The sequence below is a fragment of the Poecile atricapillus genome, chromosome 1 (assembly GCF_030490865.1).
Source record: "Poecile atricapillus isolate bPoeAtr1 chromosome 1, bPoeAtr1.hap1, whole genome shotgun sequence".
In the NCBI taxonomy this organism is placed as follows: domain Eukaryota; kingdom Metazoa; phylum Chordata; class Aves; order Passeriformes; family Paridae; genus Poecile; species Poecile atricapillus.
Window position 1 is genome coordinate 177,851,848 of NC_081249.1, and position 109,323 is coordinate 177,961,170.

The 109,323-nt window shown below is 46.5% G+C and overlaps 1 protein-coding gene across 12 annotated transcripts; it reads right to left on the bottom strand.

The window, feature by feature from the left end:
• Positions 1–25,294: 25,294 nt before the first annotated feature.
• Positions 25,295–99,531, bottom strand: KTN1 (kinectin 1). 12 transcript variants are annotated; one of them, XM_058844389.1, is made up of 44 exons: positions 99,384–99,531; positions 76,493–76,944; positions 74,648–74,785; positions 72,084–72,251; positions 69,700–69,830; positions 67,163–67,279; positions 64,630–64,770; positions 62,649–62,755; positions 61,187–61,319; positions 60,140–60,227; positions 59,680–59,846; positions 59,003–59,071; positions 57,414–57,451; positions 56,742–56,832; positions 56,411–56,479; positions 55,657–55,694; positions 55,450–55,540; positions 53,148–53,216; positions 52,052–52,086; positions 51,836–51,926; positions 50,329–50,397; positions 49,444–49,481; positions 48,722–48,812; positions 48,494–48,562; positions 46,945–46,982; positions 46,400–46,490; positions 46,219–46,296; positions 45,311–45,348; positions 44,536–44,626; positions 44,363–44,431; positions 43,961–43,998; positions 42,943–43,033; positions 41,015–41,101; positions 39,128–39,217; positions 38,029–38,109; positions 37,379–37,468; positions 37,203–37,295; positions 35,628–35,699; positions 35,128–35,211; positions 34,843–34,926; positions 32,584–32,667; positions 31,221–31,313; positions 26,682–26,801; positions 25,296–25,768 (listed from the first exon to the last, which is right to left on the bottom strand). In XM_058844389.1, exons 2-43 carry the CDS (start codon positions 76,908–76,910, stop codon positions 26,697–26,699), a joined length of 3,963 nt encoding a protein of 1,320 aa, XP_058700372.1. In that variant the 5' UTR covers positions 76,911–76,944; positions 99,384–99,531; the 3' UTR covers positions 25,296–25,768; positions 26,682–26,696. The 12 variants fall into 12 exon arrangements, with proteins under 12 accessions (XP_058700345.1, XP_058700372.1, XP_058700329.1 ...); XM_058844346.1 differs by having other exon boundaries at positions 72,084–72,185; positions 76,388–76,944; positions 99,384–99,529; XM_058844335.1 differs by having other exon boundaries at positions 76,388–76,944; positions 99,384–99,529.
• Between the last annotated feature and the right edge of the window lie 9,792 nt (positions 99,532–109,323).

A 109,323-nucleotide genomic window follows, 5' to 3' on the forward strand; every position in this document is an offset into this window, starting at 1 on the left:
ATTTTTAGCAGTAACAACCAAAAAAATGAAAAAAAAAAAAAAAAAGCTCTTTTTTCCCTCCTTCTTTCTACTGGTGCAGTTCATCACTCAGAGGGAAAGCTGTTGACACTTTCCACTGGACAAAGTTGCTCCCAAGATCCATCCAACCTGACCTTGGACACTTCCAGGGATCCAGGGGCAGCCACAGCTTCTCTGGGAAACCTGTGCCAGGGCCTCACCACCTTCATAGGGAAGAGCTTCTTCCTAAATACTGACCTAAATTTCTCCTCTTTTAGTTTAAAACATTCCCCCTTGTCCTGTCACTAAGGTGATAGCAGAGCATCCTGAGGGAGACAAATCACTTGTCTGGGGTGGGGGGAAAACAAAGGGACAAAAATTCAGCATCCAGACAAAGGAGGAAAGAGGGATACAACTGATGGAATCACCCACACTGGGATGCAGCAGGGCCACAGAGCCCAGATTTCCTTTACTTCAGCCTGACATTTAGGTTAGACATATATCTATTCCTTGACAGAGGTTTGTGAGCAATTTGACCTGTGCTAATCCTTTACCCCCAGCTGGGAGAGAGAGCCTTGCACCAGAAATCAATCTGCCTTACCTCCATTTCTTGTCTCACTGCACCCAGTTCCTTAGGAAGAGGCAAAAATGTCCCTCTCTGATTTATCATGCAACTTTAATAAGTGCATTTTATAGTTCAGGTCATATCCTTTCATGAGCCTCATTATTTTGGACTGGTTTTATAACAAGGAAAATGTGCCATTAAAGGGTCTTTCCCCAATGGACTCAAGTAGCCTTTCAGTTTAAGACTCCCTCATGGCTTGGAAAGCTGGGATTTTGTTTGTCAGTGCTGAAGAAGACACCAAGATGATGGCATGAGTGTCTAAAAGGTGTGTAAAGCAACTGTGGCTGCAGCTGGAGTCTGCTGAGCGTGGCTGGATCATCATTCACTCCCCCAGGAGGGGTTTGGAAGTGCTGCTTATTCACAGCTTGCCAAATCCTGCCCCTGGGGAAGGCTCTGTGCCCACAGCTCTCCTCTTCCCTTGGCTCAGTTTTGGCTTTGCAGAGGGGTAAAGGAGACAGAACTGAGCTTGGATCTGCTGGAGAATTCTCCATCCACAGGCCAGGCTGGTATTGAATTTAAATCTCCATCAGATTTCAGTGGGCATTGGGTCAGACCTTTGATTTTTATCCAACTAAAACCAACATTAGAACTGGACATAAGCCAAACCTGGAGATATTTGCCCAGATTTTAGAATAAGCTTAGTCTGAGCCCAGTTACTAAAACCTGAAGTTAATTAAAGCAGAGATAGTTCTGAGTATAAACTCTGGATCAAACCCACCTGGGTTTTAGGGACAGCTTGCATAAGCTAAGTCCACCCTTGCTAGATAAAAACAAAAGTCAAACCACCCTTACCTGGCTTTTGCAGAGGGCCAGTGAATTCCATTTCCCTGCACTGCTCCCAGAGCTATCCCTCTCCAAACAGACCAAATACCCCAGACTGAAACCAAAACCAAACTGAAATCCCTTCCTCACAGATCCAGGGGAGAGACTGGCACATCCTCATTGTTTGACAAAGCCCAGATATTCGGGCTCTGCCTTCCACCTTTACTGATTTCTGCTAAAATCTGTCCCCCCAGCTCCCTGCCTGCACACTTTGTGCTCTCCAGGTGAGTTCAGCAGGCTCTGCTCCTCACCTCGGGCTGTCTTTAGATCTGGGCTTGCACATCTGGGGGTTCTCATTAAAGAAGGACTTCGATTTGGGGCAGCAAAGTTGGGGAAGCTTGGGAATGATCAAGGCAAGGGGCCAGCCCTGACCACTGCTCAGCACTGATGGAGGAAAATGTGATATATGGAAAATGTGATATGTGAAAATGTGATATATTTATATATATATATTATATATTTATAATGTCCATTCAATAGACACCCTGCAGTGATACAGTGGAACAAACAGGAGCAATCCCTGGTCCCAGGGAAGGAGAACAGAGCTGGGTCATGGCTGCAGTGACAAACCTGGAGCTGGTTTTGCAGATCTGGGTGAAACATCATCCTTGATCTGACACAGATAAAGCTGTCAGAGACAGCCACTCACCTGTGTTTAAAAGATGCTGCCTGTGACAACTGCTGCTTAACTCCTTGCTCCACAGCAGGATTAAGACAACTTTTCCCAGGCAGTGGGAAATGCCCCACTATTGATTTAGCAGACAGAAGGAGATACTATATTTATATACTAAATGAATATATATAGATACTATCTTTTCTACAGCCACAAACTAGAGAAAACAGCCAAAAAATTTTCCCATATGAACTGAAAGAGTATTGATACACTCGCTCCCAAATCCTCTCTCTTCAGCAAAACCTGAGACATCTGCTGCTGAGCTGCACACTCAGCACCACACAGAAATTATTCCTTCTGAGCCCAAAGAGGAACAGAGTGAGTCACGGCTCCGTGGCCAAGTCTTTTTCTCTCTGTTTTGCTCTGGGGTGATCCTGTGCAGTTTGTGGTGGCTGCAGAGCAGTGTCTGTGTGTGTGCAAGGAGGGGATGTTAAACTGGGGGCACACAAGAGCTCAGTGAGGGACTGCTCAGGTGAAATGGCCCAGGATGTGCTGCTCCAGCTCACAGCTCGGGCACTGAGCCCTGGCACCAACCACAACAGCAAAAGCTCCTGAGCTCTCCACTGGAGACCTCCACTCTCTCCACTCTCCCTCTGGAGACCTTCTGCCTGCTCAGGGTTTAATCAGGGGTTAATCACTGCTGTCTCTCCTGTCACAGATGCCATCAGCTCTGTTCTGGTGGAGAGGAGGAGAGGGTGACTCCACCTGCCTCAGATCCAAATGTGGATTGAGCCCCCAGTATATTCCAGACATGGATCCCAAGATGTTGAGATCCAAGGCCCTGAGAATCCCAAGATTCTCTGCCCAGGTGATCCTTAAGGTCCCTTCCAACCCAAACCATTCTGAGATCCCTTTTCAGACCCTGGTTTAGGCACTGAAGCACTTGGGAAAGCAACTGCTCCGTGAAACCACGAGCTGCCAGCCTGGATGTGCCAGCACTGGGAGCTGCCAGGAGGATGAGCTGAAGCCACAATTCCTGGCTGGATCAGCTCCATGGGAAAGGCTGGATGCTGTGCTTTCATGCCAAGGTGCCACACTCTCCCTTCACAAACAGCCCTACCCCTCCACACCTGAAAAATCAGAGCTCCCCTTTCCTTCCTGGGAATGTTCAGATCTGCAAAGTGCCCTCAATCCAAAATATCAACAACAAGAAGCTGGGAAAAGACCCAGATGGGGTCTGCTGCCATCACAGACCCTCTGGCAGGGTTGGCTCAGGTCCACTGGGCACCAGCACGTCCCCCATCCACAGCAAATTGCTGTAAGGAATAACAAAAATCCCCCAGTTTGTGCAAAGAACAGAGAGAGCCTGTTCCTCAGGCCGCATTAAAATGCTTAGCTTAGTGCTGCAGCAGGTTTTTCAAACATTTCTGGCTCTGGTAAAACATTTTAATAACCCTGATAATGTTTATCATGTGGTTAGGGGTGCTTGGGCTGGAATAAGCCATAACTCCAGCTGGGAGAAATCCCAGGAACCAAATAACTCCTGGCTCTGGGCTTTGAGCTGATGGCAACTCACTCACACCCTTCCCAGGCTGGCCCCAGGGATGGGAAGCAGCAAAAAGGATTTTTAATGGCCTCAGTGACTTAGGCACATAATGCCAAGGGGGCTTAGGGCCAGATGTTTCCCAGCAATTCCAGCACATCTTCCCTGGAGGGTTTAAGCAGAGCCCCAGGGAATTACAAGGCAGAAAAAAAGGTGCAACAGCTCCTGGAGCATCACCTGGAGAAGGGACTGAGGGAGATGGGGAGGAGGTGTTGGGTTCAGAGAAGCCATCACAGCCCTGGATTCCACCACCCCACTCACCAAGCTCCACACCCTGAGGACCTCTTATCCTGCCAGCACCTTGCAAAACAAGCCTAATATTAATAAATTCCTTATGAAGAGGATGATTTCAGTTCCCTAGGGGATGTCACTCCTGTATGGTGCCTGTTGGAGTGCTGGGAAACAGGGCTGTAGGTAAACAGGATATTCCCTGCAGGGAAAACTCACATCCCCCAGCAAGCAGGAAAGAGATGGATTCCTGGAGCAGGGTATTTTCCACTCACTGGTAGAAATAGGTGGACAGAGCCCCAGGCTTTTCCTGTTATGTGAGCAAAGTTTTAGGTGAGTTACTCTTTTATTTTTTTTCCTTTTTCCATTTATCTCGGACATTCCGGATTTATTTTGTTGATTTAGTCGAACACCTGATTGTGCCACACCAACTTATTGGGGTTTTCACCCTGGGGTTGGGATGTGTGATGTTGTTATTTCTGCTTGCACACATGCACCGGCCCAGGGTGGTTTTTACACTGCTTGAAAAGTGTAAAAATGGTTTTTCCCATCAAAAATATCAGACTAGGTCCATGTAGGGGAGGAAATAACAGCGAGGGGCTGCAGAACTTGAGGCACACTGCAGTGCTCAGGGGCTGGAAGCAGTGGAGCAGGAAGGCCATGGGAGAAGGTTCTTCTCAGGAGATGTTGACTCTCCCAGGATTCACTGGTTGGAGCCTGTCCTGGGGGAGCCAGATCCCTCGGGAAGGAGATTCACAGCTGATAAAATATTCCAGCAAAATTTTCACTTTGTAGAATCACAGAATCATAAAAAGATTGGAAGGGACCTTAAAGCCCATCCTGTCCCATTCCTGCCATGGCAGGGACACCTTCCACTATCCCAGGTTGCTCCAAACCCTGTCCAGCCTGGCTGTGGACACTCCCAGGGATCCAGGGGCAGCCCCAGCTTCTCTGGGCACCCTGTGCCAGGGCCTGACCACCCTCAGAGTCAGGAATTCCTTCCCAATATCCCATCCATCCCTGCCCTCTGGCACTGGGAGCCATTCCCTGTGTCCTGTCCCTCCATCCCTTGTCCCAAGCCCTTCTCCAGCTCTCCTGGATCCCCTTCAGGCTCTCAGCTCTCCCTGGAGCCTTCTCCTCTCCAGGCTGAACAGCCCAAGTGGTGCCTGAGCCAGGAGGGGATGCAGGGGGGAATTTCAGGGCTGAGGGCAGATGGATGCAGAATTTGCTGTCCTGTTTAGTCACATGTGTGGTGCACTTGGATCTCACAGCCTTTCCAGGAGCAGCACACACTGAAGCCTGGGCTAAGCCACTGACTCCTTTTCTTCTTTTTTTTCCTCTTTTTTTTTTTTTTCCTGCTATAAAAACAGGAACATTCCATGATGGATTATAGGACTTAGACAAGCACATGGACCCTATGGAGGGAATAAATTCAGTGGGAAGGTTGAGTACCAGGAGTCAGAGCACTGACTGACATGAAATTGGCTTTGGTGGAACTGTGCTGATTTATTGCAGCTGAAAATCTGAGCTGAGGTGGGGAGGAGCAGGCAGCAGAGAGGCATGGACAGACTTCCCAGCTTTGGAGCATGGGCCCAGGGTGGCAGCTCCATCTCCAGGGGTTTCCAGGGCTCATTGAGTCCACAGGAACCAGGAAAATCCCATTTCACGGAGCAGGGGATCACAGATCCCCAGACATATTCCCCTCCAGCACTGCTGTGATTCCTGATCCAGGGTGTGTGGTTTGCTCCTGAAGGACACAAGTGTCCCTTTTTCCCTGTTGGCTTGTCCCCAGCTGTCCCAGGATTGGGGGGGACATGTTGGCACATCCAGAGCAAACCGTGTCAGCTGTCCCCTTGGCAAGGCAGAGACCCCTGTGCTCCTTCAGCCACCCCTGCTGTGACCACTGACCCCTGGCTCTGCTGCCACACCAGTTATTGTCGGTGACAAACCCTGCAAGGAGCTGAGGGGTGCCCAAAAAACACCAAGGGACTTTCACCCCACTTTCAGGGGTGCACGAGTGGGGCTGGGGTCCCATGGGCTGGGCAGTGAAGGCGCTCATCCTCTGCAGCAGCTCCAGGGAAGCTCAGGGCTCCGGCTCTGAAGGATTTTGGGAGGCTCAGCTCCTCAGCCAGTGCCCGAGGCTGCAATAGGGAAAGGAATCTGAAGGAGGATTGAATTTCAGTGGGATCTGAGCCCCGTTCGCCTCAGGGCTCTTCCCAAACACAGCATTTATCGGAGCAACACCTCCCACAGACTGGGGCTGGCACCTCAGACCACTGCTCCCAGGGCAGCCAGCTCCCCAGGACACCTTTCCACAGCACCCACAGACCTGCTGCTGCTAATTACCCTCCATATTAATGCTGCCAGGAGCTCCTGTAATTAGAAGCAGGAGGAGGAGGTGGATAGGTGGCAGGGGAGGACTGGGAAGTACGAGCTGCTCCAGGTCAGCAGGCAGGCTGGAGAGCATGTGCTACAAGAAACCTTCACCAGCATCATTAATCTGGAGCCTCTAATTGGGAGTTTGGAAGGAGCCTTTTCCATCTGTCTTCAAAGAAGGAGGGCCAGAGGTGCCTGGAGGAGGCTGGGGCAGGGTGACCAGCAGCCCCTGTGAGGCTGGCTCGTGGATTGAGTTCCACCTTCCCTCTCTGCCAGCAGCCTCCTGGACCAGGGACACACATCACAACCTTCTCCTGGCCCTCCTGTGCTGGGCCAGCCCTGCAGCCCCGGGGGAGGATGAATTTCCATCACTGCTTTCAAGTCGTGCTGCTGGTTATTGCTTACCACTGTATCAGCCATCAAAGTTCCCATGAAAACACTGAATAGGACACAAATTGCAAATTAGGCTTTAATTAGAAGCTGGCACCTGCTTTCTGACCGAGAAATACAATGAAGATGTCTATATGTTGCTATGGCAGTCCAGAAACATAGATTTCTGTTTCAGGACCCTTTGAAGACAAATTTACTCAGCACTATAAACTTGTATGCCAAAGTGATTAACACTTTAATGCTAATATCAAGCTGGACCAGTTACACACATTTTATTCATTAGAAGGCATCATTTTTCAACTGTGTCTTATCAGTATGTAAATGAGATTTTGACTCAGTCATTGTCTGCTCCCAAAAGCGCAGCCAAAGTGAATTCAATTAATGCGATTTACATCCCAATGTGACACGCGAGGCTGTGCCGGCCGTGATAAGGGAGCCAGATGGGAGCTGGGCTCTGGGCACAGCCCAGCCATCACCCTCCTCCTCCTCTTCCTCCCCCCTCCCGTCTTTGCTGGGCACCCCTGGAGCAAAGACACACAGCCAGCTCCAGCCCAAACCTGATTTTTCCCTGCTGGATGCTGGCAGGGGACACCAGTGGAGCCACTGAAATGTTTAACAACACGGGAATGCCTCCACTGCCAGCCCAGGATCACGTCAGGGTAATTGAGGACAAACTCCAGCCTTTCTTCTTCGCTCAGTCGAGCTTTACAGATGTGCAAAACAGCTGGTTGAGCAGTTTCCTCTGCAAGGGCAGACGCTCATGAGAGCCTGGTTCCCCCTGGACAATCCCTCTGGCTTCTCCCTGACCTGGGCCAGGCTCCTTCCTGATCCTCCTCCTGCCTGGAGGACTCCTGCTTGCAGTGCTGGCCCTACCCCAGCCCCAGATCTCAGTGTGAACACAAAAATTGATGTGCACAGGCTGGGACACTGCTGAGCTGGAGCAGAGGGGAGCAGGACACTCACTGTCCCCTCTTGTCACACTGCACAGCATCTCTGCAGAAACCTGAGCTTCATCTCAGAGCTGGGGATTGTTCCATGGCCCCTCTTGGGCACCTGTTTGGCCAGAGCTGGGGAAGCAAAGGCAGCTCTCCTGGGAATGGGCATTTTGCCAGCACCTGGTCAAAGCCAGAATGTGCTGGGGTCTGGGAGTCATCCCAAAACCCCTAAAATGAGGCTCAGTGCCTGCTCTTAAACACAGGACCTTGCCCCAAACTGCTACTGCTATACATAGTAGGTGTGAGAACACACACCCAAGAGCCTGAGAGTTAAAAAAAGAACCTTTCCTTAAGTGACTGAGCTTCACCTGGGAATCCAGTGGGTGTTTCTGTTCTTGCTCATGCCAGGACAATGCCCAGACGCTGTGTGGACGCTCCTTGGCTGGAGGTTTGGAGGGCTGGGTGCGAGGCTGAAAGCCACCAACACCAGGCCAATTTGTTGACAGGCTAATAAACTTTCTGCTGAAGGGATGAGCCCTTGATAAAATTCCCAAAGCAGGCAGCATTTATTGCTTTATTTACCTGATGCTGTTTGTGTCCAGGTAAACCACTGCAGTCTCTCCCAATCCCAGGTGGATGCCCTGTTGGAGCACAGGGTGGCTCCACAAGGTAAATCCCATGAGAGTTCATTAATCCAGGGAAGGTGCAGCAGGGAGCTGAATTTGTCCCTGGTGTCCCTGAGCTCACCTGCCCTCCATCCCTCGGGGGTCCCCATCCTCCCCTGCCCCTCCTCTTTCACCCCCCAAAATGCCTCTCGGTTTCTGTGGTTGCACAGCTCATTTTCATGGGTGGGGAAAGCATTTCCAGGCATATCCCTGTCCTGCTCGTTCATCCCCTCCTCTCAATATGTAATATTCCAATATCCCTCCTGGTCCATCTCCACCTCCTGCATCCCCAGCCCCACCACCACCCCGATCTGACCATTTTCCCCACAGCAATTTCCCCATCCCAGCTCCATCTGGGTTTCCAGGCGTGGGTTTGGCTGGGCAAATCCAACTTTCCCTTGTGCTGAGAGCCACCACTAAATCATTGTGTGCCTCCTTTCAGCCAGCCAGCACTTTGTTATCCGTGAGCACAGGTAACCTTTCTCCACAAACAAAACATTCCAGGACAATTATTCACCTTGGCAGAGCGATTGTGGAGGAAAGCAAAGAGGAAAAGACATTTCTAGAGAGGCAAATTCTGCCTGGGAGCTGGGAGCCATCCTGTGACCCCAAACACAAAGTCAATTGTTGCTGAAAATCTTCCCTTTTTAGGGTTCAAAGGACAGGCAATAAGCGAGCTCAAATTATCGCTGGCCTTAATGAAGTTTCAGGCCGGGCAGAATTGCCTGTTTATTCATGGAAATTCACTGTAACCAGCTTAGGCCCATTATCCAGCTCCAGGACCTGTGGGAGATCCTGGCAGGGGAGATTAGGAGAGGGAACCTCAGGGCTGGGTATCAGCACAGGCAGTTAAGGTGCTTCCAAATATCCCGATTAATTCCCAGATTGGCCTCGCATTAGGATAATAGAATAGGCCCTTGTTGTCTGAGTGCATATGAGTGTTAATGATGGGCAAAGTCCCCCGGGGCTGGGACAGGCTCCAGCCGGGGAAAACAGCATCCCATTGATCAGCCCCTGATCAATACCTGCTTTGACTACGTGGAAATGCTCATTTATCTGTTACGTGCAGCTAATAATGAGAGCTTGGAGGCTGCTGAAATAAATCCTGGGGGATGTTAACAGCCCCCTCCCGTGCTGGTGTCAGCGGGAACTCTCATTTCTCTCTCCCTGCAGATTTCAGACACAGAACCCTGGTGGCTTGTGCTGCCTGGGCAAGGGCAACCACAAGCCATTGCTTGCCAGAGCACGCAGAGGCAGGAGCAAAGCCACTTCCAGGGTTTGTTTTAAGGGAATTTGGGCACCCAGAGCCAATGACTCTCACCCAAACATCCTCCCAAGCACTGCTGAAGGGAGAGCTCAGAGCATCTCCAGTGCCTGAAGGGGTTCAAGGAGAGATGGAGAGGGGTTGGAGACAAGGGATGGAGGGACAGGACACAGGGAATGGCTCCCAGTGCCAGAGGGCAGGGATGGATGGGAGATTGGGAAGGAATTCTTCCCTCCGAGGGTGAGGATGCCCAGAGAAGCTGTGGCTGCCCCTGGATCCCTGGAAGTGTTCAAGGCCAGGTTGGACAGGGCTTGGAGCAGCCTGGGATAGTGGAAGGTGTCCCTGCCCATGGCAGGGGTGGGACTGGATGAGCTTTAAGGTCCCTTCCAACCCAAACCATTCTGGGATTCTGTGATTTTAAGAGCAAAGGAAGTTTTTTCAGCTGCAGGGACTGGAGTTTAGTGTCGATTTTCAGTCACTGTAGGGTAAATCCAGAGTGACTGAAGCACACACCATCCCTCATGAGCAGCACTCTTGCAGGTGATGACAGAGTTTGATGCAGGAAGGAGGAGCTGGAGGAGCTGCCCAAGGCTTGGGGGATGGAGGGAAGAGCAAACAATGAGCTGGGAACCCCATTAAACTCATTACAGCTTATAGCTGGTACCACAAAAAGCCAACAAAAAAAGAGATTTAAGCACATTTAGCTGAAAACTGGGGTGCTCCCAGAACACATGGTGAGGCTGTTCACCAGGAAAAACCCACATCCCTACAAAGCAGATGGGCAGCACTCGCTCTTGCATGGCAGGAGAGGCAGCCCGAGCTGGTGTTTTGTGGCTTCAGGAAAGTGGGGTTCCATTGGAAACATGTTCTTTTTCCATTTGTTGTTTTCCTATTTAACGAGGCTGTCCCAGGGACACAAACACCAACTTCCTTTTCCTTATCAGCTGCAGAGGGGTTGGAAAATAACAGGCTGCTGACCCCAGTTCACTCCTTCCCACAGCAGGGTGCTCCATGGATGTTACTGCATCCCCTCTAGGTCAGTGGGTTACAGCTCTTCCCAAGGATATCTGTTTCAACCCCCCCTCCAAAAAAATAAATTAAAAAAAAATAAAATCCTGCAGTGCCACAAAACAACTCTGGAGGGGAAAAGGGGGTTTGTTTTCAGTTGAGCCTGTTAAAAATATTGGATGCTGTGAAAGTGAGAGCCTCGTGTTTCCAGGAGCAGCTTTGTGGCCCTAATAACTCAAAATTGTCTCAGGTTGAAGAGGCTGAAGTCTTCCTTCAGGTGGTCTCCCAACTAGCCTGGAGAGCAGGATGGGCAGGAAAAGCCATGTCAGTGCCTTAAGTGAAAATAACAGAAATGTTTTTATCACCCCAAGTCTTCCCACCAGTTTTTTTACTGTTAGGCTGCCACAGCCAACCCAACATCCATTTCCTTCCACCAGACACCTTCCAACCAAGTGCAGGGCTGAGGTTTGCTGTCTAAAGTCATGAAGGACGAAGAGTGAAGGAAATATTTAGTAAAGGCTTGACAGGAGATGGATAGGACAGCCAGGGCTCAATCCAAGCTCTTCCTTTATGCTAGCAACTGGTTCAGGTTGTCCAGAGGCTGGTGGGATCACCATCACTGGTGGTTTGGGGTTTTCAAGTCCCTAAAATACTGCACTTCCATTGCATTCACCTTCTCCCCATGGAATTGCTTCATTCACAGGGTTTGTATCTCCCCAGCCAGCCCAGAACCACCACCAGGTGCTGTGACCCAAACAAGCCCCATGAGGAATTTCTTGCAGCCAGGGCAAAATTCCAGCTCACCCAACAGAAAGGCCTGGCTGCAGAACACCCACATGTGAGTACAGCCCTAGAAATCCAGAGTTAATTAAGCCTCTCACTGGAAAAATCTTTTAATTGCATAGCAGCCTCCTGGCCCGAGGCTGAGCTGCTGGGCTTCCCCTGCTCCTGCTGCCTGGCACTCCGTGCTATCCCTGCTGGGCAGCACAGGGCAGCAGGAGGAGGCAGTTCCCATGTGGGGATAGCACAGAGCCACGGTTCTGACCCCTCTCCCCCAGCCAAAACCATCTCTAGTCCCCCCTACAGGTGAAACCATGGAAGGATTTGTGGGCCTGATATTTCCCAGTGGTTTTAAACAACCTCCTTCCAGTCCCACATGCTGCTCTAGGGAGGGGGAAGAGACTTCCCCTGCCCCTTCTCACCCAAAAATACACACACAGGAAGGAGCTGGCTCATCTGGCTGCACTCCTCCTCATCAGGAGGGCTGGAAGAACATGAGGATGGATGTACCTTCAGGAGCACTGGCAACACCCAGAACCACTCACTGGGTACCAGCAGGGTCATCCCAAGACCAGCTCCTTCCCATGGGCATGGGGACACCAACCTGCTCAGCCAGAAGAAGCCACGGATGTCCCATCCCCAAATCTTTTGCCACGTGGTTCTGAGCCCTTTCCCCAGCTCAGGAAGAAAGTACGGGCAGAAGAAGATTAAAGGTTGCCCAGAGAAGCTGTGGCTGCCCCTGGATCCCTGGAAGTGTTCCAGGCCAGGTTGGACAGGGCTTGGAGCAACCTGGGACAGTGGAAGGTGTCCCTGCCCAGGGCAGGAGGTTGGAACTGGATGATCTTTAAGGTCTTTCCAACACAAACCATTCAATAATTCTACGAAAAGAGCCAAGAACATAAAATATAAAACTTGTGATTACTCCAGACCTGATGGAAGCAAAGAGTCACCCAACCAATGCCCTACAAGCCAGTACACTCAGCTGAGCTGGGGATGGATGGATGGCTGGCTGGATGGATGGATGGATGATGGATGATGGATGATGGATGGATGGATGGATGGATGGATGGATGGATGGATGGATGATGGATGATGGATGGATGGATGGATGGATGGATGGATGGATGGATGGATGGATGATGGATGGATGGATGATGGATGATGGATGGATGGATGGATGGATGGATGGATGGATGGATGGATGGATGGATGGATGATGGATGGATGGATGATGGATGGATGGATGGATGATGGATGGATGATGGATGATGGATGGATGATGGATGGATGGATGATGGATGATGGATGATGGATGATGGATGGATGATGGATGGTTGATGGATGATGGATGGATGGATGATGGATGATGGATGGATGATGGATGATGGATGGATGGATGGATGGATGATGGATGATGGATGATGGATGGATGGATGGATGGATGGACGGACGGACGGATGGATGGATGGATGGATGGATGGATGGATGGATGGATGGATGATGGATGGATGGATGGATGGATGGATGGATGGATGGATGGATGGATGATGGATGGATGGATGGATGATGGATGATGGATGGATGATGGATGGATGGATGGATGATGGATGGATGGATGGATGATGGATGATGGATGGATGATGGATGGATGGATGGATGGATGGATGGATGGATGGATGGATGGATGGATGGATGGATGGATGGATGACATGGACCTGTCAGGGCGTCAGGACCTTTCTGGAAGGGAATTTCTGTAAATTCCTTGATCCTGTCAGGGTGAGTAACCCAGGTGTGTGGGTGAGATATAACCCAGGAGCAGGTTTTCTGGGAACTGAGATCAAAAAACAGAGGAGAGAGGAGGCACCAACATCCTTTTAGCAAGGATAAAAGCTCTCTGAATTAGTAGGGACTAAATTCCCTGCCAACTCCTCTGCTGGACACAGATTTGCTCTAGAGCTGTCATGGGGTTTGGACTTTAATGGTCCCTTCCAACCCAAACCATTCTATGATTCTATGACAACCCAGGGAAATCTCACAGCAGTTGCAGGCAGGGACAGGATGTGGCAGTTTTGGGCAGGATGCTCACCTTGCTGACACACAGCCCAGCTCTCATCCAGCTGAAAAACCATCAGGGTTTCCCTTCTAAAGGCAAAACGAGCCACGAATATTCCTTACTCAAACAATAATATTAAACAGAAATACTGTTAGCATGGGATAATGCTACCCTTGACTCCTGTAAGTGCAGGGAGGGGCAAGGTATTTCCAGAGGCAGAAGAAATGAATCCTCAGATACTTCTATCACTGTGACATAATTTACATTATACCCTGGAACCCGTGGAGATGTAATCGTGTCACTTGATGGATGGCCCCGTACGAGGGTGCAAATTGCTTTATTGACCTGCTGAGTCCCGGCTGCTTCATCCGCGCTGGCCAGGGGAGGGAAAGCAAGGGGATGTTGTATCCACCCAAGCAGATTTTGAAGGTGTAGGAGGCCCTTTCAAGCCTGTTTCTTTTTGTCCTGCCAGCCGGGCCCCGTCTCTTTTCACCTGCTGTTACAACCTGCCGCTGCAGGGACATGTGGCAGGCACAGAAATTGCAAATGAGGCCATTGCCACCTGCTCTTGCACAATGCAAATCCCATTCATTCGGGACAAGGAGCCGCTGCCGGGAGCCCCTCGGCTGAGCCAGCTCCACACCAGTGCTCCCAGTTCCGCACCGGGGCTGGGGGAAGAGCGCTGCACTCAGGGATGCTGTGTCCTGCTGGGAGCATCCTGCAGGTGGGATGCAAAATGAGCCTCGTCCTCACCTGGATAATACAAACTGAGTAGCGAAATAAACCTCAAACAAACCCCAAAGCCACCCCAAAATTAAAACAAAACCTGCAAAAGGACGTATTTATGTTTTAAATATTCAATTTCTATTCCTCTTGCTGATGTTGGAGCAGCCGGGGCTGGCTCCAGGCACTGAGCAGCACAGTCAGTACCCAGCTGTCCTTCAAATCCTACAATCAGGAAAAGCACCAGGATCTGTTTTAAACCCCTCTTTCATGTCTCTGCATGGTCAAGGAAAGGTGGCAGGGGGTTGGATATTTCCAGGGAAGGAAAGCCCCAAACATCCCGTGGTCACTCCACAGACATCACCTTGGAGCAGGGCTCAGCCTCTCCCCATCCAAACCATCCATCCCTGAGCGCTGCGGCCACTGCCCAAACTGCCCAGATTTTACAGTCACCAGCTTTCCTCATCCAACCTCCAAAAATTCCCTCATCCAACCTCCAAAAATTCCTTCATCCAACCTCCAAAAACTCCCTCATCCAACCTCCAAAAATTCCCTCATCCAACCTCCAAAAACTCCCTCATCCAACCTCCAAAAACTCCCTGACCCAACCTCCTCCAGGAGGAGAAGGAGCTCAGGGCGAGCAGTCCCAGGGCTGTGCCGGTCACGTGCGGGGCAGAAAATGCAAAGCAGAGTAATTATCTGTGGCAGATTCCTGTTGATGATTAAGTTTGGGAGACGGTTACAATCAAGCCTATTGAAAAGAACTACAAGGGTTTCAAAGTGTTTCCTCCCAACCGTGTGACGGCAAATTGTTCCGAGTAGACGGCTCTTAATTCAAATGCTCGTTGTCATGGGGACGGGATAACACCCCTCCTATTCAGGGATGCCACACAGGCAGGCTACTCTTTACCACAATAGGCTTTTGAGCTGGAGCCACGATTTATAAATAGCCCGCCAAAAAATTAATCTGGAGATTAATATTGGAGCTCACCTTTCCTAGAACAACACTGCCCTAAAGGCCAGAGGGTACCGGGGCTGTGGAATGAGTGGATGGATGGATGGATGGATGGATGGATGGATGGATGGATGGATGATGGATGGATGGATGGATGACGGATGGATGGATGGATGGATGGATGGATGGATGGATGGATGGATGATGGATGGATGGATGGATGGATGGATGGATGGATGGATGGATGGATGGATGGATGATGGATGATGGATGGATGGATGGATGATGGATGGATGGATGGATGGATGGATGGATGGATGGATGGATGGATGGATGATGGATGGATGATGGATGGATGATGGATGATGGATGGATGGATGATGGATGGATGATGGATGGATGGATGGATGGATGGATGGATGGATGGATGGATGGATGAGGGATGGATGGATGGATGGATGATGGATGGATGGATGGATGGATGGATGGATGGATGGATGGATGGATGAGGGATGGATGGATGGATGATGGATGATGGATGGATGGATGGATGGATGGATGAGGGATGGATGGATGGATGGATGATGGATGGATGGATGGATGATGGATGGATGGATGGAATCCATGGATGGATGGATGGATGAGGGATGGATGTGGGGAGCAGATCACTGTGGCCCATGCTCTCACGGTGCTGATGGACCATGTTCACCAATGGGAGTTTCTCTCTAATCCCAAAATGTCACTGGCAAAGTCCCGGAGCCAAAAAGCTGCCTGGATGCTGCAGCAGACGCTGAGGAGGGCAGGAGCCACCAGTGGCACTGGCTGGGAATTCAGACATGGAGAAACATGGAGAAACAGCTTCTCCCAAGGCCCAGCAGCTCTGGCTCAGCTGTGATCACCCTTCTCATTGCACCTCTCCCCACACCCAGACCTTTGAGGGGCTCTCCCACAGCTTGTGGAAAGCATCCAGGCTTTGCTGCTTCACCCAGCTCCTGTGACCTCTGGGACAGCTGATTGGAGCAGCACACAGGAGCCCTGAGGAGGGGCTGAAGCTGCTGCTGACAACTTGCTTCAAACTCCTGGGACTTGTTTTGGTGTGTGAACCCATGGAAAAATCAAACCCTGCTGCTGGGAGGGATGGAGAAGCTGAAGCCTTTGGGCAGGCTCTGAGCTTAGAGCTGCCAAATTTGGGCTAAAATCAGCTGTGACACCAACAGCTGCTGCACGAGCCGCTCGCTCGCCTTCTGCTCACAGGGGCCAGGGAAACATTTGTACAAAATATGAAATCAGTTCCCAGGAGCTGCTGAAACACGCCAGGAATTTATGGAACAAATCCTGCGGGCTTTAAGAGCTTTGTTCACGTTTGGGGCTGCCAGCACAGGGCCAGCAGGATTTAACAGTGGATCCCTACAGCGTGGGTGTTTAACCAGTGGATCTCCTCACCTCGGGACACCACGGTTAAGAGAGCTCCAGCAGGGACAGGATAAGCTCATGGATGGTTCTTAAACACATGGAAAGCACACATGGCTCGGGATATCCCGTGCTGCAGACCACCAGCAGCTGGAGAGCATCACTACACCCTGCCCAGCCCCTGGGCTGGCAGCAGCTGGAGAGGGCTCAGAGAGCTTTCGTCCTTATCCTGCTCAAACACCCTTTTGTTTTCCCTTGGGTGACGCACAAAACCGCAAATCCCCCGGGGCTGAGAGGTGTGTGAGGCACTGGAGGGCCACGGTGCCACCCCAGCATTCCAACCTGCTGGCCCTGAAGGCATCTCTGAAGGCACCGGGCTGCAGAGGGAACAGCTCCGACAGCTCCATTGTTCCCCTGCCGAGGAAGGAGGAGAAGCATCTCCTTCCCGCGTGGGAGCAGCGCTGAGGAGAAGGGACCCGCTAGACAGATGAGTCATTTCCATCGTCACCTCCTACCCCAGTGCTGAGCATCCTCAGCAAAGAACAGGAGGCAATCCTTCCCCTCCAGGCTCCCTCCCTGCTGCTGAGAGGAAGGAAAAAAATTAAAAACCAACCCGGAGCGCTGCCAAAAGCCCGTCCCTGCAGGATGTGTGTGCCCCCCTGAGCCAGCAGTGGTGGAGAAAATGCTCTCAGAGCACCTCTGGCACCCGACAGCAGCACCCTTGGGTGCAGACAGCAGATACAAACCCTGTTTCCCCACCCAGGGTTTTCCCCTCAACAGCATCCCAAGCCAAGAGGATGATGGGGACAGCCCTGCTCATGAGTGGCAGCCTGTCCCCATCCCCAAAACGAGCTCTGTGGAGGTGGGGATGCTGCAACATCCCCCAAGACAGGCTCCCCATGGGATGCATCCCCAGCTGATGATGAGGAAAACCTCTATCCCCTCACTAAAACAGCTGGGAGAAGGCAAAAGGAAGCATCACACCTCTCCCAGGGGTTCCACTCCTCACTCCTGCCTTGGGAGAGTGGTGAGGGACAGCTCACACCTCCATGAATTCCCTTCCAGGCTGATGCTTGTCCCATCTTGCAACTCCCTGCAGGCAGAAAGCTCCTGCAAAGCCAAGGCTGCCTCCACCACTTGCTCCCATGTCTGGTAGCTGAGGAGTCTAAACCCAAGTAGGAAGAGATGTGAACCATCCAAAGCCTCTTCAAAGTGTCAGGGACACACACCAGCCCTGCCATTGCTCCATGCAATGGGTAAATATTTCAGGAAATTAAATAGGGTGCTCTTCACTAAGTGTCTGCACTCCAGTCTGGGGAGACAGAGGGAAAAAATTGTGCATTTGTGGTGCTGATTTATCAACCTGCACATGGGATCTGTCCAGAGACACCAGGGGAAGGAAAACCACTGTTAGAGAGCCAGGAATGCTTTATCCTGCAAAGTACCAGCCTGATTTAAAAGCCTCTCTACCTCCAGGATGCCTCAATCTCCCCAGTCAGCAGAAGAAAAGACTCGGAGGTTTCACATAAAAGGAGGCTTTTTCATGGGAGAAAAAGGATGAAAGTAGAGAAGACATAAGTGAGTGGAAAACACTGAGTGAAAGCAGGATGCAGCAGTTCAAAGCCTGTGTGGTTGTTGGCCTGTGCAGGCTTAGCTGCTTTAATCTGAGCCCTTTCTCCCTTTCCTGAGATGCCCAGTGTACACAGAGCCACCGTTACGCAGAGCTGAGCAAATTGTAACGGAATATTTTAATCGGATTTTAACAAAATTAAAGCCCCTGCTACCTGAGTGGGAGAGCAAGGTAAACAGCAGAGAGGAAGGCTTAAATGTGCCTTTCCATCCCACTTAAATGTGCCTTTCCATCCCACTAACTCCAGGTTTGCTCCAGTTTAGGCAGCGAAAGGATGTGGTCCCTGCACCCACCAGGCACAGAGCGAAGCCCTCGCTGGGAGGGTTCCTGCCAAGAACAAGCCTTTGCCACCATCCTGACCTTTAATCCCCATTTCCCTCCCTATCATCCCATCCTAACAGAGGCATTTGGTGGTGGTGGACAGGGAGAAGCCTCAGCAGAGCCTCCCATTTCCAGCGGGGCTGATTAATGAAAGGCTTCTCTATTATCGGGTTATCGCTCCCCGTTTTTCTTAATTGAGGCGATGCACCTCCATCCTCTAAACTTCAAGGATGACAATAATTAGCACAGCGAGCCGTTATTACTCTCATCATCTCTCCCCTTCAGGAAGTACAAGATCTGAGGCACCAGCCATGAATAGGAAATCCAGCTTTGCCAGGCACACTCTCACCGACCCCTGAGCCGCCCCGCGATCTTGTAATGAGAGGATTAGCCCAGAATACATATGTGGCCCTTTAAAGGAGAATATTTATTAAAAATACATCAATATATCACTGCTGGGGTGCACATGCAGCTTATTAACAAGAGACCCCCCTCCTGAGCGGGCTTTTGTCAGCAGCAAACAGAGCTGGGGAGATAAACAGCAGCTCCTGTAATTAAGAGTAGCCCTTGTGTTAATGCTGGTTGCTGTTACAGCAGCTTATTGTCAGCTGCAGGGCCTGGGGAACCAGGATGATGGCAAAGGCTAATGCTGAAAGGTGGATTTAGTTAGCAAAAGATGAGCCTGGAACATGGATTTTAAGCAAAAGGTGAGGGGAAAAAATTTATGCTTGGATTTGACCATCCTTAGGCAAGATTTAACTGCAAATTAGGACTTAAAGTCACAGAATGGTTTGGGTTGGTTAAAGATCATCTCATTCCAGACCTGCCATGGGCAGGGGGACCTTCCACTATCCCAGGTTGCTCCAAGCCCTGCCCAAGCTGGCCTGGAACCATAGAACTCCTCCCTTTAGTGGTGAAACACACACACAAAAATAGAAATATAATAGAAATATACATGTAACATATGGACATGATGTTTGCATGGGATCAGAGCCCCATTATTGGCACAAGAGATGCTAAACATGCACTGTTGGGGGATCCTCTCCTGCTCTTAGTCCCCACAGGATTCACCCTTTACCCAGCTTTAGGGGGTGAAATTGCCTCAGCTTCCAGAAGGGCCCTGCAGAGAGAGATTCACCCAGCAAGTACCACGAGATTGGCAATAAACTCACCCTGACCAGCAAGAACAGGAATCCCAGGGCAAAGAAAACTTGGGGAGAGTTTGTGTTTCTGCCTGTACAGCCCCCCAGCCCAGCAGCATCACGTCTATGTGCATTTAAAATAAATACACCCTGTGCTGCAAAGCTCTTCAAAAGATTCCCAAGAGGGCAGAGGGCCAGACCTAGAGCACTCTGCCACATGGGGACACGGCTGCAGAGCCCCAAACAACCCCACATCCCCCCAAAATCAGCACAGAGCCCAGCTGCTCCTCCCCAGCAAGGAGAGGGGAGGTCACATTTACATTCTATTATACAAATAAAAATACATAATATATAAAATACATAGAGATCAGATATTGGGAAGGAATTCTTCCCTGTGAGGGTGCTGAGGCCCTGGCACAGGGTGCCCAGAGAAGCTGTGGCTGCTCCTGGATCCCTGGAAGTGTCCAAGGTCAGGTTGGACAGGGCTTGGAGCAACCTGGGATAGTGGAAGGTGTCCCTGCCATGGCAGGGGGTAGAACTGGACAATTTTTAATGTCCCTTCTAACCCAAACCATGCTGTGATTCCATGATATTTAGAGAAGTTCCTGTTCTCTGAGTGTCCCATTTTCAGGCCTTTTCCCTACAAACACTTATTCTCAGGAGAGCAGCTGTGTTCTCACTCACACCAACAAACAGGTTGCTCTTGCTGGTTTTCCTCATCAGGTTTCAGGAGCCCTTTGAGAGGACAGAGGTATCAGTTTCTCTTTGTTTCAGCTGGGTAACAAAATGCCTCGTTGGGTTGGGAACAGGGGCTGATCCCACTCTGCCAGGGCAGCCATCATCTTGGAATCTCCTTAATCCAAGGTTTTCACTCCACCACAGGGCCCCAAAAGCAGGAGATTTAGGACAGACATCCTAGAAAGCACAACTGATTGTTTGGGAGCCCAAGTCCTGCTGTCACAGCTTCATACACCCAGGGACCAAGGACACAGACTGAGGCACGTGCAAAACAACTGCTTTTTGCTGTATTTAACACCTGGGTGAAGGCTGGGGGCCCCATTCTGAGTCACTGAAGACCCAGCAAATCATCTCAGCCATGTGGGGGCAAGCAGCACTTAAAATTTCAGCCCTTGTGCTTCCTCAGCCAATTTACAACTGCAAGCATTGAATTAATAATGACCAGCCAGGACCAGCATTGATGATCCAGACCAGCTCCCTCTGCTCCTGAAATATTTATTGATTTTAAAGAATCCCGAGCCTGGTGCAGCTCAGGTTGTTTTCAATAAGGTTGGATTAGGATGAGCCCATTTGCTTAAGCAAGAGATCAGGTTCTTCCAGGATGGCCCTGGGCAGCCTTGATGTGCTGCAGGAACACTCTGGCTCTGAAAATGAGCTCTGAAATGGTCTCAGGATCTTTTTTTTCTCTGCTTTGAACCTGGTTGAGGTGGTGAGGGGTGTTTTAAGTCCTGTGAGAACATCACAAAGGCCATGAACCTTCAGAGTCTCCATCCTCTCGTGGCACAGTGACACAAACAGGACCCACAGCCACATTTGACAGTGGTTTTTTTTAATAGAAAGAATTGCTGATGGCCAAGCTCGAGATCACTGGAAGCCCTCAGCACATCTGAGCTGGATATTAACCCCAATCTCCAGAAATGCACAGAAATGTACTGAAGTGTGAAATTTAGAGCTGTTTTCCAAGCCCCCATCCCTTCTCCACTGAGGGGCTGCTCAGGGTGGTCACAGTGGGGCTGAGGCTGATGTTCAGGGTCTGGGGGGGTCACAGCTGCACCAAAAAAAAAGCATTAATGCCCAAACACCCAAGTGCAAACCTGCCCTTCCCACAGAGGAAGGACAAACCTCAGGACCTTTGCCCATGCAGCTCAAGAGGAACACAAATCTCTCCAAAAACCGGGTTAAAAACAAACCCACGACATTTTCAGCAACATGGAATAAGCCCTGCTCGAGGGCCTGTGTTTCCCCCAGTTTAATTAGCTCCTCAGTGATGCAGAGCCAGCTTCCCCAGGAGCCTGAAGATGTATTTTTAGGTGCAACCACTCCAAAAATAGAAGCATCCCCACAGGAAGCTGCAAACAGCCACCAAGGAGCCACGTGCGGGTTGTGCCGTGGATGCACGAGCTGAGAGCAGAACTCGCAGCCATCCCGAGCACAGGGGACATCAGAACAGGGGCACTTCCAGCAGCCACCTCAGCACCCTCCCAGACATGCCCTTGGAAAAACAGAAATATGGAAATTCAAACAGAAATGAAACCTTTGGGAGGTCCCCGTGTCCCGGCGCGAGGAGAGGTGGGGATTGCAAGGGGACACACCACAGGTGACCTCCCACAGTGAGCAGCTGAGCGAGTCCTGGCATTGCCATGGGTTCTCCTGCACTTCTGGGCATTCATACAGACTTGGGAAGCTCCTCAAGACTGTTCCTGATCTGTTTGCTTTGGCAGTCTCACAGAGAAAATATCCAGATGAAGCTCCAGAGGAGCCTCCTCTTGGGCTCTAATCCTGCCCCTCTGACAGGCCGAGCTCCCAGAAAAATCTGTCCCTTTGGGAATTAGTCCTGCCTTATTTTAAGCAAGTCTGGGAGAGAAGACACCCTCTGTGAAGATATTTGGTTAAATTTCCCTCCAGGGAGCACCTCTTGCCCATTGGTGCCCCCACATCCACTGCCCAGCCAGGGCTGACAGGGGATCCACGGGAATTTGTGAGAGCAGAACAGATTTCCAGGCTGTGAGAAAAAGCCTGAATGCTGGAAAAGTAGCAATCATCTCCAATTTTTTTTTAAAGCTTTTGGAGACTTTACATCCCATTGCATCACCAGAGGCTTTCTCCCCAAAGCCTTTCCTCTCCAGCCAGGGCAGAAGCACAGTCTGGGCCCATGGAGGAGAGTTTTTGCTGGAAGATGATGTTTAACCTTGAAGTCTGGCAGAAATATGGTGGTTTTCACCTTCTGGATGCTCCCTTAGGAATTCCCACTCAGGGAGCAGAAGCTCCCCTCACTCAGCTTCCACCAGGAGCCACAGAAGAGCCCCCCAGAACAAAAAGCCCTGCCAAAAGCAGCCTGGCAAGATCCTTGGTGACCACCAAACTTCAAACAGCCCTGAGAGAGCTGCAGGAGAAAGCCAAGGTCACACAGGGAGCAAGGGGGACACCGGGACCCCTGGGGGAACACGGAGCTGTGTCATTGCAGAGGGATTTTATGGCGAAATCAGCTGAATTATTTGGGGTTGAATTAAAGCTGCACGAGCTTTCCTTTTTTAATGGCAGGAATAAATAGCTGAGTGAGTCAGTGCCTGAGAAAACCCAGCAGCAGCTCCCGGGTAAACAACCTGATGCTCCAGTGTTGGATAGAGCCAGGAAAGGGTGGGAGGGCTGTGCTGGGGGACTCAGGAGAGGCAGCACGACTTCAGGGAGACAGCTCAGAGCCTTCCCCTGCACCTGCCATTCCCATTTCCATGGATGATGATGAACTGAAACTGGTACAGGCCGGGCTCCACAGGGAGCAGCTCACGGGGAGCACCCGGCCCAGCATCGCACGGCGCGGGTTCTGCCAGCACAAATCACCTCCGAAAAAACAAATAAATACAAGAAAAAATAAAAAATCATCCGTCTGCCAGCATCCAAACATCCCACTTTGGGCTTTTTTCCAAGAAAAGCATCCCTGTATCCATTAGGTATTGTCTCCCTCTAGCGCAGGCAGACACCATCCTGCCTCTCCTGCCTCCCACAGCTCCTCTGGCCGGGCTGGAGAGATCCAGAGGCTCCCGGTCCTGGGAACACACCGAGAACCAGCTCTGCCTTTGCACTGATCAATCAGCTTCCCACACTTTTCCATTTATTTTTTTTCCTCATCCCATTTTCTCCCAGCAGATGCTCAGAGCAGGAGGGATTTCTTAGCGAGCAAACCGGGGAGGCAAAGCTTTCCAAATTGGAGAGGACAGGGAGGTGAAACTGCATCCTTCCTCTTCCCAGTGCTCCTGGGGAACCAGCCTGACCTCCCCTCACCCTTCAGAGAGGGGATCAGGCTTTGCTCAGCTCACATTTCCAGGGGATCTTTCCACAGCTGCCCTTAACACCTCTGTGCATCCCCTGCAGCGGAATTAAACCCCGCGCTTAAATTTCGAAACGAAAAGATCTCCCGTCCTCTCCAGGGAGAATTCCTGCCAAGAGAGAAAGGGGATGATGCTGCAAATCCCTCCCCTTTTCAACTGAGCACTGCAGCCTCTGCAGCTCACAGCCCACACAAAGTCAAGAGCCTGGAGACACAGCCAGGCTCCAAGGGCTGCATCCAGAGCCTCTCCAGGCACTGCTGTCTATTCCAAAAGCAATTATTTATTGGATGAGGCACCTCCAGCATTTGCAAAACCACCTTTTTAAGGAGAAAAGGACATCACTTTACCTGCAGAGCCCAGTTCCCACTGGGATGATGCTTCAGAGGAGCTTTCTAGCATGGGTGGCCAAGAGGACTTGCCTCAGGGACAGGAAAGAATCAGAGCCACAGGGACACCCCCAGCCCAAACCTTCATCACTGGAGCTCCTGGATTATGTTCTTAAATCATTTTAAACCAGTCAAACCCGCAGGGATCCATTAAACTGCCACTCAGACCCCAAAAATAGGTGTTTAGACACCTGCTAGAGCCTCTGAGCCCAACCTGGGCAAGCGTGGAGAGCCTCCAGGGTTCAGGTTTTCCTTGGATCTGCAGTTGCAGGGGTGTCTTTCTCCATCAAACACCTACAGGAGTCAAGCTAATGGCATTTGGGTTTTAACTCCCTGGAATAACATCTCCATGGAACACAACTCTTTAGTGGTCACAGCTGGAGCCCAGGGGTAGCTCCTGCTTTGAGAAAACCACATTTTCCAGTTTTTTCTGCCTCTTCTGAGCTATTTCACAGCTCCCAGCAGGACTTGGCACGATCCAGATCACTGGAATCATGTAAGGAAGAGGCTTCTTTACCTCCTGCCTGGTGAAGGCCAAATGTTAACTAGAAACCAGCACAGAGGGGAGTGTGAACAGCTCAGGGTGAGCAGTTTGATCTGCTTCACCTCTGCAATTAACCCCCAATTAACAACTGACCCCTGTTTTATTGCCTGCCCTCAGATAATCACATCCTCAAATGTTCTAAAAAACCAAACCAACCCCTCACCTTGCCCACTGCAGAATCCCACAGGAATGAGAGGCTCCTCCAAGATGCACAGGAGGGGACACCTGATCTCCCCACGCCCCCAGGAGAATCCCTGTCCCCTCAAAGACCCTCCCCACACTTGTTCCCAACAAAGCAGAAGGTAACAGAGCATCCAAACCCTCTCCCAGAGCTCCTTCCACCCCAGACTCCCATGCAGGGGGTGGATCTGGGGCAAATGGACACACTCTGCTCACCCCTGGCTTTGCCACATCCAGGGGTTCCAGCTGTTCCTCCCTCTGGCACTCCCTGATCCTTCCCAAACACATGACACAGAACCACAATTTACATGGCACTCTGATGGGGTTTCCTTGTATTTTTTAAAACCCCAATACCTTTTTTCTTTAGAACAAAAACTCACTCTGGAGTTGCCAACTCTCCCCAGTTTGCTGGCGCCTCCTCCTCTGCCCAAAAACAAACACAGTGGGTGTAGCCTGATGCTCATTTCGGGGAGGGGAGAGGTGGAAACCTCACCTGAGTCATCCAAATTCACTTGAAAGAAAAGAGCAGGAACACCTTGAATAATAGCATCCCTTTATTTGCTGACACCATTACAAAAACTGATTACATTAGCAACCAAAAAAAAAAAAAAAAAAAAAAAAAAGGAGTGTTTGTTTACTTGAGGTTGAAGTCAGAGGCAGCTAATCCCAAAAATGTAATTAAGTAAAACAGTGTACAACATCAGTATTAAAATGTCATTTCCCATCGGTGACTTTACCACGTTGGAGTTTTCTGAACAAGTTTTATTGAGCAAAATAAGATAAAAGATTATGTGTTTACTGTCTCTCCAGGAATGTAAAGGTCTAATTATCCAAACAGGTTTGTTTTTATTACAAAACTAAACTCTGGAGGTGTCTAGAGAGTTGGTTTTCTTCTTTAAATCAGTAGTCTAACAAGGATTAGAAAAGACAAAACTCTGTTCAGTGTTTCTGACGAAGTAGAAAGGGTGAAAACATAAATAAGGCTTTAATTTGGCAAAATATAATACAATGCCTTCTGCTATCCTCAAATGAACGATTCCCCCGTGACTTCACTCTGCAAGAGAAACACAAATCACAGGTCAGAGGAGCAACCTCCCAAGGGAAAAGCCAAGCCCCCACCTGCATTTCCTCGGTGCCAGCTCACCAGGAAGCCCAGGGGAAGGAGCCTGGGTGGTGGAGGCTGAGCAGGAACAGCCTCCCAGGGCAGAGGCCAAGGTGCAGCAGCACCTCCCTCCCACCTGAGCACCCAGGTGCCCTCCAGCAGCTCTGCTGGCCCCCAGTTACAGAGGCAGGAGCATGAAAAGCACCTGAATCAGGAATGCAACAAGTCCCCATCCTCAGCAGATGAAAGGGAGCTCTGACACTCCTTGTTCAGTGCTGCCTCCCAAGACAAATTCAGACCCAAATCTGCATCAGCTTCCTTAAAAGGTTCAGTGTCCTGAGCTCATCCAGCCTTCAGCTAACTCTGGGTCATTTAACTTTATCAGCACAAAGGTCCAGGTTTCCAAGCTGGCTGTGTACTCAAATTGAAGCCTTGTCCACGTGTCTGTGACTGGATGAAGAGATCAGTCTCAGGTAATTCTCGTGTTCACCCAGAGAGGAACAAATCCAGTGCCTACCAAAAGCTTTTTGTGATTTGCATGTGGAATTTGGATCAGTATTAGGAAAAGATTCTTCACTGAAAGTATTATCAGGGACAGTGATGGAATCTCCATCCCTGGATTTAAAAGCCTGGATGTGGATGTCGAGCCTGGGGTCAAGGTCAGTGTTGGCCTTGGCAGATATGGGGGAATGGCTGGACTCAGTATTGGAAAGCTTTTCCAACCTTAATAATTCACTGATTCTGTGATTTGATTCTAAAAAATCTCATATTCTGACAGGAGACTTGTTAATTTGAACAAAGTCCCACCAGGACACACCAGTGACCTTCCCAACAGCTGAACTGGGGGGCCACTGTCCACACCCACCTGGCTGTAGTGTCCTCATCCCTTTGACAGCATTTGGCTTATTGACATGAGCAGCTTCTTGAGATGACCCACATCCTGGGTAAGATTCACCGCCACATTTCGCCTTTTATCACTCAATTCCTGGAAGAAGGAAAAAAAAGGAAATCATTAAAAACTCATTTACAATCTAATTACCAAGAAAGCCCAGAATTAGATCCTCTGTATAAAATTACAACCCATGGTGCAGATGGGAACAATTCTTGTCAGTCAGAGGGTTTATGGAGGAAAGGTTCAAAGTCAAGGAGTTCTTTCCTGTTCCAGGAATCACCTGCACACCCAACTCCTACCCTCCCTGCCTGGAACTCCAGCATTCCCTGCTTCCAGGAATTGTGCTGATATCCACAGCTGATCCAATTTCAAAGGTTATTTCCCCCACCAGCCTGGTTGAATCCCCCACAGACGTGGTTTGTAACACAGGGACGACTTCTGGCCCCACAGCAAAACTCCTGGACCACCAAGGCCTGGGTGTGACTGAGGATTTGTGGTGTGGTGTCCTCAGCAGTGCCCAATACCCCAGCCCAAAGCAGCTCCAGCTGTGAAACAGCATTTGGAACAGCTGCCTGGAGAGCCACAGCCATCCCATGGATTCACCCTCTCCTCCAAAGCCCTGGGAAATTCCCACTTGCCAGCAACACCTGGACTTGGATGAGGGCTTCACAAAGCAGTCCAAGCACCAGAAAACACAGAGAAAAGGGAAAATGAAAGCTGCCACAAGCTAAAAAGTTTCCTGTGATGAAATGAAAATGCTGTGCTTGTGTTTAAATAAATGCCTTTTTTTTTTTTTCCCTAGGAATCCGACAGTTTATTAATCAGGAAGTGTCACAGCTGAAGATGGACTCTCCCCCTCCTGCCTGTCAGCCTTGCTGGGCTAACAGTGCTGTGTAATCCCTGTTTTATTGCCTTTATTGATTAACTCCTCCGGAGACACACAGAGCACTCCACATCTAACACACACCTTCCTTATTCAGCTCAGAGCACAGACATGCAGATCACCTGCAGGAGAGCTTTTCCTTGAAATTTAACAGCTAAAAATAAGCAACTCTGCCATGGTGTCAGCAGTGCAGAAGTACCAAATCCTGCACAGGAGCACAGAGGGGTTTGCAGGCGCTCAGCATCCGTCAGCCCCACGCTGGTGTTACCCACAGAACGAGACTGATGCATAATGTGGGTGAAAATCTCTCCCCAGAGCTCCAGGGAAATTAGAGGGAGTTCAGAGAGGGCCATTTTCCCTGCTCCCATTTGGCTGGAAATGCAGAATGAGCAGTAAATCAAACTCAAGCACCTGCACCATTACAGGAACGACTCTGAGCTCAGACAAGAGAACAAAATCTACAGCAAAGCTCTTACTCCTGTGCAACTGGTAAACATTTTTCTACTGTAAAAAAAGCCATTGGGATCTGTATTAAGGTAGCCTTAACCTGTTTTACCCTTATTAAAGTAGAAAATCAGGTCTGTCAAGGCTGAGACTTGGCTTAGCAGTCTCATACAGACTGATGGAAGTGGAAAGGCAAAGGCAATTAGCAGCCCAGTAGATTAATTAATCCAGCACTGACCAGCAGTGAGGCTGCCTGGGCAGCAGCACAGAACCAGCAGGAGCAAGGAACGAGTCCTCCAGCCCACTCCCAGCCTAGTTCCCTCTCTGGGAACAGCTCCTCCCTCATTTACTGCATCTCCCTTCTGTTTTGTGACCTCACTAATCTCAGGCAGTGTTCACTCATGAATTACAGACATCCCCAATCCTCCTGGGGCCAATCCTGACTAAATCCCAATGGATTTGGGCTCAGCACAGACCTCCTGCAGCTCCTGCTAACCCAGGAGTGCACAGCTGCCTTACACAGCCACTGCTGAGCCCCAGGCCTGTGCTCTCTGTGACTCAGGGGAAAAGAGGGGAAATTTAGGTCAAATATACAGAAAAAATCCTCCCCTGTGAAGATGGGGAGCCCTGGCACACGTTACCCAGAGAAGCTGGGGCTGCCCCTGGATCCCTGGAAGTGTTCCAGGCCAGGTTGGACAGGGCTTGGAGTAACCTGGGCTAGTGGAAGGTGTCCCTGCCCATGGCAGGTGGAACTGGATGGTCCTTAAGGTCCCTTCCAACCCAAACCATTCCAGAATTCTATGACTCCACTTCTTTGGGACATGAGGATGAAGAGAGGAAGAGGATGGTAGTGGGGAAGCCCCTGTGATTTCAGACCCAGCAGCTAAAGCAGGAGCTGAACCTGCACAGATTCCCCTCTGCTGTTTCACACATATGGCATTCCCAGTTTCCAGTGATGGAGTGCTCTGCACTGAGATTTGGGGGGAAAAGCACATTAGATTTCACATAAGCCTCAAAATAAGCTCAGTGCCTAAGCAAGCTGCTGAATATAAATGACTTCCTTAAAGCACACTAAAAAGCCCCCTTTAGTCATCAGCTGGTCCCCTAAGTGACAAAGCAGCTGATTAGAAACCCCAAATGGTCTATTTTTAAATAGAAAGAAAAGGAGTCTAAAGAAAACACTCTGAGTTGTGTTTGAGGGTTTATGCATGTATCATTTCTCAATTTTGTGGGTTGGTTCCAGCACCCAGAAGGAACAAATATGTTCATTTTCGAGCATGTGTTTTCAGGTCCTTAGTTTTAAAAAAAAAAAAAGAGGCACTGTTGCTAGGTGGAAGTGGCTGGAAGACTTTCTTTTTTGATCTCAGAGCTATTTTCAGCTGGGTTTTTAGGCTTCTGGGGAGACAGATTCCTTTTCTCCCCTCAAAAAGAGGAAAAATAAAAAAGGCAGCAGAAAAGGCTTGGAGAAAAGATAATGTTCTAATTCCAGCCTCTGCCAATGGCTACCTGTCAAGAGCGCTGCTTAGACAATTAATGTATTTTTACTAATGAAAGCTTAATTGCAGGTTTATTAGGACTGTTTTTCCACACTCCTCTTTAGAATAAAGCCATAGATATTCTGGCAGAAACCTGGGCTCCACCATTTGCAGTAAGAGCAGAGCAATGTGAGAGCCAGAGGGGTTTTGTGAGAATTAAGGCAAAGGAGTGGGTTTGGGGCACCACAGGACACATCTCCTGCCAGCCCAGCTCAGGAGGCCTGAGCAGAGCCACCAGCCAGGAATGCCAGGGCTGATGGCATCACTGTCCCCATGCACCACAGGGACAAGCACAGAGAGAGCTGGGCAATGGCTTCAGGGGAGCTTTTCTCCAGCCTGCTGCAAACAGGGACACACAGCACCTGACTGGCACCACAAACCCCTGGCCTCACCCTGGGAACACAGGGAGGGCTCAGCAGCTCTCCCTTCCTGCAGGAATCAGCTCCCAGGGTTGACACATCTCAAGTCTCACAGTGCAGGGGTCCATCAGCACCCATGACTGATTAGCCTGGGAAAGCCATTTCATTCCTGCTAATGACCAAAAAAAAGGCTTTTCTGCAGCTCTCCTCAGAGGACCCCGAGCTTCTTCTTGCAGCTGATGAAGCCACTTAGGTTCAGCAGCTAAAAGGAGTTGATATAAATCATTTGTCCTATCAGCAAGTGCTCCTCTCCCCCTCAAACAACAGCAGCTCCCTCCACTCTGTCCCTCAGAAGAAAATGGGTAATGAGTTCCACTGACACCAGTGAGCTGGGAGAGAATCTCCTTCAGCCTTCCCCTTCCCAGCTGCCTTCTGGAAAGCTATGCCAGGGCTGGTGTGTTTTTCCAGAGATGGAAACAGCCAGTGACAAAGCCCCAGCCCAAGCCTCTGTGCAGGTGGAGTCTTTAGGGTGACACTGAGTACCAGCTCCATAGCCAAGGGTGCAAACAGCCACCCACAGGCTCAGGTGAGTCAGCTGCAAGAGTGAGAAACTGCCCACCCAATTCCAGACCCTCAAGCTGCAATTCCATTGCTGGAGGATACAGGAACACCAGCAAATTCACCCACCCACAGCACTCAGGGCTGCTCCCTACTGAAGCTCATCTTAGCAAGATTTTGCTGCTGGGCCACATCAAGCTCAACACAAATTCCCAGGAGCCAGGACCAGCTGAAATCAAGGTCTGGCTCTTGGCCACAGCTGCAGAGGAGCAGAAGGAACCAAGTTCTGGCAAGGGAATCTCTGCTTGTTACAGGCTGTGCAAGACTGCCTTTCTTTGGCATTACTGATGTCAGCAAGGGCCAACCCAAGAGTGTTTTCAGCTCACTTAGTCATCAGCAGAGTTAGTTTCAGCTTTCCTTTTCCCTTCTTGAAAGGACAGGTCTGGGGATCTCCCCACTTTTGTCCAAACCAAGCCAAAAACTCATCAAAAGCCCAGAATCTCTCCCCTCCCTCCTTGTAAATCTGAGCCACAGGAAGGAGGTCACAACCCAGACAGCAGCAAAATTCCCAGTCAATCCTCGACACCCTGGCAAGCTGTAGCACCAGAATCTTCATTCCCAATCACCCACCAGCAGCAAACATCCTGTTCCTTTGCTGGACCTCACTCCCCAAAGTGGCCACTTTGCCTGAGATTTATGTGGCCCCTGAGCAGGAGCTCCAGGAAACACTCACCGAGTCTGTGCAAACGTCGCTGTTTTCAATAACATTGGCATCCCCAAAAACCTTCCCAATTTCTCTCTCCAGAGCTGCCAAAGACTCCTGGGCCTGTAAGGAAGAGATGTCATTAAAAAAAAGGCAGGAAAGGGAAGGCACAATTAGCAAGCCCCCATCTCCCTGAGAGCATCAGAGACACAGGAAATCACTGCTCAGGAGGAAATCTGTTTTATGCCAGACTTGCTCCAGGGACCAACCCATTTGCCAAGACTGACATGTCTCCTCACAATCAGCATGTTGCATGTCAGCCTGTCTGCATCTGAGAGCAATCCTACAGGGGAGCTTTAACAGTCTCACATCAAGTTATTAGGTAAAAATCATGCAGTAAATTTCACAAGAGCAGGAGTGCTGATCTCCAAAATCCTAACCCCAGCTCTGTATTTATGTAGGATATACCATGAACCACAGACATCAGCACAGCTGGCTTTGTATGTCAACACCCAACATAACTGTCCACAACAAAATGTTTTAAATTCTTCATTACAGCATTTCCTTTAGCTTCTCACCTCCTCCAGGGCTTTTATGATCATCTATCCCTGTCCAGGATCAGATATGCTCCCCCAACAGCATTACCCACTCCAATCCTGGAAGAACTCAGCCCCATTTGCTTACTGTGCTGAAGGAACAAGGTGTTGCAGGGTCTGGAGCCAGAGCCCAGCCACTCCACAAGCTTTTCCTGTCTCCATTTATCAATTCTCCCATGACAGCTTTTGTTTCTGGAGTGACAGCACTGAGACCTCTCTCATGCTTCAAGATTTTCCACTCCACCCCATCTTGTAAGAGCAGTCATTGAGGACAAGCACAGGAAACCCACCTGCTTGTCCCATCACATTTGCACAGATTTAACTTTTAGGATTTGCAGTCTCCTGGGTTACAGTGGATATGGCACCATGTGCAAAAGGGCAGATTCTTTGTAAACCAGCTTGCAACCCTCTGCCATTTGAGACTGGATTTAAAAGCCTCAGGCTGCAGTGTGGGTGGAGGGCTGTGGGACAGGCTTTTTGTTAGGCTGGGGTTTCTTTTAAATAAAGGATTATTTGTCAGCCCTAAATCACCACTTGTTCCTATTGGCATAAAATTACCGTGAACAGGGGAGTCTTTCAAGAAGGATGATTAAACAGAGCTTTTATTTGCAGTTTTATCATTTCTGCAGACGTGCAGGTAGAGCTCTTACAGTCCCAGCCTGTGGAGCAAGACACCCCAGCAGGCAGGCAGATCAAATCAAGTTCCTTCAAACCATCATTTCCAGCACTGCAAAACTACAGACACTGAGGGGTTTTGCTAACATTTCTATGTGCAACTGCTGAGGGTCTCTGCTTACCTTGGGCAAGTCACCAGCTACCTTTTCTCTCTCGTTCTGATCCACTTTGAGCTTTGACAATGTTTCATTTAGCTGCGTTTTCAGCTGCAAAACAGTAACAAAGCAAATCAGTTTCCCTCACACACACAGATCTCATCTGTCTGTCCCAGGAATTAACCCAGTGCACATGGACTGCAAAGGGAGTAAGATTTACTAACAATTACTGCACACACGGGATTAGTTGACATGTATGATGAGGTCTACAAGGACAGTCAAGGAAGAGAAACTCCATCTGCAAAGATAAAGGTAAAGAATGGAAACTAGAGAAGACAAAAATGTGGTTGGCATTGGCTTCCTTACGAGTGGTTTCAACTTTGCAACTCCATTCCAGGAGGAGAATCAGCCTCTCCAGCATCCTTACCACAGGAGTCAGCCCAGATTCCAACTTAATTCACAGCAAATATGCAAAAATGAAGATTGTCATCTTCCTAGAGCAGGCTAAACAGTCTCTCTACTGCTGAATAAACTAAAAAGCTCTACTTGTCATCTTAATAGAGCACCACTTACTACAACTATGTTGACTTAACCAGTCTGTTAATGGCACATCAAGGCATGAATCACTGACAGGGGGATATTAAGCTGTCGATTGTGTTTAGATTCAATCCAAAAAAGTGAAACTATTTCAGTCAAGAGGGATGAATACTTCCTACTGGCTGCAGTCAGTACTTAAACCGCAGCCTTCCAAAGGATACACAGTTTTTTAAAGGATATTTTGATTGCTCTTCAACACAGCACACAGAACCAGCCACAGCACTTGAGGTTTGAGCCTCAAACAGAAGTGCTAACAAGGAACTCGAGTGCCAATTTTGTTGGATTTGTGTCTCTGAAGTGTGCTGTGCTAATGTTCACTATTCCTGCTGTCAATCTTCCTGGGAGCCAGCAGGAGATTAAAGGAGGGAACAATGGGCTACTCAGAGCCCTCAATTCTCACTGACTCCAAACCTACACATTTCATTTGTCTCACCCTTGGATGGATTCCCCCTCTGGAGCACCTGTGCTGGTGAATGCTGGGCTTATACGTTTTGGGGAAGCTCCTCTGCAGTTTCAGCTTCTCCATGCTCACCTCTTAAATAGTGGGGAACCCATTCTGAAATCCCATAATTTCTATTCCTCAGCCTCCTGCAAAAGCCACTCACACACGCTCAGGACAGCTCTCCTGAGGCAGCTGCATGGAGGTGGCTGTTTAACACAGCCTCACACTCCCAGCAGCACATTGCACTCAAGCTGCCCTAGCAGGGAGCTCAGCTTTTTAAGCTTTTGTTGTGCACAGAAGTAATAAACTGCTGTCTCAAAGAGGCTGGTGTTTACTGATTAACTCCAAGATATGCATTCAATTCCCATCTCCCTTGCTTTCAGAATGAAAGGCTTTGCTTGCTGAGGCTGGTGTACTATTAACTTCAGCAGATTGTTGCTGTGGTGGTGGTGATTTTTCTAAATGGACACAGTGACAGAGACAACCCTCCCCAATTCTGGCTCAAAAGCAGGAAAGCACTGGCCAAACACAAGCAGAGGAAGGCTCTGACTGCTCCTGCAACCTTAAAAAACAGGTCACTGAAACAAGTGAGAAGGGAAAGGGCTCAAAATGGAAAACCATGCATCCTTAGGTCTATCCTGTTAATCCAAGTCCTTCTTGAGAAAGCTGCTGTAGGAGCATTATTGGCTGGAAGCATTTCTAGCCAAACACTCTGTAACACATGCAAGCACCAAGCCAGCACAGCCATTCAGCCACAGCAGGGTGTCAGCAGCTGAATGGCTGAATACTCTGAATTAATCTAACTTTGGGTCTGGCCAATTTCTGTTCATACAGAGCAGGATGGAAAAGGCTCTGCACAGTCACAGCACTGCTGCATCCTCAAAAGCTCTGGGAAAAGAAAACCCCACCAGAGAATAATCTTCCAGTTAAACCAATGAGAGCACCACTTCTGTTGCTCCAAGGACATTACATGTGCTGCTGCATATGCCTGCACTGCAAATCTTCTCAAGAAGTTTCAGGAATGAAAGTCTTACAGACTTCGGGAAAAAGTCTTTAAGAACCAGACATGCTATTGTTAGGAGCAGAGAAAAGAGACAAATTGTAAAAGTCAGACTACATAAATGATTTCAATGGACAAAAATATCAAGCTGAAGAGGTTAGCAGAACAGACAGGATTTGAAATAAGTCTCCGCTTCATACGTATGCTGGGAGCCTCGTTTGTGCCCAACGGAGAACAAGCTTCTTACCAAATTTAACTCTTCATTCTGTCTTACTGCTTCAGAATATGAATCATCAAGTTTTTTCTGCAATTCAGTCAAGAGATCTTTGAGCTGAAATGAAGTTTAGAGTTTTAGGATTTGTCTCCTTAGGATGCCTGTTCTCTTCTGCTCAGTTATTAGTGTGCTGCTCTACCCTAAGGTCACAAGCATACAAACTCCTCAGCCACAGGGGCTAAGCACTAGGTTAGTTTGCCAGCCAACTGGTAACCAAAAGGAAAAAAAAAAAAATACAGCTTGGACAATTATGTTTACCTCTCTGACTTCTGAAACATAAGTAGATCGTTCTATTTCTGCCTTTTCTAGTTCACTTTCCAAATGTTCTCTCTCTTTTTTAAGCTAGAAACAGAAAAACAGAGTTAAAAACAGATGTTCTCAGTGCTTTCTTTGCAGTATCATTTGCTTGATTTATAATTGGCTGTAAATTTCTATCAAATATTCCATGATGTTTAGAGAGCATTTCAAACCCAGTGATTGCACAGTGCAGATTTAAACCTCAAAAATAAGATAAAAAGAGAAAGAATCAAGCCCATGATTGTCAACAAGCAGTGAACTGTCCAGTCTCACAAGAAAGAGCCTCAGTGGGTGAGTACAGAAGTAAAAACCAGAACAACTTTCCAGCTTCTCTGCCTTTTCCAAACACTGCCCCAAAGGCTTGGGTTAAAGTGAGAAGTTCAGATTTACAGCACAAGCCTACATGGTGTTTCAACAACATAAAGCTTCAAAGACAAGAAGAAAAAACCACCTGCACGTACAGTTTCAACTTCTTTGTTTTCTTCCTTTAACCTCTCCACCTCATGCTGCAAAGAAGTGACCACAGAACGTATCTGCAGTTTGGGGGAAAAATAAAGATATTTAGTTGGGTTGGTCTGAGACAAACTCTGTATAAATACACAAGATTGTAGAAACGATCTAAGAATATTAAGGATGAAATCAGAGTGGCTGAATAAAATAAGATGTTCACTCAAATAATTCAATATACTGATTCTACACCATTCCTGTCTATTCTCAGCCCAAGCTCTCTGACATATTTAGAGCCCACATGCCTGAAAGATTTGGAATATAAGCACTAATCCAGTTGTCCATTAACCACTGTAAGGAACATATCCTTCCCAGACTGGGAATAGCCACCAACCACATACCCAAAACCAGCATTTTTAGCCTTATTTGGGGCTGTGTAAGTGCAGCAGATGGCAGCACATCTATAGTTCGAGATCTGATGGCCTTTACAAGCCCCTCAAAGAAGATTTTTATAAATCATCTGTTTGCTGCCAGGCTCACACAGTGGCACTCAAATTTACTAAGCAGAGATACTTTAGAAACTAGTTTTCCAAACAGCAGTTTGACCTACTTTAATTCTACATTAAGAAAGAAACATAAAAGCCTTTTCTCTTCCCACTTTTGCTAGCAACAGAGCCTTCCTAAAAGGAAAGCTTTGCAGGCAATTTCAAGTGTAATTAGTTGACCAAAATGGATTGAACACTACTTTAACAGCTTTCAAGAAACTGTTATGATTCTATGATACTTCAATTTTAGCACAAAGAGTCTGTTCACAAATATACTTGGAAAAAAAACCTATGTGCTCAATAAAAACAGAGTCCAAGTTACCATGATCAGGTATATCATATTCATATATCAGGTATATCATTTCATATATCATATATGAAAAATATATATTCCTGGGCACATTAATGGGACACTTGTATATTCAATCTTTGGCTTCCTATCCCATCAGCATTAATATTATTACTTAGTATTTGCTTCCTGCAGCATCTGCAATGGATTCCCCATCCCTGGAATTGTCCAAGGCCAGGTTGGATGGGGCTTGGAGCAACCTGGGATAGGGGAAGGTGTCCCTGTCATGGCAGGGGGTGGAACTGGATGAGCTTTAAGGCCCCTTCCCACCCCAGCCATTCTGGGATTCTGTGACTGTGACACAGATTTATCATAATGCTCGAAGACTTTATACCTGTGCTGTTCATTTTTCTTGCTTCTGCAAAAATGGCAACAGAAATAGTGATACAAGTCTAAAGATCTCAAAAAATCCTCCATTTTTCAGTCTCTTTCGTGGAAATACATTCCTTCAAAAATGAAAACCCAGCCTTCATATGAAGCTAAGTATCAGAGCACCAAAATACCACTGAGATGAGGAATCATTCCTATTATATACTTTTGCAAGCTTCACCTTTTTCATCCCCTGGTCATGCAAACATCAAACCAGGCAGCCAGGGCTGTTCCACACCTGCCTTCACAGAGCTCAGACACCCTCTCTGACTTCAAGCAGAACCTGCCTGGCTGCTGAGGAAAAAAAAAAACAACTTCAGAAATACCTGTTTAAGTTCCTTCTGTGATTCTTCAACTTTTATCTTCCATTTGCTTTCTTCCTCTTCCACACTCCTCTGTAGCCTTTGTAAAATCCCCTCCTAAGAAGAGAGAGGGATTTGAAAGCTCAGAGCAGAAGAAAGGCAGCTGGAACATCACAGAGGTGACCAGGCATCCCACTTACTGTCTCTGCCAGAACAGATTTGTATTTCTCACACTCCAGCTGCAGCAGGATGTGCATTTCCTCAGCCTCCTTCAACTTCTGCTCCATAGCCTGGCAAAGGAGGAAAGGGACCACAAGAGTCACATCTCAGTGGATGGATTTCAGTTCTATTCATCTTATTTCAACAAGCTGATATCACTCCTGGGCAGGTCTGTGTCTTTCCAAGCCATGAAAAGACACCAGCAAGTGCAGTGCACACCTACAACTCTCAATACCCAACCACAAACTTTTGAGTTACTGAAAAAAAACTATTACTTAAAAAAAGAAGAGAATGGGGATTTTCAATTTCATGAGCTCACAATTTCACAAGGTACTTATCAAAGATGCAAATACATTTCTGTAAATATCTAAACTGCAGGTTTCCCAGAGAAGCTGTGGCTGACTCATCTCTGGAAGTTTTTAAGCCCAGGCTGGATGAGGCTTGAAGCAACCTGGGATAGTGAGTGGCATCCCTGGCCAAAGCAGGGAGTGGGAACTGGATGATCTTTAACCCAAACCATTCTAGAATTAATACAAAATTATTTTCTTGTGACTTGCCTGAGAACCTGAACTTCCCAACCCACAGACAAACACATTATGCCACCCACCACTTGTCCATCCTTTGTGCCTACCTTGACATCTTCAGATCCTGAAGCCTCTCTCAAATATTCTTTAGCCATCTTTTCAAACCCACATATCCACTCGCTGTGGCTCTGTTGGGAAATCATTCAGTTAAGGCTGAGAATAAGCTCAGGAGAACTCCTCAGGACATTTGGCTCCCCACTGCAGGCTGAGGGAGCAGGGTTTCAGTGCCACAAGTCCCTGGAGCTCACACACAGCTCGATGGTTGTTGTTCAGCCACACACAGCTGGCAGCAACCCAGGAGCACGAGGTGATGGGACACACACACAGCTCAGGGCGCCCTGATGAGCTGAAATACAGCTGGGTGACAGAGGACTCCCTGCAAGTGTCAGGACTCTGCAGAAACATTTGAAGATTCAAAGGAACCTTTCCCAAAATTCCTGAGCACTTCAAGCAGATGCTGTACAACTCTAAGATTGTTTTCCAACCTTTCAGGAAATCTTTTTAAAGACTGGTTCATCAGGACACTTCCTTCAGCACATTTGGGAACAATTTTAAATATGGATATTCAAAACCTCCAAAGGTTTTAAATGAAATGCACCCAATTTTTCCAGACTCACTTGATGTTGTTCACCCCATCTGAACCCCATGAACTCAGGGCATTTTCCCTGCAAACCACTGAAAGCCACCAAAAATATAAAATTGGAAATTGGTGTTTGGGAATAAAATAAACCCCCCCTAAAAATTGTATTAACTGTCACTGAGGCACTGCAGCTCCTCTGGAAAGGTTGGGAATGTATCAATCCCCATGGTGCCAGACAGTGAGCAAGCACAGCAGGCATTATCCACCCCTGAAAATCTACTATTTCAGTGAGACACAAGGTAACACAGACAGGTAAATCAGATGTTGGGGCATAAAAAACACATGAAAATAACTTTGATTTTGCTCTTTTAACACTTCTTGAAGCAACCTATCTGCAGCTTTGCCTTCCTGTGCAAGTACAGACAGTACCAGCAAGAGAAACTCATCCCACTGCAAACAAAACCCTTGAGGGGATAGAGGGGCTGTGAGGAAACACTCCAGGACTGCCCAGCACAGCAGGACCAGAGCTCCCTGACTCCCAGCAGCAGGTTAGGAAGTTCTCTTACCATGTTGGAAGGAAGAGAGACTTTGGGGAAGAGCTTCTGGAGGAGCTGGCGCGTCTCCACCTCGGCAGCTTCCAAATGCTGCTGCTTCTCCTAAAGTGAGAGGAGGGCACAGGTGAGAGTGGGCACCAACCTGCCAACAGCCTCTCCTGTGCCTGCAGCGATTTACTCAACCCAGGAAGTCTTTTTCTAAGTCAGAAAGGCGCTACAGTCCCTAAAATTGCCAGTAAATTGCTTCAGAAATGGGCACTGAATTGCTTCAGAATTCAGCCATCGCATTTGCTCTTAAGCTTTTATTTTCTGAAGTTCTCCTCCAGGCTAGCTTGTTTGTACAGAAATTACACCATTGTTCACTTGTCCACAACACAAACTGCACTGTGCTGTGTAACTGCACCCACAGATCACACCAGCCCTGCCATTCTAGTTAAGTGAGCTCAAAATCAAATAGTTCGGTCAATCAACTATTTTTATATTTTAATCTGTACTATTAAAATAATTTACGGTGTGAAAAAAATCACCATAAAGTAATGTCATCACATCAGAAACAGAAGTCAAAAGGAAATTTTGTGTTAATGCACATTTGAACCAGGCCAAGAAAGGAAGACTTTTAAACATTACTTTTAAATACTTAAGAGGAAGCCACTTACATCCTCTTTTCCCAACCCTGGATGCAATGGGATAATTATTAGAGCTGTGTGACAATCTCCAATTTTATTTTTTTTGTTAGTGCTCTGCAAATATAAATACCCAGAGCCACAGGCACCACAGATCTGTCCTTCCATGTATTTAACATCAAAAGAAGAGCAGCCACAGGACATGCACTTGTGGCAGATTGGGTTAGTTTAGCCATACAATACTCAGGCTCCCATTTAAACTTAAATGTAGAAAGCCCAACACACTGCACAGAAGGGCAGCTTTCAGCCCAAACCCTTCATTGATATTTGGGATTGTTTTTCCCTTTGACATCAGTGCTGCTGCCTGGCTGCTCCGAGTTCCTCTGCTGAAGGGATGGGTGGCGTGAGCAGGTTGAGATTCAGAGACAGAAACACACAGGAGACATTAGGTGGTGAGGCTGTGCTAAGTGCATTAGTTGGCAGAGGTTTGGGAGCCACCACGAAGTGGCAGAGGGGCAGAGTGCTGAAATCTTCCAGCTGCAAGAGAGAGCAGGCAAGTGTGAGCACACAGCGAGAGCAGGGACAGGCTCCTCCAGGACGCAGACACACAACCCCAACCACAGCTCCTCTGCTCCTGGCTGCACCACTGCTGCTCCTGCAGTTAGCTGCATGCTTTTTTTGTTTGAGTTCTGCACAGTGGCAGTGAACACTGAATCAGGCCCACAGCAAACACAAGCTCCTTTCAGAGCAGTTCACATCCTCTATCATTTTGAACACTGGTCCAAGTCCCTGTTGAGCTTCACATGCCTTCAAGGAGGAAATTCACAGCTGTGGACATACCATTTTTCTGAGAAGCTTCCAGGTATAATAGTAATGATAATAATAACAATAATTATAATAATTTAGTCCTGGTTCTTCCCAGGTCCAACAGATTTGTTCATTCACAGCCAAAGCCCAGTAGAAGAAAGCAGGTTGCTCACCAACACAGCTTTTAATCTGGAGCTCCCCACAAATCAAAAACAATTCACAACAGCTCTAACAATTATGCAAACAGAAATCAAAAGTCAGCATGCCCACAAACTAACCATTAAAAAAAAAAACAAACAAACAACCTAAAGACAACAGGAAGAAGCAGAGGTGAAAGTATATGAATGATCACTCAGAAGAGATTATACTTAAACTGCAGTAAAAGTTAAATGTCTCCATTTCACTTAAAAAACCAGCTGCAGATCTGCTTCTAGCTTAACGCATCATTTCTAGCAGTCAACATTACAACCTTGGCAGTCTTGTTCACTTTGTCCTGCAGCAATTTTTCAGTTGATGCCAATGCTTCCATTGCTTCCCAGTTTTTCTCCCGAAGGTCCTAATCATTTTTAGAAAGAATGATTTCAGTTCAGCCAATATTCAAACTGTTTTCGCTTTTACTTCAGAGATATATTTCGCATTACATTCCACCATTTGCATTTAAATGCTGGTTACTGCAAGGTGATTTTGCTTGGGAGTGTGACATACACTAGCAAAAACAAGTGTGATGTTCAAAGAGTCTGAATGATAAGTGGGGGGGGGAAAAAATGCCAATTTCTGCCCAACCTGCCCCCGTGTCCAAAACTGATGCAAATGTTACTGCAGAGCGTTATCACTACAGCGACCCCACACTTTGACTGCACTTGTAAGAAGAAAGAGGGAAGTTTTCAAAAGTAGTGAGGAACACAGACACCAAACCACAGATTACACAACAGAGTGTTAGGCATGTCGCAGTGCAGAACCCAGCATGGCCCCAGGAGACATGGAGGTGTGCACATTCACGCCCCTGATCCTGCAACCAGACCTCGGCCCGACCCCGCTGCTGCACCGCGGCTGATTTGGGGAACTCGCAGCTCAGGGTTTGCAGCTCTCTCCACTGCACCCACAGAACACTGGTTTGGTGCTCAGCAGCCCTCCTGGGAGGCTCTGGGATTTCCCAGATCCACGTGGGAAGGCCATGGTGCCGTGCTCCTGCTGTGTCTTTCTTGGCAAGGTCATCAAACGTGTACTCCACAAGATGTCAACGCAAGTCAGTGAGAGGCTGAGAGCTCTTCTAAGAGCAGCCTCACAGTCTCCTCTAGGAAGGATGGTGGGACCTTGCACCGAGGAGATTACAGTGCTTGGGATTTAGACTCAATATTTTTCCAACCCTCAGAGCAAATCTCCTGTAGCAAAGGGCTGTTTTGGAATGGTTGCATTGTAAATTCATCAAAAGCCTAGCAAGCACCTAACACTAAGTTTTACCTCAGCACTTCTATTTGCTTTGCCTGCAGCACAAAGGGTATTCAGACCCTGTGAATCTGCAGGATCAGACCTTCTGTTCTAACTTTCCAGCTCATCTGTCTTCTGAGACTACTCAGCCTCTTTCTCTCTACTTTATTTCAACTCTTAAACAGCACTCCTTGCTCAAAAGTTCTCAATATTTTCCTTGTGCATTTCCCTTAGATTGCCTGACTATTAGGAAATAAAGCTTATTGCCTGGTATTCATTGGGTTTTACACGGTATCAAGGAGAGACAGGTGAGATAAACACCCTGTATTTTAACTTTCTTCCTTGTAAATTAAAAGATAACACTCCCCTGCCCTGCACAGGTAATGCATTACAAGGAAGTAACTCCACAGCTTTGTGACTGAAGATACAATCTTTAATTCCATCTACAAACAACCCAGACTGCACCATCAGCAGCTGTTGTGAAGGAAGGCTCCATCCTTCACTTCCTTTGGAAGATCAGGATTAGCCACTCTTAGGAATGGGAAGAGCCAGATCTGAGCACCCTGAAGATAATGCCTCCCCCCATGCCCACACACAAGGACCAGAACTCTGTCAGATCACAGCACCTTTCCCCCTCCCACCCTCCCTTCCCTTGGCAAAGGACATGTTTCTGAACAGGGTTAACCAGCTTTGAATCCAAATCCAAGAACTTGCTGTGGGATGTGTCCCCTAGCAAGTCTCCTTCTCTCATCCAATCAAGAAATTGTCCAGGAGCTGACACAACTCTGAGCACTCAAGTCAGGTGTGCTGAGTCACCCCCAACAGGAAAGGAGTGCCCAGGGACACAATACAGCAGACAGCTGTCAGAAATGCTCTCTGCAAAATGCCCCAGGCTTCAAGAAGTGCTGGGAACACAGTTTTGGTTATTTTGGGGGGTTTTCTGGGGTGGTGGGGGAAGAATTTCCTTACGTTGTTCTTTTTCCTCTGCTGCTCAAAAGCATTTCTCTGAGAGGCGAGCTCGCTCTGGAGACTGGCGATTTCCTTCTCTTTGCCTGCAACCCTGAATTAACAAAGGGAACCACAAACAAGTCAGGAGACATTGAAGAAATTTCCAGTGAAGCACTGACACCCTTTCCCACACACTAACTTGCCTTCCCTTCTAGCAACACGCTCTCTCTGAAAAGCTGTTTTCACTGACTTGGCAGCATGGCCTGCTTCCCACTGCTCCCTGAACTGCTCTGCCTGAGCAAACCCATTGTAAAGCTGTTGTTTGCCTACAACAGGCATCAGCACACATTTATCAAGGCCATGGAAAGGCAACACATTAGCTGAGGGTAGAGTCAGCCAGCCCACACCAGCACAACACCACAGAACAGGCATTGCCTGCTGGATGAGAGCATTCCCTTTCAAGCACCTAATCCACAATTTGTAAGTCATTTAACTTGAAAGACAAATAATTCAGCCAGCCAAAAATGCATGACAGTGGCAATTTGCTTAGCACAATATAGCATTAGTTTCCACACAGTTATTTAATGTGCTTCAGCCCCACATTTTAACACATTTTTACCCCTGAGATTTTCCCTGGAAGAGATTTTCAGATTTTATAATAGGAACAACCCTCTGCTAAGCTGAAGTTCTGAGAAAAAAGCCTGTCACTTTTGCTTGAAACACCAACATTTAACTCTTCAGCCATACAGCTGAGCTGGCATGCATTCAAAATAACATCAATCAAGGCTTACTTCTGTGGTGGGCACAACATATTGCCAGTACTATCTGTCTGCAGGAGATTACACCTGAGGATTAGCAGTGTGAGCAGAATCTCCCATGCTCAACTTTTATTAGACAGTAATTTAATTTAATGTTGTTTTTTTTACTGGCCACGTCAGATACTTCAATATCGTACAATTGGCATTTATTTCTAAATTTCCTGAGCAATTAAGTGAACTGAATCAATTCTGTAATGCATTCAGCTCCTGGCAGTACTCACACTTGGAGAAGCTCCTCGCTTTGGACAGCCAGAGATGCCTACAAAGAGATGAGAGATGTCAGGAGCAGAGCAGCACCAAACACCAGGATCTGCCTTGTTAACCAGGCACTGCTGCAACCCCAGAAATCTGCACACTCTGGGCCTTTGAGGGAATCCTGTGCAGCCTCCTCTGGCCAGGAGCACAGCAGGCATAAGAAAGAGCACAAGGCTGCAAATCCATATGATAAAAGAAAGCAGGAGCAGATAAACAACAGCCAGAAAAGCTGGCTCGGTGCAACCCAACCCCAAAGGTGCCCCTGGATTTCCATGGGCAGTACAGCTCCTGTTTTTCCATGCCATCCATGCAATCCACCACCACCCACTTTTGGCTTCACTCAGTAACAGTGCAATTGGAGACTGTACCTGTTTGCAGTTTTCCTGCTTTAATTCCTGTATTTGAGCTTTGAAAGATTCATTTTCTTTTTGCACATCCTGTAGAAAGAAAAAAGGCAATATATACTCAAGTATAAATAGAGATACGCACTCACAATCCAAGGTACGCTCCTCAAGACAAGGTGTTTTTATCAAAACTTTACCTGTAACTGTTTTACTTGGTTTGCAATTTCTCTCTCTTTTTCTTCCACCATGGCTTTCAACTTCTTCATTTGTTCTTCTTCCCCTTTCAACCTGCAGAGATGGTTTAGAAAGTCAGGAGAAAGGGTTAAAGTATAGGGGAAAAAAAAGTTAAAGTAAGAATTTATGCTAGAAAGGGACAGACACTCAAACTGGTACAGTTTGTGCAGCACAAGATAAACCCATTTAGTGTGTTGAGGCTGCCTCAGGTACCACACACGGGCTGTACCAGAGCTCTGCTGGGAGAGCAGCACGTCACAGGAGCTGCTTTGAAGACAGAGCCCTTCCTGGCACAATCTCATACAACCTTCCTCTGACTTGGAGCAGCCAGACAAAGCAGAGTCAAAACAGAGAAAAGCCTGGCAGCATTTCTCCATAAAACAGGAGCTGGAGAATTGGCTATTGCATCTCAGCCTGAAAATGGCACAAAGCAGATCTGTTCGCTGCTGCTACCGACTGAGCCACAGGCACTGCAACCCTTAAACATGCTCAACAGAAGGAGAAATTAGCACCAGCCACGAGAAGCAGCAGCAGTTCCACTGGTTAATAGAGCCCTGGGTGCACATTCCCAGTGTGTGAGCAGCACAGCTCAGGGCAGGGACGCCAGCCACCGGCACTAACAGCTTATTTTAGCAAAGCCCATGAAATTCCTGACACCTATTCAACCATTGCAATTGAAGATAAGCTCAATGCATATTCCCAGCAGGCAATTGAGGAACTGCTACTCTGCATACTCACAGGTTCTCCATGTCCTGGACTTGGGCTGTAGCAGGTACCTGAAAAAGCAATTCCCAGTCTCATTTTGATGGCACAGTTTTCAAATTAACAGCAGCTCTTTGCATGAGAAGGGACAACACACAGCTTGCAAGACACTTGCCAAAAAAATACCAGGAATTTTGCATCAGGCACTGCTCCAAGAGTATCTAAACACATAATGGATTTCAGAAACAGAGCTTACACCAAGCATCTCAAACTTCACACCAGCCAACTGCTCTCCATTCCATCTTTCCCCTGGGATAAATGCCTGTGTCTAGACATCCACCCAAAATAAAAGTTCAACTCAAGTCTCCTCCTTTTACCATCAACAAAAATCCAAACTGAGCCAGAATACCACCTTATTGGAAAAATTCATCCATTAAGTAACACCTGGCTTCAAGGTTGTCCAGTTGTCTGCTCTCAAGTCCACCGCAGGAAATCAAACACAAAATATTCCAGCCCCAGGGAAAGGCAGGAAGGAATCACAGCACAGTCTGGCCACTTCAAAAGATGCTGCTGTGTTCAGTTACAGCCAAAGTTCCTGCATGACCAGAGCCCTGCAGAGATGCTTCAGCCTGGCAAGGAGGTGGCTGGGACACAGCTGGGACTGTCTGTGAGCTCCAAGGCTTTCAGACCACCAAAGCTCCTCTTTATGGACAGTATCATCCCAGTTAAAACCTCCCAGAACTTGCTATCCATGTAAAACCTGTTTTGGATGAACACAGCTGAACTAGTGGGCTCTCTGAATTACAAACAGCTTAGGCAAGTAGGATTTAAAACATCTCCAAGTTGAAGCCAATGCAAATCCTTTGTGTGAGGTAGAGGAGAAAAAACAGCTTTGTGTTCAACCAAGCAGCACTCCCAAACCACATCCACTCTGCAAGCTGTACCTGTTGGAGTTGTTGCAGGTTCTGTTGTTCCAGCTCCTGAACTTTACTGGTTAATTGTGCAATTGTATCCTTCTGACCCTTTAGATAGATAAAAAGCAAGTTTAGAAGAGTGAATTTACTTTTCCCAGCCAGAAGTGCTGCAACAGAACTTATTTCCCTTCAGAATATTAAAGCAGCTTACCTGCAGACATTCTCCTTTCTTAACAATCTCTTTCTCCTTCTCTTCCAATAAGGCCTCCATGGTTTTCATCTGCTTTTCCTTCCCCTTCAACCTGTGCCATTGAACACAGACACACAGCATAAACCCCCTGCTTCCTCATCCACCTGAAAATAAAACATCCTATGCTTTGCAGCACCTAACAAAAGCAGCATCTCTGATCAAAGGCACAAGCACAATTCACCTACTAAAAAATCAATGTGTGAACACTTCCACTTCAGCCTGGGCTAGCACGAGATGCCCTTGATCAATGGCACTGCTCATTAGGGGAAAGCAAACTCTGTGCTGACACATTGCAGGGGTTTCACAAATGTGTGCTCTCTCCTCATCCAAAAATACTTCCCAGCCCCTCCCTGAGGATACAGGGATCATTTCCCCAGCCCTACAGCTCAGATATCACCAAAGTAGGTTTTCCACTATGCCTTGCCTACATCCCTCCATTCTGACTTGGATTTAAGGGGTCAGTAAGGGGTGCACAGGGCAGATCAGACATGAACAGCTGCACTTACAGAGTCTGAAGTTCTTTGACTTGTGATGTTATTGTCACCTAAGGAAAATAATCAGCACTTCAGTACAATGCACATGGAAAAGGCACATAAATGCTAAAAATTGCTCTATGAAGAAACAAGGAGGGAAACTATCAGACATTATCAAAATAGGCATCATTTATTGCAGCAAGCATAAATGCACTTTTTAAATTACAAGGCACCAAGTGTCCCCAACTATTTACATTCCCCACTTATAAAATGTGACTTCCAGAGCAGCAAAGGGAACAGTGCAAATGGGAACAAGAAGCAGACCCACAGGAGACACACAGGAAGAAGCAGAGAGTGACTGTGACCACCATCTCACTGGCAACTGCAGCTCCAACCACAGAGATCACCCCTGGCCATTAAGACCCTTGCATAAGGAAGTGCTTTTTGGGTGCTCTCTGAAAAGTCAGCACTCCCTTAAATTCCCATTCTAAGGCTGGACTGGAGACATAAGATTTAGTGGGAATGTTACTTTTGAATGCTGTGTGAAAGCCTGACAGTGGTTATCTGTCAATCCTCTACCAGAACATGGCAGGAGTTTCAGACATTGACAAAAATCTCTCTTCTGCTTGCAGGAGACTAAAAGGTGCACAGATACATCACCTCTGGAGCAAGCATCTCTCACAGAGCACTCCAGAAACACCAAACCTAAACTGCATTTTTTTCTGGGCTCTGACGGTTCCAGGAACGGAAATACACACAAATAACTCCCTTAGCTCCTGGAAATTTGCTCTGGAGGAAAAGCCCAAGACAGAAACACATTCTGTGAAGCTTTGCCTAAAAAGGACAAAACTCTAACACTGAGAAGGGGGTGACACGTTGGAATGTAGCTAGAGGGACTGAAAAAGAGTGCAGACCAAAAACACAACCCACACAAACAAGCAAACCTCCTGACAGCACGATGGATTTGCTGCCTGCAGAATGGGCTCCCTAAGGAAACGTGGGCTTCCCTTGTTTTGGATGCCAGACAGCAATCATGCCAAAAAACCCCATACTCCTCCACCCCTGATAGCTGAAGTAAAACTGACTGTGCCAAGACCAAACTCTTTTTGGGTACTGGGGAAAAAAAAGGTCTTGGGTTTACCTAGAAACCAGATACTATCTGGGCCTGTAGTATTGCTCCAGCAACACAGAAAGGCCAACAACAGGAGCAGGAACTTCAGCAGTTGGAATTTCCAAGTTGTCAGCCTCCAAGGATGCCCCAGGGTTTCATGTTTACTATAGGGACACTGTGCCCAGGCAGAGCTAATGTTGCAGTGCAATAAGCTGTAGCAATTCCTGCCAAATTTCACACTAAGGATCCAAAAAGCTCCAGAGGCTTCCAGAGGTGTGTGGTTTTCTGAAGGACAGCACTAGTTATCCTATGTTTTTATAGCTTTATATCCAAGAACAGCATAGCTCCAGCATTAAAAAGTTCCTTACCCAATGACATTCACCAGTGAAACAGAACACACTAGAACAGAAATGAGTGAGCAGCACATCCAAGGCAAGGCTGGTTCACACTGCTGGCACTAAAGTATTTTACCTGTTTTTCCATCTCAAGCTGGGAATTTCCTACTTCTTCTTTCAGAGCCTCTATTTCCTGTGTCAAAGCCTTTTCAATGACAAAACAAGACAGGGTTGGACAATGGAAACACAAAAACACCACAAAAATGGATGCTACAAATTGATCACTGTAGAATGCCATGCAGTAACAGACAAACGTGGTCGTGGCATCAACACAGAAAGGAAGGCAGGGATTGCACAGAAATACCTGAACAGTCTTCTCCTTGCTTGCTACTTTTAGGATTTCAGCTTGTAGGAGTTCTTCCACTGATTTTATTTTTCCATCCTTCTCGTTGATCCTTAAAAAGAGCAGAGAAACATTAGCTGGATTGAAAAAAAAATGAGCTACTCAAGCAAATCCACAAAATTTGGTTCTGTTATCACATCACATCCCATCACCAGCCTCTAAGATCCACAGGGGGAACAAGCAGGAGGAACAAATAGGAAGAATAAGACTGGGACTAGTGCAGAACCAGCTGGCTTTATATATCCAGTAGCTCACATGCTAAATCAATACTATTACAGTCAAAAAATGCAAATTAAGATATTAAGAGTGGCTGGAATGACACACACTTAAAATCAGCCTTCACTGGACGTTCCAGCAAAGTATTTATCAACTTAAAACATACACACAGGAGACAATCCCGATCCTTTTAAAGTGCCTACTGAACAAAAATGATTATCTGACAAATCAGACCAATTCCTCATCTAGTCAAAGTCAGGTTTATGAAATTAACTGCTTAGCAGAGAAGCAACTGGATTTTCAGCAGGTATTGATCTGGCGCGACATGCTTCAAAAATAAAAATGCTTCCTTCCTGCCACACACACTTCCCCCAGTTAAAAGCCAAACATTTCAGGGAAGCAATACAGTTGCAGTCATGGAATTAAGACAATTAACAATCAGGAATTAAATCTGTGCAGTAACTTACACTTTCTGCAGTTCCTCCACCAGTGATTGGAAAGAAACCTGTTAAGAACAGAGCCTCATCTTAGGAAAAACAGAATAGAGCAGAACAATCTGTGAATGTTGAGGGTTGAGGATAAAAAGCTGCAGCTCTCTGTCTCTGGATGAACTATGAATAAAGCCTAATGGTTTTATTTATCTGGCTGCTCCTGAGAAAATTAGTTCCTGGCAAACCAGCTCTCTGCAAGTTCCAGGAAAACAAAAGCAAACCCACACCATCTTTACCAGGAGAGGGTGAGGTTCAGGACCAGCATTTCCTCAGCTACCCTTTATTACTGATACTGCTGTACATCTCTTCAGGGTCACTGTGCCTCCCCTCTTCCATAAATGATTTTCTAGGAACTAATTGCCCTCCTGAGGTGTCCAAGCAGAGCTGGATGTCAAGGAAAGCCACTTCCTGATCAGCACATCAAAAGTGACAACACTGTGACAGTGTCACTGATCAGACACAAGGAGAAGGGGGTAAGTGACACCTGCAGAGTGTGGATTGACACTGGGAAGCTCAAACATTCATTATGAAGCTGAGGCAGCACAAGGTGCCTGTCAGCTATGCCTGCTGCTCCAGGCTTCTGGAAAAGGAGATCCACAGCCATTTCAGAGCATGGCAAACTCAAACCAACCCCCAGTCAGCACTGATTGCATCCTGTACGTCTGCCCTGCTTCTGACACTTCTGCAAAGGAAATATTTGACAGAAGTATCAGCTCCCAGACCAACGCTGAAAGAAAACAGGATGCTTTGCCAACGGGCTTCAAAGGCATCTTCACCTTCTTCCCTTGACTTCTGCAACCACAGCAAGATTCTTTCAGATTTAGTTTAGGTGTAATAAAAGTTTTAGATGAAAAGTACTACCTGCTCCGATTGCTGAATTTGCAGGCTTTGAAGTTCTTTTCTCAGAGATGAATTTTCCGTTCGCAGGGCCTTTGAAAGCAGACACACAGATAATGAAAGCCTCATTTGTGGGGGAAAAAAGTGTTAAGCTTGACAGAAAAGTAATTTCTTTTAGAATAAGTGAAAGACTTTGAAAATCCGAAAGAGACCCCCCTCTGCAGCTGTTGGAGCCAAAGTATTCAACAGACTAATTATTCACCATGGATAACTTGGAGTGGACACCAATTTAAAGGAAATTAGAGCCCAGCTAAGATGCAAGGTGGGAATGCTGCAACTGAGCAGAGAGGTCAGAAAAACAAATGTAACTAATCATGCTACAGCCCATCTTTTGGACAGCCCATTTATTTATATGTATTATATATATATATTATATACATATAATTATATACATATTTATATGTATTATGTAGATAATACTGGGATTCTCCCACAGACAGGCTTCTCACCACTTTGGGAATATAAATATAAATTATCTAACACCATGGGCTTTAACAGTCTAGATCCTACTCTGGAGTCAGTAATACCATCCAAAATATATAAGAATTCAAAGATGCCTTTGTACAGAAAGGCACTACAAGAATAAAAATCACATCATCTAAACATCACTGTCAGCATTATATTTTTATATTTTATATTATATTATTATAAAAATCTGTAAAATTTTATTTCAAACAAGTGACTTGAAAAATACCACCATCCCTGGAGGGATTTAAAAGCCATGTGGATGTGGCACTTGGGGATGTGGTTCAGTGATGGACTTGACAGTGCTGGGGAATGGTTGGACTCCATCTCAGAGGTTTTTCTGCAGCCTAAAGGAGTCTGTGATGTACTCACAGCTCTGGCTGCTCAGTAACCTCAGGGTTTACAAGCCCTCCCCAGCACAGAGAGGTCAGCAATGCCCCTGGAATTCAGGCACTTTAAGAAAGGGAACATTGTCTTGGCTATGTCCAGGTGGACACAGCTTTCCAGCAAGAGCCAGCTCAGAACAGACAGGGATTTCTGTACTGGCTCTCCAGGCTTCCCATCACTACCTTCTTTATAAACAAACAGGAAGGAAATAACTTTATCACCATCCCAGAAATGTCACTAGTTTATAATCCACTTAACCCTTCAAATTACCAACTAAACAAAAAAAAAGTCTTATAATACCAAATTTTTACAAAACATCCTTTCCTAACTGGAGATTTGTTGGAGATTAGACCAAATGTACAGCTCTAGAAATATATTCTCATTATTCCAAAGGGCACCCAAGCAAAATCTGCCCTAAAATAAGCAGAGAGAAGCACTTATTCTACCCTGCTGATGCTCATGCTTAGCCTATCTTACAGAAAAGGTTTTAACCTCATCTCTACGAGGTGCTTTTCCTATTCAGAATGAACTCAGACTGAACTATGAGCACTCCAACATTCACTTTGCACAAGAGCACTTAATCTCTTTCCCCATCAAAAGATGATAGGAGGGATTTTACCTTCAGCTCCTCCTCTTTAGTAGCCACCTGGATGAGTCCAGCCTCAAGCAGCTCTTCAACTGTCTTGATTTTATCATCCTTCTCTCTCATGCTGAAAAAGCCAGAGAGAAAATTAAGAAAAAGGAGAGTTTAACCTTGAAGGCAGTTAGCTATCAACAGTAACCTTACTGCCAACAAAATCTTTATTTTAGCCTCTGATTCGAAACAGTTTCTTACCTTTTTTCCATCTGCTCTATCAAGTCTTTGTTTGTCTATGAAGAAAAAAAAATAGGGCCATCATTAATTGGATCAATAATGGTTTGGGATTTAAAAAACAAATAATTGGAAAGCACCAATTTAAAGGAAAAGGAAGTAGGAGGAGAAAGTCCTCATGGCACATGTGTCTAAAACAGATGCTGGAAAGAAGTCAATCTTTCAGAGGAGGGACAGATCTAGCCCAAATGCCTTGATGGTTTTACAATGATGAACTTGCAGCCAGCTCAGTACCTGAAAAAATCTGCCTCTTCTGAGCATTTATCAGAACCACAAGCTCCCCCTGAGGCTCACTCAGCAAAACATTTATAATTTCTCAATTGAAATTTCATAATTTCTCAACCACCCCATTGTGAGAGACCAGATGGGAAGCAGAAAGCAGCTTCCAGGAAAAATCACCTCCAGTCTTTCAGACAGGACACCAGATCAGCCAGACCCAGTGGCTGCAAATCTGGTTCTCCACCACAGGAAAGGGAGCAGCTCCAGACAGGGAGCTCCTGACTAGCAGATGTACAGAAAAAAATATCCTGTCCTGCCAGTCTTTTTTTCTCCAGTGTTTCAGGAAGTTTTCTCATTCTACAATGGTGCAAAGTCAGGGATGCTCATATGGGCTCTCCCAGAGAACATCCCAAAGGAGATGGAGCTGAACAACGCAACAGCTTTGAACCTGCAGCATCCTGTGAGTGCCTGTCAGGCTGCAGCAGGTGAGCCACAGGCAAAAATACAGAACAGGAGGCAAAAAATATCACAATGTAAAGAATTTTCTATTTCCAAGGGTCAGAGTGGTTGCAGAAATAATTTCTTGCTTGTGATAAGCTATGTAAGTCTTCAGGAGTGGGGAAAAAAAATCCATATTTTGTTTGGAGACTCCTGACTAGGTCTACAAGACAGTCACAACTGCCCTACTTGACCCTCCATGGAAGAGAAAATGCCTAAAACAAACATCAGGTTTTGACACCAAACAGCTCAGCCTACAGTCAGGTTACGAAAAAATAAAAATACTGAAATAATTAAAAGCACAGAAGAAACTTGATAAAAGCTCAGCAAACACTGGCTGTACCTGCTCAGACAGAAGAGTCTGCAGCTTCTGAACTTCAGCTTGCAGAGTTGTGTTTTGATCCTTCAGAACCTGGAAGAAAATTGAGGCATTTTATCAGATTATTTGCAGAGCCTAAATACAGCTCTTTCATAATGGCAATGAGGCAATTAAATAGCACAGAAGTCATTACAGAGAGTTCCTTGGAAGCTACAGGACTACAAAGAGTCCTTTCCTTCTCTGTCTTGCTTTTCTGTATTAAGGACAAAAGTATTGTCCTTATGTCCCCATGAGAAATTCAGCTGTTACCATCTTTATTCCCTGGCAGAGAATCAGACACTACCAAATGTGAGAAGCTCAGAAAAAACACATTTTCCTCCTAAAGCAGCACCAGCATCGTGTCAAGATTTGATAACTGCCTCTTACAAAACACTCATCTGGTGAAGCAAATGGTCCAAGATCCCCTTTTTGAGTTCCCTTCAGCTGCCTCAATGCACAGCAAGGGACTGGCAGTCCAGCAGCAGAGGAGCTTGCACAGCTCCCACACTTGGTCCCACTGAAAGCTGGGAAGAGGTGGACAGGGAGGACAGACTTGGCCTCTCCTCCTGCATTCCTGCTCCATACAATTGTCACAGCATCCCTCAGCTTAAATATTTTAAAATCCCCTAATACTGCTTTTTGTCTTTTTATAAACTTGCTTGGTCGTTTACAAAAGGAAAAAGCAGGACACGTGCTCTGTGCTCCAGCCCCAAAGCCTCACAGGGAAAACACAAGCAGGAAGGGAGCAACAGTGAGGATTAAATGCACTGCTCTGTTTTGAACCTGGCTTTTCCCTCTTTCATGTGTCTGGGAAAAAAGCAGCACTTCCTTAAGTGGAAGCATTTACAACAGCACTGGTCTGGTTTCTGTTTGGGATCAAAGAGAGAAGGAAGGAGAGAGCAGCACGTAATATTCATGCTGAGAGCACGCTGTGGATTTCTGCACCATCACCATGATGATGATCTGCATTCAGTTCTCTATTCACTTCCCAAGAACTGCTGGAACTGCCTGCAGGTGATTTCTGCTATTACTTAGCACTGAATTGATTACAGCACATAACCATTCACAACACCTCTAAGGCCTTTTTCCTGGGTAACAGTTACTACAGAAACCATCCCACTAAAAGGATGCTCACATTCCTTCTCACATTCATTTTCACCTCACCTACAATTTTATAATGTTCCACCACACTGAAAGCCCTGAGAGTGTCACTAACTTGAGATCTGCCCACTTACCCCTGCCTGCCACCTCTTCCCACTCCCTCTTCCACACTGTTCATGCACCCGTGACCCAGCACACACTTCACTGAAGATCCAGTCAACAGCTTTATTTCCAAAAATCAACTCAAATTGTACTTTGTTTCCTATTTCATTAACTCAACAAACTTCTTCCCTCTTACCCTCTGACAGCTTAGAGAAACTACAGACCATCAGCAAGGGACTCTCATCAAAACCTCTTTGAAAGTGTCACTTTAATGCAAGAATCAAGTTTACTACCTGCTTCAAAGAGCTCCAGGCGACTCCAGAGGCTTCTCCTACAAAAGCATCGCTGCCCACTCGCTCTGTTCCTCACTAGCAAACTCACCAAGGTGACAGTGAGAGGGAGGTTCAGAGGGACTGACCTCACCCCAGAAACATCAGAGGAGCAGCAGCACCCACCACAGGCTTTAAAGGAGTTAAGGGGATGGATCAGCACCTCTCCCGGGAAGCAGGGCTGCTCCTAACAGCCCAAGCTCAGAAGAAAAAGGCCAAGGTGGCAGAGGGCAAGGAGGAATTAAGCTGCTCTCACCACCCAGAAACAAGCAGCAGCTTTGCTGTGCAGACCCCAGATGTCAGAACAAAAGCTTCAGCAGTTTAGCTGCAGTCTTATGAGAACACGTGGAAAGAGGCAGAATTAAAATAAGCATTTTTATATCTGCCTGACAGAAAACAGAGGCTTGGCATGATAATCCAAGCAACAAAGGCTCCACACCAAAGCACCAAGGCCATTTGCAGGTGGAATGCAGGGAAATCACAACAGTTTTTACTGTACAACCTCCTCTTGCAGAATTCAAAGCCCTCTCTCTCCACAACTGCAGACACTGCATTTAACTTGTGTCATCCCACCTCTCATTCTGCTGCTACTACTGTGAGATCCCACATTGCTCCTGCCTTACAAAAACATTACTGTAATTTACCTTAGCACTCAAAGGCCAGTTTTATTTCACTGTTCTACAGTTGCTCCACAGCCTCTGGAGACTGGAAAACTTACTGAAAACAAGTACAAAACCACCTGTTCTGTATCTTACCTTGAATTCTTCTTTTGTGTTTGAAATCTGAGTGAGTTCTTCTCGAAGTTGATCTTCAAGACTTCTTATTTTGTCATCTTTTATGTGAATGCTGAGACACAGCAGAACAGTTAAACACGTTTCCCCATCCAGATCTTACAAAAAGCATCATTGAAAAGAACATAAAAGACTGATAAACATTGTTTATCAAATCCCAGAGCTATTTACCTTTTCTGCATCCTTTCCAGCTCATGTGCAGCAGCAGCCTAGATATAAAGAGGATTAACACAGACTTAGGATACATCACATGATTCAATCAACCTTTCATTCCACAATATTAAAAAGCTAGAACAAGTCATTTGGCCTCCCAGCACATGACTGAAATCAAGAGTGAAAGGGGTAAGCTTGTCTTCATGCACTTCTACACCACCAATCTACAAGCATGCAATTATACAAAGGGAAGACGATCTCCAAGAGATTAATTTGACAACTGGGATTATCTCTAATTAAACACTTCATTTCCACTTCTGTAATGAACAGGCCACGTAGCAGCAACACAGGGACAGCATTTTGTTTGGCTCTAAAAACATCTCCATGGTGAGACAGGGGGAGCTGTGGGTTTTGGGGTTTTTTTGGGGGGATGTTTATGAATCTTGTATTCAAATGCCAGGTCTGCATATCCACAGACAGATGTGTTCACTCTTGTGAAGTCTCCTACACCTTTCATGCCTGAAAATCTAAACCAACCAAGCAAAATGCTTCAGTAACTTGGATATCCAAGTACAAGACTCTGCTGGTGAAAGAGGGGGAAGAATTAGGAGTCCTACCAGCTCTAAGAACTGCAGGGAATCAGATATTAGCCCAATCCGGAAGCCTCACACCATTAATGTGCTTAAGCAAAGCTTGCTTAAAGCCAACAGATCTGCATTTGCATTTATGACAGAATACTGGGAAGGGAGGAAAATCAAAACAACTGCTTTACCTGTTCATTTGTCAGAGTCTGTAACTTCTGTACTTCTGATTTCAGGGAGAGGTTCATATTCTGTAAGACCTGAAGGAAAAAAATAAATGTATTTGCAGTTCATACTGATAGTCTTTCACTCTCCAGGGTGAAATTTCAGGGGATTTTTTGAAAGAAAATCCTCAAGTTTCCTTATCAACAGTTTTCCCAACATCTAGCATTGGCCTTGCTTAGAAGAGCAGACCTGTAGCTGAAAAGGCTGTTTCCAGACCCAAAGACAACAGCCTTGGGGGCCTCATATTGTACATGCTCTCCCTGGATCAGCTGGCATTTGCACAGGCTTTTATTATACCTTGAGCTCTTCCTCCTTGCTGGTTAAGTTGGCATGTTCATTGCCTAATGAGTCCTCCATCTGCTTTATCTGTTTGTCCTTCTCTGCAATCCTGCACAGGGGGGCAACAGTGACAGATCAGTACAGAAGATGTGGATGGAAGTGGTGCAGGAAGCATCAGGCTAAACCCAAAATACACCCCAGCCCTTTAGTCCAGCTCCTACTCCAAATCCTGCTGACTGTACACTTTGGGTCCAAAACTTTTCCATTTTAAATGCTGTCTGCTTGCCAAAAAAATTATGAGACATTCCCTAGCTCTGAAACACAACTAACACCCCATCTCCCAGAGGGAGAAACCTCCTGGCACAGCCCCACAGCCCAAATAATAACAATTCTCACAGTCACGCACATTCCTGCATCCTGCACACAGGCAGGGATGAACAACAGAGGAGATGCTGCTTTCTCTGGAGCTCAGAGCTACAGCAGACTCCAAACTTGAGGCCAGACATGGAAGGGAAATCCGTAGGAAGCGGTTTCCCAGCTCCCAAGTTGATCTCATGAGAAGTTAAAAGCACAGACAGCAGCATTTCCTTCACCAGTCCCTCCCATACGCTCTGTGAGTGAGTGGAGAGAAGGTGGCAGGCACTGAAAGCCAACAACACCTCCCAAATCCCTGAGGAAATGGATGCTCACACTTTGTGAAGTTCTTCTGCCAGGACTGAAGCTGAGGTCTGCAGGAGGGAAAAAAAAAAAAAATAACTGCAAGTAAGGCAAATCAAAGAATCCTCATTTACACTGAGGCAGGAATAGCATTTGTCTGGTTATTTTAAACTAGCACAGGATGCTTCCAACTATTTCCTGGCTAAGGAACATGGAAGGAATACCAGCACATACCAATGTCCCTTCCCCTCTGGCCTGATGCAACATGAAGAGAAAAGAGACCCCAATTATTTGCCCTTCACTAGATCCAAACAAGCCACAGGGCTCAGCAGCACTTCCCTCCCAGGAGCTAAGTGCTTTATGGGACATTCTGCTGACAAACCACTCCAATTAAAATAAAAAATTAGAAAACCCTGCATACAGTGCATCAGGAGTTGTGTTGTGAACAGAAACAGCACCACAAAATCAGCAAGTGGCATTTTTCCTTCTGGAAAAAGCCTGTCCCTAGGCTGTCACACACACCAGGGCAAGAGAGACCCACCACACTGGCTTTGAAGGCCTGGAGGGACCTCTGCAAACTGTGGCAGGACTTCCATGTTCACAATTCCAGTCCCTCCTAATAACTAAAAAGGTTTCATCACCCCTGATATCCAGAGCAGGACACAGCCCCTGGCTCACTTCTCCAAAGTGTTATTTTCATACACATTGTCCATGGTGGAAAAACATCCCTGAATTTTTGTGGCTAGTTGAGGCTACCTGGGGAAAGCACACACCTCCAGTACCCTCCCTGTGTAATTCAGAGCTAAAAATAACATTTCCCTAGGAATTTATTTCCAAAACCCTTAAAGGGATGAGAGGAGCAGGCCATGAAGATGCTCTAAATCTAGACTGGTTCTTCCCTCGCTACTCTCCCCACCCAATGGGTTAAAGCACTTCAAAGCAAAGCCAGATTTCCAGCCTGATGTTGAATTTAATCAAATTCCATCAAGCACATCCATGATTAAAAGAAGGCAGCACCCAACTGCATAGGAACAGCCCCCACTTGTGCCCCCAAAGCCCTTCTGAGCTGATTTCTGTGACCTTCTCTACATGAAGGCAATTCCAGTGATCCTGAGGCTTTACACAGTGTTTACAACTAGTCAAACCAAAATTTTAAAGATTAAAATAACTGAGAAAGGAATTGGGCAGGTTTGGTGGGGTTTTGGTGTGATTTTTTTTTTTTTTTTGCTTCTGCACAGAAATCAGCACTAAAATGAACAGACAGCTTGAGACAGGAGCTACCACAAGGGAAAATGCACAATCAGGTGGTTCACAGGAGGACTGCAGAAAGACCAAAAGAACCACAAGACAGAACTGTACACATGCAAAGCTATAGGAGAAAAAACATTGAAAAAGATACTATAGCCTTTAGTTATAAATGAAACTATGGGAGGAAATAATTGGATTCCAACCCCCCCCAAAAAAAAAAAAAACTTAAAGTTTTAAAACAGTTTAAGGAACATCAGAAAAGAGGATGCTAACAAGTCTTTGCTTTCAGCCTTACACCCAGCTACAAAAAGTCTTACTTTTAATGAAAGTTCACAAGTCATGACTACAGAAGAAAGTCTGAGAACATGCTGTACCTGGGCTGCCATTTGTGAATGAAACTTCTGAAGCTGAGCATTCAAAGCATCATTCTGCTCTATCAGCTCCTTGTAAGAGAGCACAGAAAGAAAAGCAGGCTGAGATCTGCAGCTACTCGACTTTTGCTAGGATTAGCTTTTAGCCATGATTATGTTAGTAAGAACAGTTCAGCATTTACATGTCAGACACTTCACAAAAGATGCTGGGGTTTTTTTCTCCCCACTACAACCAACCAGTTGGAGTGGAAGCACCACAACCTGTTCTGTTTCAAGAAAAAATATTCCCTGCTTCACCATAATCCATTTGCTTTCCCTGAAGCCCTCAAGAGAGTTATGTCCACGCTGCCTCTCACCTCCTGATGCCAGGAGGAGGGAAATCACACAAACATCAAAGCTGCTCTCCCAGGGTGTTCCCCAGACCATGGATTATTTCACAGCTTGGGAAATGGGGTCAGCACCTTTTCCTGACTTGCCCCAAGTGTTTCCCAGGTGTGAGGTGGCCCCACACCTCCTCAAAGCACCACACACAAGGTCTCACTTCATAAGTAGGATTTTTTTCATCCTTTTTTCAGCGGGAAAGCTTTACTAAAGCAGCATTTCAGGGATATTTCTGTGTTTCCACAGACACAAAGCGAAAGGAAAAACCCCAAACCCTTAAAACATTTGAGCAATACTACCTGCACCTGCATTTGCATGGAGTCCTCCTCAGTAGCTCTCTTTTGCTCAGCCTCCAATAACTGCAGCATCCTCTGCTCCAGCTGCTGTTTTGACACCATTGTATCAGTAAGTTTACTGTGCAAGCTCTGGATTTCATTGTCTTTGGCCACAAGCTTATTCTGCACATCTGTAGCAGAAATGTCAGGATTTTAATTCAGAAGTCAATATTTAACTTTGGGGGAAATCATTTTCACTGTGAACAGGGAGGCTGATTAGGAGCCACACTCCAACAAGGTTCAGCTCCCCCATCAGCATTCAGACTACCTGGGATCCCAAAACACTTTCCCCAGGGTGCTGAAGCAGGGCTGACTTCACCTGAGTTTTATTTAAGACATTTACTCAATAATACCCTTTTTTTTACAAATGGGAACATCCAGTTCACTGCAATAAGCATTATTTGGGAATTTTTTTGATACATGCCTTGTTGTGCTGCTTCATGTTCTGCTGTTCTTTTCCTGAGATAAGCCTGGATTTCTTCCCATCTTCTCTCTGCTTCCTGCTGCTGGACCTTCACATTCAAGAAAGAGTTGATGAAAAGAAGTCTAACCTTTAATTTATTTTTGAAGCATTCAGAGTGCATCTCCTCAGTGCTATTCCCAAAACATATGGCAAGGAAGTGAAATTGTTTCTTGTTTCCATTAGGGCACATCAGAGAGACAGAGTGCTCTGTAATCCTCCTCCTAGACTAGTTTAGCCTATTAATTTGAAAGGCAAATTGTGAACAGGATTTCATTACAGGCTCTTAACAGAATGGTTTCTGTAATATGAAAATGTAGCATCTTTGCCCTCATAGTTCAGAATTAACACCAGAAGCCAGACCAGCCAAGCACCACATAAATCTGCATCCAGTAATTAAAACATCTCAACTCTAGATACCAATTCTCCACCTGCCAGAGCAAAAGGCAGGGACAGCTTCTGGTATGTGAGATTTAATTGCAAATATTAAAGAAATTGTGAGCTCTGGATTGACGTTCTCATCTGAAAACACCTTCTCTTCTTAAAAAAAAAAAAAGCTAAATACTTCCTTCCAAAGAAACAGAAAGAGATTCATCTAGAAGCATGTCCATTTACATTTTAACTCTTTAAAAAGTGTATTTATTTTAAAAATTAAGCACACATTTAAGCAAAAGCATGGAGCTTCAAATAAAAACCACACAAGGAAAGTGCCATCTGGATGAATGGCTCTGAAATATCAACTCCTGTTGGAACTGTACTCTCACAGAAAGCAAAATAAAAAGCTTAACTGGTGATGTTGAAAAGATATTTACCTGGAAGGTAAGTTTCACTTCACAGGGAGCTGGGTAATCACTCAAAACCCAGTGCACTGAATAAAAACATTAAACAAACCCCTAGGCTGGCTGAGCCCTTCTGAAACAAGCAGCTAAAAAAGCAATTCCCACACGCCTCACGTCCCGGCTCAGATAAAACCCTGAGCACAACCTGAGAGGCAGAGAAAACCCCAGGCACCTTCAGCTGAGCCACTGCCTGCTCTGCATTCTTCTTCTGGAGCTCCTCTTGCTGCAGTTTGTTGCTCTTCTCCCCCAGCTCGTTCATCAGCCTCGCGTAGTCCTGGCGCAGCTTGTTCAGCTCGGCCGACTGCCTGGGAACAAACATTTCCACAGGGATTTGCTACTCAAATCTCAACATCAAGTCCTATATTTGCAACCAAAGAGCTGTAGAGGGTGGGTTTGGGGTGTTTTCCCCCTCTAAAACTGTTTTGTCCTAGGAAAGGGATGAGGGTCAGGTACGCCTGGCCGCGGCAGCAAAACCATCACTCCTGGCCATCAGCACAACTCAGAAGCTCCAAGCCAGGGTCAGGAAAAAAGGGTGAGCAATGAGCCACAAGCATCAGCTCCTTGAAGAGGTCTGCAAGCTGACTGGCAAGATTTGGGCAGGCTGATGTAAACTAAAGAGGCTCAGCAGAAGGAAAGGTCTCACATCGAAATTCATGTTCTTTTCCTCTTCCCATAACGGATTATTGATCTCCGGCTTGCTGAGGACTATTCCTCCTGGACTACTGACTGCACACATTTCCTCAGACTATTTGTTGCCTCCTGGCCTTGACCTGGCTAACTTATGGAGGTATCTGATGCACCTTCTCAGCTGGGAGAGAGGATGCATTTGTTCAGCCCAAGGGAAGAACTTTAAGAGGCTCCCCTTTGTGCCTAAGCAAGTAAAAAGCGTTTCATTTTTAACTTAAGTTTTTATTCAAGTTTGCTTGAATTGAAGCCTTTTCAGGGTAACTGTCTGAAAGATAATAATGATTCATTTAAATGAATAGGACACCTAAAATGAGGGTTCCACACCCTTCTCTGAGCACCTGACACTCAGTAACAAATACCTGAGAGAGAATATTTGTGTCAGTTTTGACCTCTACACACCTTAACCAGGGTGCCCAGCTTTTACCTGCAAAATGCACAAAGTCCTCCCTGCCAGCTCAGGGGCAGCCCAAGTCATAACTCACAAAAGACAATTTTTGTTTCTCCAAACATTTGCAACACCAGCAGATAAATCCAAGTGCCACCCCAGAAGCACCAGTACCTGCAGGGTATTGATATTCTAAGTTTAGAGTTGCAGTTCTTCCAAAAGGCCCCAACCAGCACCTCTCCTAAAGCCCCAGGGGAAGGATACACACCCTGCCAAAAACACCAGGGGTGCCTGAGCACTGCTACACTTCTTGCTCTTAAAGCCTCAGCACCACAGCCTAAAAGCTCAGGCTTCAAGTTGAAAAAAGGTAATTATTTGTTCTGAAAACCCTGGCTCAATGCAAACACCACCAGCTACCTGTCCAGCCTAAAATATCTGTGCTCCCAGCTTAACCATTAATTCAGAGACAGCCAAGGGCTTGGAAACAAAAGAAGCAGAAGCCAGAACAACTCTTCAGGGGAGGCTCAAAAACACACAGAGCTCCAAATAGCTGCCAACATACTTGCTCTCCATTTGATTGGTGGAAGTGCTGACAGCATCTCTCAGGATACCATTTTCCTGCTTCAGGTGGCTTATTTCTGCTTCCATCTGCTCACGGAGTTGCTGGAACTGATGGGGAAAGAAAGATCAATTCTGTAAAAGATTAAGCTAAAGAGCAATAAAAAAAAACCAAAACCAGCTTGCAGAAGTAGGTAAGATACCATAATAGTTTCAGTAAATAAAATTAAGTGGATTTCTTGGGAGTAGGGAAGCTTTGTTCCTTCCTCACACACCAATTCTTAAATTAAACTGTGCTACAGAGACCCTTGTGCTCAAATCATAGCACAGGTTTCCTTTTGCATCAGTGCATCAATTCTATTTATCAAGGCAACTTTTTTTATTGTTTAAAAGGCTGCATAAGTGTTACCCAGAACACCAATTGCTCAGCTACATAACCTGAGATATTTATCAATAACTGGACACCAATATATTACTTTTCCAAAGGGGAAAAAAGCAAACATGCTGTGAATTATCATTAGATAATCCTCATTTGCTGCTCCTTTCAACAAACCAGGAAAAGTAACAATTAACAATACACAGATTACAGCATGCAAATTGCAAAAGGCTAGACCTCATCTAATATTCTGATTTTCAGCAAGGTTCCAAAGCTGAGGCAGAAAGAAGCCCTGATAACCCAAGGTTCAGAACAGTGTGAACAAAATCAAAAGAGAGGATTCAAAGAGAAAAAATGGACTCTGCATATGCAGACACAGCAGAGCTGGTCTTGGAACCCAAAAGTCTGCCCTGAAAATCCTCAAGCACACACAACACTCTTCCTTTATCAGTGCCAGTTTGTAGATATAGCTGACACCATTCCAAAACCCAGTTTCATCAAGTGGCTGATTCATCAGTGAGCATTTCTTACACTGGAAAATCCAAAGAAATGTTTGTGTAACAAACCCAGCAGCAGGGAGCAGTCCCTTGTAGGGCTGCCACCTCCAGTCCTGCCCCAACAAACATAACAAGCTGAGCCTTGGACTTTTATTGGGGAAGTTCTTTTCCTTGCCTGTTTTGTTTTTTAATGCCAACAAGATCCCAAGAGAAGCAGGGGCACAAACCCCACCCAAGTGGAAGCTGTGACCATTTTCAGCTCCTCTGCCATGCTGTAGTACATCAGCAGAGGGAGCAGGACCAGAGCACTGGATCCTTTGTATTTCCTTTCTCCAGCTCTGCCTGGGACAGCAGCACTTGCTAAAGTCTCCCAGGTATGCCCAAGTCTCCTTCCCCAGCCAGCAGCAAGACCCTCTCCTTGTCCAGTTACCTCCACAGGTTCCAAGGAGGTTTCCTCTGCTCCAAAACTGCAGAGATGCTACTCTCCAAAGGGCCAAGACAGAGATACAATTTTGAAGTTGGGAAATTTATGTGTTTGGCTTAATGCTGTGACATCCATGAAGGAAAGAACAACTAGAATGAAATCTAAGTGTAAGATGGGCCATTTTCCTTAGAAAACTCTAAGGTAAAGTTTTCAATCTGATGAAATAAACCCTTCTAAAGTCACTCCATCATAAAGCAACTACAATAGAAAGTAACAAGGGTCTTAAAAAAATACAAGTGGCTGCTCTTCAAATATTTCCAGCAAAGCACTCCCTCAGGCAGTGATATTTCATGTGTATTATGCTATGTTGTCACTCTGTACTATAATTTCAGAGACATTTATCTGCTGGTAAATGATCATTGGCATTAGTGGCTCCCTTAAGCTGAGTATTTCAATTAGACTTTACACTTTGAGTAACATTTCAGCAGAACACCAGGAAGGAAAAGTAACTACACCAGGGACCAGCTGCCTGGCCAGCACTGAGCTTTACACACCACAAAAATCACCTGTGAGAACTCCCTGTCCTTCTTTTAAATCAGGAAGCTGCCGCAAAGTTTTGCAGTGATTTCTCACCACTTATCTGCTTGTGCATGAGCATCAGCTCCAGCAGTTTTGGCAAAGCATTTACCTTGATCTTCATCTGCTGAGACTCCTGGTAGCTGACGTGTATTTTGCTCTGGAAGGTGTTGTGCTCCTTCTCCAGCGCGTTGATGCGCTCGCGCATCTTGGCCGTGAGCAAACCATTCCTCTCCTTCTCTGCAACCAGCTCCTGGGATGGGAAGTGACAGGAAAAGGAAAACAAGTCACCCACTGCTGCTTTCTAAAGAGTAAGAGTCTTTAAGATAACTGAAAATACAGCAAGTGTGCATCAAACCAAAGTCAGCATCAAATCTTCAGCAAATCAGATCAAAATTCCAAAACTTTATGCTGATCCTGTATCATCATAAATCTCACGTTTATTAAGAAGTTTGCCAATTTAAACACTGATCTTGCATTGTCTCAGAAGAGATGGAAGTCTTACTTCTATCATGTCTGGCCAAATCACAGAAAAAACAAGATATCACAGGACAAAGCTTAGATTTTCATCCCAAGTTTAGCAAAATGGAAGAACGCAAGTAAAGCACCATGGCAAAATAGAGCACTTTAGAGCAAAATAATTGCTTTGTAGCAGGCTGCAAAGCCAACAGCTTTGCCACAGGAGATGGGCTATTAGTGCACTACAAAGGCCAGAGAAGCCCTGAATCCCACCAGCATGATGCCATATTATAGCTTTCAGATGAAAATACACATTGCTTTTTCATCTTTTATTAGCCAGTAATTCAACCCAGACACCTGAGAAATCCACAAAGCTACTCCTCTGCAATATAAATGCACTTGCTGTGGTAAGCAAAAACATTTAAGTGCAGCTTTCAGCAGCTCCCATCACACAAACAGGAATTTGTACCACCCGAGCTTCAGGTGTTTCTAGCCACACAGCTCCTAACACTGCCAGGAAGCCCTGACACAATTTAAATGCTCTAATTTATTAGCCTGAATACCCTCCATCTCTTTGGAGTAATTACACAGTTTGTTTCACCTTTTAGTTTAAATAAAAGCTATTCTGTCTTGCAGATCAAACTCCAAGTTAGTTCTGCAAATACAATACAGACAGCTTAAAACAAATTTTTCTCCTTTTTATTTTTTTAACTAAGATGCAATTAAAAGAAGGGTGCCAGGACACACTGCAGCTTCCTCTATCCCTACACCAATCCCACCATTCACTTGTAGTTCTCAGTAACCCAACTACCCCATTAGGGTAGAACCAGAGATCCTGGGAAGATTAACTTCTCCCTAGTTTGTGTTTTGCCAAATACCTCTGAGTCTTGAGGTACTCAGCTCTTGCTCTCATTTATCCTCTCCAGGTATTATCCTTATCAAGATCCCTTCAGGAATCCTTCTGCACCTTAAAGCACCTTTAGCTTTTGACAGTGTTTCCAGAGAAACACATTAACTGGAAGATAAGAGCGTTTATCAGTCAAGCTGAGCTTTATCACTTGTTTATCCTGATACTTCAGCATTGCAGCAACTTTGCTTTTATCCATTTTCTCCCAGCTTTTCCCTTCCCCAGACAGAGGGAAAAACCACTGATGATTCCTACCCCCCTACAGCTCCTGCTCCTCCTTTACAAGCACCACTTGGCAGATGTTTTTTCCCCAACCACATCTGCATTTCCCACATATTCCTTCACCCATTCTCTCTGCTCCTTCAGCAGCAGATCCCCTCTTCCTAATTTCATTCTGCAGTCCTGAGCCAGTTCCTTTTTTCCCCTCCAAACACATCACAAGCCCCTTCTCCCTATAGCTACACACTGACTATCCCAAACCTCTTGATCCCACCTGTAAACAGCTTTGCCCTGCCAGGAGCTCACACAGCACCCACATCCTCCCTTGTCATCTCCCAAGGCTCCCAACTCCTGCATCCTCTCTGGCCACTCTGCTCCCCACCTTCAGCCACACAGCTTTCTGTGCCCAAATTATGTCCCACAACATGGCCTTCCCAAGTCTAATGCTCATGTGCTTCCAAGCCAGACAAAACTTTCTCCCAAGACTCTAAAATTCAGTCCATATCTGCCTCATTATTTGGTCTGCTGTAACTGTTTTCCTCTGAAACGTTCATAAAAAAGTAAATTTTCATAAGCTAGTTTTGACAGTGATGCATCAGCATCCCTCTTAGTCCAAAGCAATCAGAGCTGCACCTCCAGGGGATAGCAGGCAGTCTGCACCTTCTGTATTTTCCTTCTTGAAGAAAAGCAGTGATTGCTGTGCCTAGAAGCACACAGGCATGTGAATGCTACAACATAGACCAAATTGAAACTGCAGTACAGGAAAGACATTTAATATTTGCATCCACAGAACAGACTCACAGTGGTGAAGGAAGCGTTTTTAAAGTAACCATTTGAAAAGAAAAACAGGCTCAGCTTACAAATCTCAGTAAATTAACTCCCTGGAAAAACTACTGGAAAGTAACTGCATAAATACATTGTAAAACCAAATGTAGTGTCATGGTAAGCTTTTTCAGTAAAAATATTCCACCTTTTGGCTTATACTAAGCTCAGCATTTGCTGGCTGCTAGTCCTACAAACCCCTGCTCCTCTCTATACCCATGAACACCTCAATACTTACCTGGGAGAGCTGCTTGCACTGCTCCTTTGCAACAGCTGCTTCCTCCTTCACCGCCGTGAGCATCTTCTCCTTGTCCTGGAGCTGGTGCAGAGCTGCAGCCATCTCAGCCTTGTTGGCCTGCAGCAGGATGACATAAAAACAACCACAAGTAGTGCCACAGCACACTAAAAGGCAGGAGAGCAAACCTTAGAGGAGGAAACACCCCCTCCTGCCCCCAAATTTTCCATCTGCACAGTGCACATGGCATCACCGGTACCCAGTTCTGCCGCTAATGGATCCTGTTTCACCAGGCAAAGAAATGCATTTTCAGAGCATGGGAACCAATTAAGGGGGTAAATGGACTCTTAAGGTGCTTCCCACTGGAAGAGAGATGCTGTGGTGGCAGTGGAGAAAACAAAGAACAGCCATTAAGAGAAATAATGGGAAAAGATGCAGAGATGCTGAATCAGTCAATAGCTGTGGCTGGAAAGATTTCCAAGATGAACTGGTCCAGCCCATGCTCTGAGCAGGTATAATCTAACAAATGTAATTGCTTGAAGTATCTCACCACAAAGGGAAAAGGAAACTGATCTGGTGTCTCCTTCCACCTCCCAGGAGAGCCTCCAGCTGATGTAATTACATTTCTGCTGGCACACTGACACAAAGCTTCAGAGATACTCTGGGGAATAGACCTAGAAGAACAATCCCCATGGTCCTGCTATTTGCATACTGCTCCTACAAATTAAATAAATGTAATAAAGAGCACAAATTCTATGTGTTTGTGCTCACATTTGACTCAGTGAAGTGTGATGGTTGCCCAGAGTGGTTGTGCAGTCTCAGCCCATGAAGGTTTCAAGCCCAGAGTGGATAAAGCCCTGAGCAGCCTGTGCTGACCTCAGAGCTGGTGCTGCTTTGAGGAGAAGGCTGGACTACTTGGACTTGGACTTCACTCACTGAAGTCTGAAAACTGAAGAAGGACAGAAGTGCCAGTTCCATAAAAGGACCCTGAATTTGTTTGGAAATTCTCCTCTAGTGGCAATGTGCATGCCTGCAGTGCAAACACACCATCAGTGACTTGCATGAGCTACAGAGAGAACACAATTCACACTCTCACCTACAGAAACCTACATTCTTTTGCTGTATACAATCCCAGGAACTCGTTTTCATCCTAAAGGTTCAGCTTTAACCCCAAACCTTCCTTTAAAAGAAAGAAAAAAGCCACAGTAAGCAGGGTGGCTGCTCAACAGGCAACACTATTCCAAGGGTAGCACTACTGGGTTTTGTCCTTGGAGGTTTTCAAGATGCAACTGGGCAAATCCCTGAGCAATTTGCTCAGAATTCAGTGTTGGATCTGTTCTGAACAGGCAGCTAGACTGCACAGCATCCTGAAGCCCCTCCCAGCCCAAACTGTGTTGTTATGCTGATATATTGCATTAACTGGACTGAGACACAGCCAGTTCTGCATTTCTGCTCTGGGACCGTGTCTGCAGCGGAACACAGGATTGCAAGAGCTCAAGTGTGACACACGGGATGTGACAAGCACAGAGTGACACCCACAGTGAGTCATGGCAGGGAGGAGTAGGTGTGTGCCCAGCAACAGGACGAGAAGCAATGACCACAGACTAAAACACAAGTTTCATCTCAGCATGAGGAAGAGCTGCTTTCCCTAGAGGATGGCAGAGACCTGGAACAGCTGCTGAGGGAAGGGGCAGAGTTTCCCTCTCTGGAGACATTCCAAATCTACCTAGACACATTCCTGTGTGACCTGTTCCAGGTGACCCTGCCTTGGCCAGGGGCTTGGGCTGGATGTCCTCCAGAGCTTCCTTCCAACCCCAAGGACTGTGTGATTCTGTACTGGTAAGATATTGGTGGACACCATCCTCTTCTCTTGACTACAAGAATTAAAAAGAAATGCCAAGCACTGGCACAGGTTGCCCAGAGGGGTTTTGCAGTCCCACTCCCTGAAGGCTTCAAGATATCCAGACTGGATAAAGCCCTGAGCATCATGGGCTGACCTCAGAGTTGGTCTTGCTTTAGGTAAGAGGCTGGACTCCAAACCCCTTGAGATCCCTTCCAAACCTGGACTGCCCTACAACACTATAAAAATATCCAAAGGAGTCCAACTACATTCTATAGCCTTGCAAAACACAGAGTTAGCTGATCTAGTGCACAGCCACAGCAGCTTGTTCTGAATTCCTCCCACAGCTTATCCTATTTACACATTTGGGAAAGATCACTCCCAAAAGCCAGCGGCCATCCTTCCCTGTGCCAACAGACACGCGTCAGCAGCAGCATTCCTGCTTTATTCCTTCTTCTCCATAGCCATGCCTGCTCTTTCCAAGTGGCCAGAGCCACTCCTGGCGTTGCAGATGGCAGCACAAAGGTATCTGACAGCTCATTCCTGCATGCAAGGCAAGCACAGAGCAGCTGGAGAGAGTCTTCCAAAGACAGACTGCCCAGATCACAACAACACTGACACAGCTAATCTGACAGCACCTCTTCCAGTTTCTGTTTGTTTAATAAGTTTTGTCTTCCCACCACACTCCACAGTCATTCACCTTTTGCAAGAAATCGTGAATTGCACCGGATTTTTCCTTTAACACCTCCACTACACAACGGGCCTCATCTTCAGAGAAGATCATGTTCTTCATGGATGTTACAAAATCCTTGAATTTTACTTCAGCATTCTCTGCAACACAGAAGGGAGGATTTATTTACTTTGGACTCTGTACAGAATTATTTATTTTGCCTTGAAACAGCATGTGATGTGGTATCATTATGCATTATATTTAATTCCAGTCTGAAATGCCAAGAAGCAAGAGGTCATGAACATTCAGCAAAAACAACATCTCTCCAATTTAAACCAGATAACAATCTGCCAGCTGATAATTTTGGGAAAAGAGAAAATCCCACCACTTTGTTTGCACAGTTGGGAACATTTATACTGTTGCTAGCAAGAAGACAAAGCATAACACAGATTTTGGAAGAAAAAAATAGCAGAATGTGAAAAATTGAAAAGTCCTTTCCAGTGTATCATGACAATAATTTAAAGTGAGTTCTCAATTTGGAGGACAGCCTGGCTGCACAAGCAATATGCACATGACAAGTTAATTAATTTAAAAACTGGCACATTTTTGATTACAATACATGGAAGACAAAAATATTAACTTCCAAATTTAGATTGAAGGAACTGCTGCAAGAAGAGTTCAGCAGTAGGAAGATGAATCAGTAAGATCCCCCTTAATGGCTGACCAAGTGTTTAAAAAGACACACACGAGGAAAGACAATTCAGCTGAACTATTCTCTAACAATAAACACTGCTCACAAACTGGCTGCACATAGACAGGTCATTAGGTGGCCCCCTGACTCCAGGAAATAGGAGCACAAGACCAAGGCACCCTATATGCCTGTCTAATATTCACCAGTGCCCAAAAGTATGTGAAGGGATGGGAAGAATTTAAAAAAGCACAAGCTTAGAAGTGATGCTTGGTCAGAAATTATCCCATAGATCATGGAGACAGGTCTGGGTTTCTCACCACAGGCGCTAAACGTGCCCCTGAAATCAAGTTACACATCAAACCCAAAGACCTGTCTGAGAAATAAATGAAGAAAAAGAAGCAGCAGTGACACTGTGACCTAAAAGAAATTATCAAGCATAAAATCACTGAATGACAGAGCATGAGGAGGGAGTGCTGAGGAATTCTAGCACACTCTCTCCTAGTCCTAAATCCAACTTAGTCTTCACTTCAGCTCACATCAGTGCTGCATTGACATCATTACCAGGAATATGCCAATATCCTAAACCACAGCCCGGTGAGCTGGGAACTGATCACAGCTGGGCCAGGATCTGCCCCTGTGCTCCCTGAAGGCACAGAGACCTTGCCCTTGCATCCAAGGAGCTTACAATTAGAGCAGGGAAAGACTTCTATATTGGGAGGGCAAATCCCAGCTGACACAGGAGAATTAGGAGTTCATGAAGAAGGTCACAGCGTGCCGAGGAAATGAGAAGGGACGGGCGCACGTGAGGGGCTTTGATGCTGCAGGACAGGAACGTGCAGCCACTGAGCCAGAAGCACAAGAGGAGCCTTGGGAATGTGGGAATCCAATTAAAGAGCTGCCAGGAAGCTTTTGAGGGGGCATTTTAGAGGACAAGACTAAAAAGAGAGGTTCCAAAGAGTGAAGGGAGTGACCAGACAATGCTGAATAATCAGCCTGCTGCCCAAACCTGAGCTGGCACCACTGCTCAGCCGCCTGGTCTCTCTCTGACTGCTCACAAATTTGAGGTCTCACCTCATGGATCAGAAAGTGTGTTAGGCTTTGAGATGGTCAGAGGCCTATTTAAAGCTTCAGGGTGGAACACAATGCTCATTAATCACTCCAGGCATTTGTGGGAGAATATGAAGGAAGTTTCCCTGTCCCAACCAATCCCAGCTGCACTGAAGGGAAAATTCAGAGTCTCCCTGGAAATTGCCAGACTCTCTCCACTGACAATCTGCTTCAGGTCACTCTGTATTGCCCTGGGTCAGCCTCAGATAGCTCCATGAACAGCCCTGGAGCATGCAGGCTGCCCTTCAGCCTCCAGCAGACCCCAAAAGCTTGTGCTGAACGCCCTGGGTTTGAAGTCCATCCCTGTGAGCAATGTCTGAACTCTCCACTGTGAACTCCCTTGCTGCATCTGTGTGGTCTGTGATCACCCCTTTGCTCACTGGGGACACAAAAGCTCAGTCAGAGCTGAAAGGATTCAGATGGCACAGAGCCCTTTCCACAGTGCCAGAGACAAGGCAGAAATGAGCACACACAAGAAGAGCATCCTGCAGCCACAAACGTTTTCTTCAAATCCCCTCCTCACATTACATCAGAGGATCTCCCTCCCCACACATCTTCTCTGCTGAAGTTTGCAAGCAGGCTATGCCAGAAACAGACTGAATTATCAGTTTCTTACCTTTATCTGTTTCATTCTTCAGTTTCTTGCCACTGCTCTTCTGGATGCCCTCATTCACATTGTGTTTTACAACTTCAACCGGCTCACGTTTTTCCAAAGTGCCTGAGTCAGAATTATCCATCAAAGGAATATAAGTAGTTGCTTGAATAAGAGGCTCATCCACCAAAACTGTAATCATAAGTCCACAGGATGGGTTAAAGCTTTGTAATAATTGACACCAGTATTTTTAGAAAAGGTGCCTAATATATTAAGAGTTTAAGTAAAGCATCTCTAACCTCAATAGTTAATTATACTCTCCATTTCTATTATCCTTCACAGTTTAACTCATTAAAGCTCTTCAGGTAAGTCCATCAAATAAAGGTCTCTAATGCATAGTCATTTAATAGCTTCAATTAAATTTCTACTTCCAAAGCTGTCTTTTAGCATTTTAACAGGAGGAAGAGAAGAACCTTTACCTATGACTTTCATTTCACATTAGTAAGAAAGTTGCACATGGCATCCATGAGATGATTTTACTTGTGGCTATGCAGGAAATCATTCAGCATCCCTAAACTATGAGTACAGCCTTTTGTTCCTATTCTGTTAAAAGCTGGTACTTCACTGCCAGCATTTCCATGGATTACATCACCTGTGAACTCAACCACTTAGGCAGAACACTCAGCAGGGGCAGCAATCGAGCTTATTTTGCATGCAGACCCCAGGGCACTTAATGAAGATCTCTCATCTGTCAGAGCAGGCTTTGGGCATCATTAACACACAGAGAGGTACCAGAGGTACTGCCCAAGCCCAGATCTTCACTCCCACCCCTCTGCATCACCGTGGTGAGGAGCAGCCTCTGCCCAAAGAGCTCTTCAGCAGAGACAACAGCAGGAGAGGGGAGAGCAGGAGTGACAGACCTGGGGCAGGATGCACAGCCAGAGCTGCAGCTGCTGCTTGCCCAGCTCCTGCTCCACACTGCCTGCAGGATGCCAAAGGCTGTGCATGGCCCAGCAGGCAAATCACTGCTCCAGCCAGCCCAGACTGCAGAGCTGATGGACAACAGATGCCAGGCAGCAGCACAGAGAGCAGAGGAATTGGGTGGGATGCAGGGTTTTGGGCATCAGTGCAAAACAAGTATGCACTCCTGGCTGCCAGAGAGCCAGTTATGAAACATTCTCAAATTCTGGCTGCTGTTAAAGGAGGAGAATAGGCCAGATGGACCTTTTTGTGTCACCTGGTGTCTCTCCACTTCAGCAGCCAGCAAACACCTGCAGGTACACTGCAAGCTTAGAAGAGAAGAGAGCTCTCCTCTAGCAGAAACAACCACCAGCTACTCCAGCTGCTCTCCTCATATTTTCCCTTCCTCTCCTTATGAACTTCCCCTCCTTTCAAAACCTTTTTAGTATCAATGGGACATTCTGCAGCGTGAAATCACCACAGTCATATCTTGGCTAATCCTGGTGTCCACCACAGCTCATTTTTACTCTGTCATTTTGGAGAGGTGGTTTGAAAAGAAAACAGCTTGCACTGAAATAATGCATGAGCTATTGCCCTGTAGCACTGACAGCTCAGCTTTGCTACTGGCTGAGCTGGTACTGACATTAATTGCCACGTACAGACAAGTCTGCAGCCCCTAAAAAAGTGCAATACACCCACTTCCATCAGGAAAAGCACAAGAACATCCATAAAAAGTGATCACATCCTGAGTTCCCCACCAGCAGGCTTTTTCCAGGAATCATTTAGGAGTCTTTCAGTTATACAGGAGCCCTACAGCACTTATAAACTCCATGCTGGACAGAACAGGGCCCACAATAGATCTGCACCTGATAACCAGACCAAAATATAAAGGGAACAGTGGGCAACAGTGTCTCCTCCAGGAGCAGCCCATCAGCTTCCAACTTCATAGCTGCCCCAGCAGGGAAGAGTTTTGAGAAGCTAACAAGGTGGCCTCACAGAACTTCATGGTCACACTGTGTCCAAAAGCCAGACACAACAGCACTCATTGTAAAAAAATCTAAAAAAATAAAAAAAAAATTAGAAAAACACACACACACACAGAGGCACAGTGAGCCAAGAGGACACAAGAAGCAGCATCTTGGCAGAGAACAAGGGATGACGAACAGTGAAGGCCTTGACAGCAAAGATGAACAGTTTATGTTGGAGCAAGAGCCAGCCAACAAAAGGACAATAAGAGAGGAATGTGGTCAAAGCAACTGGCTGAAAAAACTGCAATCTTGTTTGAGGCAGATGACTGCAGCATTTCCAGACATGCCTTGCTCAGAGCAACTTAGAGCCTGCTCAGCTCATACTCTAAATCTGCACATTCCTCCTCGTTCAAGCATGGATGTTTGGATCCAAGAGAGCTCAGAAAGGTTCACAACATTCATTATCCCATGATACCAGATGTTCATAAAATTTAACAGGATCTCAGGCTCAGCAATCTTTCCTTCCTGGAATTCCTGCTTTTTCAAATCAGAAGAGTTACTATTCCATGAGTTCTTTTTCCAAAGGAAGATAAGCTAAAGGATGGATGGCAAAAAAGTTTAACAGGTTTATCTGAGCAATGTCACACATTGAATTCTCACCATTATCAACTTTCTGCTTCTTTGCAGAGACCTTCTTCTTCCCTGACACATGTTCTTGCTTTATCTCTTGGTGGAGCAGCACTGGTTCTTGCTTTTTGGCAGGAGATACAACAGAATCAGTCTTACTATCTTGATCATCTGCAACAAACAATTAAGACAATATATCCTCTTCTGTATATTCTCAGCATTACTTTTCAATCAGCAGATCTACCATAACCAAATTCTCAACTCACAGGAAAACAAATTCACATCTTTTAAGTCAGAACACAAATTTATCCACATCTACATTCGCACACAGCCTCACACACATACAATTCCCAGATCAGGTGAGACCCCAAAGCAACAGGAAGGTTTAGCAGAATCAAGAGCCACAGCACCCAGTGATTTTTAAGACAGGAATCTCATGTGCAAGCAGAACACACAGCAAGGAACAGTTTAACAACTCCAATCCAGATTTCACCGTGACAGAGCAGACAGCACATATTACCCATATTAATTTCTTATTTACAAGTGTACTTTTCCCCTCCGTGAACCCACTTGGGCACTTTAAACACACATCCCCAATAGCTACTGGGACTGTGAGAAGCAGAAAATAAGTGTTTCCCATTAGGGAACTGTTCTTTTTAAAAGCAGTTTCTAGTGATAATTTTTTTTATCATTTTGGACAGCCTGTGCTATATTAAGATTCTTGTCAGAGCTGACATGCACAGCACAGGGCTCTGGTGTCAGCTCCTGTAATCAAGGATAAGAGTTCATTGTGGCTGCCCTCAGAACTGTGCTTGCAGACCACATTTTAACTGTGCCACAGAGATTTTCAGAGAACACCCACAAACAAGATTGGATACTTTCTCTGTTGGTAGTGGGTGGGTCTTTTTTCCTCCAGCTTTTTTTTTCAGAAAAAGAAAAAAATCTACCCACATCAAGCAGCAATGTCATTCTTTTTCCTCACTCCCTGTGCAGACCTGCTGTCCCTGCACCTCACAAGGGGATCTGCAAATATCTTTGGTTTCATTTATTTCTAGAACTGGGTATTTTTATTCTTTTTTCACTTCTATTCCTGGTCAAGATAACCACACTGTGACATGTCAGCCTTTGAGGATACGGTCAGGACAGTCAGAAGTGATTCTGATGAGTTTCTGGTCTGTTCTAGGTTGGATATTTCAGTCACAACAGCCAGATCAGTTTTAGCATCAGTTCCATTCAGTTAAAGAGGTGTAGCAGGTGGGCAGCAATGAATCAACCACTAATCCATGAATCAGCCACCAAACACCTCTCTGTGCATTAAGCCTGCACTTAAACAGTAATTTATTTTGCAGAATGCTATGAGGTTTCTTGAGATGCCCTCCTTTATCAGAGCAACCACTCTTAGGACTCCACTTTTTCACAGCCTGGCTCAGAATGCACACAGCAAAAACATCGACTGACTTCTCTCAGGTAATCAAAATTTTGATTGAGAGCAAAGCAGCCAAACCACAGAGCAAAGCAGAGGAACAAGCTACTCTGTTTCACTTCATCTTTAGTAGAAGAAAGCAAGGACGGGAGGAGGAAAACCAGAGCACTGCTGCCAGATGAAAAACAAGGAGGAAAAAAGCAAATAGCTCGTAAAAAAGGAAAAGGTTAGAAGGGAGCTTTGCCCCGTAGAGATCAGGCAGAACAGTTGTGAGAGACACTCTGTGGCCTTGCAAAAAGCAGAACACGATTTTGGCGTTCTGTGCAAGAAGCATATGCAACATCAGATACCCATTCCATTTTTCTGCTTCTTCTGCCCAGGCTTCTTCTTAGCTGCTGTTGGTTCAGATGGTGGAGTGGGCTGTTTTGTAACAGGGACTGGATCTACTTTCTTGCCTGAAGACTTGGATCCTTCCGAGTCCTTAGTTACGTGATCATCTTGGTTGGCCTTGGGCTTCTTCTCCTTCTTCTTGCGCTCCCTGACGCCGGCGGAGGCCTCGGTGACGCCCGAGGGGACGGCAGTGACGTGCTCCTCATCCGTGCTCAGGGCATCAGACAGCTTAAAGTCCCGAGGGGCGCTCTCAGAGTCAGACTCGTGGATGTTCCCGTTCTGAGCCTCTTTCTTCTTGTTCTTCTTCTTCTCGGTTTTCTTTTTGTCGGCCTTGGTAGGTGGGAACTTTAGGTCCCGTTTCTGTTTGGCGAGGACTTCATCGTATAAAGTCTCTTTCATGAAAAGCCAGAAGAAGAGGAAGATGACTGTAATAACCACAGAAGGAATGAGGATGATGAAGTAGGTAGACTCGTAAAACTCCATTGTGCTTTTTCTTAGCTATGATTTCTTAAAAAACCTATAGGAGAAAGGAAAAAAAAAAAAAAGAAGAAAAATTATGTTTTGAACAGGTTTTCCCTCAGTGTTATTTCCTCCACCAATTATAATAATAACAAAATATTTCTCATCGTTATAGAGTAACCTCAAAGCAGTATTAATAAAATTACCAAACTATATCAACCATGGAACAGCTTCAAAGTTGCTGGCTTGGATAGGAAGAAGTGCAGTTTGCCAGACTGCTGATCTGAGGAGAGAATAATTCCCTTCCCTTGCTTTTCTTCATCTTCCTCACTCTTTCTTCCCACATGACTTTCACAAAGTTAAAAACTTTTGATTTCAGAAATACATGAGACAGCACTTCCAGAGGCTGTGAAACAAGGACCAGTACATGCAAAACACCACTTTTATTTTTACTTTTTTCTTCCATAAATCAGACATAATGAATTTAGATTCTTATCCTGGCAAGTAGAAATTTCACCTTCCCCTTCTTCCCAAATTTATGACAGAAGTGGAATGAGGAGAAGACAGGAGAGAGATCTGAATTTCAGTTGACCATAAACAATCAGGTATTTTCAAAGCTGCTTTTTGAAGCCTAAAATCCAGCTTTACACTCACGAAAATTCCATACATTTATGGGGAAACAGGGAGATCTGTTACTTATTTTGAACATGTGATGGTATAAAACTTCCAAGGCACTTATACAGACCAGATTCCAGAATAATTTGCTGAAAAGAATATTTTTGTCCCAAACATTTATTTTCTTTTTTAAAAAGCAGGAACCACGGAGTTAAAAAGAGTCAGAACAACATTAAAAAAAAACTAACTTTGGAGTCAAAACAAGCCAGATTTTCCCATTTCACAACTGATTGCTATGAACAGACCTGGATTTTTTGCAGGAAGAATCCAAATCTTCTCCAGATTGTTTGTTCCAAGAAGGAAAATAAACCCAAAAAAACCCAACCACCACCTAATATTGAAAAAAAAATAAAAATCCAGACATAATCCAAACTAATTAGGCAATTCCCAATCCACCAACTCAGTTTAAACCCCATCATGGGAAGCGCATGCCACAACTACATTTTCCTTTACACAAGAAAAAAATGACTCTTCAACTCCAGTGTCCCTGGGGACACCCATCCTCTTGGGAATGCAAGGCAAGGGATTTAAGCCAGGTTGCTCAGAATATTTCTACTGCTGCTTGAAAAATGAAAACAGATGTGCCTACCGAGGGCACAGGGAATAAAGTCCACGGAGAAGCCGCGTGGTGCAGGGAGAGGACAGACTCTCCTTGCCTCTGGGCAGAAGATTTTACTCATTTGAAGTTGTTTTACCTCAATTCCTGACTCTTTTGGAAGCTGCTATCACCAAGTGGGTTGTGCCATCCTGCCACACTGCAGAGAGCTCGGTGTGGTGTCTGGCACTGGCTCAAGAGAGAATAGTTGTTACATAGAATAATTTCTGGACAGAGAGGAGTTACTGTGATAATATATTTGTACAGTGCATTGAGCAGCACAGAAAGCAAGGCTTGGGAACTCTAATTTGGCTATTAAGTTATCCAAATAAAAGACTAACACTTCAATACACTAATTATTCATCAGTTGTCTTAACATTAAGTCTCCTCCCAGTTTGTATTTATTTTCTGCAATGCACACAGCTCACTGAAAATTACAGGGTCTAAAATTACATCCAGCACAGAAAGTTTTGGGAGGGCTGAGAGGGAAGAAAAGCTTGTCTTTTTGGAGAGAAAAAGCACAGATGCTCAAAACTAAGCTGGAGCTTTCAAAATTATTAATTACAGCTACTTGATAAACTCAGCTCCCTGCACTAAGTAATCTAATATTAGTCATCTCTTGAAGGAAGCAGATCTTGAAAATCTGTCTCAGCCAAAGTCAATATTGAATGCTTACGGTGGGGGGGGGGGAAGCTAATCCCCAAAGTAAATATGTAATTAAGCAGATTTTTCACAAGTGTAATTAAGTTGATCATTACAACACATGAGTGCAACAGTCACAGTGGCCGAGCAGGAGGAGGCCAGCAGAGCCCAGCTCATGACACCAGCACACAGCCAGCCATGAACTCATGGCATGGACACTCACACCCTGTCAGTCCCTGCACATTTCCCAGATCTGACACCAGATGCTCAGGGCAAACCACAGGCTCAGGGTAACATGTGCTGGTAAAGAGGATCAAGGCTCAAGGGTCAGGAGGGCACCATGGCCATCGAGGCACGATGTGCTCCACAAAGTGATTGCTGCTCTGAGGCCAGAGAGGAGAGACACACTTAAAAGCTACAGCTGCTTCCAGAGGAGCCATAAATACATAATTACAACAGCTAGTCCGGGTGGGGAAGGCATGCTGGACTAGCTGAGGTCTGATCTCAGAGCTGGACAAGCTCTGCTGAGCCTCCATCCCCTGCCAGGCTCCCCCCTCCCTGCATTTCACCAAAAACGGGATCATCTCCCAGATCTGGAGCATGACACTGCAGTGCTGAGTCCAGAGCATCCCCAGGCCTCATTCCTGCTCCTGTCCCCCTCCTGCTCATCAGAGCAAAGCCAAACACGAGCCACATGGACCCTTCCACCCCAAACACTGACCAGAGGAATGCAAATCTGATCTCTGAACTCCACACACCCAGTTTTTCACATGGAAGCACAGTTCAAAAAAAACCCCTAAATCTAAATAAAAGTCTCTGGGTGTAACTCGAATTGATTAAGCACACAGGAACAGCAAGCCAAAGCTCTGCTCTGATGGTCATACATTAATTTCTCATCTCAGCCCAGCAAGAGTATTTAAAACTCACTCTAGGAGGATCCCACTGCTGCTGGCTCTATGCAGAATGACAGAACAACATCCATCATACCACCCCCTGTCAAAATGTCTTTATAAAGTGGCATCCTTGCCATGGGGTAAATTGGCAGTGTTTTGGCTCACACACAGTTTCCAGTTGTCCTCTGACAATCTACAATTACTAAAACAGTTCCATCATTTCCATTTATATTTCTGTATTACACTGACAAGCCATCTAGGAAAAAAAAGAATCAATCTATATGGGAAGAAAAATTCTATGCCATGCAGAAAGAAATAGGATGAAGAAATTCAATCTATTAAAGCAGAAAAAAGCAAATGCTACACTGACACACCTTCACCTACCAGCTTAACTGCTCCATTTAGTTTTACCATCCTGGTTAAGAGAAACTCTCACCAAAAAAAAAGCCATTTCTCCTCCAGAAGTGCTGCAATGGGACTTTTATCACTTGCAGCTCCTTCAGAGAACTCTCTCCACCCACCCAAACCCACAACCCCAGGCAAGGCACTCCCAGTAGCAATCACATTGCTCTCCCTCTCCCTACAGATGCACAGTGACTTCAACTGCATTTAAATTTCAAGGTATTTGGTCAAATACTCACCTTTCATTCTTATTTGATATTCAACCTGCTCTTGATCACGTTTCTTAGAGTCCAGCACCCGTGCCAGGCTCCCCCCTTGCAGACAGGCTCCTGTCTCACCCGTAAATTCCAGACCTCACAACATCCCTTTAGTCATTCTGAAAAAGGGGAACAAGCTGCATCTGTCCCAGGCAGTGCACAGACCCAGTTACTGTTCCCATCCCGCCTTTAACAAAAGAATTGCACTTTTGTTCCCCGTGCCACAGAAAAATAACTATTTCTGAACTCCAGTGCGCTATTACTGCCTGCACCTGACTTCCCCTGCAGTTCAAGCTGCCCTGGATTTTCTAACCCACCCTCTGCCTTTTTGAATTTAAATCTCAAGTTTCACTCTGTGAAGGTACCACATTTCACAGGATATTCATTCAGTTTAGGTCCAGGGGATTAACTTACATGAGAAGATAGAAATAAATTATAGCTCCATCTGGCTAATGAGTCACTCATAGCTTAGCCCCAGCACATGGGAAGCGTGGCTTCTATAAATGCTTGGGTCCCAAAATGCACATAATCTTCAGGGATTTGTGCCTCTTTGAAAAACTAACATTAAAGGGGGGAAATACAGGTACCAAGGTGCCTTTTTTTATATGCTAAGGAGTTTAAGAGATACCACGTATGATTTACTTAAGGCAACAGCTTCTTTAATTGGGATATTTCCCTGGGATTTTCTCAAGCTGGCAAGCAGCTCACATCCAACAGCCACTAGGAACACAGCAAGAAGTCTCAGAGCAGTATCTGGATTCAATAAATTCCTCAAACAGATAACACTGTTTTTCTTCTCCCTGATCTGCACGCAGTTTGGAACACGCTCCGTATCAGCCAGCTGCAAAGAGGATCCTCTTGAAAACAGCTTCATTCCCAAGCTCATCCTCCCTCAGAGCTTTTCCAGAGATGATGCCCAGCAACTTGGGCAACTAAACCCAGATCTGCCACAGGCAAGGTCTGAAATTAAACAAGAAGTTCAGCCTATTCCACACTCATATAGCAAGAGCAACTCTGTGACTTGTTTGTGAGTATTACCTGACTAAAGCACTGCTGGGCTCAAGCTCTAGGAAGGGGGGCTGCCAGAAAAACCTCAGAGTAGTTCATTTAACATAAGTGTTAGTACAGTGTGTGGGAAAACTGCAGAATTACAGCTTAGGCTGGTTTAGTTTGGGGATTTTTAAGCAGTGCTGTGTGCTACTGAAAAAACAAGATGGGTTTTTCATGCCCCAAGACAAGGCACAGAAGACAGCAGAGCTGCTGTGATGTGACACCAAAGAGCTGCTGGAGCAGGCAGGGATTTTAGCCCATCAAACTTGCTTGAGTTCATTAACACCTGGCTAAATTCAGCAGGTGAGCCACACTGGGAAGGAAGGAGCCCAAACAGTCCTCAGCTTTCCCAAAAACACCCAGTCCAGACAACACCAACACTGAGCAGTTTTTTCACAGGACAATTAAGGTATTGCACATAAACCCCACCTGACACCTACGTAAAGAAGAGGCACAGCTTCCAGTAAGATTATACACAACCTTCTCACGGGTCACCTCTAAAATGGCACAGTTTGAAGTCATGCATGAGGCACTCAGCAGCCAGAAAAGCTGATGGTCTAAATGGACCTGTGAGTTCTGATCCCAGTGGTGAATCAGAAAGTTACAGAAGAGAGTCATAGAATATGCTGAGGGACCCACAAGGATCAGAGTCTGACTCCAGGACCTGCACAGACACCCCAACAATCCCACCCTGTGCTGAGAGCGGTGTCCAAACCCTCCTGGAGCTCTGGCAGCCTCAGGGCTGTCCCCATTCCCTGGGGAGCCTGGGCAGTGCCAGCACCCTCTGGGGGAAGAACCTTTCCTGAAATCCAACCTGAACCTCCCCTGTCACAGCTCCAGCTGTTCCCTCAGGTCCTGTTGCTGGTCCAGGGAGAAGAGACCAGCATTTCCCCTCCCCTTCCCCTTGTGAGGAAGCTGCAGACCAGGATGAAGGCTGTCCTCAGCCTCATCCCCTCCAGGCTGAACAAGCCAGGTGACCTCGGCCACTCCTCTCATGCCTTCCCCTCTAGACCCTTCACCACTTCCATGGGCCTTGGGTACTCTCCAATACCTTTATAACATCCTTATATTGTGGCATCCAAACTGCACACATTACTCAGGGTAAAATTTAACCTACATATTTGTATTATTTTAAAAGAATACTATTTTAGTTTTTATAGTTCTATATCTGTATTTCCATGCTCAGTTTACACCAATCCTCCCAAACCCAAGACTGGAGGGGAAGCATAATAAACAGCATTTCAAGCTCTGAATTTTTCATTTCAATACTTGCCCTGACAGCATGATTTGTGCAGCCACAGGAGAAAGCTGTAGACACTCAAAAACACCAACTGAGCTAAAACTCCTCTTCCCAGGAAGGAGACCTGTTCAAGGGAAGCTCAACAGTGCTTGACACCCCCTCCAAGGTGCTGACAGCAAGAGCAGAGCAAAACTTGTCAATAAATCTTGCTCTCCACTTTATTACACTGATACAATTAAGCCATTTGCAGAGCACAAGCTCAGTACTTCAAATACCCTCTAGGTAAATATTTTCCATTCCAAACATGCCGCTGTTTGTACCATCTGTTGGGCTCTGTCTGCTCTCAGTCGCTTGATGTTAGTTAACACAGACAAGCTCTTTATTAAATTCCAGAAAGAGTAGCTTTGCTTCCACAAAAGCCTTTACTTTCTCAGGGTTTTTTTTAATACAGCTTCAGAGCCAACACCTGACAAAATGCAGCAGCAGCACCGAGAGGAAGCCGGGAGCGCAATACGGCTGCACCACCTTGCCACCAGTAGCAGCAGCAGATGTCCTTGATCTTGTCCCAGTGCCGGCAGTGGGGAGCACCCAGGTACCTCCACCAAAGCCTGGCTGTTTGGGCAAGTTCCTACAAGATAATGCAGGGCAGGGATTCAGCAGGCGGCAGCTGACGCCCTGAAACCACCTGGGCTGTAGGATAAAGCCCAGAACTAGAATTAGCATCAGCGAAAGCGGAGCGAGGAACCTCGCATTTAGCCTGGGATAAACGTGCACACGCCTGCTCTTGGCACAGAGTGAGGAAAACCAGGCTCCGTGTTCCTGCCTGGAAGCTCACACAAATATCCCCAAATTGCACAGACCCTGTCACAGCAGCAGCCCACTGGGCTCAGCAAAGCATGGGCACAAATACACTGGTATCAGGAATAGTGTGGCAGCAGGACCAGGGCAGGGATTTTCCAGTCCTAGAGGCAGTTTTGGGCCCCTCAGGAAAATGAAGATGTTGAGGAGCTGGAGCTTGTCCAGAAAAGGGAACAGAGATGGAGAAGGGTTTGGAGCACCAGGGACAGCTGAGGGGGTTCAGCCTGGAGAAAAGGAGGCTTGGGGGCACTTTCACACTCTCCACAACTCCATGACAGGAGGGAGCAGCCAGGGGGGCTCAGGCTCTGCTCCCACAGAACAAGGGACAGGACAAGAGGAATCAGCCTCAAGTTGCACCAGAGGAGGTTTTGTTTGGATATTAGGGAAAATTTCTTCATTGAAAGGGTGGTCAGGCAGTGGCACAGGCTGCCAAGGGCAGTGTTGGAGTCCCCATCCCTGGAGGGATTTAAAAACCACGTGGATGTGGCACTTGGGGACATGGGTTAGTGTGGCCTTGGCAGTGCTGAGGGAATAGTTAGACTTGATCTTACAGGGCTCTTCCAACCTAAATGAGTCTATATTGTTCAGCACAGGAAAGTCTTAGGAATCCAAAACATTTCTTGCAGTATTTGTGAGGGGATGTTACTTGGGATAAAAGCCAGCATGCCTCAGGACCAGCAAAAATGCCCTTGGCTCCACCAGGTTTCAGAAACAGCAAGTTTCCTCTTTAAATAACTAGCAGCTAACAGGCACACACACCTATTATCTCCAGAGTCAGAAGATAACAAATTATCTTTACCTTTTTCCAAAGTGCCTGTAAAAATCAAAGGTTTCTTTCTTCCAGCAGGAATTATTCAGCAAGTCTGCATCTTCCCATCACTACTTCCAAAGAACCCCTGAGGCTTCCCCAGCTCCTTCCTTCATGCATTCATGTATAGACATGCTCTGCCCACACCACCATGAACTATTTGAGAGGCATTTAAACACCCCAGCAGCCAGCTCAGGTTTTTGGGTAAGCATTTCCCCCTTCCCTGCTCTCCACACAGGCAGGGACCAGATCAGACATTTGCTCTTCAATCACCACCCGCTTCCGTGCGCAGGGAACTGGGAAGTGATACTTCTCAAAATAGGAAGGCATAAAAAAAAAAAATCACAGAATTTTCTCAAAATAATACTACAAATAAGAGCCAAATCTAGCAGATTTATGGCCAGAGCTGAGTTTAGGTTCCCAGTCTGAGCAGCAGTTCCATATGTCGTGCAGTTTTTGAGCATCAAGGGATCTCCTGCAACACGAGCTCATCCAAAAGCACAAGCCAGATTCGAGCCAAGGCTCTTGGGTCAGACAGGCAAAAGCATTAAACATACACAACCACACCTGAAATCTGCTTCTGCCCAGCACCTGGACAGGAGGGAGGGACCAGGCCACACCTGGTTTTATTCTAATTAACTGTCTGGGAAGTTCACAGGAGTTTGTACAATCTGGGTTGCTGTGACACTCCACAGCAGCTCAGCTTTACCACACACCAAAGCCATTTACACAGCTTTAAAGCCGCTGTGCACCTCAACAAAGGCCTGAAGACAGCTCTTGTGGTCTAGTGTATAAATAGGCATTCACAGTCTAATCTTCACCTTGGACCCATAGAAAGCCTCAGGGAGCAGCTACCAGTCCCTAAAAAGCCAGGGCAGGTACAATACAGGTCTGAGCCCAGCTGGGTTTGCTCACTCTAATACAGCTTAATCCCCTTCTGACACAGGAAGAAGGTGCATTAGTGTATGTTCATTCTGCACCTACCCCTGCCATGCTCTATTACTTTAACTCAATTAAAACAAGGTCTGCAGCACCTATGGGAATGATGCAGTTGACCACCCTCTGCTCACAAATGAGGCAGAGCCCCAGCTTCCAAGTAAAACCAAAAAAAAAAATTAAGATAATCTCCTAAGAAATTTAGGGCTGCTACATCGCTTTCATCTCCCTACATCCAATTCCAAGTGTGGAAAGAAATTCTTGGCTGTGAGGTTGGGGAGGACCTGGCACAGGTGGCCCAGAGAAGCTGTGGCTGCCCCATTCCTGAAGTGTTCAAATACAGTTTGCCTGGGGCTTAGAGCAGCCTGGTCTACTGGAAGGTGTCCCTGCCCATGGCATGGGGTGGAAATAAGATGGCTTTTAAGGTCCCTTCCAAACCCAAATCATTCCATGATTCTGTAACAGAGGAAAGCAGGTATGAGCAGTAGCTTCTCAGTACTCAAATTCCTCTCATACCTTCACAGCAATCTGCAAAGAGAAAACAGCTGGAATTAACCATTTTCCCTTTGCCAGTGTATATAGCAAATATAACTGTATAAATATACATTCCTGTATTATGAATTCTTGTTAATATTTTAAAAAATAAATGTAAAATAAGAGGAGACAGAAACAAAAGAAGCAAAGTTCAGCTTTTTTTATTTTTTTTTGCCTTAGCAGATTCTGTGAAAGTATGAATGGCATCTGAGTACTGGGAGGCTAATGCTCATTCAAAAAAACAACCCAGCTTTTTATACACAAGAGCTGCAAAGAGTCAAGGAGAAGACTCGAGTGTATTACCTGCCTGTGCATCCCAGGAGAGGTAAAATTCCCTTTCTGCAAGCTTTGCACATCCCCAGCACCAGAGTTTTCCCCTCAGGCTGCCCAAGCCTCACGTCCCCAGGCAGGCACAAGCTGTCCTCCATCTGAATCCAGGGCACAGCAGACGCCCTCGGCGCCAGAGCGACAGGAAAACCACGACAGATTGCTAAAGAGGATGGCATGTTGTTTATGGGTTGTGTTTCTAAAGTTTGGATGTAACTGAGAAGAGATCAGTCTTAATTTATTGCTCGATTCTCCAGATTTCTACTCAACTTTGCCCTTAGCTATACTCGCCAGGCAACTTTTTAGCTTATTCACTTGAATTCCTGCACACACACGAGAAAGTTTTAAACCTACCACTTGTTCTGCAGCTCTCCAGACTGCCTGGTGCTAAAGCTTTTCTCCCAAATTTCTCACTAAGGCAGCCACAGCAACAGAGAAGCAAAAAATATTCAGCCTTCAAGGGCAAACAAGCTACTCACAGCAACTTTTGCAGGTCCCTACAGGTTGGATTTATTAACCTTTGTACCCCCACACCCCAAGGGGGCAGAGGCTGCCAGAACTACCCCCCAAACTGAGCCACACACAGCCCAACAGTGTCACACTGCTGCTTTCACCAAGTTTCCACCCACACTGAGGTCTCACAGGAGCTCAGGGAAGGAACGATGTGTGCACAAAGGTGATGGGACAGGAGGAAGACAAGAAACCCCAAAATAAGTGAATTTGGAAAATTTCTGACAGCAATGTATCACCAAAGGTCTTCCTGCAAGAATATATTAAATTCATGGTAAGAATATTAATCTTGTTCATATAAGACTTTCTTTCCACTACAAAAATAAATCACACAAGGATATTCTTAGTCTGAACACCATAAAAGTGACTTTATCCGGACTTATTTTTGAATGTATATTGAAGGGATCAGAACAGAAGTCTTTTGCCAACAAAGACAGGTATTAACCTAAGAGAATCTATTTAGCTTCAGACCTCTTAACCAGACAAGATTTTACTCAAATGTGCACACACTGTCCCTTTACCCTGTTGCGAAAGGAACAAAAGAGGAGGAAATGACTAATCAAAGCAGCGGCACATTAATATATTTTGGTATGTGGAAAGGGAAAATTGTAGCTGGTATTTTTAACATTCCCAACAGGAGAATGCAGGGCCATGCATACACCAGCCACCACGGAGGCTCAGCAGCTCCCAGGAGGGGAAAATAAAATAAAAAATAATAAAAAAGGAGAAAAAAAAGTGAAGTTGTGTCCCAAAGAGGAGTTCTGTATTTTCCATTTTTCATCATGAGCTCTGCTGCAATGAGAGCCTGGAAAGGAGGCACGGCTGGGGCCAGCAGCAAGGTCTGAGTGATAACAGGTGCACTTTGCCTGAACTGTAGGGAAAACCCAGCCTGGAGAGGTGCCCTGGAGGGAAAAGGTGAGAGTTTCTTGGAGCACTGCCACCAGCAAACACTCCTGTAAATCCCACTGCCACCCTGCTCTGCTGGGTGGCCTCATCCACAAGCTGATAAGAGACAGGGCAAGAGAAGTGTCCCAGGTGACATCCAGCAAGTCACAGCTCACCCACGTGCCATCCATCCCACACCATCCCAAGCTTAATTCCCCCTCCAAGTTCCCCATTCCCTGCACGAGCAAAACACAGCAATTTCACATCTTTCATCACAGTTACTTTGTCACTGAACCCACAGAAGGCAAGACACTGATGTCCCAGTTCAACTGGATTTAACAACTGGGTTTTAATCCCATGCTCCACTCCATGGGAAATTCTTTGTGGCAGCCACAGTAACAGGAATGCTCCGAGCAACAGGGCAGGAGCCTGACTACTGTGATAAACCTAAAATCAGAGCTTCCAAACCCCTTCCTAAAAGGGATCAAAACCAATCAATCCAGCAACAGCCCGGCATGGTCATTTGTGCAGTGGGATGGCACAGCACAAAAGCTCTGCTCGCTCAGGAAGAGGAGCTGGACTGCTGCCTGTCTGTCCAGCTCCAATTGTTCCCACACTTCATAATTAAGGGCTACAATTTACCCTTTTTCCAATGCCAAACCCCAAAAGGCTCGTAACAAAACCATCCTAAATACTAAATGGGAGCTACTGCTGAACTACTGTAATCGTTCAGATTCTCTCTCCTTGCTCCAGCACTGTTGGACACAAGGAGAACACAGAGAAACTAATATTTAATGTTCTTGCCGAGGGATTTGTGCTCAGCCACTCCGTAACACAGCCAGAAGCCTGAAGCTTAAGCAGTTCTTTACCCTGGTATCACAAAATGACAACCCCGGTCATTCCAGCAACAAGATTTTCCCATTATTTCTGTTCAGTGTGCTGTTCCACACAGCTATACAAAGAGCTTGGACCACTGACAAAAAGAAAAAAAGCTTCGTTAACCTCTCAGTGACTCGACAATCCTATTGTCAAACAGCAATGGACAAAAGGAGAAGCCAGCAGCAGACGGATGCTCTCATCTACCCAAATTCCTAGAGGAAAATGAAATTGAGCTGTGCTGGGAACAGGCTGCAAGGCAGAGAAGAGTTGATAGCTCAGAGGGAAATCAAAACTTCAGTGATTGTGAATCATATCAGATCTAGATGCTTTCATGTGGTTTCTTCTAACTACCTGAAGTCTCAAGGCATTATTTATTGCACACATTATGTCTAAGGAGTTGAGTGATTTCAGTTGTCTCTAAAGGGAAAACATGGGATTGCTGTATCAAAATTACTGTCAATGTGGCACAGATGTAGCTAAATGAGAGCATCAGAAGGCAGCAAGTGAAACAAGATTGCTGTACCCCATCATCAGACTGAGTCTGGGTAATTTTTCAGCTGCAAACAGAGAGGAATCAACAGGGAAGATCTTTCTTGTCACCACACACAGTACAATAAAAGAATAAGGGGGAAAAGTATCTATCAGTTAAACAACCAAAGTTCACAGAGTGATAATGATTTTTCAAATGTGCCAAGAGTTTAAAGCTCAGGGATATGCAGTTAAGTTAGTTTCTCAACCCCAAGATTTTAAAAAGAAAGCTTCCTTCAAGTTCAGGCTGGATGACCAGAGAAACAGAGACTAAACACAGAGAAGTCAAAGTTCCTGTAAACTGACAGAGGCATCATAAATGAAATTATCACCAACATGCACAACTATCAAACTAGAATTCAGGGAGTACTACGAGGCTGGAATTGCCTCCTCTTCAGCCTACACAGCCTGGTAAGCACTGCATCAGCATGTCTATTTTTAATATTCTACACCAAAGTCGTGGGTCAGAAAGACACAAAAACACTGGAAAATCCAAACAGCCGGGCTTGAGCAGGCATTACTTGCTAGCCTCCCTTCTATGCATGAACAGCTCTGCTGCCCTGAACTGCACCCAAGGAACAGGACCCTGCCCTGCTTCCTCTGCTCCCACCTTGCAGGGAGGGGCTGAAGCCAGAGGACAATGCTGGCAGGGGAACAAATGGGCAGCAATGGGCCATGGCTGCATTTGGGCTTCAAGTCAGGAAAACACTCTCAATCCTCAATCCAACAAGGTGCTCGGTGCTGTAATGGTCAATCTGCAGCCTCTGCATGGAGCAGGGGCACTGTGTTTCATTCCATTCTTTTGCTGGTAGCAATCAATGAGTTTTAATCCACAGTCACATTAGGAACAACACCTCCAAAGAGGGCTGGATTTTATTTCAACTGTGCGTTAAATTTAAAATCATTTGCCAGATTAAAGCATTCTACTTACAAACCCTCTGAAGCCAGGGAATGTTTAGAGGTATGCTCAGGACTGAATTTGGACCACAGAAGGTTCTGCTGGTGATGGGGCTTACTACAGCAGATATTTTGACTTTCTGCTCCGGCAGAAATTTGCAAATTTGAAGGCTGAACAAACTTCCATCATGAAAACTTCCACAGTAGATAGAGTTAGTTTGACTGCTCCATAGCAAAGCTGTCCTTCAACACTTATCCTAAAGCACATTATCATGCAGGCACAAAGACAGCACTTCTACATCCAAGCCAGATCCCTCATGTTGTAGAATATGGTGCTGTTAATACTGTTAGAAATAAAGTTTCAAAATGATTTATGAACAAGAGGCTTTTTAGAAGCAATCCCTGCAGGACTGGCACCATACAAGTTACACCAGTGCATTTCAAAGTAAAAATTGCATCACAAGCTGGAACTTCTAACTCTATTTAAAAGCACAACATGAAGTTTTAGAAATTGCTGCAGAACTGTGGCCATTTCCCTGCTGAGGCAGGTGAAGTGTTAAGGCCTTTCTCTGCTCTCTTTTGAGACACTGCACGAATCTCATTTATCGAGGGCAGCACTAAGAGGTCACCTCATCATCCATCCAAAACACCTCCTTGCACTACAACAAGAATTTCACTGGCTACAGCCCCACTGAGATGTCATCCTTTTAGCTTCCACAACAAGGAGATGTGCTCCTGAACAGCAGCACCACACATTCCTGCCCACAAGGCTTCTTTTCACCTTGTTAACCTCTCTGTGCTTCATTGACCAGTCTGCTGAAGGCATTCACAGCTGAAGAAATGATACACAGCTGGTGTCATCTCCTGGTATCATCACCCGCATCCTTTAGGCTCTGGCAGGCAGTTTAAGAAGGTCACATGTACTCAGGAATCAGTGCAGTGTTTCAACAGACCCCAAGGCAACATTTGCCTCTTAAAACACCCAGAGGAGGGGACCAGACTCCCCTCCAGCAGCAGGGAAAGGGCTCCAGCTCCTCCACAGACTTGCTTAATGCTTGAATCACACCCAAACCACATGGTGAAGGAGCTTTCTTTCACTATCTTCCTCATGTTGATGCCCCAGATGAGTGATGTTGAGGGTTGTTAATGCTCCTCTGAGCAGCAGCAGCCCAGGGGATGCTGCAATCCTCCTTACTGGTCCCAGTTCCACAGCCCAGTTCACTGCATAGCCCCACATTTGGTGCAGTTTTGAGAGCCACACGAGAACCCTGCAAAAGGCACATTCAAAGCATATCTCTAAAGGTTTCCTGGTTCTTTCCACCTGTGACCAAAGACTGCAGGAGTTTCCTAAAGAAGCTGGAAACAGTGAAATGCATATTTGAAGAGTTCTGAGTTCAAGTCAAGAACCCAACATCCCAGAGTTCTGCCCCCAAAACGGCCTCATAACACAAGCACACACACCCGCCCCAACGTGCTCAGCACTGATCTGAACTCAAGAACATGCCAGGTTGTTAAAAAGGCCTAAAAATGCTCAGCAATAGAAATGCAGAGTAATTGAGGTCATTTCTCTCACGCTTCTCTGGGTTCTCACTCCTTTTGCTTTGCTGTCCCACAATCTGCTCCTCCTTTGGCATGCAAGAATTGAACAAACATTTCATTGCAACCACACAGATCTAAATCTATTTGCCTCCAACTTAAGTTACATCTCAAACTATTGTTCCAATAGCCTGTAATGCCAAGCAAGGATTAAAAAATTTAGTTAGAAATAGGTACACCAGACTTGAAGCCAAAAAATTCTTCTTTTGGCACACAAACAGCATCAGAAAAGAGGTAGAAACTTGGAGATGGAGGGGAGGGTGGGAGGGGCCGAAAAAGGCAGGATTGTAATGGAAACATCTGATCAAGAATTTTCACAAGCCTTTAAAACTTCTGAAACCCAACCCCTTCGCCAGCACTTCTCACATGCCTCAGACTGCAGACCATGTTATGCAAGTTCTAATTGTGCCTCCACAGCCCTCCCTCCCACCCACGGGCTCTGCACCTCAGCAAATCCCTGTGTGGAAGTACACTGAGGCAGAGAAGAACCCTCCCACATCTGGCCTGGGGTACTGCCACCTGTGCAAAGAAAGCCTGGCCTTGTTGGGCATCTTGAACCAGGCTCTAACCCCTTAAAAAGCTGCTAAAAAACCCTCTGGTTTTACATACACAAACCAAGCTGTGAAAAGGTTCACTAAATTTAGCATGCAACCCAATCCTAGCAGTAGTGTAGCACAGGCTGAAGATATGGAAGTGACCTTAGGTAAAGGTAACAAGGAAAAACTGTCAGTATTGCCATCAAGCTGCCGTGGGAAAGCCCAGAGAACCCAACAAAATCCTAACAAAACCTCCATAAATCCTCCAGGCAGCTTGGTTGTTTCCAAGGCTTTGAGATGCCACCTCCACCTCTCTTCTGGACAACGCTGCTCATTGTCCATGCTGGGGACAGGGTTGAGCGGAACCTTCTTAGCACAATTCTCCATGAGCTTGGAGAAGTAAAGCTTGATGGACCTCCACAACCACTGCTGTAACAAAACCAGGCAGCATGAAGAGAAAAAGCAGCTTAGTCCTTTGTCCTTCCATCACACCTGGAGCCACTTGTGCTGCCAACAGGTGCTGATCCAAGCAAAGGTCAGTAGGTGTGACAGGAGATACAGCACTGACCTGTAAACTCCATTTGCTGCCAGTTCCCAGCACCACACCCCCTGAGAACTGCAGACACTGCCTGCTCCAAGGACAGGACACAAATTCTCCCTGGAGAACAGCAAGCTAAAGGAGGCAAAAGAATTCCCACCTAGTCCTGGGGGAAAGGACCCCTCCTGGCATAGCACACTAAACTCCCATCACTTCTCAGATCTGAAAATGCCCTGTAAAAGCTCATAGCAGTGGCTATGAGCTGCTGTAGCCATGGTGATGCTCTCAGGTACACCTGGAGCAGAAGCAGAGAGGAACAGCAGAGATGCTGCAACTGGTTTCATGTACCAGATTTTAGGTCCTCACAGAGAATTAAAGGCAATGCCTACATGAAAGCCAAGATGGGATGCCCACTTGCAACACTAAGTGATAACTCAGAGGGCAAAGCAGCACTAAACACCAAGGCAGCCTTTCAAACCAGTTTGAGAGGCAAGAAGTAACATCACTTTCTGGGGCTAGGCCTGGCCTCACACACACACCAGGGAAGAGACCCTGAAAGGAAGGGGGCACATGGGAACAGTCCTGGCTGCTGCAGGAAAGCAGTTTCATATCATATCACAGAATGGTTTGGATTGGAAGGGACCTTAAAGATCATCACATTCCAATCCCCTGCCATGGAGCAACTATCCCAGGTTGCTCCAAACCTGTTCAACCCAGCCTTCAACACTTCCAGGGATGGGGTAGCAACAGCTTCTCTGGGAAACTTGTGCCAGGGCCTCACCACCCTCACAGGGAACAATTCTTTCCTAATATCTAATCTAAATCTCGCCTCTCTTTGTTTAAATCCATTCCCCCTTGTCCTGTCACTATCTGACAATGCAGGTCACCCACCAGGGGGGTTCAGGTCTCAGATGGGACCAAGAAAAAGGCACCACCAGCTGCTCTGCTGGAGACCTCCAGGCATCTTCTTTCACCTGCTTTGCCTCTGCTTTCCCTTCTGTAAAATGGGCAGGTAAGTGTCGTGGCAGAGCCTGGCAGCAGCACAGGGCAGGTGCCTGATGGAGAAACACCCATGTGAGCCAAATGCAAAACATAAGACATCTTAAACACTCCTGCCACACCACACTTTCCACCCAAGGTCTGGAAACCATTCACTTCCTTCAATAAATTGGACTTTTTAATTTGTTGCTAGCAAATGTAGACTGTCCAACTTAAAACCCCACAGCAAATTGGCTGGGAAAGAAAAGTAGTCATGGCCAGTGGTCAGATCAAACTAGTAATAATTAATATTAGGAGCTGACTGATATTATAGGCTCTCTTATGAGTCAGTCATGGTCCAGTCCAATCCTGGCAAGCTCCCTGAAGAGCTGCACCTTGTGCAATAGCTTAGTCATCATCTTCCTTGACAGCTACGCACTTACAAACAGATTTGAGTCCACTCACATTTTCCCATGAAAGTTTTCCCCTCTTCCCTAACTACAGGCAGAGCAGAGTGGTGCCAGCCCAGGAGTGGGCAGCTTGTCCTTTGCAGGGGAGGAGATAAAGCTTTTATCTCCCAGACTCAACAACTTCCTTCCTGTGTTGTAGTAAGCGGACAAAAGACATCTTTTCACACCCCAGACAGGAATGAGATGTACTAAAACAACACCGAAATAAAATCCCCTGCTTAGCCGTTTTCAGTCCATAAGGGAGAATGTAAAACAGAATTAAGCAGCATTTCTTCTACAAGGAACTTGCAGGGTGAGATTTGGAAGCAGAAGAATAAGAAGCCCAAAATAACTCTGGTTGAGTTTATATTGCTCTGGCAGCTAAGCAAAAGTTGATAACACTGGACTGAGGTACTTCCCCTCTGCAGGATGAGAGCTGGATTGTTTTTGGAAGCACCATGAATCACAGGCATAAATATACCAGGCTTTAAGAGCCTTTGACACCCACATAATTCTGAACTCCAGCTTGATTTTCCCTGGGTCATTCAACACATGCTCGACAAGCTGGACACCAGACAGGCAGGCTGAGAAGGTTACCTATTCAATTAATAGGTGTAAACCCAAAACCAGAACTTGTGTTTTGCTGGATAACATCAACACAACTCTTCCGAGAGAAAAAGAGCCCTTCCCTGATGCTCCATTACTTATTCAACTGCAACTTGAAGGAAAACAGGAGTTTTGCTCTATTTCCTCAACTTCATAGCATAAAAGGGCTTAAAGATGCTTCCTGCAGCAGGGGAGCTGTGATGCAGCAGCTCCAGCAGAGCAGTGATTTGCAGGATTGCCTGGCTGTGAGCAGAGCCAGACAGGGAAGCCAGGCAGAGGGATCAGCCAGAAGAAGAGTGTCCAATGGAAAAAGAGAAAAATACCCTGCAAGAAGAGCTGTTCCCTGTGTTTCATTATCAGTGAAAATCCTGCACACCTGAGAGCAGCATCAAAGAGCTGTAAATGCAAGCAGAGGACAACACTATTTATAATAGGGATTATTAGTGCAACAAAATGTGTAGCTTGTCCACATGACTGATTTACATACACTTTCTCCAAGTTACAATGCAGCCCCAGTGATGAACGAGCAAAGATGAGCTTTCATTTGAAACAGAAAAAATGCTATTCCTCTAAATAAATCTTCATGGGAAGAAAAGGGGAAGAAACTACTTTTACTTCTCTTCAGTAACAGCAATTTAGAGCTGCGGATTTTGATAAGCAGGGTGAGCACAAAGCACTAACAAAAACAGAACATTGCAGAAAAGAAGGAGGAGAGCTGCAAAGAAGTAACTGTCTTGATTACCCTACAAACCTTACAGCTCCTGCCCCTCTCCCCTCCCTCCCATTCCACACTCATTCCACAGCAAAACTCAAGGCTTGAGCACTCAAACTACCCTTGCACCACACAAGGAGATAATGTTCTTTCCTTGTGTTAGTACAGTTAGAGATTGTTTCCAAAGTTTTCATGTAATAGGTACTATTCCTCTTTTTCCCTGTTTTCTAAGTATCTAAGAGACTTTAAAAAAAAAAACCCTCACCTCTAGTTAAATTGGAAGCATTAAAAAGGATCATGAGATTTGCATTCTTTAGCACCTCAGATTATTAGAGTTTCCACTGCCATGACTTCCCCTTCCAACTGCGCACCAAGCTTTAATTAAAGAATCTTCGTATTTGGGTGGACTTTGGTATTTCTTGTACCAAGACATTGGAGCATCCAGGCTGACAAGATGGTCAAGGCAGTGTAATTTATGCACTCCCAGGAGATCTTGGTTTAATTTTGCTGTATGGAGAGATCCTGCACCAAGCCTGCCCTCTGCCCAGGACCTATATTTAGGGACTGAGCTGACCCGACAGTGCCCCCGTAAGCTCATTTATCGAGATTCACTTATTCATTCTAATATAATCTAATTAGATGCAGCAGTCCTAAACACAGGCATGGCAGTGACCAGGAGAGGATGAGTTCAAACACAGGGAACTCAGCCCAGGTGCTGCTTAGTTCTCACACAGAGGGGGAAAAAAAATCCTTGCAGAGGAATGGTAGGAATTGCAGATGCCTGTAGAGTATCTCGCAGCAGCACCTGGATACACTCTGCTTCCTCCCTCCACCAGGTAAAAATTCCTCAACTGCAAGCAGCAGCAGAGTCCAGATCAATGAATGGTGTTTATCCATGAAAGGGCTGCTGCTTCTGCTCTGAAATCACTGGAAATGGGAGGAAAAAAAAGAGAAAAATAAAGCAGGAATCAGTCTCTAAAGCAGTGCCCACACCAGCAGGCACAGATGCATTCCCAAACTGCAGACCACAGGCATCAGCCTGGAAAAAGTGCCAAAGAGTCCACATTGTAAGAAAATACTTTAAAGGCTCCATTCTGGCAAGAAATAGGAAGTTTTCAAAGCTCCCAAGTACCCTCTCTCCTGCCACCAGCTGTAGTTCAGGCATGCGAACAGGAAGAAGCTTTTACATTTCTAAAAACATAAATAAATACTTCTTTTTTAAAAAAAGTCCCCATGTGTTTTATTTGCTTGGACATCTTGTATAACGATGAGAGGAGAAGCAGATTCCTGGGAGTCATGGGCTGGTAATTCTCCAATTTATCATCTCCATAGTTTATGCACAGTCATTAACAAGAAGTGATTTGTCTGGGACAGATTTAGCCCAGCAACTCCCTGTCTCATTAGCCTGAAACAATCACCCGAGGAATGTCAAAAAGTTTGTGAGCTTAGTGCAGCAATCACCCCCTCCAAAATATTCCTACCTTTAAAAATAGCCCAATCCTGCTGCTTTGCCAATGCAGAGCAGGAAGTTTAAGAGCTGAACACAGATGCATAAAATTCCCTTTATACTGAAAAGGTTCTAATGGGTAAAAGCAAAAGGTTGTCACTGACAAGGAAATCCTGAGAATATCGATAAGAGAACAACTCAAGGAGACTTAAAGACTTCAACTTGTTTAACCTATGAAAACAAGGGGTCAAGAGGGGATCCGATTGCTCTAATTACATCAGGGAGGGAAAACAATCATTTAAAGCAAATGGAAACACTAGAACCAAAACCAAATTACACAAACAGGCCACAAACACCTTGAGGATGGAAATTCAGCAACTGCTCCAGACTTCAAGGAGGTTCCCCAACAGCTCTCCTGCAGAGATGGAGAGAGAATAAACCGATCAAGTTTCACCTTGGAAGTAGGTATGTTATGAAAGGGATCCACAGCACGGATGGGTGCTGAAAACAGGGAAACTAAACTTCATTTGGGTTGCTGCCACAGCTTTTAGAGTGAAGAGCAGGATGAAGAATTACCTCCTCCTGCCACTCTGCCTTCTGCTTCCTCCCCATCCCTCTGGGATGGCACAGGGGGCATTCACACTATTTACTCAGGCACGTCACTGGGGTATGACCAGGGAACTAAACTTGGGAGCTGAAGCCTCACAGAGTCAATGGTGAGAGGTGGGTGCCTTGGCAGCAGCAGGGGAAGGGATTAGGAGCAACCAAGTTTGATGCTTAAAATAAAACATGTCCTGTCCCCTGTGTCCTCACGCTTTAGGGTCTTGGGTGTAGCTGAAACACAGACCCGACCATCACCTCTGAAATTCACAGGGAATTCCAGTTCCTAAGGGATTTTTTATTTAGCCCTAAGTTTAGAGCACCCAGGGTCGAGAATGATGAGACATCTTTGAGCCATAACCACCAAATCTCCAACAGCAAGAGCAGATGACGCAAATGAAAGCTGTTACAGAGCTAACCAAGCAACACCACAGCTTTACACAGGCTTGAGCAAGTCTTTCCCTTTTCTTCAAGGGGTTTCAAAAACAAAGTAGTCATCAGGTCTGTGACAGGGTTTTGTGACGGAGGGGATAAAGGATAAAATTAAAATCTCATTGTGTCCTTCAGAACCTCCTGCTGCTACTTCTGAGAGCACAAAGCATCATCTTGAGAGCAGCTAGAAAAGGGGGGTAATAAGGAAAAAAAATAGCAAAAAAAAGGTATTTGGTAATAACTCTACCAGGGAATTAGTGGTTCTCTCCAATCCCCAACCTTTCACTGCTGCAGTTACACACAAAAGTTATTTTAATCACAGTATGCAGAAAGCAGCATCAGCATATGAGGCAAGAGAAAAAATATGTGGTAAAGCGAGTTGCATGGCCTGTTCGTGGGCAGAAATTACAGCGCAGTTACAGGCAAGAGGTCCACGAGGCAGAGAAACGCTTCCAGCCCAAGCCAAACAGGAGGATGATAATGATCCACCGAGAGAAAAGGCAAGGAAAAACATCTCAAACGAGGTGGAACATAGGAACTGAATCCCTTCTCAACTTTTGCAGCAACCAGTTTGGACTGCTCAGTGAGAGATTTTTGCCTTGTCATAGGTAAAGAGATGTCAAATAGAATAATTATGCCAACTAAATACTACTTGTGCTGGTGGACAGAGCAGCAACAGAAACGCTAAAGGAACAAGGGAGGGGAAAAAGGGAGAATTTTAAACAGAAAAGATCTACAGCAGGGTATCAGCTCAGCTCATCTTCCAGAAAGCAAGACATTATCTTTGAGGTTTTCTAACAGTGACCTCAAAATACACGGCACAGCCTCAGGAAGGGTGTGGGGGTGAAAAAGGTTAAAAAATGACAAACCTAAAACACATCGGTGGATGCACCTCACTACAGAACAGAACTTGTCACTATCTAATGCAGAAAAGATGCTAAGCTGCGTTATTCTTAATAACCACCTACTCAATTAAAATACTTCATCAACTGAAGGCAGCCGGGTACAAAAGGTGTAGCTTTGTCACCTTAACTCCTCTTTCCTTCCCCGTAACTTGCAGGCTGGAAGAAGGGAGTCAGCTGTGAGTAGAGGAGAGGCGATGGGGGCATGAACACCTCCAGGGTTAACAGAGCTGCACACAACCCGGACCGGGGCTGTACCAAAGGGCAACCTCAGAAACGAAACACCAGTGACAACACGAGGCTGGGGAGCGGCATTTGCGAGCATTTGACACCAGCACGGGCACCCAAGGCGGCCCAGACCGCGGTAATGAAGCGCAGTGCTCATTAAAGCTCGTCCGGCCACCCGGGCGCTGCAGCAGCCGCCTCTCGCCAAACCTCACCCGGGGCTCCGGAATCACATTCCGGCCGTCAGTGCTCGCCCAGCCGCCCCTCGGCGGGCGGTTTAACGCAGCGGGCTCCGGGAACACCGCGGGCACGGCGTGCTTGCCCCGCTTCACCGGGGAGATGCGCTCGGGAAGCACCGGAGCCCCACAGGAACCCCGCCAGAGCCCCCCGAACCCCACCGGCCCCACGGCAGCGGCCTCTCCCCGGCGTGGGGCCGCGCCCGGACCCCCCCCCCCCAGGCCGGGCCGCAGCCCCGGGCCCGCCGCGGCCTGGGCCCAGCGCCCCTCGCCGGGAGGGCCCGGCCCCACTGCGGCCCGCGGCGTTCCCCGGGCGGGACTCACCGAGACGGCGGCGGGCAGGGCCGGGCCGGGGCTGCGGGGACGGAGCGGGAGCGGCCGGTGCTGCGCGGCGCGGGCGGCAGGAAGGGGAGGAGGCGGCCCCGCACGTCCGCCGCGCCTGCGGCCGCCCCCCCGCGCGTTAAAGGCACCGGCACCGCCCCGGCCGGGAGCCCCCGGCACCGCCCGGCCCTGCCCCGCTCGGATCTCGGCCGCAGCCCGGCCGCGGGGGAGCCCCGGCAGCGGGGAGAGCCCGCCCGGCTCTGCCACGTGTGTGGGTGCATCAGCCGTGCGCTGGGGAATCGCCCCCCGAGCTCCCCACGTGGGGATCCCGCACCTGGTCCTGAGGTTCATCCAGCTGGACTCCCCCCACGCGGGGATCCCAGGGATCACCCACCCACACTCCTGACATGCGGGGATCCCAGGGATCACCCACCCACAGTCCCCACACGTGGGCATCCCAGGGATCACCCACCCGCACTCCCCACACGGGGATCCCAGGGATCACCCACCCACAGTCCCCACACGGGGATCCCAGGGATCACCCACCCACACTCCCTACACGGGGATCCCAGGGATCACCCACCCACAGTCCCCACACGGGGATCCCAAGGATCACCCACCCACACTCCCCACACGCGGGATCCCAAGGATCACCCACCTACAGTCCCCACACGTGGGCATCCCAGGGATCACCCACCCACACTCCCGACATGTGGGGATCCCAGGGATCACCCACCCACACTCCCGACATGGGGATCCCAGGGATCACCCACCCACACTCCCTACACGGGGATCCCAGGGATCACCCACCCACACTCCCCACATGCAAATCCCAGGGATCACCCACCCACACTCCCCACACGGGGATCCCAGGGATCACCCACCCACACTCCCCCCACACGGGGATCTCACCACCCCCAAGCTCTCCCATGCTGCAATCCCCAAATACCTGTTCCTGAGGATCACCTACCTGGACTTCCAGCAGGCAGGGATCCCCAAGGATCACCCACCCCGAGTTCCCCCAGAGGGGGATGTCCAGGGATCTCCCCACCCATGGACAGGGATCCTCTCACCCAGGTTTCCACACGCAGGATGAACACAGGTACATCCACACAAACCCCACCCAATCGCCTCCCTCACCCAGGTCCCCCCAGGGATTTTCCCACCCATGTGTGGGGAGCATTCTCCTCCAGACCTGCCCCATGCAGGAATCTCACTGCCCAGACTCACCGGGCACAGGGATCGCCCATTCAGCCCCCCAGTTCCAGCCAGTTCCCACCATATCCCTCTCCGTGCCCTTTCCCGGAGCTGGCACAATGGGCAGGTCTCAGGGACCCAAGGCAAGCAGACAGAGCACACCCCAAGGTCTCCTCCAGGACATGAAAGAGACCAGACATGACTGGGAATAGAGCTTGTCCTTCAATTTCCCTTACATGTCTTAAAACTGCCTGTCGGCCCTGCCTGCAGCACAGACCACACAGGGGCTCATTCAGTGACATCCCAGCAGGCTGTGGAGTCTGCAGGGAAGGAGATGAACCAGATTTTTTAAGCTCTGACTACATAGAGCCCCAAGTTCATCTCCCTTCTCTCTGATGTAGATCCTTCCCAAAGTGCTCACAGGGCAGACTGCTTTCCCCTGGCTGAGCTCAGCGGCTGACCACGGACCTGTGGGTACCCACGGAGATGGAAAGTGATGCTCTGTCAGTCACTTGGAGACAGCAAAACAGCCCAAGAAGCCACCAAGGGCACCCGTCCAGCTCCATCGCTGCGGGACTGACATTAACTCTCAGCTTCCCACAATCCCAAACATGTTGGGGAAAACACAAGAAAAAGCACGTTTTTTGGCTCAGCAGGACAGCTGATCCAGTAGTGGCTACAGGGAAGTTCTGGTGCTGGTCAGGTCCACAGGGCCCAGTTGCAGCTGGCAAAGGGGAGTTATCCCAGCACAGCAGGGAGGCTGGCATCACCCCAGGGCTTTGCACAAACCCTCCCATCATTTCTTCTGACCTCTGGCAATGAGGAGCCTGGTTTCACTTCCAGGCCCTGTTGCCCAGAGCAAGCCATTTGTTTATTTGTCCCTCAGCATCTTTGAGAAGTCACCCGCTCCACTCGGTATCAAAAATATGATGCACGGAGCTTCAGGGAGAGCTCAGCATTCCCCTCCTGGGAGTCACTCAGCTGCAATCCTGCTGCACTCCCAAACTCTCAGGAGCAAACAAAGGCAGTGGAATGAGGTGGATGCTGATGGAAGCTGTGCCTTTGCCTGGCAGGTGAAACGGGCCCACAGGCCTCGCTGGAGGGGTGGCCACGGGGGTGTGGAGGCAGCCGGACACTTGCAATGTGTGACCAGCCATCAGCTGGCTGGGCAGAGTTTTGCTGCTTCATCCTGGAGCTTCCCTGGCTCAGCACATCCCAGCCGGTCACTCCTCTACTGAGATCAGCACATGATCCAGCCAAAGGCAGCATCCCCACCCTGCGCTTCCAAGGTGAAAATTTAAGGCCAAATCTTCCTAATATTAACCATTCCAGGAGTGGTGGTCAGGAGCAGGGCTCGGCAGCAGCAGATTCTGCAGATGTTTCATTACTTTTGTCCACAGCAGAGTTTTCCAGCTGGCATCAGAAGCAAACCACAGCTTCCCAGGAATGGGATTTGCTGCCTCACAGTGGGTGAGGGTCCTGCCAACAGAAAGATTGGAGCCACAAGCCTGGGAAGGGCGTTGGAGGGACAGAGCTGCCCCTCCTGCCAGGAGTGGAGCTGCAATGGAAGAGCAGATCCAGCAAATCCAGCTGCTGCAGCTACAGAAGGGTCAGGCACTGATCTCTGCGCTCTGTGACCAGTGACAGGACCTGAGGGAACAGCTGGAGCTGTGCCAGGAGAGGTTTAGGTTGGATTTCAGGAAAGGTTCTTCCCCCCAGAGGGTGCTGGCACTGCCCAGGCTCCCCAGGGAATGGGCACAGTCCTGAAGCTGCCAGGAGTGCTTGGACACCACTCTCAGGCACAGGGTGGGATTGTTGGGGTGTCTGTGCAGGGCCAGCAGTCAGACTCATGATCCTTGTGTGTCCCTTCCAACTCAGGATATTCTCTGATTCAGAACTATCTCCTCTTCCTCCTTCCAGGATTCAGAGTTGATTTCCTTGCTGGTTGGTCACTGCTTGCTCTGAAGATTCCAGCTGAGAACATTCCACTTCCCACCACCTCAGACATCTCTGGTCCTTCACATCTTACAGATTTGCCACAACATCACACCATAAAGGACCTGAAAATGCTTTAAAATCCCATGTCAGATACCATTACCCAAAATGTAAGGCAATAAACTATCTCAGCTGTGTGGATTGGGAAACCTGGTGGAAAACCTCACCGGAGCCACCGCTGTGCCGAGCAGCCAGGCAGGTTAATGGTGCTGAATGTCCCAACTGCAGGGAGGAAATAATGCAAACAGCCACTGAAATCCCACTCACATTAGGCAGCCACTCATGGGGAAAAAGAAAAGGTTTTAAAATACCACAGGAGCCCCAAGTCATTAGTTTTGTCAGGAATTTTGCTTTCTCAGATCACAGGGAAAAAGCCCTCAGATCTGTGGATTCAGAGGAAGCCCGAGAGAAAGGCAAGCTATGTGCTGAGCAGGGCTGTAAGTCGTGGGGGCTGATTATTGTTAATTTAGCATTTTATATAAGAATGTGAGAGATCTTTATCAAAGCCTGAAACAAACGCCCTGCATGTTTCAACACCTCACCGAATCCAACTAGGAAAAAAAAAAAATACCAAATGCTGGATTTTCTCTCTCTCTCTCTATTTGCATTAAAATTTTTCATACTATTTATAATCATGAATCTCTGCAATTGACAGGAAGTGGAAATTAATAGATTATAGGCACACGTGCCAAAAAACATTTCAATTGCTGCTAAAGAAGGTCACAAAAATTACTACAATTTTCTTCTCAGAGTAGTCAGCTAGGAGTAATTCCATTGTGGAAACTTGAGCTATATGGAAAAAGATGTTTGATCCAATTCAACTGTAAGGGAATAAAAATAAATCTGTCCTAAGCAGCATCTGTCAGCAGAAATGACACTGGAAACTCTTGCAAGAAGAGTAAAAGCTCGTAATAAAAAAACAACAATCTAAACCATGGCATTGTATGTGAGCAGGATGAAAATCCATTGGGCTACTACCAGTCTCCACAGAATCCCCCCACTATCACAATGTAGATAAGCTGTTAATTAAATTGAGATGATCACATTTGGTGCTGCTGCAAATCCAGCTAATTGTTTGAAACTGTTTCAAAGCTCACTGGAAAAAAAAAAATATTTATAAACTACATTCACCTTCCATTTCTAGATTTCATCATTTTAACAGAGCACAGAAAAGTCCAGAATTTGGTTTAAAATTGTACTGTTCAATTTTATCACATTCAAAATATGACCAACTATGAGCAGCACAATTAGAGGCCCCCAGATAGCTGAGTGCCCATCTCAGTCACTGACAACTTCACAGTGATCACATTTAAATCATGATTTCTGCCAGTTTCCCTTGAGGCTCTTCAGTCCCCACCTCCCAACACAGGCCTGACACCAGTCACTGCCAGTTTGCAAAATAAAACAGAAATCTCAATGGGAAAATCCCTCTCCTGCCCTCCCCAGGCTGCTGTTCCTGTACCAGACACCCAAAGCACACCTGTCCACCCCTGAAATGCTGTGGTTTATACCCAGCTCAGCAGCAGGAATTGCTGCCTGATGCTCTAAGTGCTGCATCCCACCCAGCTGTCCCAACTGCACAGCTCCTGGCCATGCCACAGCCTCCCCTAAATCTCCCAGGACAGAGCCCTCCCGACTGTCCTGTGTACTCACACATGCCAGCAGAACAAAACAAATACCTAAATCCCTGCAAGATCAGGGCCTGCCATCACTCTGGATAATCCCTACTCAATTTCAAGTCAATTATTATTCCTACACCTGCATCGCATGCCTTTAATTATCTTTTTCTTTTTCCAAATAAGTTTGATTTTGACCAAAAAGCAACAGCTTTAGCTGGAAGCACTCACTGTAAAGTAAAACCTATTTGCTGTGACTCCAGCAGGTCATCAGGTCTGGGCCACAGAGGTGGAATTTAATTTCTAATCTGGAGATCTCAAGCCTTTGGTATCAGATGGAGCTAAAGGGATCACAGGAAAGCTGGACAGAAAAACAGCTTTCCAAGCAGCACAATAATAACCATGCTTTGAATTCCCATAAGAGTGCTATTTCAAGGCAAGTTCCAAATTGTCTTCTTCTTTCTTGGTAGCATCCTAGCAGAAGATGAGTTTTTAAGAGTGGGCACATAATGGTTATTGTTATGTAAAGCAAATGCAGAAAAGACACAGTAAACACCTTTGTCTCCTGTAAAACACTCCCTGTGTGGTGGAACGGTGACAGTCCAAATCCTTTTCTCCCATTCATCATTCACAGCACCCGCTCGTTATTTATGCTGTTCTGCATTAATCTAGGGCAGGTTTTAATTAATACTCTTCTTCATCAATACCTATGGAATGAAGATGTTTTCCTTTGCAAAGAAAAAACTTTGCAACACCAACACAACGTGTCCCTCCTCAGCACCTGTCGTTCACCTGAAACGTAGCAGGACAGACAGCAAACAGAATATAAAGTGAGAGATGGGGAGAAAAAAGCCATGGAGAGTCAGACAGACCTCGTGCTCTTTCAGCCTGAGGATCAGGTGTCCCATGGCTGGAGCAGCTTGCAAGGCTGGCTCAGCATGTTTTCCTCCCGCAGCCAGGGAAGGACACTGATTGAGCTGTGCGAGGCATCACGGGAACGGCGTGTGTCAGGCTGTGACAAACTTCTAAGGAAATGTGCAGCAAACACCCTGGTAGCCTGTCTGGATAAATCAAAGAGCACAGGAGCCATCCCAGCTGCTCTTGCCACCGCAGAGTAGCTTCATATGAAAGTATTTTGTCTAAAGCTTCACAAGGGATGCGTCCGCCTGCCTAGAGCGATGTCACACCAAGGTCCCCAGTTTGCCACCCCTGGTGGTGACACACACCTGTGTGCCAAGGGTGGTTGGAGACTTGGAAACATTCACAAATCCTTAGGTCTGAGGAGACATCCTGTTCTCTGGTGCCCCAGGAGATCCAAACATTCCCAGCGATGTCGCAAACTCACCGTGCATCCTTCTGCAAGCTTCTGTTTTAGTTCACACCAAAAATAAGCAAATATTTTTCTCTTCACCTATATATCCAATTTTTTTTACATAGTAATAAGCCTCTCCCTAGTGAACCTACAGTTGCCCACATTGTACCTAGACTTCTAAGGTATCTAAGGATTTCTGTCATACTGTTCAAAACTAGGGGGCAGAAAGGGTTAAGAACCAACTCAGATTCTCTAGGAAAAACAGAAAGGCACCAGAAAAGCTAATTCAACTGATTTTACCCAAAGGGACAAAAGAAGGTTTAGTAGGTCCTTTATAAAATGTCAGAGAGAAAAGCTTTATTTTCCCACAGGGAAAAAACATACCCATTAACAAATTAGGTGAAAGCCGAGTGAGATGTAAAAGGGCTGAAATTCCTCAATGCCTTTAAACTGTCTTCACACACTTCATTTATTTTGGACAGCAGCACTGCCCTTGCCAATTTGGGAGCAAAGGGGACCGTGAAAATACCTGGGGATGAATGTATTTAAAACATTAATAAGCAATTCTTAATTGAGCTGAGCAACACTATTTGGGTTTTAGAGAGCAACCAATTTGGGATCCTCCCAAACACAAGGCCATCTGGGTTCCTCATTTTCCTCAGAGCATCACTGAGCAAACCTTCACAACTCTACCTGAGTGAAACAGAGTTCAGGGGAGCTACTCTTGTATTCATGAGTTGGGTAAATGCCCATTGAAGGGAGGCCAAAGCAACCACAGCATTTAATTATTCCTGACAAGTCACAGGAAAAAAAAAAAAGAGGAAAAAAAATAACACCTTTGAAGGGCACTGTGACAAGTGAGCTTCCTCCACAACCTGCAGATACCAAAAATATATAAAAATATTCCCTACAGTATTTTGGATAGTGTGGGGAAAATTAACTCATATTCCACTTCCAGAGACTGACCATGAAAGCCAAATGCCATCACCTGCTGAAGGGAAACTGCAAAGACAACAAGGAGAAAGATCCAAATGGGGTGACGAAGCTGTAGCAAAAGGGATCTCAGGCTGGGTTCCTGCTTGGCTGGGATGAGCATAGAAATGAGATGAAGTGCAGGAGCATGAGGCAGCAGAGCTGGGCACAGACTCCTCCATCACAGCAAAACTAACAGCATTTATCAGCACACCACGGGTGAAGGGCTGGAGTGACAGAAACAGGACGGTGTTAACAGTTAATTATGTGTGTAAAAAGTACTGAACCATCAAGTCGAGGGGATCGGAGCTTCTGCTGACATCTGGCAGCGTTTTGGGGAAGCTTAGTTTCTCCTGAGGTCCTCGTTGGTTCAAGAGCACTGATTTGCTGACGTTAATTGGAGGAAGAGGTAATGAGAACTGACTAATCACCAAGCTGTGTGCCCTGCAGACTCATTCCAGTGTCAGTCATTATATCTTGCTGATCATTCAGACAAAACCCAGTTTTAGGGGGAATTCAGTGATTGGTCAGCACCCACCCTTCTTTGGCTCATTGTATTTGCATTTAGTTTGTACAATAAGCTGATAAAAACTGTGGTGGTGCCACAGCTCAGCTGACACAGCAGCGAAGGCATCACAGTACATGCTCTAATTCCTGGAGAGCTTGCGCTGAAGGTCTGGACGTGCTAATGTCACTGCTGGTGTCTCCAATGTGACTGTGACCCCTGCAAACTGAATTACCAGAGCTCTTGGCAGCATCTGCTGCGTGCACACCTCTCCTTTCCTGTGCAAACACGCAGGACTCCTATTACTATATTGTTTTTCCAGACAAGGATTAAAGGATCAGCATTTAATTGCAGCAGTGAGTTCAAGGTATGAGACACGGTGTTTGCATTAGAGAGATTTGTCACAAAACTTGGAGGGAAACAGCAGCACTCGGATGATCCATCACACACTCACCTCATTTAAATGCAATTCAATTTAGCCAGACCCTTTGGCACTAGAGTGGGAAAGATGACTTAACAAAAAGCATGGAAGAATACTTCTGACCCCAGGTGTCAGATGGATTTGTGTGTGACATTCACGGAGGAGCTGTCCAAGAAAGCCTGCAGCTATTCATTGCTAGGCTGCAATTAAGGTGGCAGCCAATGTTTAAAACCCTCCTCATCCCTTTCCCCCCTTTTCTGTCCACGTTTTAAATACAACACAGAATGAAAAATAAAAATAGACTGCTGTGCCCTGCCCCACATGAGGCTGGGACAGGATGAGTGGATTTCTATGCAAACAACACATAGAAAGCCTTCCTTTAAGCAGTTGGTTGCCTGACACAGATAGGAAAATTAAATGAAGTTAACTGTACAGTTTTCAAGTCACTATTCAGCCTTTCAGTTGAGACAGATTACTTCTACTTACAGTGCTTCTTCCTCTGGCATTCAGTGGAGAATTTGGCAGTCCTCTCTGGGTCTGGTTCTCAGCAATTCTCTGACATGGGGGCAGTCAGTGTCTCCATTGCACATAATGGAGCTGTAGAAGCCAGAAAAAAATGGCTCTTTTCTAGCCAGTTTACCCCTTTCCCATCTGACAGAAGTGATTTTCTTGCCTGATCCAGAAGCCAACACACCCTGGTCTCTGCCAGTGAGCATGGCAGGCACAGGCATTAGCACAGAAATGCTCTGAGTCCACTAATGTTTGCAAAAAGTATCAAATTCCTCCATTACTGCCCTTCTCAGGGAATAAGAGAGCCCCAGTTTAACCAGGGCAAAGAGGCAGCCTTTACACTGTGTGATTTGGGCTGCATCACTTGATCCAGGGAGGGGCACACAGCACCAGGGGGTAAATGGGAAGTTACAGCCCTTCCCATCACCCAGCAAACCTGGGAAATCTGGCTTCTGGCTCAACTTCCAACCATTGTAACCTCACTTCGGCCAGAGATTTACTCCTGATTTACACAGGGCAAGTTAGACCCAGCTACCAAGTCTAATGGACCTGATTCTGTTCCTGTTTACACCAGCACAACCTGATGATGACGCTAAATATTTCACAATTAAAAATCAAATTACTCACTATTACTCGGTGAGTAGTCATGGCAACTTCTTTCCTTCCCTAGAAATAAATCCAGTATGTGCTGATACTGCCAGGTCTAGAATGGAGTATTATGGGACAGATAAGTATGAGGATGAAGGCACACATCAAACTTGGCAGACCAAAGGCTCTCCAGCATCTCTTTCTGAGTTGCCTGTTGGGCTGCAGGCATTTCTCAGGAGCTTTTCCAGCTCCACGCAGATCCTTTGCTCCCACTGACTTGACTGCAGCTCACCTGCTCCTCTCCCTGACCTTCTCTGGGGTCCCCCTCAGTACCTCACTCTATTAACATCCCTGACGTGATGGGAATCAAGGCACAGGGACCAAAATAAGGCTAAACCACACTAGAAGGAACAACCTCTGCAACAAGGCTTGGATTCTGCTGTTGACAGAGGGGTGCTGGCTTCTTGACTAATTAGAAGGTGCTGAATTTGGAGACATCTTGTGCATAATATATGGATTTTTTTTTTTTTCCTTTGGAACACAATCCAGCTCTCAGTTGCTCTTCTCTGTGCTCCAAAGGCAGAGCTTTAACGCTGCAGGCACCGGGAGATGGAAGCTACACCTGAGGCAAGCTACACTCTTCTGAGACAATTACAGCTATAAAGGTTTAGGATAAAGCTCAGGAGAGCAGAAAGCAGAACACTGTCAGTCACAAGCTTTTAATTCTGAAACTGCCTCCTAAAAAAGATAAGATAAAGCCAAACCAGATTAACCAACTTCAAAGCAAACAGCAAGGCATTTAGGGCATGCTAGAATAGAATGCAGCT

Coding starts and splice junctions, on each gene's coding strand:
- KTN1 (XM_058844335.1), bottom strand. CDS start 76,910: ATGGAGTTTTACGAGTCTACCTACTTCATCATCCTCATTCCTTCTGTG. Junction 53,217..55,449: donor ACACAAAAGAAGAATTCAAG/GTAAGATACAGA, acceptor ATTTTCTTCCAG/GTTCTGAAGGATCAAAACAC. Junction 35,700..37,202: donor CACAGAAGGAACTTAAACAG/GTATTTCTGAAG, acceptor CCCAAACTGCAG/ATACGTTCTGTGGTCACTTC.